The sequence below is a fragment of the Pavona decussata genome, unplaced genomic scaffold (assembly GCF_977016875.1).
Source record: "Pavona decussata unplaced genomic scaffold, jaPavDecu1.1 SCAFFOLD_64, whole genome shotgun sequence".
Taxonomy (NCBI): domain Eukaryota; kingdom Metazoa; phylum Cnidaria; class Anthozoa; order Scleractinia; family Agariciidae; genus Pavona; species Pavona decussata.
In genome coordinates, this window is record NW_028145484.1 from 2,699,736 (window position 1) to 2,822,500 (window position 122,765).

At 39.2% G+C, this 122,765-nt stretch overlaps 8 protein-coding genes across 12 annotated transcripts in view; 5 read left to right on the forward strand and 3 right to left on the reverse strand.

The window, feature by feature from the left end:
• Positions 1 to 1,631: 1,631 nt before the first annotated feature.
• LOC146478453 (uncharacterized) lies at positions 1,632 to 30,922 on the forward strand. The gene is made up of 12 exons (XM_085111984.1): positions 1,632 to 1,757; positions 20,140 to 20,239; positions 21,410 to 21,455; positions 22,448 to 22,682; positions 24,455 to 24,684; positions 25,655 to 25,837; positions 26,619 to 26,797; positions 27,009 to 27,171; positions 27,925 to 27,966; positions 28,960 to 29,142; positions 30,105 to 30,272; positions 30,726 to 30,922. Exons 2-12 carry the CDS (start codon positions 20,183 to 20,185, stop codon positions 30,785 to 30,787), a joined length of 1,548 nt encoding a protein of 515 aa, XP_084968110.1. The 5' UTR covers positions 1,632 to 1,757; positions 20,140 to 20,182; the 3' UTR covers positions 30,788 to 30,922.
• On the forward strand, positions 8,204 to 16,558 carry LOC146478454 (uncharacterized). Its single transcript, XM_085112014.1, has 6 exons — positions 8,204 to 8,383; positions 8,825 to 9,003; positions 9,188 to 9,350; positions 9,884 to 9,925; positions 15,805 to 15,987; positions 16,422 to 16,558. Exons 1-5 carry the CDS (start codon positions 8,336 to 8,338, stop codon positions 15,886 to 15,888), a joined length of 516 nt encoding a protein of 171 aa, XP_084968140.1. The 5' UTR covers positions 8,204 to 8,335; the 3' UTR covers positions 15,889 to 15,987; positions 16,422 to 16,558.
• Positions 30,923 to 35,995: 5,073 nt separating the features above from the next.
• LOC146478455 (uncharacterized) lies at positions 35,996 to 54,132 on the forward strand. Of its 2 annotated transcripts, none has more exons than XM_085111982.1 (12): positions 35,996 to 36,108; positions 36,484 to 36,583; positions 39,303 to 39,348; positions 40,342 to 40,576; positions 44,544 to 44,773; positions 48,886 to 49,068; positions 49,819 to 49,997; positions 50,212 to 50,374; positions 51,141 to 51,182; positions 52,170 to 52,352; positions 53,315 to 53,482; positions 53,936 to 54,132. In XM_085111982.1, the coding sequence occupies exons 2-12, from the start codon at positions 36,527 to 36,529 to the stop codon at positions 53,995 to 53,997; spliced, it is 1,548 nt and encodes a 515-aa protein (XP_084968108.1). In that variant the 5' UTR covers positions 35,996 to 36,108; positions 36,484 to 36,526; the 3' UTR covers positions 53,998 to 54,132. The 2 variants fall into 2 exon arrangements, with proteins under 2 accessions (XP_084968108.1, XP_084968109.1); XM_085111983.1 differs by having other exon boundaries at positions 36,013 to 36,135.
• A 4,474-nt stretch (positions 54,133 to 58,606) lies between these two features.
• On the forward strand, positions 58,607 to 60,041 carry LOC146478456 (uncharacterized). The gene is made up of 2 exons (XM_085111696.1): positions 58,607 to 59,378; positions 59,796 to 60,041. Exons 1-2 carry the CDS (start codon positions 59,208 to 59,210, stop codon positions 60,039 to 60,041), a joined length of 417 nt encoding a protein of 138 aa, XP_084967822.1. The 5' UTR covers positions 58,607 to 59,207.
• A 321-nt stretch (positions 60,042 to 60,362) lies between these two features.
• LOC146478457 (uncharacterized) lies at positions 60,363 to 66,665 on the reverse strand. Its single transcript, XM_085112017.1, has 7 exons — positions 65,421 to 66,665; positions 64,600 to 64,927; positions 63,843 to 64,269; positions 63,028 to 63,261; positions 62,445 to 62,667; positions 62,313 to 62,359; positions 60,363 to 62,023 (listed from the first exon to the last, which is right to left on the reverse strand). The coding sequence occupies exons 1-7, from the start codon at positions 66,619 to 66,621 to the stop codon at positions 61,736 to 61,738; spliced, it is 2,748 nt and encodes a 915-aa protein (XP_084968143.1). The 5' UTR covers positions 66,622 to 66,665; the 3' UTR covers positions 60,363 to 61,735.
• Positions 66,666 to 73,916: 7,251 nt separating this feature from the next.
• LOC146478458 (uncharacterized) lies at positions 73,917 to 91,221 on the reverse strand. 2 transcript variants are annotated; one of them, XM_085112018.1, is made up of 12 exons: positions 91,055 to 91,221; positions 86,956 to 87,064; positions 85,970 to 86,009; positions 85,394 to 85,607; positions 83,797 to 84,026; positions 81,910 to 82,080; positions 80,379 to 80,557; positions 78,029 to 78,191; positions 76,285 to 76,326; positions 75,534 to 75,716; positions 74,703 to 74,870; positions 73,917 to 74,183 (listed from the first exon to the last, which is right to left on the reverse strand). In XM_085112018.1, exons 2-12 carry the CDS (start codon positions 87,010 to 87,012, stop codon positions 74,122 to 74,124), a joined length of 1,509 nt encoding a protein of 502 aa, XP_084968144.1. In that variant the 5' UTR covers positions 87,013 to 87,064; positions 91,055 to 91,221; the 3' UTR covers positions 73,917 to 74,121. The 2 variants fall into 2 exon arrangements, with proteins under 2 accessions (XP_084968144.1, XP_084968145.1); XM_085112019.1 differs by lacking the exon at positions 91,055 to 91,221 and adding an exon at positions 89,870 to 89,997.
• A 1,009-nt stretch (positions 91,222 to 92,230) lies between these two features.
• LOC146478459 (mucin-like protein) lies at positions 92,231 to 108,065 on the forward strand. The gene is made up of 8 exons (XM_085112053.1): positions 92,231 to 92,400; positions 99,855 to 99,963; positions 100,435 to 100,483; positions 101,112 to 101,282; positions 102,384 to 102,539; positions 103,527 to 103,697; positions 104,692 to 104,734; positions 107,868 to 108,065. The coding sequence occupies exons 2-7, from the start codon at positions 99,907 to 99,909 to the stop codon at positions 104,697 to 104,699; spliced, it is 612 nt and encodes a 203-aa protein (XP_084968179.1). The 5' UTR covers positions 92,231 to 92,400; positions 99,855 to 99,906; the 3' UTR covers positions 104,700 to 104,734; positions 107,868 to 108,065.
• Positions 108,066 to 112,423: 4,358 nt separating this feature from the next.
• LOC146478460 (uncharacterized) overlaps positions 112,424 to 122,765 on the reverse strand; it is a 14,334-nt gene continuing 3,992 nt past the window's right edge. The window contains exons 2-12 of one of the 3 annotated variants that reach the window (XM_085112035.1): positions 120,197 to 120,314; positions 119,314 to 119,365; positions 118,647 to 118,872; positions 117,866 to 118,095; positions 117,276 to 117,458; positions 116,322 to 116,500; positions 115,776 to 115,938; positions 115,093 to 115,134; positions 114,568 to 114,750; positions 113,337 to 113,504; positions 112,424 to 112,643 (exon numbers count right to left, since the gene is read on the reverse strand). In XM_085112035.1, the coding sequence (XP_084968161.1) occupies positions 112,582 to 112,643; positions 113,337 to 113,504; positions 114,568 to 114,750; positions 115,093 to 115,134; positions 115,776 to 115,938; positions 116,322 to 116,500; positions 117,276 to 117,458; positions 117,866 to 118,095; positions 118,647 to 118,872; positions 119,314 to 119,365; positions 120,197 to 120,253 (1,545 nt within the window). In that variant the 5' untranslated portion in view covers positions 120,254 to 120,314 and the 3' untranslated portion in view covers positions 112,424 to 112,581. Of the gene's footprint in view, positions 112,644 to 113,336; positions 113,505 to 114,567; positions 114,751 to 115,092; positions 115,135 to 115,775; positions 115,939 to 116,321; positions 116,501 to 117,275; positions 117,459 to 117,865; positions 118,096 to 118,646; positions 118,879 to 119,313; positions 119,366 to 120,196; positions 120,315 to 122,765 lie in introns of all 3 variants that reach the window. The other 2 variants (XM_085112036.1, XM_085112034.1) reach the window with 2 other exon arrangements.

Consider the following 122,765-nt stretch of genomic DNA (forward strand, 5'->3'; position numbering starts at 1 on the left):
GTTAATCGTCGCGTGAAGTCCGCGTGCATGCAGCAGACTCGTGACATATGAAAGACCAATCTCGTTCCCAGACTCTCTCTTCTTCTCGTCTCCCTTCTTGCTCCAGAGACTCCAGAGAGACGGGAAAAGGAGAGAGTCTGCTGGAACTATGAATTGGCTAAATTTGTACAAATCCCAGAAAGCCAGGGAAAAAAGCCATTCAGGCTTTCAAGTATGCCTTCATATCCTTGCTCCCCGAGCATACTACATTAAACAGAAAAACTGTTAAAGGACTGCGCGGCCTGCAAAATGTGTTTCACTGATCCATCGACTAGTCTTAGATTTCATTTAACTAAATTCCAAGTAGGGTGCTTAAAATACCCTGAACGTGGAAATTTTAACCGAGACAGTTGCCTCGGTTTCCTCTAGACTTCAGGCCAAAGCCCTGTCAATTTCCTGTCAATGTGGTCATTGAGGCGTGTGCAGCGTCGATTTATAATTACCGCTGGAGGTTTCGGATACTGACGACGAGATTGAATTAAATTAAATTGACTTGCAATCAGCTAGGGTTTTGATTTGTAGCATCAGTTCTATCCATAGACATAAAATGACATGCTGCGGTCCGGATGGTGAAGAGAGCGCCAGAAGCCACGTGAAGGGGCACGCCTCAGCTACAAGTTTAAAGTGTTGCTCTCGCTCGACCGAAGATTTCGCTTAACTTTTCTTTATATCTTAACCGACAGAGGCTCGTCGATAAATAAACAAAATTGCGCGACTCTCCTGCAAAGGGCCGGAATGAAAGAGCTGCTCTGAGCTGTCAAAATTTTGCTCAGCACCGTTCTTGTCAAAATGCAAATTGATAACGGCTGAGTTTCCGTAGATCTGGCGAAAACCTCCGAAGATGACCCGAACTTCATTTATTGAAAATTCAATCGCACGGGCCAATCAGTACAAGTTACCATTTGTCGGCCAATTTTGTTTTCTGTTAATTACTAGCGCGGGGTGAAAATCGGTCGATTAAAAAAATGTAGATTTTATAAAATCGGGCCGATAATTGTCGTCTAACTCATTTTCTTTGTCTAATTGACAGGCCAAATCGGGTCTATTAATTGGTTCATGTGAATACTATTAGCTACCAGGGCCCGGTTGTTCGAAGGCTGATTAACGCCAATCCACGGTTAAAAGTTAACCGAGGTTTTCATCTCGCTCGCTAAGAATGTTTTTAAAAGGCTAATTTTAAGCTAATGGTAAAGAAAAGTTTAAGGCAAAACTAAGGGGACAAAAATCTTTTCGAAGAATTCATATAGTAGTAAATAAACTTAAATCAAAGTTCACGTTAACCCAGGATAAGTTTAATCGGGCTATGAACAACTGGGTTTGAGCGCTGTCTTCGTAAGTACAAGACACTGAAAACAGGACATACAGGAACTGAAATATCGGAAGTAATAAGAAAACGGAAATGGGTTAAGCTCTTTACCAGACCTTTTTTGGCGGGAAGAGTCGACCAATGACTGACTGACTAATTTATAGCGTTAATGAACCATCTCGCGCGCGATCCCGAGCATCGTGGCTGATTATTATAGAAACGAACAAATGATTCAACATGTTATCCATCAAGGTTTTCGTGTTTGTGACGTTATCAAATAAAGTCTATGAATAGTCCTAGATTTTGTATACTGTTTTCTATCTTGATCCGTACCGTCGTAAAACAACACAACTAAACTGTGTTGAGTTTTATCGTTTCGAAGCAGTCATTTGGGAACAAAAGAAGCTAAAAGGTAACTTATCAGATCGGACGCTATCTGGTGGGCCTTGACGCGTGCATCGACTTGTCGTTTTAAAGTTTTCAGAACAGCTTGTACTGATTGTCGTATTTCGATCGGAATGCGTCAGTTACCGTATTACTGGAAGTGGTACAAAATTTGAATGCTATATAAATGGAAGGAAAGTTTCCACGTATCAATCATGACTCATTTCGGAAAAAAATAGAACAAGTATTGCTTCCACAAAGAAGGCTCTGTCTCTGGCGATGACCGTTAATAGCGCGAAGGCCTAATTTTATAACAATTATAGAAAGAGTCGCATTGCTTGCCACGAACTGGTGAATTAACATTTCTTTTGTCTGCCTTAGTCAGCAATTTTCGCTTCTTCAACTCCTTCCGCACCAGAGAAGAATCATGAAGTTACATCATTTTTGTCTTCTCCTGATGTGGGGCATTTGCCAACAACTATGGGTAAGTTTAGAAATCTGACGAAATCTTTGATTATATACTGACGAACTGGGTCATTTTTTTACAAACAAAGTAATTCACCTCCCTCTGCAAAATCAACCTTTTTATAATCATAATTGACTAAGCAAACCAACTGAAGATAACAAAAGCTGATTATAAATACATTTTTCCCCCTAATATCTTGTTACTAGCGTTACGCCACGTCATCCAAAAGTATTCCCAAATTTTACCGGCGTTAATCTTTGTCAAATGTGGTGGTATTTTATCTCAACTATAATACACTGTATTGTTTCCAAATCAGTCAACGAGCGTGTTCGTAAATCACGGTTTAAATTTTGTTCCTATGTAAGATAGAAAGAACAATCTTGAATATTCATTTTTAAATCTCTTATTGTCTCGGACTAAGTTAGCGTTAACGCAATCATTTAGACTGATTTAGAGGACAAATTCGATCTACTGCAGACAGAACAGACCCTCAAAGAAGGAATCATGAAAATCAGAAATTCTGTAACTTGTATTTTAGTAATTGATTATTAGTAATTGATTATTCAATAGGTAATATATCGTAATTTACCTGACCTCAGTCTAACAATGAAGCTGTCATGCCGGAAGATAAACAACCTGTGAAGGTCTTTTGCGAATGTGCATACATCAATGTTATCTTGCATATATCAATGTTTACCTTTTTACATGAAATTTTGGCGACACTTAAATTAAGCGATTTTGAAAAATCCTTATTTAGCGACACTTTAATTTAGCGATTTTTCGTAAATTCTGGAACATAAGTCACTTAATTTCCGCGATTTCACGAACTGAAACATTGGCGAATTACGGTTTTCAAAACTTTTACGACGACAATGGAACATTTATGTGATAAAATCATAAATGCCAATAGCTTTATTTAAATCAAAATCATACAATGTTCTGAAACTTAATTTTGAACGAAGCAAACGAATTTGCAACTGTAATGTCATATCTTAATGCTGTTCTCACTCATATTAAGGTACATTGTCACACGAAGTCAATCGGCTCCTTGTAAGAGTACCTAGCCATTATTTAGCATTCTAACGACACCGATTAAGCCCGGTAGATTTCTTCAAATGGATCAACAGGTGGTACTGGTTTGTCGCTGTTGTCAATTTCCGTTTGGCCCTCTTCACAGTTCCCTTATTTTTCCGTGGGATTCTCGAGACTGGTACGCTTCGATGGAGCTGCCGCCATCTTGCGCGAGCGTGATCTGGGGAGATTGTCTACCGAGGGGAGCGGGTATTTTTTCGCTCCCCCTCCCCGACTCAATAACCCCCACTCCGGCTCCCCTCGGTAGTTCAGACACTCTCCCCAGATCACGCTCGCTTTTACAAACCAAGATGGCGGCAACTCCCGGAAGCGTAATCCCACGTAAAAATAGCGGGACTGTGAACAGGCTAATTTCCGTGACTCCTGCTTTCTCCCATCCCTTGAGGATACATTTGCTTTCTTCTGCGCCGGTCAGATAGTCGTATGAAGCGAAAAGCCAGCCTGCGTGAATTTCCTCGTGCATTGTGTCAAGGTTTTCATTTAGTCTAGGATTCCACAGCTCTTTATAAACGTACGTGGAAACCACGGAGTCTACATGGGAATGCAAAATTTAATACTAGCGAAGAATCCAATTCAGTTCTCAAGCTGAAATGACTGAAATGTACACGAGACATCCGATACACGTCATATCTGCGTGAAACTGACCAGATGGCGGAATTTGAATTCATATTGTACTCACTTTTATTTAGCGAGGATTTAAAGTCAGGGACACTTAATTTTGGTGCATTTAAATTTAGCGATTTTTTAGAAAAATCGCTAAATTCGCTAATTGAAAGTGTCGCCAAAATTTCATGTAACAAGGTACATTCAATAAATCAAACAACTACAACTGAAACGTGTCCGACATAATGAAGATGTTCGATATACAGCAACAACGAAACGCGTCAGCCACTCATCAGTCTATTCTTCAGAGTTCTTTATTAGTAAACTGGAAGAATCCGAAAGAACTTTGAGTGTTCTAACCACGACAATCGAAGAATCAGTACGCCCAAGAGCTTAACGTTGATCAGCTACCTACACCAATCACATACATACATACTTTATTTATTCCAGAAGCAGACTATATATACAAATAAAACTGAAAACTAAGAAGAAAAGTACTTCTAGAAAGGGAAGTTTAGAGGTTAGCCCTATGCGAAAACACCCTCAATATAAATAAAAAGAAAAATAAATATACATAAATCAAGATCTTTACAATCAAATATTTAAACACATTTTGAGCTTACATTTAAAATGCTGAAAGCTACCAGCTTCCACTACGTCGACTATTAGGCATCTTGAAAAAGCTAAGATGTCACTTGGAGGGAGTTGTAGAAGAATGTGAGAGGGATGCTGATTGGTTTTAGGAGTCGACTTCTGAACCTATTCTGATATCGATAACGAGGAACAGGGAAGTTGAAAGACCAAGATTAGAACTTGTTCAAGAGTGAGTAGGAAATTTTACATGGAAAGGCAGGGTTTAGATGGGTTGATGTTGCCAGAATCCTTGGTATTTCAGAGGGAACTGTCCCAGAGAGTAGCATCTCGATACTGAAGGCTGTGTTTAACTGCCTCAGACAGTAGTAGAATTGGTTCAAAAAAGAAAATAGTGTAAAAAAAAAAAAGCAACTTAAATTTTTCCTTTCTTTTTTACAGGTTGTCCAGGGATGTTCTTCAAACTGCACCATAATTGAACCCGGAAGTAAGCTAGCTAAAGCTATAGATTTCTTAAACGATTTTTCCTTCTGAAGATTTAGTAGTCAGAGCGGTTTTCAATTGAGTGTGGTAAAACCAAAACCAAGGCACTCATTCTGACCAATCACAACAGACGTAGACAACGTAATGAACCAATCCATCAGAAATCAAGCTCGGGAAAACGCGTGCGAGCAAGGCACGATTGGTTCTCGATTTGAGTCTCGTTGCAGGGTTCATACGGGTTGTGGAAAGCCTGGGAAGTCATGGAATTTTGCAATTTCGTTTCCCTGCCTGATAAGTCATAGATTTTAATTGTGGGTCATGGAGAGTTATTGAAAATGATGTTCATGGAAAAAATTCATCAAGAATGAATTCTTTTAGGGAATAAAAAAGGAAGAAGATGAACAATTAAAAAAACCCGAAAAGGGACCGAGAAACAAATTATCACCCAGAAGAATATCACTGCGCATTTTAAGACTAAAATTATGCGAACGCTTTGTCATGGAAAGTTTGAACAGGTCATGGTAAGTCATGGATTTTTAAGAGCCCAAAAAAGTACAAACCCTGTCGTTTGTTGAAAATTAAAGTGGCACGAGTTTCCCTAACCAAGACAATTGCCAAATTACTTGCTACGGTCAATTGAAAACCGCTCCATTAATGAATGAGAGGCCATTGCTGTTGATATACGTAACTTAAGCAGCTGCGGAAAGAGAGGCTGAAAAAAACTAAATGAAATAATACATGAAGAACAACATTAAATCTTTCATCCGCACTTTACATGTACGATATTTCGTACATTCACTTCCATGCATCCATCTTCCACGGATATATACAGTGTACTACGAGCATCAGCACAAATGACCATCTCCTATTTGGCTTGATAGCTCAGTTGGTTGAGCAGTGCGCGGCGTAATGAGCTCAAATCCCGACAAATTATCAAAAATATATCAGTTACTTTTCTATCGATATCAGGTATTCCGACAGTGCAATTTACCTAAATGGATAGATGACAACAAAATACACATTTAGAATATTACTTTTAGTGAGAACTCGCAAAGTTTCTGCGGTACTCGATAAAATTGAACTGAGACGATCGAAATTTTTCTTATCCTGACAGCCAGTGGATTTGAATGCAACGGTGCAACAATCAACTTCTGCAAGAGATTTGCCTCTTCGTGGAAAGTATATCGCCTCGATTCGGATGAGTTACATTTGTCTGATTGCAAGCAAGAAAAAGGTCCTCTACCCAGCGACGACCTCTTGTTGTTTGTCAGTAGAGGAAAGCCGGACAACTATGGCAAGTACGAGATAGTAACGGCGAAGTTGGTTACCTCAAAAACTGACAAAAAAGGGTAAGAATGTTCAATTATACTACTTTGTTAATCCAAAAATTTGCTGGAAAATATACATAGAGTGTATCCTACTTCCTATTTTACGGGTCAAGTAAAATCACCCTAAAAAATAGAATGGTAATTGCTTTGCCAAGAAAGTACACGAACAAAATTTCACTTAAAGATCTTAAAGAACTTTCACTTAAAGATCGCTGTCACTTATTTTTAGTGAACCTTTGGATATCAATCAATCATAGTTGTATCAATAGAAATATTAAAATAATGGTTCAGTATTATTAACAATTTGCTCTACGAGTATACATAAGCTAGTATTTGTTATCTTTCGCTGCGGATGGCTTGGATGGAAATGGATTTTTCAAGTTCTTCCTGTGAGTTCTGGAGAAATGGCTACATACAGATTTATAGTTTGCTTTTCATTCGAAAAAATCAGTTAATGCTTCCTCCCCTGTACTCTACGAACAATTTCATGTTAGAGAAAGGTTCTATGCCTTAAACATTTTAGTAGCTTTGATCAAAATAAAGCAAAAATCTCGGTGACAGTACCCTTGAAGGTAAAGGTTTACATTACGTCATACAAGTTATTACCTTAATTTTGGTGGCATCTATTCTAGGATGTCTGTTTGCCATGTTACCTTGGAGAAGCCAATCAACATGTTTCTCGTGAGAGACCAACACACCTGTTTGATCGCCCAAACGTTTCCGTATTTTGGTAAAGTGTCCTTGCGCAACAAATGCGTCCTGACTTGTGATGGGCAAAACGATGGACTGGCAGGAATCCTGGCTTTCAGGGCAAGGAATTTAGCCATCGATCATACCTCTAAAATAGAAATGTCCGGAAAAGGTAACTTTTAACTCACATTAACTGTTCAGACATGTTACACACCCGCACCTTTCTTTTTGGGTGGCAACTGCTTGTTTCCGGCGTGGGTGTGAGATTTTTATATTTTTATAGTGCGACGTTGTTTTTCTAAGCGTTATTCTTGATACACATTTTCAATTGAAAGGTTGTGATTTGACAAGCTTGTTTGATCATTTTATTAAAGTTTTGCTTTTCGACTTCCGACCTGCTGTAGATATGTGGGCGCACCTTAAACAGCGGCACCCAGCGAGAAAATCATTTCAGGCCCTTAATGATGTTTGTACCGTATCGACTAGGTTTCTGGTCGTCCGCGCCCCAGACGCCCTTCCATTGCTGTCTATCCGATATCAAACCCTTGAGACCCTGTTTGGCTGCACCTGAATGTGACAAAGCGTCTTGAGAACCACAGGTGGAAGGTCCTTTACGAACTTTTGCCTGAGGTTCTGGCACTAGAACTCTGAAACCCTAACCCTACATCAAACCATGTTCGGCTACATTTTGCGCATATTAAAAATCGCTGTGGGTTTGCGTCCACATGTATACAGCGGATTCTTGCGTATCGGAATCTTGCATAAAATGATCAAACAAAGAAAACTTTTTTTCTCGTTGTCTCCTTTCATTCAAATCAATTCATCTATACCATCCAACCGTCCAAAGCGACCACGACTTGGGAAGCTTTTCACTAGTAAGAAGCAAAAAGATTTGCCAGCTAGCAATTCTACGTCCGAGAGCTTCTTTGTTTCTTCTTCTTCTTCTTCTTCTTCTTCTTCTTCTTCTTCTTCTTCTTCTTCTTCTTCTTCTTCTTCTTCTTCTTCTTCCTCTTCTTCTTCTTCTTCTTTTTACCGTTCTTGTATCGATTTTTACCCCTCCTTCCAGTCAACTATTGGAGCTTCTACAGCTCTTTTAATTGTCAAGAGATAACTAATCCCCTGATATGAAGTTTGAAGTTTGAAGTTTATTTGCCTTTCTTTCTAATGCTTGTGTAGTAGCTTACCGTTCTGTTTTTGTAACTTCTCAATTCCTTTCAGGATATCGTGGGGGTGCTGGAGGAGACAATCGAGGGGGAGGGGGTCACGGCGGCGAAACGTTCTTTTGTCCTGCAAAGGAACCAAATATGGGCAAAGGAGGAGACATTTCGGTCGCCTCATGGACAACGAGCAAAAATGGAATCGGAGGGGGAGGGGCTGGGGATGGACCTACTTCGCACAAAGGTATAAGCTGTATTAACAATGGTAGCGAAACTACAACAAAAATATTTTCAAATTGTTCTGTATTGTCGTTTGTTTTAAATAGCACAATGCATATCAGAGTCAAGAAATTACCTGAGCTGAAGTACAAAAGTTGAGACAGGTAGAATAATTTTGGCGCTCTCCTGAGAAAAAAAAAGATACGAAATAGGCGTATGCTAATCCGGCCACCCCGTCATAATTCACTTCTATAAGGTTGTGGTTAATTCATGTATTTTAAAAATTTACTTAAACCTTCCAAAAAGATACTAAATATGTTTTGATAACTTTGATTTAAGAAGAAAAAGATCAACCTATAGAATGACCAAGACTCGGGTTTCTTTCGGAAATGCCATTGTTTTTTAGTCCTGTGATCTTTTCCTTAAATGAAAAACTGATACTAACACTAGCACGCCATCATTTTAGGCTCCAAAGGAGGCCCTGGAGGCTACAACGCTGGGGGAGGAGGAGCAGACTCTACTCAAAACGGTGACGATGGAGCAGCTGGTGGAGGAGGTGGCGGACATTTCTCTGGCGGTGGGGGAGGTGGTGGGGGAAGCGGTTGCAGAGGGCAAGAAGGCGGGCATGGAGGAAAGGCTGGAAAAGTACTCTTTACTTGCTCTCATGCTCTTTTAACGTTATTTAGATCTTTTTAATGAGTCCTTCCGTTTTTCAATATGAGCTATAAATCACAACAAATAACATTAGGACACAACTGACCAATCTGAATCACGGCAACTGTGTTACACCATTCATTGAAATCTCAATCTCTCTTTGGTTGCTTATCAGATTGGAACATACGCTGGGGGTGGTGGCGAGTCCAATTGTCGGGGTGGTAATGGAGGCGATGGCGGAAAACCAGGAAGCTATCCTGTTAACAAAGGTCCATATTGTTATGACAAAACTGCACAAGGAGGGAATGCGGGCTCAGCTAAAAGGGGTGGTGGAGGAGGTACCAGATATATAATTCGTAACAACGTATTGATTTAGTTAACAATAAGAGACTGACGTCTCGGTCTCTTGCTAACACCCATGTATAAAAGGAGAGGGAGACAGTAAACGGTCTTTTTGATTAAAGTACAGTTATAGCTAACATTACAATCTTTATGCAATATGAATATTCCAAATATCTTTTCAAATAAAACAAGAGGATGGGTGGTAAAAAACGGTATCATCCTCAGAATTTTCATTCACTATCCAGTTTCGAGACAGGCTGGAACTCAGTGCAAATGATGAATTAACTCTACAGTGTATGTTAAAGTGCTCTAAAGTGAAGCCATGAATTTCCTACTGAGCGTTAGCCCTAGTAAGGAAATGGGAGATCGCACGATCGCCTCGTGCGAACTTCCATTTCCTTACCAGAGCTAAGTTAACTCTCTGATCCGTCATTTGCGTCCTTAGTGCTAACAACACAAAATTCATTTGAAAGTTAGTGTAATTGACGTGAATTCAATTGTTTATTCAGTGTTTATCTTATTTTTTAAGGCGATTCTTGTGGCAATCACTACGGCGGTGGAGGAGGAGGAGGTAGCAGTTATTTCTTAATGGAGGAAGCTTTCCTAGATTTATTAAAGGCACACCATCGGACATTTTAACGGCTAACTATTCAAGACTGAAGAGGTTCAAAACAAATACAGTCAACTCTTGCCTTGCGGACACCTCGCTATTACCGACACCCCGATAATACAGACAGAAGCTAAATCCAGGGGAAAAATAGAGTACAGACATTTGACTAAAATAAATTCCCGCTATTAATATTACGGACTTTCGCCATTAAGGACACTAACTCGCGGTCTCGATGGTGTCCGCAATAAAGGGAGTTACTTTATCATGTTTATCATAAATTATACCCGTGACATAGGGCAATATTTGGCTGAAGGTTTGACCAATTTTCTCTTATAATTTCCTTTGATAGGAAAGAATTAATATATTGAAAAAAGGATCTAGTCATCAATATTATTTCTTTGTTACGTTTTTCCCCCGCTTTACCTTTTCTCACGGTCAGTTATCTTTTCAAGGTTTTCAAATGATCCAAAACTGTGTCATGAGTCCTGCAGCTCTCATTGATTAGTAATCGAAGTTTTGCCTTTTATGTCCAAATTAGCTGAGGTGTAAATGTAAGCGCCAAGAAAATTGGTGATTGGTGAGTCATGAATGCGTTTTTGTGTTATTACAAATGACAATCTAACCTACCTGTTTGGCCATGCCATGGAAAGCTCACTCACACTTAATCAGCAAATAGGTGACGCATCCAGCTTGACTGTCATAACTCTGACATTGATATATTGCTGTTCATAATCCATCGATTCGGGATGGTGTGCCTTTGAAAAATCCAGGTAAGGTCGGTAGGCATCCTTAAAAGTTGTGCTTATTTTAAACTTCTTTTCAACTCGTGAATGCGCGCAGGCGCAATAAACGAGTTATAGCGATAGCTGACAATCTCGTTCCCAGAGGCTACGTTCCTTTTGGTCAGCATTAAGGAAGCAAGACCTCTGGGCTAATCAATGTCAAAATCCAGCAAATCGAAATCTGATTGGATATTACATCTTACCGGAAGCGTCTTTGAATCGGAGGTTTTAAAACAAGAAAAGAAATAGACTGTCAAAGATATCAAAACAAAAACCGCCATAGAATCAAAATGCAACTAAATTTTCATGCGCTCCTTATTTTTTGCAGTGAGTAAACACGAAAAAGATAACAAGTCAAATCACATGACTAAACGGAAACGGCGCGAAAACCTTTGCGATATGTTGCAGCGTTTGACAAAGCTGGATGACAGTTGACACGCTTGCGCCGGTCGAGTTAACGATGGACCTCACAACTTTCGGAAAAACTCCTCTAATTATCGACTCTGAAATGTGGTTCATAGTCAATGCTGGCTGTTTAAAATCGTTCTCAACATTGTCTAAGCAGATAAGAGTTTAACAGCCTTGCTCGTGCTGTTGAAGGAGCTGAAAGAAGCAAATTCGAAATCCATTCGCAACACAGAGTCTGCGAGTTGATCTGACTAAAGCAGAATTTATTGAAGAGTACTTTGTTGAACAGGAACAGATATTCTATCAGCAGCCCAGCAGAAACATAATTAAACTTGAACAAGGAAAACCAACGGCCTTTGTTACCACTGCGTTAAAAGCGGAGTATTCAAGAATGTGTGGCCCAAAAAGTTGTTCAGAAAGCAGACGGACAGAATAGAATGGAATAGCGATCGTGGTCACTCTTTACACAACAGTTCATTTGCGAGCTTTGTAAGTTTGCAGCTTATAGGACTGGTAAACCACATCGAGAGCAGGTAAAATATATTTTTTTTCAGGGTGAGTTTCTTAAGCTTGCACTGAGTGTGCGAATTGAAAAAAAAATTGCAGCCCTCGATCTTTCTGATAAGCTTAGATTTTCAAGTTGCTGGTTATTTCGGTTGACTCTTTTACAGATTTGTGTCTTGTTATTAAATATACTTCTGCCATTTTATTGTATTTATTCTGGGATCATGGTATCTAGGTAAGCAAAAGCTGATCTTGTGAAATCTATCGTTTGTAAATTTTACAGCGGAAAAAATTAAGCTTACGTTTGTAAACATTTGTTGGTATTTGTCGTCGACGACAATCAGGTTAGGAACGATATCTTGCTGAAGTTTCTCGAATGTTGTTTGAAAATCTTTACCCGGTTTTAGTTAATTAGGTTAAAGCTTATATAACCTCCGACCTGGCTCTATTTTCGTTTCACTATTAACTTTACCGTGGTGCCATGAAAAAACTTGGCTATCTCATACTGTGTAGGCTGCGTATATTCACCCCCACCCCAGTGTTAAAAACCTACATTTTACAGGCGAAAAACAAGCTTAATTTAACTCCAAATGAGTAAAATACAACAAAGGTTTCTAATCGCCATAACATAACCTATATATGTTTTTTTGCCCCTGCCTATGGAAAACGTTTGGTTTTCTAAAACAACCCGACAATGTGCAAAATTAATTTGTCGCGGTTGAGAGAAGCAAATGGCCGACAAACCCAGATTTTACGCAGCCTTTGTTTTGGTTGTTTTGTTATTAAGGACGTCTCACGTGAATAACAATCACTGACAAACGGGAGGAATGGAGGTTGTCACCTTTTTCACTCGTTTTCTTGGCCTTTGATGTTTTTTACCAGAGGCTGTCTTCCTCTCGGTCAGCAGTATCCCCCTTTACACCGGAAGCAGGATCCTTGCTTCCGGTTTCTGATTAGCCCAGAGCTCGTGGACGTGTGGCCACCGTTGGCCTAAAACGCGCGCGGGCTCTGGGGACGAGATTGGATAGCTGACTGTTGACTTGGTTGGTTGGTCGGTTCTGTCGTTAACTTTCGGGCGTGCGCAGTAAATGAGTTTTAAATTCAATTAGTGGAAAAAACACGCGAACATTTTTTGTTCACACACTAAAAATTAAAGTGTATTATTACACCAAAAAAAGTGTAAAATCCTTGCCAGCCCCGGCAGCCTTTTTTGGTGTGTATTATTACACACAGTCCAACAGTGTAGTTTAACACTTAAAGGGATTGTATAATTACACTCAAAATGGTGTAATAAGGGTGTTATACTACTTTGCAAGGTGTAAAATTACACATCAAAGTAGTGTAATGAAAGCGAGAAAGAAGGGTAATATTACACCAAATAATGGTGTGCTGACGTTGCCAGCATCGGTAGACGTTTTTTGATTCGTAATTCTATACGTAAATCACAATGTAAAATTACACACCAAGTGGTCGTAATTTTCCCCTGAATTAAGTGTAATCGTTGCAGTTTACAACCATATTATGTGTAAAATTACACAAGCGCCTGGTAAACCTTTGCAGTGCTGGCTACGACGTATTATAGCGTTGATTTACACCTTACGCCTTGTGTAAAATTACTCTGATTCATGGACTATAAAACAAAACAAAAACAAAAAAGAAAGGAAAAAGAAAAAAAAAAAACAACAGAAGCTTGGTCTTGAATCACCAGAATTTTTCTTCTTCTTTAATTTCTGAGCGTACATGTATGACTAATTATATCTCTTAACTGATTAAAATTGTTCCAGCAATAACGACAAGACCGAAGGAACAAGATGATTAAAAATTTTCAAATCTATAAGGCATTTTCAAAATTCTTTATAGAAGACATTTCTATACGCGCCGCACACTTCAGTGCTAAATAACCTTGTTAGCATTCAACCAGATATTTTGAAACATTAAGTACATGCAACTCATTAGCCGTACTTTATTCACCTTTACTTGACAATCACAAAGCAGGCAAAGAAGCTGGGAAGGAAAAAACCCTACGAAACGTGGCTTTGTTCATGTTGAAAACAAGAGAATGTAACAAATTGAGCCAGGCTGCAAGTGTAACCGTTTTTTTCGCTTAATTTTTCCTTACCCTTATTCTTGTTAGTTTTGTAACCAAAAAATTTAGTGTGAACTTCTAGGTATTTTCCCCCTTGTGTAAACCAGACTTCAGTGGTTTGGTGTTCTATTTAACAGTTTTAAGACTGGCATAACATGTTCAAAAAATTATGTCAGAATCTGTGTTATTTTACACTTTGGGAGAATAAAACTACCCTCACAGAACTGTAAATTTACCCTGCTATTGGTGTAAAAGTAAACTTCAGATTTGTGTATTGTGTTACAATTTAAAATAAGTGTAAAAATACACTTTACACTGTGTATTATTCCCAAAAAAATACATATGTTTTTTTACACTGAAACGTGGTGTAAAATTACCCAAGAACTGGTGTAACATTACATTGTAATTTTAGTGTAACAGTTAACACTAAAAAGAAGTGTAATTTTACATTTTCCCCTTTGTAATAAAACACTTTAATTTTTAGTGTGCACGGCGCATTAGGATATTCTTATTCAATATGTAGAGAATAATTTGACGATCATTTAGTGCAAGAATGGAGATTTTTCGTTAAATCTGAGCAAAGTTACAAGTGTTTTCAGTTTTTCAGAAAGTCCGGGGTCGTAAACTCAATTAGTGAAAAAAAAAGTGAAATTTTTTTCACGACGCATCAGAATTCTCTTATTCATTCTGTAGAGAATAACTTGACAATCATTTTAGTGTAAGAATGGAGATTTTTCGTTGAATCTGAGCAAAGTTATAGGTTTTCCGTTTTTTTCCACAAAGTGCAGCGTCTTCTAAGTTAAAAATAATTTAATTCAGAAATAATTTAATTAAAAAATAATTTAATTTAAAAGTAATTGTCGGCATGGACTTTGAATAAACAAGACGCTTTTTAGAGCTTTTACCTTTAGCGCTAGTGGCCTTATTTATTGTAGGCCTCACCGATTTTTTTTAACCTGTCCTCCCTTCGCGATTGAAATAACTGAATCGTTTTAGTCAGAAAGAATGCGTGATATTGCGTTGCGCAACTTGAAATTTTGCCGCCAGAAAATGTCTTCAGCTGAAAGAAGCACTCTTATTAACTGAAAAGTTCACTGCTAATCATAACTTTTAGCATACATGAAAACTCGACATCTTACATCATATTCTTCCTTCTCATACAAAAGTACTACATCAAGTAGATTAGTTTGCTAAAAAAAACTAGTTTTGCTGTCAGTTTTCACGCGAAAGCGGAACGTGCTATGTCACGCATCAGTGACGTCGTAAACAAAATTATGCAAATTTCTGGTGAAATAAACACTTTAAGATCTTGTCAGCTTTCATAGAGGTTTCAAAGGGAAAAAATGTTTCATTTTCGCAATTTACAACTGGTAATTTATGGGAAAGCAACGCGGTCGATAAATAATTCTTATTTAGCAAGAGCTTGTCATATTTCATTATTTTTATTTGAGGATTGCGGGCACTGAACTCCAAAGGAAAAATTTCACGCATTTATGTTGGGCATGAAATGTAATGCGATACTTTGTTGAACAGATTTCCCTTTGTGAGATCGGCTTGAAAAACACAAATCTACCTGGAATTTAAAAAAAATTTTGCCCTACAGTAATTTTGTAATTTTAATTCCCAAAAAAACTTCACTTGACCATCGGGCAAGTGATGGTCAGAATCCACCAGCCCGATCGCAAAATCCAGTAGCCCCGGACTATCGGACACAAATTTGCATGACGTAGCTGCACATGGCGCGCTTCTATGAACTTTGAATAAAAAAACACGTGATTTTTTTCAATTTTCTTATTCAATCTGTAGAGAATAATTTGACAATCATTTTTATAGTACAAGAATGGTTATTTTTCGTTACATAATCGGGCAAAGATATAATTTCTTTTAGCTTTCAAGGAAGTTTCCGTAGCCGTCTAAATTTCAATTACTGATGTGTCATCTGCCTTCACGAGTTGGCTCTCAGGAGCCTTTGATTTATATGATGGTCGATTTATTACTAGCAAAAAACCCCATAATATCAGGCGAAAGTCTTTCAATAAGATGTAACTGTTTTGCTATAGGTGGACTGCAATTCGGCAGCACTGCATTTGAGTCACGCCTCAGTTACGGTGGGGGTGGTGGTGGAGGCGGAGGTAGCGCTATGAGCGACGACCGCAACCCAGGGGGGAGAGGAGGAAATGGAGGCGGTTTGGTGTATTTGCAGATCGACGAACTGTCGCTGAATGGAAAGATTCTAGCAGGAGGTGAGATTATATTTAAGATTCCAGTCTATATGGTTGTTTGTATCGGGGTATGGCCATTAACCAAGGATCATTCACTCTGAGCATTGAGCATGCGTACAGGCGTTCGAATCAAATACCTTCCCACCCACTAGGTAAAGATGCGGGAAACAAAAGATCCTTGGAGCAGGAAATTCAGTAGGTTATTTTGTAACTGACGATGCTTCTAATAACCGCCGAAACATATTTTCCAAACTAAAAAAGCGTTGTTTATTTCCTTAAACTGTTTCTACCTCTACATTTGGTGATACCGACAACATACCGAGCTTTTTCTGAAATCCAGCTTCAATGCGCCAGTAATGAAGAATTCTAGCATAAAATGTAATACTCTCCTTACGATCAATACACAGATAATAATCTCAAATAATTCTCATTCTAGTTTTCTTTCCTCTGACCAGGTCAAGCTGGCCAGTGTTTGAACAGAAAGGCTCATAGATCTGCCCCTGGGGGAAGCGGTGCTGGTGGGAGTGTGGTCATTATAACCAAGAAACTCCACGGAAATCCCAGGGGTAAAATCTCCACCTCCGGAGGGAGCCCCGTAAAATGTGCGCTCGGCACTGGCGGAGGTAAGCTCTATTTGGTAATAATATTAATGTGTTAGTCCTATAATTATGTCACTTCGGTAATTCATGCCGTAGAAGACTGTGAGAAAACTCAGTGATATTCAGTGGACTTCAATTAACATTTCTCTGCCGAATTTTTTTTCTTAGCTTATAAAATGGGGTCCTTATGTAATTATGACGCATATGCCCAATTACAATTTAATTAACGAGATCTCGAGCAAAGGAAATCTCAACCATGCAGTAATATAATATAGCTTTCAACTATCAGGGTAGACAAACTTTTAGCCGTTATCCGACTAACTAATCAGGTGACAAGCATAACACCGCTCAAATGTTAACCATCACTCTGATAGCGAAAGTAATTTTTACTGTAAACCATTTCGCTTAAAAGGGCAAAAACGCCAATAATGACCAAATTCTTTTTCTCTTCAGGCGGAGGCGGTGGTGTTGGACGCTGGGTTGTGAAAGAAGGTCAAACCATCCACCAGGGCTGAAACCCAGAAAAGCTCAACTGAGCAGGAGCAGCAAGTTTTAGTTTGTAGCTGTTAGCTCCTCGTGTGTGGGTATCGCTTGTCCAAGGACGCAGTATCTGCCTGATAGAATAAAGGAGGATGCTTAACTCATCAAATAACTGACTTGTCTCTTGTTAATTTTAAAAATGACTCGGTTGGTGGGGGGGGGGGGGGGGAGGCGGGGGGATTTGATATGTTCGATCAGTGTTAATTGGCAACCAATTTTTGACAGACAGTTTTTTTGCAGAAAATGGAAAATCTTTTTTTAAAATAAAGAAAATTACTTTTCTTACTTTAAGGTGACTCCATACAGTAATTTGGCGCCCGGCGACTGGGTACTAAAATGGAGTGAGCGCGCGCAGTTTTCTAACTGATGCATGAATTTTCATTATGCTGGCGCGCGAAACAAGGCCAGTTTTAGCCTGAATGAAAAGTAAGGATATCTTGAGGGGGTTTTCAACGGTGAATGTTCTAAAATTTGGCTCAATGTTAGGATTTTGCTGGTATTTGTACTCCAAAAAATCTTAGGGAGAATTGTAAACGGACAACTGCAATAAATAGTTAAAACGAAAATTGCAGAAATTGACCAAACGTATGTACAGAATATGACTTAACGAGGAGATACTTTGGAGTTTCTTTGTTCTTTACACAAAAAATAGCGAAATTTTACCTTGCGAATTTTGGACAAACCCGTCTTGAAACTAGCTAAGAGTAAAGGAATCAACAGATGTGTCATCCACAGGCTGCCATGAAAACAGGGTCCACGAGTTGAAACGGTGTTTTTAGCAAAGCAAAAGGACGTAGGTACTCGGACCTATGTTTGAACCCAGATACTTTAACACGTTGAAGGAACCAGAACATCAAAAAATATATATATCACTACCAGCAAAAACTGAAGAAATGGTATAGAGCCACCTTAACTTTTATGTTTTAGCTCATATCACTGTTCCTTTATTGCTTTTGATTACTTTTCGTTCAATTTCGGCGCTTTCCTGAAGTTTTGGGGAAATCCAGTAAAACAAGATGCTGGATTCAAGATTGACGCCTTTTGACAACCATGACGTAATTTCTACGTCATTCCACACCATCATTTCCCGTTGTCGACCTCAAAGGAAACATCTTTGAACGTACTATCCATCCTCAAACCCTCATTGTTATAGATTTAACACTTGCGAAGTTATGGAGGGGGCAGAATCCGCCCCCCCCCCCCCCCCCTCCCAAGGCCTCAGAAGACAAAAGAAAAGCCCGGTCTAGTTCGATTGAGTTCGATTAATTAATTTCATTAACGAACAGTTCGAGTTGTTACGTCGGGGCGTAAGAGATAATCAAATTTTACTTCATTTTAGATCAACCAACCGACAAGAAACTTGCTGCACTGTGCTTGTGACTAACGCGTTTGCAACCAGGAAGGACCAAGAAACGTGCAATGAGTACTAATGGGGAATGGACATGACAACATAATCAAACCTAGCTCGAGCTGATGATGGTTTAACAATGTCCCATGGCATTGCGTGATCTGTCGCCATGTTTGTACAATTTTGTGTTTTCCTATTCCGAAGTGTTTTGCGTGGTTTGCAGGTCAAGTTGAAGCGATTCCGAGGAGTTTGAGTTTCATCGGCTCAGACGGCTATCTCTCTTCCGGTATGCATATTAGCTGTACAGTGCTCGTCACGCTCCACCGATGCATTACACGTTAAACTGTCGCCTCGGTTTCCTCTAGACTTCAAGCCAAAGCCCTGTCGATGTGGTCATCGAGGCGCGCAGAGTCGAGTTATAATTACCGTTGGAAGTTTCGGATACTGACGACGAGATTAAATTAAATTAAATTAAATTGACTTGCAATCAGCTAGGGTTTTGATTTGTAGGATCAGTTCTATCCATAGACATAAAATGACATGCTGCGGTCCGTTTAGATGGTGAAGAGAGCGCCAGAAGCCACGTGAAGGGGCACGCCTCAGCTACAAGTTTAAAGTGTTGCTCTCGCTCGACCGAAGATTTCGCTTAACTTTTCTCTATATCTTAATCGACAGAGGCTCGTCGATAAATAAACAAAATTGCATGACTTTCCTGCAAACGAGTTGAACGAGTTGCTCTGAGCTGTCAAAATTTTGCTTAGCACCGTTCTTGTCAAAATGAAAGAGAGTTTAAGGCAAAACTAAGGGGACAAAATCTTTTGGAAGAATTCATAAAGGTTAGTAAATAAACTTGAATCAAAGTTCACGTTAACCCAGGATAAGTTTAATCGGCCTATGAACAACTGGGTTTGAGCGCTGTCTTTGTAAGTACACTGCAAACAGGACATACAGGAACTGAAATATCGGAAGTAATAAGAAAACGGAAATGGGTTAAACTCTTTACCAGGCCTTTTTGGCAGGAAGAGTCGACCACTGACTGACTGACTAATTTATAGCGTTAATGAACCATCCCGCGCGCGATCCCGAGTATCGTGGCTGATTATTATAGAAACGAACAAATGATTCAACATGTTATCCATCAAGGTTTTCGTGTTTGTGACGTTATAAAATAAAGTCTATGAATAGTCCTAGATTTGTACTGTTTTCCGTCTTGATCCATGCATACGGGCGTAAAATAACACAACTAAACTGTGTTAAGTTTTATCGTTTCAAAGCAGCCATTTTGCCTGTGAAAGAAGCTAAAAGTAACTTATCAGATCGGACGCTATCAGGTGGGCCTTGACGCGTGCATCGACTTGTCGTTTTAAATTTTTCAGAACAGCTTGTAGTGACTGTCGTATTTCTCTCGGAATGCGTTAGTTACCATGTTATTGGAAGTGGTAAAAAATTTGATTCCCGGCTATATAAATGGAAGGAAAGTTTCCACGTATCTATAGCTATCCTTACTCTTTTCGAAAACAAAAATTCAGTAGCACAAGTATTGCTTCTACAAGGAAGGCTCTGTCTCTGGCGATGACCGTTAATAGCTCGAAGGCCTAATTTTTTAACAATTCATTCGGTCTAGAAAGAGTCGCATTGCTTGCATGCCACGAACTGCTGAATTAACATTTGTTTTCTCTACCCTAGTCGACAATTTTCGCTTCTTCAACTTCCGCACCAGAGAAGAATCATGAAGTTACATCATTTTTGTCTTCTACTGATGTGGGTCATTTGCCAACAACTATGGGTAAGTTAAGAAATCATTGACGAATTCTTTGATTATATACTGACGAACTGGGTCATTTTTTTACAAACAAAGTAATTCATCTCCCTCTGCAAAATCATCCTTTTTATAATCATAATTGACTAAGCAAACCAACTGAAGATATCAAATGCTGATTATAAATACATTTTTCCCACTAGTATCTTATTACTTTCGTTACGCCACGTCATCCAAAAGTATTCCCAAATTTTACAGGCGCAGATTAATCTCAGTCAAATGTGGTGGTATTTTAGCCCAACTATAATACACTGTATTGCTTCTAAATCAGTTAACGAGCGTGTACGTAAATCACGTTTTGAATTTTGCTGCTATGAAAGGTAGAAAGAACAATCTTGAATATTCATTTAATCTCTTATTGACTCGGATTAAGCTAGCGTTAACGCAGTCATTGAGAGGACAAGATCGATCTACTGCAGACAGAACAGACCCCCGAAGAAGGAATTCTAGGGTATTATAAAAATCAGAAATTTCGTAAACTGTATTTTCGTAATTGCATGCGCCAACGGCGATTATTCAATAAGTAATATATCGTTATTTACCTAACCTCAGTCTAACTTCAATGCTGTCATGCCGGAAAATAAACACCCTGTGAAGTGCCTTTTGCGAATGTGCATACATTAATGTTATCTTGCATAATCAATGTTATGTACATTCAATGACATAAATCAAACAACTACAACTGAAACGTGTCTGACATAATTAAAAGATGTTCGATATACAGCAACAACGAAACGCGTCAGCCACTCATCAGTCTATTCTTCAGAGTTCTTTATTCGTAAACTGGAAGAATCCGAAGGAACTTTAACTGTTCTAACCACGAGAATTGAAGAATCAGTACGCACACTAAAGAGCTTTGCGTAGATCGGCTACCTACACCAGCTACGTTGACTACTAGGCATCTTGAACAAGCTAAGATGTCACTTGGAGGGAGTTGCAGAAGAATGTGAGAGGGATGCTGATTGGTTTGAGGAGTCGGCAACTGAACCTATTCTGATATCGATGGCGAGGAACGGGCCGGGGAAGTTGAAAGACCAAGGTTAAGAACTTGCTCAAGACCAGTAGGAAACTTTAAATGGAGAGGCAGGGGGTTTTTTTTTTTAATTTTAATCTAAACTTTTCCTTTGTTTTCTATAGGTTGTCCAGGGATGTTCTTCAAACTGCACCATAATTGAACCCGGAAGTAAGCTGGCTAAAGCTATAGATTTCTTTAACGAGTTTTCCTTCTGAAGATTTAGTAGTCAGAGAGGTTTTCGATTGAGTGTCGTAAACTCAAAACAGAAGTAGGCAGCGTAATGAACCAATCCATCAGAATTCAAAGTACATGCATGCAACAGGCGCCAAGCGTGGAAAAACGCGTGCGAGCAAGGCACGCGTGCGTTTATACGGGTTTATAGGGATCGTGGAAATCCTGGGAAGTCATGGAATTTTGTAATTTCGTTTCTCTGCCTGAAAAGTCATAGATTTTAATTGGGGTCATGCAAAGTTATTGAAAATGATGTTTATGGAAAATTTCACTCAGAAAGAATTCTTCTAGGGAATAAAAGAGGAGGAATATGAATAATTGAAAAACCTGAAAAGGGACCGGGAAACAAATTTTCACTCAGAAGAATAACACTGCGCATTTTGAGACTAAAAATATGTGAACGATTTGTCATGGAAAATTTGAAAAGGTCATGGTAAGTCATGGACTTTTAAGAGCCCAAAAAAGTACAAACCATGTCGTTTGTTGAAAATTAAAGGGGTGCGAGTTTCCCCAACCAATCACTTAACCAAAACAAAGGCAATTGCCAAATTACTTGCGACGGTCAATTGAAAACCACTCCATTAATGTAATTAATGTTTGTAGCTTAAGCAGCTGAGAAAAGAGAGGCTGAAAAAAAATTCGCAGAACAACATTAAATCTTTCATCTGCCCTTTACATGTACGATATTTCGTACATTCACTTCCATGCATCCATCTTCCACGGACATATACAGTGTATTACGAGCATCGGCACAAAATGACCAGTTCCTTTTTTGCTTGATAGCTCAGTTGGTTGAGTAGTGCACCGGCATCCCAGCGTAATGGGTTCAATTAATCCTGATAAACTGTCAATTTCATTGCAGGTTCCCATTCCATTCAGACATAAAAACTTTGACCATATATCAGTTACTTTTTTTCTTATCCTAACAGCCAGTGGATTTGAATGCAACGGGGAAACAATCAACTTCTGTAAGAGATTTGCCTCTTCGTGGAAAGTATATCGCCTCGATTGGGATGAGTTACATTTGTCTGATTGCAAACAAGAAAAAGGTCCTCTACCCGGCGATGACCTCTTGTTGTTTGTGAGTAGAGGAAAGCCGGACAACTATGGCAAGTACGGGATAGTTACGGTGAAGTTGGTTACCTCAAAAACTGACAACAAAGGGTAAGAATGTTCAATTATACTTCTTTGTTAATCCCAATAATAGCTGGAAAATATACCTAGAGTGCATCCTACTCCCTATTTTATGAGTTAAGTAAAATCACCCTAAAAAAGTAGAATGGTTATTGATTTGCCAAGAAAGTACACGAACAAAATTATACTTAAAAATCTTAAAGAACTTTCACTAAAAGATCGCTGTTACTTATTTTTAGTGAACCTTTGGATATCAATCAATCATACTTGTATCAATAGCAATGTTAAAATAATAGTTTGCCCTACGAGTATACATAAGCTAGTGTTTATTAATTTTTGCTGCGGGTGGCTTTGATGGAAATGGATTACAGATTGAAAAATGGGCACTCAAAGGAGTGCGTGTGGTTTCAGCTACCATAATGAAAAGTTGTTGCCTGTGTTCTGAGCCGGTGACCCCGGTAAGAAAATGAAAGGGAATCTCTTCAAAGATCAATAAATTATATGTGACTGTTACATTTACTGTACGTTTTGTGTCTGCGTTATGGACTCCCTTTTAATGCATTTATGAAAAAGTTGCAAAGCTTGGGTGTTACTTCGGTAGGTGTATGGTTGTATGGTAAGTGTACCTTAGTGGGGTTGCAAATTTGTAGGGAGGTTATTTTCCAAGCGATAAAGGGGGATTTTTAGACTGCCATTATAGGTATCTCTTTAGCGATCACACAAGTTTTGTGTATAACTATTTATGCGTTATTGGTCAAGCGTGAGGTCAAGATGGCTGGATATTGGAGAGTACGTTCTAATTCTGTCTCGTTAGCAGTGCAAAACAACACAAAATCATTGTAAATAAAACGCAGTCTATGACTACTGCCTTATTTTCGTAGAATATTGCAGTAAAAAAAGCAACGTTGTATAAAATTCAGAGGAGTACATGAACAGCTCTAGTCAGTGCCAAAATTGTGCAGCGTAATTTGATCGTGTTGTCATATGGACGAATTTGGTATGCAGTGGAGGATTTCGGTTTGTTTACACTTCAGTACACAGGGGACATTACTAGATAATGGTTTGGTTCTCCCATGGTTTACATAAGATCGCAAGGTGAAGAAATTTCGTGAATCAAGACACACAGAAAAACAGACAATAAGCTTTCTCAATTGAAATTTTTATTCAGACAGACCTGTGTTCACGCCTGAGCAGCAAATTTGTCCAATTTTCGCTTCGAGTGTGGCTACGTGAAAGCGACCGATCCAAGTGAACTGCGAGTCACTAAAGCACAATTTCTCGACTCTATTAAACTGAGTACGTTTTTCGATAATTTCGCAAAAGCTAATTGATCAATTTAACATAAAGCACGGTAAAATTAACATTCAAACCTGTAGTATTTTGTAAAGGGGATTCCCAGGGGCTTACAAAACTTTTGGAGAACTGAGATCTCGTCAACCTGTCGGGTGAACCTTCGGCATTCCGAACCTTTACAGAAAATGGACTTACTTCCTTTCTTACTTACACTACACGATGACAATATTGGTTTCAGCCACAAAAATTGGCCATTTTTTTCAAGTTCTTCCTGTGTATTTTGGAGAAATTGCTAAAAACGGATTTATAGTTTGCTCTTCATTCGGAAAAATCAGTTAACGCTTTAAATTCCCCCTGGTATTCTAAGAACAATCTCATGTTAGAGAAAAGGTTCTATGCAGTAAAGATTTCAGTAGCTTTGATCAGCAAAAATCTCGGTGACAGTACCTCTTTAAGGTAAAGATTTACATTACAAGTTATTACCTTAATTTTAGTGGCATCTATTATAGGATGTCTGTTTGCCATGTTACCTTGGAGAAGCCAATCAACATGTTTCTCGTGAGAGACCAACACACCTGTTTGATCGCCCAAACGTTTCCGTATTTTGGTAAAGTGTCTTTGCGAAACAAATGCGTCCTGACTTGCGATGGGCAAAACGATGGACTGGCAGGAATACTGGGTTTCAGGGCAAGGAATTTAGCCATCGATTCTACCTCTAAAATAGCAATGTCCGGAAAAGGTAACTCTTAACTGTTACTCACTCTTTAACTTTTCAGACATGTAACACACTCGCACCTTTCTTTTGGGTGGCAACTGCTTGTTTCCGGCGTGGGTGTGAGATTTTTACATTTTTATAGTGCGACGTTGTTTTTTTCTAAGCGCTATTTTTGATACACGTTTTTAATTGAAAGGTTGTGATTTGACAAGCTTGTTTGATCATTTTATTCAAGTTTTGCTTTTCAACTTCCGACCTGCTGTAGATATGTGCGCGCACCTTAAACAGCGGCACACAGCGAGAATATTTAAAAAAATCATTTTAGGTTTTTAGGGATGTTTGTACCGTGTCGACTGGATTTCTCGTCCGCGCCCCAGACGCCCTTCCATTGCTGTCTATCCGATATCAAACCCTTAAGCTCCTGTTTGGCTGCGCCTGAATAGTGACAAAGCGTCTTGAGAACCACAGGTGGAAGGTCCTTTACGAATTCTTGACTGAGGTTCTGGCAGTAGGACTCTGAAACCTTAACCCTACATCAAACCATGTTCGGCTACATTTTGGGCCTATTCTAGACTAGACACATATTAAAAATCGCTGTGGGTTTGCGTACACATGTATACAGCGGGTTCATGCGTATCGGAATCTTGCATAAAATGATCAAACAAAGAAAGCTTTTTTTCTCGTTGTCTCCTTTCATTCAAATCAATTACACCATCCAACCGTCAAAAGCGACCACGTCTTGGGAAGCTTTTCACTAGTAAGAAGCATAAAGACTTGCCAGCTAGCAATTCTACGTCAGGGAGCTTCTTTGTTTCTTCTTCTTCTTCTTTTATTTATTATTTTTTTTACCGTTCTTGTATCGATTTTTACCCCTCCTCCCAGTCAACAATTGGAGCATCTACATCTCCGTTAATTGTCCAGAGCAAACTAATCCCCTGCTATGCTTGTGTAGTAGCTTACCACTCTGTTTTTGTAACTTCTCAATTCCTTTCAGGATATCGTGGGGGTGCTGGAGGAGACAATCGAGGGGGAGGGGGTCACGGCGGCGAAACGTTTTTTTGTCCTGCAAAGGAACCAAATATGGGCAAAGGAGGAGACATTTCGGGCGCCTCATGGGCAACGAACAAAAATGGAATCGGAGGGGGAGGGGCTGGGGATGGACCTGCTCGGAGCAAAGGTATAAACTGTTTTAACAATGGTAGCTAAACTAGAAAAAATATTTTCGAATTGTTCTGTATTGTCGTTTGTTTTAAATGTTTCAAATAGCACAATGCATATCCCAGTCAAGAAATTACCTAAGCTGAAGTACAAAAGTTGAGGCACGTATATCCACAATAACAGTCACTTGGAACAATTCTTCGCAATAGCTCTTCTCTTTTCCTTAACCCTATCTCAACAAGACGGGGGGCTGGGGGGCGGATTCTGTCCGCGGCGACTTTGAACAAGAATAGCTTTTTTTTATATTTGGGCAAACGCCATCTGGCTTCAATATGTTGTGGTTGGTTGGTGTTCTTTGATTTTGATGTTTCCATGCCAGCTATAGTCAGTTCAGAAAATGCCAAATCCCTTTTTAAAATGAAGAAAAATGACCTTTCTTACTGCAAGTTTTTCGTTTTTAGCTCATATTAGTGTTCCTTTGTATTGATTTTGATTACTTTTCGTTTAATTTTGGCGCTCTCCTGAGAAAAAAAGATACGAAATAAGGGTATGCTAATTCGGCCATCCGGTGATAATTTATTTCTATAAGGTTACGGTTAATTCATGTATTTTAAAAGTTTACTTCAACCCTCCGAGAAGATACTAAACATATTTTGATTATTTGGATTTAAGAAGAAATAGATCAATTTATAGAATGACCAAGACTCGAGTTCCTTTCGGAAATGCCATTGTTTGTTAGTCCTGCAATTTGTTCCTTAAATGAAAAATTGATACCTGACACTAGCACGCCATCCTTTTAGGCTCCAAAGGAGGCCCAGGAGGCTACAACGCTGGGGGAGGTGGAGGAGACTCTACTGCGAACTCTGACGATGGAGCAGCCGGTGGGGGTGGTGGTGGACATTTCTCTGGTGGTGGGGGAGGTGGTGGGGCAAGCGGCGGAGCGAGCAAGGATGGCGGAAAAGGAGGGAAGGCTGGAAAAGTACTCTTGAGCTCGATTTCATGTTCTTTTATTGTTCTAAATCTCTTTAATTGCTCCGTTTTTCTATGTAATGTGTCAATGCACTTAAATCTGCTACGAAGATGACTTCAATTCAGTTTGTCATATTTTCAACTCTCATCCTTTGCGTATTGAATGGTAAGAACGTGAGCGCATAACTGAAGATCTCGATTTCTCTTTGGTTGCTAATCAGATTGGAACATACGCTGGGGGTGGCGGCCAGTCCAGTTATCCGGGTGGCAATGGAGGCGACGGCGGAAAACCAGGAAGCTATCCTCGAAACAAAGCTCCACATTGCTATGACAAAACTGCACAAGGAGGGAATGCGGGCTCAGCTGAAAAGGGTGGTGGAGGAGGTACTAGATATACATAATTCATTAATTTCAACGTATTGATTTAGTTAACATTGAGAGACTGAGTAATGTCTAAGCAAAACCGTGGGCAATAATCCTGCTGGTATACGTTGGATCAATTGTTGATCTGATCGGCTTAACAAATACAAATGATAAGAGAAGCAGAGACAGCTACAACGAGGAATTACGTTTTAGAGTGTACTATGTCAGAAGAATTCTTCCACATGGCCTGAATATTCGCGAAGAAATTTGCTAGCTTTTTTCCTTTTTTATTATTTCATTTGCTTGATCTTTTATACTGTCAATCACTTTAGTTTTACATAGTTCCGCTATTACGCAAATACTTGTAATATAAGCGTATGTCCCAATGCAAATTCTCATTGTACCTGAAGAAGGCTGGTTTGGCCAGCCGAAATACACTCTAAAACGTAATTCTACGTTGTATCGGTCTCTACTTCTCTTACCATTAACAGATCTAGACTGACGTCTCTTTTTAAAATCCATTTATAAGGTGAGAGGGAGAAAGAAAACGGTCCTTGTACAGCTATAGCTGACACTACAATCTCCATCACCCACAATATGAACGTTCTGTATATCTTTTAGAATAAAACAAGACGATGGCCGCCGGTAACACAAACGACATACCCTCAGAATTCTCATTTATTCTGTAACACATTCTTTATCCACTGGTGTTACTCGGTTCAACTGCCGTGAATTCATTTGCAAATTGATTATTTGTTTTTCTTATTTTTCCAGGAGATTCCTGTGGCAATCACTACGGCGCTGGAGGAGGAGGAGGTAGCAGTTCGTTCTGAATGAAGGAAGCTTTCCTAGATTTTTTAAAGGCACAACATCGGAAATTTTAACGGCTAATTATTCGAGACTAAAGAGGTTCAAAATAAATACAGTCAACTCTCGCCTTGCGGACACCTCACTATTACGGACACCCTGATTATACGGACAACAGCTAAATACACGGCAAAAATAGAGTACAGACGATTGACTGAAATAAATTCCCGCTATTACGAATTCTCGTTGTATTAAGGACACTAACTCACGGTCCCGAGGGTGTCCGCAATAAGGAGAGTTGACTGTATTAGGGGAATGGTTGAATGAGAAGTTAATTACTTTATCATGTTTATCTTTTATTATATCCACGGTATAAGACAACATTTGAATAAAGGTTTGACCAATCCTTTGATAGGAAAGAATACATTGGAAAAAAAAAACCGGATCTAACTGATTAAAATAAGAAAGCAGTCCGATCCCTTACAACTGATAAATGGACACGATCAATATTATTTCTTTGTTTTCCCCCTGCTTTGCCTTTTCTCGGGATCAGTTATCTTTTCAAGGTTTTCAGCTGATCGAAACTGTGTCATGAATCCTGTAGTTCTCATTGATTAGTGGTCGAAGTTTTGCCTTTCAATGTCCTAATTAGCTGAGGTGTAAGTGCAAAGAAAATTGGTGATTGGTGAGTTATGCCTGCGTCACTGTGTTAATACAAATATCAATCAAACTACCTATTTGGAAAGCTCACTCAAACTTAATCAGCAGATGGGTGACGCATCCAGCTTGTCCGTCATAACTCTGACACTGATATATTGCTGCTTATAATCCCTCGATTTGGGATGGTGTGCCTTTGAAAAAGCTAGGTAAGGTTGGTAGGCATCCTTAAAAGTTTTGCTCATTTTTTAACTCCTTTTTCAAATGATGGTTTGATTTATTACTAATAAAAAGCCGTAATATCAAGCGAAAATCTTTCAATAAGATGTAACTGTTTTCCTGTAGGTGGACTTCAATTCGGCAGCACTGCATTTGAGTCACGCCTCAGTTACGGTGGGGGTGGTGGTGGAGGCGGAGGTAGTGCTTTTAGCGACGACCGTAACCCAGGGGGGAGAGGAGGAAATGGAGGCGGCTTGGTGTATTTGCAGATCGACGAGCTGACACTGAATGGAAAGATTCTAGCAGAAGGTGAGATTATATTTGAGGTTCCAGTCTATGGTTGTTTTTATCGGGGTATGGCAACCAAGGACAATTCACTCTGAGCATTGAGCATGCGTACAGGCTTTCGAATCAAATACCTTCCCACCCACTAGCTGAAGAGGCGGGAAACAAAAGACCCTGGGAGCAGGAAATTCACTTGTCTCCTAAATAAAGGAGTTTGATCGAGAAATGACTAGAGGTCGAACGCTTTGGGAAGGTGGTCGCTGAGGAGAGATTCTGTATAGAGCACCGAGACCACAGCGTTAAGCTGAGAACTGCTTTTCAGTGGTGGATATTCAGAAGAATTCCAATGTATTTTGCTAGTAGTCACCTTCTACAGATGTAGCTGGAAAGCGTGCAGATGTCAAACATTTATCTAGAGGAGTCACCAACCCAGGCAATGTAAACTCTGCGTCACTAAATACGCTTAGTTTGTTAAGATAATTACTACACTTGTACAAACAAAGGAAAAAATTATTCGTTATAATAATCCAACTCCACACATCTTAAGTAAGAATAAACACTGTAAATATTTCAGAAAACCAGTAATAAGGGAAGGAACCGTCATGTCTGACATCCTACTTTCCGCAATGTAACTTTGCACGACACTCAAAATTGTTGAGAGAAGCTGAGTTTTTGCAATTCCTGCGTGGCTACGTGTTAGCGTATGTCTATCAGTTCGGTAGGTTATTTTGTAACTGACTATGGCTCTAATAACCGCCGAAACATGTCTTCCAAACTAAAAAAGCGTTGTTTGTTTCCTCAAACTGTTTATACCTCTACTTTTGGTGAGGCCGACAACATACCGAGCTTTTTCTGAAACCCAACGTCAATGCGCCAGTAATGAACAATTCTGGCATAAAATGTTATCCTCTGCTGACGATTAGAAAAATACACAGATAATTCTCATAACGGTGTTAAAAGGTTCTCGTTTCCTTTCTTCTGGGCAGGTCAAGCTGGCCAGTGTTTGAACAGAAAGGCCCATCGATCTGCCCCTGGAGGAAGCGGTGCTGGTGGGAGTGTGGTCATTATAACCAAGAAACTCCATGGAAATCCCAGGGGTAAAATCTTCACCTCCGGAGGGAGCCCCGTAAAATGCGCGTTCGGCACTGGCGGAGGTAAGCTCTGTTTCGTAATAACATTAACGTGTTAGTACTATAATTATGTCACTTCATGCCGTAGAAGACTGTGAGAAAAATTCAGTGATATTCGGTGGACTTCAATTAACATTTCTCTGCCGACTTTATTTTCTTAGCTTACAAAATAAGGGCCTTAAGTAATTAAGACGCATATGCGCAACTACCTTTCAATTATCCGGATCTCGGGTTTAACTTTTATGTTTGTTAATGAAAAATGCTGCCAAGCAAAGGGAATTTCAACCAGTAATATAACATAACTTTCAACTATCAGGGAAGACAAACTTTTAACCGTTATCCGTCTAACCAATCAAGTGACAAGCATAACACTGCTCAAATCTTAACCATCAGTCTGATAACAAAGGTAATTTTTACTGTAAACCATTTCGCTTGAAAGGGCAAAAACGCCAATGACCAAATTCTGTTTTTCTTCAGGCGGAGGCGGTGGTGTTGGACGCTGGGTTGTGAAAGAAGGTCAAACCATTCACCAGGGCTGAAACCCAGAAAAGCTCTACTGAGCCGGAGTAGCAAGTTTTAGTTTGTAGCTGTTAGTTCCTCGTGTGTGGGTATCGCTTGTCCAAGGACAAGGTATCTACCTGATAGAATAAAGAAGGATGCTACTCATCAAATAACTGACTCGTCTCTTGTTAGTTATAGAAATGACTTGGCTGGTGGGGGTGGGGGGGGGGGGGTGGGATTCGATATGCTCCATCAGTGTTCATTGGCAACCAATTTTTGACAGACAGATTTTTTCGGAAAATGGAAAATCCCTTTTTAAAATAAAGGAAATTACTCTTCTTACTTTAGGGTGTCTCCATACAATTATTTGGCGCGCGGCGTCTGGGTACTAAAATGGCGCGAGCGAGCGCAGTTTTCTAACTGATACATAAATTTCCATTTTGCTGGCGCGCGAAACAAGGCCAGTTTTTGGCTGAATAGTAAGGGTATTTTAGCGAGTTTTGTGCGGTGAAGGTTTCTGAAAATTGGCTCAATGTTAGGATTTAGCTGGTATTTGTACTCCAAAATATCTTAGGAAGAATTATACACGGACAACTGCAATAAATAGTTAAAACGAAAATTGCAGAAATTGACCAAACGTATGTACAGAATATTTTTTGCCTTTACGAGGAGATACTTCGGAGTTTCTCACTTCTTTACACAAAAAATAGCGAAATTTTACCGTGCGAATTTTGGACAAACCCGTTTTAAAACTAGCTAGGAGTGAGGGAATCAACAGATGTGTCATCCACAGGTTGTTTTTAGCAAAGCAAAGGGACGTAGGTACTCGAACCTTTGTTTGAACCCAGATACTTTTACAGGGCTGAAAGAACCAGAACATCAAGAAAAATATATATCACTACCAGCGAAAACTGGTTTTAGCCTGAAAAATAAGGCTATAGAGTGTGTGCACGGCGGCCATGTTGGGGGACTAAAACAATAGAAGGTATTTGCATAAAAATAGAATATATTTCCCAAAGGAAAATCATTGTTTTGTTTCGGTCCTCCAACATGGCCGTCGAGCACACACACTATTTTAGCGAGTTTTCCACGGTGAAATTCTCTGAAAATTGGCTCAATGTTAGGATTTAGCTGGTATTTGTACTCCAAAAAATCTTAGGGACAATTATACATAGACAACTGCCATAAATACTTAAAGGGACACAGTCACCTGGTGCACATGCGCATTAGATACCATTTCTTACTTGATTTGCATATCACACTTCATCACAAGTCTCGCGCTGAGAAGCGCATCCTTTGAAAAATGTAAACAAACCTTGTCGAGTCGAAGTATTTGCCAGTCAAAATTATTATAGTGATTATAGACCTAATGTCATTTTACAACACTCATTTTCTTGATACCATGGAGAATTTACTGATGGACTTGTCCAGGGAAAATCGAACGTCAACGAATACCTCTGGAGTAGAAGAATCATTTCATTGTCTATTTCGGTATCCGGTCGTGTAAAAAATTATCTTAGCTGTTTCTACGTTTCACAGCGTTTGCATGAGAAGCAAATTGAGTTCAAATATTAGAGAATATGTCAATTTTAAAACGTAGCGAATCGTCTGAGCTGCAGTGTAGCGAAACGACTTTGTAGCGAAACTACCGGTAAGCTTTATTTCTGCTTTCAATCATATATTTTGCTTTTATAATTTCGTTTCTACAACTTCTCCGTTATCTAAATTTAGGAACCAAACCCATGTCGTTGCAAGAACGCTTGCTCGACCCGTAGAAAACAAGGTTCTACTGGAGGTTTTCCCTGTCGAGGAGATAATCGACTGTGTACCGAAGCTTGTCAGTCTTCGTCTGAGCTCCAAACTAAGCAGCCATGACGCGTAGTTCGAATCGTTTACAAAGATTCCCACCGCACGGACCTTTCGCCAGGTTGAGAAAATGTAATTTTCCAAATATATATAATGATGATTTGTTCTCCAATGTTTATGATTGATTTCTCTAGTTATTTTAGTCAACGCAGGCGATTTCTTCCGCCCGGCGCCTTCACGTTTCCCACCTCTTCTTTTCATGTTCCGTTGGAGACGCGATCCATACTGTTTTTAACCAAATATGATAAAATAATATCATAGGATGAGCAAAAGCATACTCAGAAACAGGTTTCCAGTAAAAGATTGAAAATCCAATAAAACACTGGGAAGATTGAAGCGGATTTCTAGATGCCGACGTGTACTTTTGATTTCGGGTTGAGGTGGACGCTTTTCAAAATTGACAAAAACTAGCGTCCAGGTCAGCGCGGTCACAAAGGTGACTGTGTCCCTTTAAAACGAAAATTGCAGAATTGACCAAACGTATGTACAGAATATTTTTACTTTACGAGAAGATACTTTGGAGTTTCTCTCTTCTTTAAACAAAAAAATAGCGAATTTTGGACAAACCCGTTTCGAAACTAGCTAGGAGTGAAGGAATCAACGGATGTATCATCCGTTGGTTGCCATGAAAACAGGGTCTACGAGTTGAAACGGTGTTTTTAGCTAAGCAAAAGGTCGTAGGTACTCGAACCTATGTTTGAACTCAGATACTTTTACAGGGCTGAAAGATCCAGAACATCAAGAAAAATATATATCACTACCAGCGAAAACTGAAGAAATGGTATAGAGCCACCTTAACTTTTATGTTTTAGCTCATATCACTGTTCCTTTATTGCTTTTGATTACTTTTCGATCAATTTCGGTGCTTTCCTGAAGTTTTGGGGAAATCCAGGAGAACAAGATGGTGGATCCAAGATTGACGCCTTTTGACAACCATGACGTAATTACTACCATCTTTTCCCGTTGTGGACCTCAAAGGAAACATCTTTGAATGTACTTGCTATCCTCAAACCCTCATTGTTATTTTAAAACTTGCGAAGTTATGGAGGGGGCGGAATCCGCCCTCCCCCCCCCCCTCCCTCCCAACGCCTCATAAGATAGAAAAAAGACCGGTCTAGTTTGATTGAGTTCGATTAATTAATTTCATTAACGAACAGTTCGAGTAGTTACGTCGGGGCGTAAAACATAATCAAATTTTACTTCATTTTAGATCAACAAACCGACAAGAAACTTGCTGCAGTGTGCTTGTGACTAGCGCGTTTCCAACCATGAAGGACCAAGTAGCGTGCAATGAGTGCTAATGGGGAAGGACATGACAACATAATCAAACCTAGCTCGAGCTGACAGAAAAATGCCGGTTTAACAATGTCCTATGGCATTGCGTGATCTGTCGCTATGTTTGTATAATTTTGTGTTTTCCTATTCCGAAGTGTTTTGCGTGGTTTGCGGGTCAAGTTGAAGCGATTCCGAGGAGTTTGAGTTTCATCGCCTTAGACGGCTATCTCTCTTCCGGTATGCATATAAGCTGTACAGTTCTCGTCACGCTCCACCGATGCATTACACCTTAAACTGTCGCACGTAGCTTTCAAAAAACTTTTGCCCTTGTTGTAAGTTCTTAATTGTACCGTGGAAGTTCTTAGCATTTTCGGCTTAATATAAATCATTGGAAATACTTCTTAAAAAAAGGAATCAGACTATCGAAATTAAATGACACGATGGGCTTAGTATTAAAGTCAGTGCATGCAGCAGACGCGTGACAGATGGAAGACCAATCTCGTTCCCAGACTCTCTCCTCTTCCCATCTCCCTCTTGCTCCAGAGATACGGGAAAAGGAGGGACTCTGGTAATGACGTTGCTGGAACTATTCTAGAACGCCAGAGAAAAAAGTCATTCAGCTTTATTTTGTCATCCTTTCAGTCTCCCAAGTATGCCTTCATATCCTTGCTCCACGAGCATACTTCATTAAACAGAAATACTGTTTAATGAGGACTGCGTGGCCTGCAAAATGTGTTTCACTGATCCATCGACTAGTCTTAGATTTCATTTCACTAAATTCCAAGTAGGGTACTTTAAATACCCTGAACGTGGAAATTTTAACCGAGACAGTTGCCTCGGTTTCCTCTAGACTTCAGGCCAAAGCCCTGTCAATTTCCTGTCAATGTGGTCATCGAGGCGCGCTGAGTCGAGTTATAATTACCGTTGGAAGTTTCGGATACTGACGACGAGATTTAATTAAATGAAATTGATTTGCAATAGCTAGGGTTTTGATTTGTAGCGTCAGTTCTATCCATAGACATAAAATGACATGCTGCAGTCCGGATGGTGAAGAGAGCGCCAGAAGCCACGTGAAGGGGCACGCCTCAGCTACAAGTTTAAAGTGTTGCTCTAGCTCGACCGAAGATTTCGCTTAATAGCTTTTCTTTATATCTTAACCGACAGAGGCTCGTCGATAAATAAACAAAATTGCGCGACTTTCCTGCAAAGGGCCGGAATGAACGAGCTGCTCTGAGCTGTCAAAATTTTGCTTAGCACCGTTCTTGTTAAATTGCAAATTGATACCGGCTGAGTTTCCGTAGATCTGGCGAAAACTTCCGAAGATGACCCGAACTTTAAAAACATTGTTTATTTATTGAAAATGCAATCGCACGGGCCAATCAGTACACGTTACCATTTGTCGGCCAATTTTGTTTTCTCTTAGTTACTAGCGCGGGGTGAAAATCGGTCGATTAAAAAAATGTAGATTTTATAAAATCGGGCCGATAATTGTCGTCTAACTCATTTTCTTTGTCTAATTGACAGGCCAAATCGGGTCGATTAAACGGTTCATGTTAATATTATCAGCTACCAGGGCCCGGTTGTTCGAAAGCTGATTAACGCCAATCCACGATTAAAAGTTAACCGAGGTTTTCATCTCGCTCGTTAAGAATGTTTTTTAAAAGGCTAATTTTAAGCTAATGGTAAAGAAAAGTCTAAGGCAAAACTAAGGGGACAAAAATCTTTTCGAAGAATTCATATAAGTTAGTAAATAAACTTGAATCAAAGTTCACGTTGACCCAGGATAAGTTTAATCGAGCTATGAACAACTGCTGGGTTTGAGCGCTGTCTTCGTAAGTACAAGACACTGAAAACAGGACATACAGGAACTGAAATATAGGAAGTAATAAGAAAACGGAAATGGGTTAAACACCTTACCAGACCTTTTGGGCGGGAAGAGTCGATCGACCAATGACTGACTGACTAATTTATAGCGTTAATGAACCATCCCGCGCGCGATCCCGAGCATCGTGGCTGATTATCATAGAAACGAACAAATGATTCAACATGTTATCCATCAAGGTTTTCGTGTTTGTGACGTTATCAAATAAAGTCCATGAATAGTCCTAGATTTGTACTGTTTTCCGTCTTGATCCGTACGGGCGTAAAATAACACAACGAAACTGTGTTAAGTTTTATCGTTTCGAAGCGGTCATTTGCAAACGAAAGAAGCTAAAAGGTAACTTATCAAATCGGAAGCTATCTGGTGGGCCTTGACGCGCGCATCGACTTGTCGTGTTTAAGTTTTCAGAACAGCTTGTAGCGATTGTCGTATTTCTATCGGAATGCGTTAGTTACCATGTTATTGGAAGTGGTAAAAAATTTGAATCCCGGCTATATAAATGGAAGGAAAGTTTCCAGGTATCCATCTTTACTCTTTTCGGAAAAAAAAATTCAGTAGCGCAAGTATTGCTTCTACAAGGAAGGCTCTGTCTCTGGCGATGACCGTTAATAGCTCGAAGGCCTAATTTTGTAACAATTCATTCGGTCTAGAAAGAGTCGCATTGCTTGCATGCCACGAACTGCTAAATTACATTTGTTTTCTCTACCCTAGTCGACAATTTTCGCTTCTTCAACTTCCGCACCAGAGAAGAATCATGAAGTCACATCATTTTTGTCTTCTACTGATGTGGGTCATTTGCCAACAACTATGGGTAAGTTTAGAAATCATTGACGAATTCTTTGATTATACACTGACGAATTGGGTCATTTTTTTACAAACAAAGTAATTCATCTTCCTCTGCAAAATCAGCCTTTTTATAATCATAATTTACTAAGCAAACCAACTGAAGATAACAAAAGCTGATTATAAATACATTTTCCCATTAGTATATTGTTACTTTCGTTACGCCACGTCACCCAAAAGTATTCCCAAATTTTACGGGCGTTAATCTCAGTCAAATGTTTTGGTAATTTAGCCCAACTATGATACACTGTATCGCTTCTAAATCAGTCAACAAGCGAGTACGTAAACCACGTTTTGAATTTTTTTTTTATATAAGATAGAAAGAACAATCTTGAATATTCGTTTTTAGATGTCTTATTGTCTCGGATTAAGTTAGCGTTAACGCAATCATTTAGACTGATTTAGAGGACAAATTCGATCTACTGCAGACAGAACAGACCCTCAAAGAAGGAATCATAAAAATCAGAAATTCTGTAACTTGTATTTTAGTAATTGATTATTAGTAATTGATTATTCAATAGGTAATATATCGTAATTTACCTGACCTCAGTCTAACAATGAAGCTGTCATGCCGAAAGATAAACAACCTGTGAAGGTCTTTTGCGAATGTGCATACATCAATGTTATCTTGCATATATCAATGTTTCCCTTTTTACATGAAATTTTGGGGAGAATTAAATTTAGCGATTTTGAAAAATCCTTATTTAGCGACACTTTAATTTAGCGATTTTTCGTAAATTTTGGAACATAAGTCACTTAATTTTCGCGATTTCACGAACTGAAACATTGGCGAACTAAGGTTTTCAAAACTTTTACGACAATGGAACATTTATGTGATAAAATCATAAATGTCAATAGCTTTATTTAAATCAAAATCATACAATGTTCTGAAACTTAATTTTGAACGAAACAAACGAAACTGCAACTGTAATGTCATATCTTAATGCTGTTCTCACTCATATTAAGGTACATTGTCACACGAAGTCAATGCTCCTTTTACGAGTACCTAGCCATTATTTAGCATTCTAACGACACCGATCAAGCCCGGTAGATTTCTTCAAATGGATCAACAGGTGGTACTGGTTTGTCACTATTGGCAATTTCCGTTTGGCCCTCTTCACAGTCCCCCTATTTTTCCGTGGGATTGTCGAGACTGGTACGCTTCGATGGAGCTGCCGCCATCTTGCGCGAGCGCGATCTGGGGAGATTGTCTACCGAGGGGAGCGGGTATTTTTACGCTCCCCCTCCCCCACACAAGAACCCCCACTCCGGCTCCCCTCGGTAGTTACACTCTCTCCTCAAATTACAAACCAAGATGGCGGCAACTCCCGGAAGCCTACCAGTCTCGAGAATCCCGCGTAAAAATAGCGGGACTGTGAACAGTCTAATTTCCGTGACTCCTGCTTTCTCCCACCCCTTGAAGATACATTTCCTTCCTTCTGCGCCGGTTATATAGTCGTATGAAGCGAAAAGCCAGCCTGCGTGAATTTCCTCGTGCATTGTGTCAAGCTTTTCATTTAGTCTAGAATTCCACAGCTCTTTATAAACGTACGTGGAAACCGCGGAGTCTACATGGGAATGCAAAATTTAATACTAGCGAAGAATCCAATTCAGTTCTCAAGCTGAAATAACTGAAATGTGCACGAGACAACCGATACACATCATATGTGTGTGAAACTGACCAGATGGCGGAATTTCATATTGTACTTACTTTAATTAAGCGACGATTTAAAATTAGTGACACTTAATTTTGGTGCATTTTAATTTAGCGATTTTTTTTTTAATTAGCGAATTTAGCGAGTTTTCTAAAAATTGCTAAATTCGCTAATTTAAAGTGTCGCCAAAATTTCATGTATCAAGGTACATCCAATAAATCAAACAACTACAGCTGAAACGTGTCCGACATAACTGTTAAAAGACATTCGATAGACAGCAACAACGAAACTCCTCAGCCACTCATCAGTCGATTCTTCAGGGTTCTTTATTCGTAAACTGGAAGAATCCGAAAGAATTTTAAGTGTTCTAACCACGAGAATTAAAGAATCAATGCGTGCAAGAGCTTTGCGTAGATGGGCTACCTACACCAACTACATACATCCATACTTTATTTATTCCAGAAGCAGACTATATATACAAATAAAAAAAACTAAGAAGAAAAATACTTCTAGAAAAGGACGTTTAGAGGTTAGCCCTATGCGAAAACTGCCTCAATAAAAAGAAAAAGAAAATAAATATACTTAAATCAAGATCTTTACAGTCAAATATTTAAATGCATTGTGAGCTGTGATTTAAAATGCTGAAAGCTATCAGCTTCCACTACGTCGACTATTAAGCATCTTGAACAAGCTAAGATTTCACTTGGAGGGAGTTGCAGAAGGATCTGAGAGGGATGCTGATTGGTTTGAGGAGTTGACTTCTGAACCTATTCTGATATCGTTAACGAGGAACGGGGAAGTTGAAAGACCAAGGTTAGAACTTGCTCAAGATCAGTTGGAAACTTTAGGATGGGTTGATGTTGCCAGAATCCTCAGTTTTTCAGAGGGAACTGTCCCTCAAAGTACCACCTCGACACTGAAGGCTGTGTTTGTCTGCCTCGGAAAGTAGTAGAATTGGTTTAAAAAAGAAAATGGTAAACAAACAAAGAAACAAACATAAGCAACTTATTTTTTTTCCTTTCTCCTCTACAGGTTGTCCAGGGATGTTCTTCAAACTGCACCATTATTGAACCCGGAAGTAAGATGGCTAAAGCTATAGACTTCTTTAACGATTTTTCCTTCTAAAGATTTAGTAGTCAGAGCGGTTTTCAATTGAGTGTCGTAAAACCAAAACCAAAGCACTAATTCTGACCAATCACAACAGACGTAGACAGCGTAATGAACCAATCCATCAGAACTCAAAGTACATACATGCAACAGGCGCCAAGCTCGGGAAAACGCGTGCGAGCAAGGCACGATTGTTTCCGGATTTGCGGCTCGTTGCAGGGTTCATACGGGTCGTGGAAAGCCTGGGAAGTCGTGGAATTTTGTAATTTCATTTCCCTGCCTGAAAAGGCATACTTTAGATTTTAATTGTGGCTCATGGAAAGTTATTGAAAATGATGTTCAAGGAAAAATTCGCTAAGATGAATTTTTTAAGGGAATATAATTGGAAAAAGATGAAGTACACTGATGAACAATTTAAAAAAAACCGAACGGGGACCAAGAAACAGATTTAACTCAGATTTAACCCTGTCATTTGCTGAAAATTAAAGGGGCGCGAGTAAACCAAAGATTTAATACATGACTGGGATAACATTAAATCTTTCATCCGCAGTTTACATGTACGATATTTCGTACATTCCCTAGTCCTTGCATTCATCTTCCACGGACATATAAAGTGTATCAGGAGCATCAGCACAAAATGACCAGTTCCTATTTGGCTTGATAGCTCAGTTGGCTGAGCAGTGCACCGGCATCGCAGCGTAATGAGCTCAAATCCTGAACAAATTATCAATTTCATTTTAGGTTGTCATTCCATTCAGGCATAAAAAACTTTGACCATATATCAGTTACTTTTATATCAGGTAATCCAACAATGCAACTTACATAAATGGATAGATGAAAAAAAAATTCACCTTTAGAATATTACTTTTAGTGGCAACTCGCAAAGTTTCCGCGGTACTCGATAAAATTGAACTGAGACGATCGAAATTATTACAACAACGTTACATTTTTCTTATCCTGACAGCCAGTGGATTTGAATGCAACGGTGCAACAATCAATGTCTGTAAGAGATTTGCCTCGTCGTGGAAAGTATATCGCCTCGATTGGGATGAGTTACACTTGTCTGATTGCAAACAAGGAAAAGGTCCTCTACCCGGCGACGACCTCTTGCTATTCGTGAGTAGAGGAAAGCCGGACAACTATGGCAAGTACGAGATAGTAACGGCGAAGTTGGTTTCCTCAAAAACTGACAAAAAAGGGTAAGAATTGTGTAAATTATAGTCGATAAACTCGATAAAGAGTAAACTCAACTAAGCTTTATTCTGAGAACTAAACACTCAGCTACACGGCCATGTTGTCAAAACGAACACACAACAAGGGCACATGGTTGAACTTAATGCTGATTGGCTGATCTAGACAATGGACATATCGTCACACCCTTCCTTGTTCAAGAAAAGAAACTAACCACGGGTGGTCACAAAACAAGAAAAGCTAAATGAATTAGCAACAATGTCCTTAGTTGGTCGATTTCGAAGTAGCTGGAGTAGTAATCTACTGTGCAGAGGTAGTCTTCAAAATGGAAGATATCGGATCCAACTGTCTCTCATGGACGGTTTGGAATCTTTGAGAGATAATTGGTTCTTTCTGCTGATCTTTCTGGAAAGAAGCACGCACATCACACTTTTTGCTATGTAGTTCGGAAGGTCAGCATTCATGCCAGGCCAATAGACTGTTTCACGCGCACGTCGAAGGCAGCCTTCAACTCCTGTACGGGCACCATGTAGTCGTTCGCGTATCTTGGGCCTCAGGCTGACAGGGATTACACATCTTAAGCCTTTAAAGAGGATTGCATCCTGTGCAGTAAGTTCATCTCTCGCCATGAAGTAGGGACAGTGTAGGGATGTAGTTCTGAGGGTAGGGCTTATTTCTGGTCTGGCCATCCTTTCAGTATCACTTCAGTGGGGGGCTGCAAAACTGGGTCTACTGCTGTCTCGCGTTGAATTTCAGCAAGCTGTGGCTCTGAAATGGGTAAGGAGTCAACTGCATGGATCCGTTCTGTCTCCTGTTCAGCTGGTGAACGTGCAGTTGTTGGCAAATAAGCACGCGACAGGGTATCTGCTAGACGCATTTCAGGACCAGGTTTGTAACAGATCTCGACATCATATTGCTGTAATCCCAGAAGCATCCTCTGCAGGCATTTAGGGACTGTTACTAAGGGCTTCTTTTAGATAGTTGTCAAGGGTTTATGGTCTGACCACAGTACAACGTTCCGGCCATAAACATACTGATGATTACGTTCAACGCCAAAGACTTGGGCCAACAGTTCTTTCTCAATTTGAGAATAGTTTCTTTCACTTGTGGTGAGGCCTCTACTTGAATAGGATACTGGTTGGCCATTTTGCATCAGCACAAATCCTGTACCATTGGCAGGAGCATCTCCTTGGCCTTTAACAGGTTCACTGAAATTGAAATTTCGCAGAATTGGAGCTGAATAAAACGGCTTGCTTTACACTTTCAAAGGCGTTCTCTTGCTCTGTCGACCAGCTCCACTCAACGCCCTTGTGGGTGAGTCGCCTTAGTGGCTCACACAGCTCCGAAAGTTTGCTTAGAAACTTTGACAAGTAATGGACGAAGCCTACCAGCCTCCGGACTGCTGCCACATCACTGGGTCTTTCCATCTTCATTACGGCTTCTACTTTTCTAGGGTCAGGCTTTACTCCTTCAGGCGTCATTACATGGCCAATAAAGGGGGTCTCTGTACATTTCAGCTGTAGTTTCTCTCGGCTTAGTTTCAAATTCCTCTCCCGACGTCTCTCCAACAGCTTCAGCAAATTGACATCATGGTTTTTCATGGCTTCTTCCTTGCTTGCGCCACGGCCTGTAATTAGGAATTTATCTGCTACCTTGTAGATTCCTTCAAGACCTTCAAGATTCTGGTCCAACTTTCGCTGAAAGCATTCTGGAGCAGGGGAGATTGCAAAGGGCATCCGCAAATATCTCTACGGCCCCAGGGAGTCTGAAACGTAGTTTATTTGCTGGATTCCTTGTCTAGCTGTATCTGTAAGAATCCATCTTTGAGGTATTCTTTTGAAAACACTTTGACTTCAGCTAACTCCGGGAATATGTCTTCAATCACTGGAAGTAGGTAATGGCGGCTTTTGAGGGCTTTGTTAAGATGCTGAGGGTCAATGCACACTCTCAGTTTGCCATTTGGTTTTCTGTTACGACAAGGCTAGACACCCAGTCTCTAGGTTCTTCTTCTTTCTTTATCACATAAGCTGTTTATAAGCGGGCTAGCTCCTCTTTCATCCTTTCTTTCAGGGTGAGAGGCACACGACGGAGAGCTGTGATTGAAGGCAAACCACTCTCATCAACTTCTAGGTGAAGAGCTCCTTCCATACAACCCAAACCTCGAAATACATCAGGGTAAGTCGCAGTGATTTTCTCCATGTTAAGTTCCTGATAACTGTCCTTGACTTGCAAGATCTGTCCAACAGTTATTATTCCCATTTGTTGCGCTGCTGAAGAGCCAAGAAGGGCAGTGTAATCTTCATCAATGATCGCAAATTCAGCACGATACTTTTTCTTGTACTTTTGGTTTCGCAGAGATATTTTCGCCACGCCCAGCACCTTCAAAGCTGTTTCAGAGTATGTGGTTAATTTCAAGTCAGTCTTCTTAATGTCGGTGGCCCTTGGAAGAAATTTACGGGGCAGCACATTGCAGGAGGCTCCTGAATCGACTTGCATCTTCATTTACTCATTTCCATTATCCAAGTAGGCGAAAATTTTGTTGTTGAATTTTGACAAATTGGTGGTGTGGTCTTAAGACACAGACAAGATGTCTTCTTCTGAAGAATAAGACGACTCGGTGATGTCATCGAGCTGGCTTACTTTCTTGCGTTTAGGCTTCTGAGAACGCTTCTTCGTGAATTCACGGGAATTCTTAAAACACTTTGCTGCAAAATGGTTGGGTTTTCCACGCGAAGAGCACGTTTTTCCGTATGCGGGGCATTTGTCTCTTTTCCGCTTGGCTTAGTACCACAGCACTTGCATTCGGCGCTTAGCTGATCCTCAGAACCTTTACCTTTTTCTTTGGGTGACTTCGGCTTCCTAGAACCTTCTTTCTGGTTGACCGCGTTCGCTTCTTGCTCGGGAGTTTGGCTCGCCGCCATGTTTTTCAGTTGTGCTGTCGTAGCTTCATTCGCCCTACAGATGTCAACACATTTGAACAGCGTTAATTCCGATTCTTGTAGCAATTTTCTTCCTACGCCATTGTCATGAACACCACAAACAATTCGGTCGCGGATAAGATTATACTTCAAGGCTCCAAACTCGAAAGTTTCGGCAAGCGCTCTGAGTGCAGTGACGTATTTGTCGATCGCTTCTGGTTGTTCCTGCGAGCGGTTGTTAAACTTGTATCTCTCATAGACAATGTTTGTTTTTCCGAGGCAGTGATTTTCCCACAACTCTAGTACATTGTTTATGTCCGCTTTCTGTTCATCATTTTGAAATAGAGCTGCACGGCCATGTTGTCAAAACGACACACACAACAAGAGCACATGGTTGAACTTAATGCTGATTGGCTGATCTACACAATGGATATATCGTCAAAAGAATGAAGTAGGAAGGTTCAATGATACTGCTATGTTAATCCCAACAATAGCTGGAAAATATATATATATATATATATATATATATATATATATATATATATATATATATATATATAATAATATAATGCAAGAGATAGGTTATTCGGTCGGTTCTTAAAGATCGCTGTCACTTATTTTTAGTGAACCTTTGGATATCAATAAAACGTATTTGTATCAATAGAAATGTTAAACAATGGTTCAGTACAGTTAACAATTTGCCCTACGAGTATACATAAGCTAGCATTTGTTATCTTTTTCTGCGGATGGCTTGGATGGAAATGGATTACAGCTTGAAAAAATTGCCCATTTTTCAAGTTCTTCTTGTGTATTCTGGAGAAATTGATAAAAAACGGATTTATAGTTTGCTCTTCATTCGGAAAAATCAGTTAACGCTTTTCCCCTTGGTATTCTACGAACAATTTCATGTTAGAGAAAAGGTTCTATACAGTAAACATTTAAGTACGTAGCTTTGATCAAAACACAGCAAAAATCTCGGTGACACTACCCCTTTAAGGTAAAGATTTACATTTCGTCATACAAGTTATTACCTTAATTTTGGTGGCATCTATTCTAGGATGTCTGTTTGCCATGTTACCTTGGAGAAGCCAATCAACATGTTTCTCGTGAGAGACCAACACACCTGTTTGATCGCCCAAACGTTTCCGTATTTTGGTAAAGTGTCCTTGCGTAACAAATGCGTCCTGACTTGCGATGGGCAAAACGATGGACTGGCAGGAATCCTGGCTTTCAGGGCAAGGAATTTAGCCATCGATCATACCTCTAAAATAGAAATGTCCGGAAAAGGTAACTTTTAACTCACTTTAATTAACTGTTCAGACATGTTACACACCCGCACCTTTCTTTTTGATCAAAGGGTGGCAACTGCTTGTTTTGGGTGTGGGTATGAGATTTTTATATTTTTATAGTGCGACGTTGTTTTTCTAAGCGCTATTCTTGATACACATTTTCAATTGAAAGGTTGTGATTTGACAAGCTTGTTTATTCATTTTATTGAAGTTTTGCTTATCAACTTCCGACTTGCTGTGGATATGTGGGCGCACACCAATATGGCGGCAAGTAAGGACCTCAAACAGCAGCACCCAGCGAGAATATTAGACTAATATTTAAGAAAATCACTTCACTTCTGTTTTTCAAGATCGTTTCAGGCCCTCAGGGATGTTTGTACTGTGTCGACTGGGTTTCTGGTCGTCCGCGCCCCAGACTCCCTTCCATTATATCGCTGTCTATCCGATATCAAACCCTTGAGCCCCTGTTTGGCTGCGCCTGAATAGTGACAAAGCGTCTTGAGAACCACAGGTGGGAGGTCCGTTGCGAATTTTTGACTGAGGTTGTGCCACTAGAGCTCTGAAACCCTTACTCTACATCAAACCAGAAGAGGTTGGACACGGTTCGAAAGGCATTGTTGTTGGTCGCATTAGCGAATCACGAACGCTCTTTTATCGTGGTCATGAAATCAACATGGCGGGCTTTTAGGAAGAAGTGAGTATCAATATTAATCATTTAACGTACTTGTTTTTAGCTTTGCGATTTCAACCCCACAGGACACGTTCGAGTTGGTACTGGTCTAGTTGCAGGAAACTTTTCGACTCTAAACTTAATTTCTAAGACAAGTTAGGGCTCGACTTCGGTGCTTCATTGTCGGCCTTTGTTGCGCTTCGTGAAATTTGAGTTGATGTTACATTTTGTCAATTTCTCTCCAAACTCAAGCTTCTCAGACTTCAAAATTAATATCCATTCCAAAGAAGGTTAATTTCTTAATAGAATATGATCAGGCGCCCCTAAGCGCCTCTTTGGTTGGTGAATTATACGATGTTGAAGTAGTTGGATTTTTGCCACTATTTGCCTTTCACGCCATGAAACGTGACGAAGAACCCGCGAATTTTGCATGCAGTCCGCGTAATCTCCTGGTTTAAAAAAATCAAATTTAACTACCGGTTCTTCATTTGACCAGGTAAAATCATGACGAGCAAGCGGCCAGTGGATAGTCCAACTGAGGAAAAGCTAACCAACTACGAGGAGAATAGATGGAATAATTGGAAGCATTGTTTTGTTGCTTGTACGTGGGCAAACATATCCGTTGGTTTGACGAGAGAAACTTAAAGTTAATTATCACAAGCACAGATCCACAGAAAAATTAATAACTAAAAAGGGGAACCACTTGCGACTTAGTTCCATAAATTAAGAATCAGTTGTGCAGAAATTACATTCTACTTACACTTTTAAACTATATCTTGTATGCTTGTACAACAATTTGCATGCCTGAGCTGTATACACTCTATGCACTGTATAAATTTCCATATATTCCGATACAAAAAGAATATTTAGTCACTTCAGGCATGTATTTTGCATCAAAAGTCAAGCATATATGAAATCTCTATTGATGATTTGACTTATTACCTCTGTGCTTATAATTTGTATAAATATATAATTGTGTATAACTTGTATGTAATTTGTGTTGTTAATAAAAGGGATTGACAGCTGATTTGCAAGATGACCTTCAAAGTAGATGTATGCTAATTTGATCTTAATTGCACTTGACTATTGTCGGTAGCTGAAATCTCTGGTATGCTCTGCAAACTGTGTCGAGTCATCCACCTTCCCATTGGTGTACAAAATACACTTCGATGTAAACAGGCCCTTAGTTTATGAGTAGGGGGGCATGCCTTGTGAGCAGAGTTCCCCTCAATTTGTATTTCAATATTTCTCCAAATTATCCAATAACATAATCATAATGGATATGTTGTAGATTTAAAGTGACTAGTACATGTAAAGGAGAGGAGGACATCTAGTGTGACTATAATACTGTGCCCCTTTGCCAAGTTATGAATCACATGTGCAATTTTCATTATTAATGTGATTGTTATTATTAAAATAAAATAAAAACAGATTTGATAGTTGGTAGCCTGTCTTGTTAGTACTGAACTAAAACTCTTCAAGATTAAAGAAAATATTGCTCACAGGGTTTTTGGAGTTTTTCATGAGGCTGGACCACTATAGTAATGGGAAAGGGGGGGGGGGGGGAGGGGGGCAAAACTTTTGTGAAGTCAATATTTTTATATTGTGTGCTATCATAGTTTGTTAGATTATGGAAACGAGATACCTTTTTTGAGCAGCTATCTGTACTTACTCTGAATTTTTATTGTTCATTTGTGATTCCTTACCAACTTACTATTTGGCTTTCACACTCTCTATGTTTGAGGGTACTAATGTACATAATCTCCATAACATTGTTTTGTGTATTGATGTTTGTATTAAAAGGGCTTATTTTCTTTTGAATATATAATTAGAGGGAGCATGCACCCAGGCCCTATGCCCCACTGGGGGCTCAAAGGACTAAGAGAGAGAGGGCCCCTCACCTTGATCAAATACAGTACACTGACTCTTTCATACAAAGTAAGGGTCTGCCCAGTAAAGGAAGGTTGAGTATTTGGCATTGTTTACAAGGTTTTTTGACTTATTTCATTCAAGATCAATTTGATGTTTTCATTTCCCTCATGCAACATGTGATGTAATAAAACAAATTATTATTGAAGAACTTGTTATATCAAACTTAGTACTCCTGTGTGGCTAATATCTATGACTCTTGCAAGCTGAACTTGTGTGAGAGCTTTTTTCCATGTCCCAGTCTCATTGGCAACCAGTATACAGAATGGTTAAACAAAATTCCTATCCAGTAAGGCCGTGAAAATCTTCCTTTCCCTACAATCCTTGTTTACTTCATTTCGTATTATAATATTCGGCTATTTCCACCAGAATTGGATTCCAGTAGTTATGAACTCTGAATATTTCAATGCCAGATTTTCGAGCCCGTGATCGTACATTATAATTCAAAAGGTACGATTTCATAGAAGGACGACAGGATTGGTTTTGCAATTGTATGGAAGTGGTAATTACACTGATTACATGGAGCAGTTTCGGCTGTACCGGCTTTCGATCGATCGATCGCTAGGATCGCCGTATAAACCCAACGTTTTGAGCGTTAAATTAGTCAGTCGATGTGTGCTAACGGTAACCGGAGAAAACTTATCGAATAAATTGCCGAATTAACCGATTTTCTGCCTTTTTGAAGCGAAAATTTGTCATTCCTTGGGGTCCGCACAGCACGAAGGTTTGTTACAACTGACCTCGAACCGACAACTCGTCCCAGCATGCCTTTCGAACCGTGTCCAACCTCCTCTGACATCAAACCATGTTCGGCTACATTTTGGGCCTATTCAAGACCAGACATATTAAAAATCCATGTGAGTTTGCGTCCACATGTATACAGCGGGTTCATGCGTATCAGAATCTTGCATAAATGATCAAGCAAAGAAAGCTTTTTTTTCTCGTTGTCTCCTTTCATTAAAATCAGTTTTATATGATAAGCTGAATTCCGTGCGCATTTTGATTGTTTCTTACTTATGATGTATTGGAGGACAGACGCATACATGACGTCACCATTAACAACGTTTGCTTCTTTATTCTATAAAACAATTAGACTCCACGTTGCCGTGCGTCTATTTAGTAATAGATCACAGAAAGACGTCAAAATGTGGTAAGAACATCAGTGATACATTTTGACGTCATCTGTGATCCATTACTGAACAGACGCACGGCAACAAGGAATCTATTTGTTTTAAAAATACCATCCAACCGTCCAAAAAAGCGACCACATCTCGGGAAATTTTTTACCAGCAAGAGGCATAAAGATTTGCCAGCTAGCAATTCTACGTGCGGGGGCTTTTTGTTTCTTCTTCTTTTTCTTTTTTACCGGCCTTGTATCGATTTTTACCCCGCCTCCCAGTCAACTATCTGAGCTTCTACATCTCTGTTAATTGTCAAGAGCGAACTAATCCCCTCCTATGCCTGTGTAGTAGCTTACCATTCTGTGTTTGTGACTTCTCAATTCCTTTCAGGATTTCGTGGGGGTGCTGGAGGAGACAATCGAGGGGGAGGGGGTCACGGCGGCGAAACGTTCTTTTGTCCTGCAAAGGAACCAAATATGGGGAAAGGAGGAGACATTTCGGGCGCCTCATGGGCAACGAACAAAAATGGCATCGGAGGAGGAGGGGCTGGGGATGGACCTGCTATGAGGATAGGTATAAGCTGTTTTTAACAATGGTAGCTTAACTAGAAAAAATATTTTCGTATTGTTCTGCACAATGCATATCCCAGTCGAGAAATTACTTGAATGAAGTTCAAAAGTTGTGACAGGTATATCCAGAATAACAGTCACTTGGACCAATTCTTCGCAATAGCTCTTCTCTTTGCCTTAACCCTATCTAGACAAGACTGGGCCGGGACTGGGGGCGTATTCTGCCGGCGGCGACTTTGAACAAAAATAGCTTTTTTAATATTTGGGCAAATCCCATCTGGGGGCAGTATGTTGTGGTCGGTTGGTGTTCTTTCATTTTGATGTTTCCATGCCAGCTAGTCAGTTCAGAAAATGCCAAATCTCTTTATAAAATGAAGAAAAATGACCCTACTTACTGCACGTTTTACGTTTTTAGCTCATACTAGTGTTCCTATGTGTTGATTTTGATTACTTTTCGTTCAATTTTGGCGCTTTCCTGGGAAAAAAAAAAAGATACGGAATAAGCGTATGGTAATTCGGCCATCCCGTTATAATTCTATTCTATAAGGTTAGGGTTAATTTATGTATTTTAAAAATTTACTTAAACTAAACATTTACTAAACATATTTTGATACCTTTGATTTAAGAAGAAAAAGATCAATTTATAGAATGACCAAGACTCGAGTTTCTTTCGGAAATGCCAGTGTGTTTTAGTCCTGCGATTTGTTCCTTAAATGAAAAATTGATACCTAACACAAGCACGCCATCCTTTTAGGCTCCAAAGGAGGCCCGGGAGGCTACAACGCTGGGGGAGGTGGAGGAGACTCTACTGTAAACTCTGACGATGGAGCAGCCGGTGGGGGTGGTGGTGGACATTTCTCTGGCGGTGGGGGAGGTGGTGGGGCAAGCGGCGGAAATAGCAAGGATGGCGGAAAAGGAGGGAAGGCTGGAAAAGTACTCTTGAGCTCGATTTCATGTTCTTTTATTGTTCTAAATCTCTTCAATCGCACCGTTTTTCTATGTAATGTATCAGTGCACTTAAATCTACTATGAAGATGACTTCAATTCAGTTTGTCATGTTCATTTGTCAACTCTCATCCTTTGCGTATTGAATGGTAAGAACGTCAACGCATAACAAGATCTCGATTTCTCTTTGGTTGCTAATCAGATTGGAACATACGCTGGGGGTGGCGGCCAGTCCAGTTATCCGGGTGGCAATGGAGGCGACGGCGGAAAACCAGGAAGCTATCCTCGAAACAAAGCTCCACATTGCCATGACAAAACTGCACAAGGAGGGAATGCCGGCTCAGCTGAAAAGGGTGGTGGAGGAGGTACTAGATATATATAATTCATTAATTTCAACGTATTGATTTACTTAACATTAAGAGACTGGGTAATGTCTAAGCAAAATCGTGGACGATAATCCTGCTGGTATACGGTGGATCAATTGTTTATCTGATCGGCTTAACAAATACAAATGATAAGAGAAGCAGAGACCGATACAACGTGGAATTACGTTTTAGAGTGTACTATGTCAGAAGAATTCTTCCACATGGCCTGAATATTCGCGAAGAAATTTGCTAGCTTTTTTTCCTTTTTTATTATTTCATTTGCTTCATCTTTTATACTGTCAATCACTTTAGTTTTACATAGTTCCGCTATTACGCAAATACTTGTAATATAAGCGCATGTCCCAATGCAAATTCTCATTGTACCTGAAGAAGGCTGGTTTGACCAGCCGAAATATAGTACACTCTAAAACGTAATTCTACGTTGTATCGGTCTCTACTTCTCTTACCATTAACAGACTGACGTCTCTTTTTAAAATCCATGTGTAAGGTGAGAGGGAGAAAGAAACCATCGTTGTACAGCTATAGCTGACATTACAATCTCTATCACCCACAATATGAACGTTCTGTGTATCTTTTAGAACAAAACAAGACGATGGCCGCCGGTAACACAAACGACATACTCTCATAATTCTTATTTGTTCTATAACACATTCTCTATTCACCGAAAAGCCTGTTGTTACTCAGTTCAACTACCATGAATTCATTTGCAAATTGTTTTTTTTTTTTGTTTATCGTATCTTTCCAGGAGGTTCTTGTGGCAATCACTACGGCGGTGGAGGAGGAGGAGGTAGCAGTTCGCTCTGAATGAAGGAAGTTTTCCTAGATTTTTTAAAGGCACACCATCGAAAACTTTAACGGCTAATTATTCAAGACTGAAGAGGTTCAAAACAAATAAAGTCAACTCTCGCGTCGCGGACACCTCGCTATTACGGACACCCTGCTAAATCCCCGGCAAAAAAAGAGTACAGACGTTTGACTGAAATAAATTCCCGCTATTACGAATTCTCGTTGTATTAAGGACACTAACTCGCGGTCCCGAGGGTGTCCGCAATAAGGAGAGTTGACTGTATCAGGGGAATGGTTGAATGAGAAGTTACTTTATCATGTTTATCTTTTATTATATCCACGGTATAAGACAACATTTGAATAAAGGTTTGACCAAATTCTCTTTTAAAATCCTTTGATAGGAAAGAATAGATTGGAAAAAAAAAACCGGATCTAACTGATTAAAATAAGAAAGCAGTCCGATCCCTTACAACTGATAAATGGACACGATCAATATTATTTCTTTGTTTTCCCCCTGCTTTGCCTTTTCTCGGGATCAGTTATCTTTTCAAGGTTTTCAGCTGATCGAAACTGTGTCATGAATCCTGTAGTTCTCATTGATTAGTGGTCGAAGTTTTGCCTTTCAATGTCCTAATTAGCTGAGGTGTAAGTGCAAAGAAAATTGGTGATTGGTGAGTTATGCCTGCGTCACTGTGTTAATACAAATATCAATCAAACTACCTATTTGGAAAGCTCACTCAAACTTAATCAGCAGATGGGTGACGCATCCAGCTTGTCCGTCATAACTCTGACACTGATATATTGCTGCTTATAATCCCTCGATTTGGGATGGTGTGCCTTTGAAAAAGCTAGGTAAGGTTGGTAGGCATCCTTAAAAGTTTTGCTCATTTTTTAACTCCTTTTTCAAATGATGGTTTGATTTATTACTAATAAAAAGCCGTAATATCAAGCGAAAATCTTTCAATAAGATGTAACTGTTTTCCTGTAGGTGGACTTCAATTCGGCAGCACTGCATTTGAGTCACGCCTCAGTTACGGTGGGGGTGGTGGTGGAGGCGGAGGTAGTGCTTTTAGCGACGACCGTAACCCAGGGGGGAGAGGAGGAAATGGAGGCGGCTTGGTGTATTTGCAGATCGACGAGCTGACACTGAATGGAAAGATTCTAGCAGAAGGTGAGATTATATTTGAGGTTCCAGTCTATGGTTGTTTTTATCGGGGTATGGCAACCAAGGACAATTCACTCTGAGCATTGAGCATGCGTACAGGCTTTCGAATCAAATACCTTCCCACCCACTAGCTGAAGAGGCGGGAAACAAAAGACCCTGGGAGCAGGAAATTCACTTGTCTCCTAAATAAAGAAGTTTGATCGAGAAATGACTAGAGGTCGAACGCTTTGGGAAGGTGGTCGCTGAGGAGAGATTCTGTATAGAGCACCGAGACCACAGCGTTAAGCTGAGAACTGCTTTACAGTGGTGGATATTCAGAAGAATTCCAATGTATTTTGCTAGTAGTCACCTTCTACAGATGTAGCTGGAAAGAGTGCAGATGTCAAACATTTATCTAGAGGAGTCACCAACCCAGGCAATGTAAACTCTGCGTCACTAAATACGCTTAGTTTGTTCAGATAATTACTACACTTGTACAAACAAAGGAAAAAATAATTCGTTATAATAATCCGACTCCACACATCTAAAGTAAGAATAAACACTGTAAATATTTCAGAAAACCAGTAATAAGGGAAGGAACCGTCATGTCTGACATCCTACTTTCCGCAATGTAACTTTGCACGACTCTCAAAATTGTTGAGAGAAGCTGAGTTTTTGCAATTCCTGCGTGGCTACGTGTTAGCGTATGTCTATCAGTTCGGTAGGTTATTTTGTAACTGACTATGGCTCTAATAACCGCCGAAACATGTCTTCCAAACTAAAAAAGCGTTGTTTGTTTCCTCAAACTGTTTATACCTCTACTTTTGGTGAGGCCGACAACATACCGAGCTTTTTCTGAAACCCAACGTCAATGCGCCAGTAATGAACAATTCTGGCATAAAATGTTATCCTCTGCTGACGATTAGAAAAATACACAGATAATTCTCATAACGGTGTTAAAAGGTTCTCGTTTCCTTTCTTCTGGGCAGGTCAAGCTGGCCAGTGTTTGAACAGAAAGGCCCATCGATCTGCCCCTGGAGGAAGCGGTGCTGGTGGGAGTGTGGTCATTATAACCAAGAAACTCCATGGAAATCCCAGGGGTAAAATCTCCACCTCCGGAGGGAGTCCCGTAAAATGTGCGTTCGGCACTGGCGGAGGTAAGCTCTGTTTCGTAATAACATTAATGTGTTAGTCCTATAATTATGTCACTTCATGCCGTAGAAGACTGTGAGAAAAATTCAGTGATATTCGGTGGACTTCAATTAACATTTCTCTGCCGACTTTATTTTCTTAGCTTACAAAATGAGGGCCTTAAGTAATTAAGACGCATATGCGCAACTACCTTTCAATTATCCGGATCTCGGGTTTAACTTTTATGTTTGTTAATGAAAAATGCTGCCAAGCAAAGGGAATTTCAACCAGTAATATAATATAACTTTCAACTATCAGGGAAGACAAACTTTTAACCGTTATCCGACTAACCAATCAAGTGACAAGCATAACACTGCTCAAATGTTAACCATCAGTCTGATAGCAAAGGTAATTTTTACTGTAAACCATTTCGCTTGAAAGGGCAAAAACGCCAATGACCAAATTCTGTTTTTCTTCAGGCGGAGGCGGTGGTGTTGGACGCTGGGTTGTGAAAGAAGGTCAAACCATTCACCAGGGCTGAAACCCAGAAAAGCTCAACTGAGCCGGAGTAGCAAGTTTTAGTTTGTAGCTGTCAGTTGCTCGTGTGGGGGTATCGCTTGTCCAAGGACACAGTATCTTCCTGATAGAATAAAAAAGAATGCTACTCATCAAATAACTGACTCGTCTCTTGTTAGTTATAGAAATGACTCGGCTGGTGGGGGTGGGGGTGGGGGAGATTTGATATGTTCGATCAGTGTTCATTGGCAAGCAATTTTTGACAGAGCTTTTTTACAGAAAATGGAAAATCCCTTTTTAAAATAAAGAAAATTACTTTTCTTACTTTAAGGTGACTCCATACAGTTATTTGGCGTGCAGCGACTGGATACTAAAATGGAGTGAGCGCGCGCAGTTTTCTAACTGATGCATGAATTTTCATTATGCTGGCGCGCGAAACAAGGCCAGCTTTAGCCTGAAAAGTAAGGCTATCTTAGCGAGTTTTCAACGGTGAAATTTTCTCAAAATTGGCTCAATGTTAGGATTTAGCTGGTATTTGTACTCCAAAAACCCTTAGGGAGAATTATACATAGACAACTGCCATAAATAGTTAAAATGAAAACTGCAGAAATTGATCAAACGTATGTTCAGAATTTTTTTTTAACTTTACGAGGAGATACTTGGGAGTTTCTCTCTTCTTTACACAAAAAAAATAGCGAAATTTTACCGTGCGAATTTTGGACAAACCCGTTTTGAAACTAGCTAGGAGTGAAGGACAGTCAACAAATGTATCATCCGCTGGTTGCCAAGGAAACGGAGTCTACGAGTTGAAGCGGTGTTTTTAGCAAAGCAACTGAAGGACGTAGTAACTCGAACTTCTGTTTGAGCCCAGATACCTTCACAGGGCTGAAAGAGCCAGAACATCTGAAGAAAACTGAAGAAACTGAAGAAATGGTATAGAGCCACCTTAACTTTTATGTTTTAGCTCATATTACTGTTCCTTTATTGCTTTTGATTGCTTTTCGTTCAATTTCGGCGCTTTCCTGAACGTTTGGGGAAATCCAGAAAACGAGATGATGGATTCAAGATTGACGCCTTTTGACAACCATGACGTAATTACTACGTCATACCACGTCATCATTTCCCGTTATGGACCTCAAAGGAAACATCTTTGAACATACTATCTATCCTCAAAGCCTCATTGTTATAGCTTTAAAACTTGCGAAGTTATGGAGGGGGCGGAATCCGCCTTCTCCCCCCCCCCCCTCCCTCTCCACCAAGCCCTCAGAAGGCAAAAAAAAAAAAAAAATTCCTGGTCTAGTTCGATTGAGTTCGATTAATTAATTTCATTTAATAACAGTTCGAGCAGTTGCGTCGGGGCGTAAAATATAATAAAATTTTACTTCATTTTAGATCAACAAACCTAGAAGAAACATGCTGCAGTGCGCTTGTGACTAGCGCGTTTGCAACCATGAAGGACCAAGAAGTGAGCAATGAGTGCTAATGATGAACTCTGCATTTGTTCGGTCACACATTAGTTTGTGATTAATATGGGTTATGGAGGTGACAAAAAAGTGGGGAAAAATTTGTTGTGTTCATGTGACTGGCGCGTGGACAACTTCAAGGGTACAGGCATGGGCAGACTGAGAATATTTGCTTGGAAACGATAAACGTGGTAAAAATAATTTTGGAGAGACAGATTATGAGATTGCAGTTCGTTGTTTAGAGCGTTTAGGATCTTAGTAGGATAGCTGCTATTCTCGGTAGGTATATTAACCGCTGAAAAAATGAAACTTATCTGTGGCACTCATCTGCACACAATGTACACATTTCTGTAGTCTGCTCCCAACGTAATCTCTGACGATCGCCCACTTTAATTCGATATCATAAAAAGAATGTCCCTTAGCGATAGAATGTATACCAATCTAAAATTCCAACTGCAATATACCTAGCACCTCTCTTTTTTCACGATTCTTGACCACTATTGGCAAAAGCAATTACTCTTCAAAAAGATTTCGATTTGGAGCGTACTAGTAATGAAAGACAAACAAGAATTTTCATCCAGCTCCCAGTTGTTCAAAGGCCGGATAACTTTATCCAGTGGATAAGTCACTATCCGACAGTTTCAATCTGTACAAAGATTTCAGTATTTCATCGTGTACAAGCGAATATGCACACTCTAACCACAGTCTAGTTTAGGAGTGTACGAAAATCTTGGACAACGTTTAACGTGAAATATATTTTAGACCCCGAATAGTACCTTATCCAGCGGATAAAGTTATCCGGCCTTTGAGCAACTGGGGCCTGGACCACAAATCTGTTAACGGACTTATACATTTGTCACAGGTTCGTTTACCACTAGCAGAATCCATGGGTACAGGCGGCAGAAAAGAACCGTAAATTATTATGCAAATGACACTTTGACGGAGGCAACAGAGGGTTCAAAAATTAGTTTTGAAAAAGTTTTTATAAGATCAATTTTATTGTTTAGATCAGATATAATTCAAAATAGTTTTTAACTGAAACTAGTTTTCATTCATATGAAACTAATTTCCACATGAAAAGCCTTGTACTTGGCCTCGGTTTCGAAACGAGGTTCAAAGTAACTCGGAAATGGCCTATTGCGGTTCTGGTATCTTTTAATGGGCAGATGCTCAGTTTGAAAATGTCTTCATTATAATCTTCAAAGTTCATTTACCTACACGTCGCTAATCAGCAGCATTAACGAGTAATCGATAAATAATCGTATGGTAATCAATAGCAAGATGTACAATCATTATCGCCCTGTGTCCCGTTACGATCGACCTGAAACTGAGGCTACCGCTGGTGAGGCTACAACAAGAGCATGCGCAACAAATTCCCTATTGCATTACTACTCTTGACTGGGGATCATTTGCATATACACCCAGCAAGGTAATCATCATCGTCGGTTAACAATTTGTTATTCCGATCCATCCAGAGAGCACAAAATCCTATACATTTTGTTGGTCCCAAGGTAGTAGTATAATTTATGTTCAGCCCAAAGTTTATTAACTTTCTTATTTAGAGGATGAAAATTTTGTTGAAAGATTCTGAAACTAAATGTTTGAGTTTAACCAAATTAGAAATTAGCATTCTACCACACTGCGACCTTTTGAGTCAATATATAATGGCGGCAGCTCATTGTGGTACTTCTTCGATCAGAAACGAGTGCGAGAGTTCCATCAGAGGATTCAAACACCGAGAAGCTGATACTTAGGTATAAGGTTTCAAAATAGATGCCAAACTTTCTGACTGAAAAAGAGAAAAAAATCCCATATTTCCTTGCAAAGCCACAACAATAAAGAAAGGAAAATAATAAAAGGAATAAAACCGCGAGCTTAACTGGAACAAGGCCCCAGAACAAAAAATAGGGGCGACAACAGACTTCAAGCAAGGAACGAAAACAAAAACAATGCAACAAAATTATATATCGGGAAAAAATTATCGATCAAATATGGCCAACCGGAGAAACAAGTCCTCAAATTAACATGCATGAATAAAAAAAAATAAACTAATAGCGGATAAAACGTGGACCATGTGAGACAGCCGCCTATTTAAACTAGCCCCACGAAAGTAAAATGAATAAATGAGTAGACATAAAAATGGAGAGTACACATTTACAGCGAAGGTGTGAAATACAACAGGGAACGAGCATGCATGCAACATGGCGCCGCGATAACTCCGGTACAACCAGTATTGACCCAATTTATTTACATGGACACCATCAGGTAAATACGGACTCACCGAGGGATTACTAAAACTCTTGTGCTGCCAACCAATAACATTACAAAATGGGTCCAAAACCACCCGAAAATAGTGATATCAAAACCGGGACCGCCGCGTTAAAGGCTGGTTGCCCAATTCTCGGTTTTCACGTGACGTCACCAAATTCTAGAATTCAAAACTGGGAGGCCTACAAAATTTTTACCTTCATTCAAGGAAAGATTACCTAAAAATACGTCTGTTCACAATTTTTTAGCTCGATGTAGTGCTTCCTTTTGAAAATAGAACAGTTTCAATTTCCGAGTTTCCATCGTGCGTAACATAAGGAGGACGGCCGTGACAGAGCTTTTCCGTATCTTAAAAATGACTCTTCGGGTGATTTTCAGCATTCTAAACAATTTAAGTTTGAGGAGAAATATTAATCTAAACATTCGAAAATTGACAAGGGCAAACAAACCTCTTTTCTGGCAAAAGTGAACTCCAGATGTTTTTCCCTATTTCCGGCCGCCATGTTTGTGTCCCTCAGAGGGACACAAACATGGCGTCTCCATACTAAGCTCTATAAATTTATGTGGAACATTTTGTCAAATAACTCGAGTACGGCATGCCGCACAGACCTGACACGTGGACAGATGCCTTATTTACTTATCCTCTATACCATGTCAATTTCTTGACTTCATTCATGGAATGGTTTGGATTTTTTTTTTCAATGGCGTGACAGTGAAAACCGAGAATACGAGGTATCACCTCGCACACACCGATCGCTCTAACCAGAAGCATATCACCCCGAAGCGTCTAAATTCCGCTATAATGTTTCGAAACAAGCTGGGGTTTATCAGCCGACCAATCAGGAGCACGAATGTATTTTTTGCGCAAATATGGAAGGATTCATAACAAACAAAATGGCGTCCGCTCGCAAAGAGACCGTCAAAAAACTCTCGAGAGCGAAGATAAATTCGATCAGTTTAGCCGGGAAAACGCTTTCGGAAGAGGTTGTGGTGGAAAGGATCTTCAGAGAAGCTAGAGCGAACTTTGGGTTTTTTTTTAATTCGAGCACGCCAGCCGATGTGGATGTGCTGGAGGCAAGTGGACCGTTTCGTGGGTAAGTGAAGCGTTGCAACGACCATTTCTTTGATTTATTTTCCGAAAGAGTTAAGGGTTCGTTTGACAAGCATGCGTTAATACAGGTGAGATGGTACGAGTTAGTTAGGCAGGTGCTAGCTAGCGGAGATATGGAGGAAATAGTGAAGGCAGTTCCATCCCGGGGTAAGGAGATAGTGTCGTGTATTTTGGAGAGTGTTGCGAGCGCTGGTTTTAAGTTTGTTAGGGAGAGTCAGGAAGCTAGTTCAACAGTTATGGTTGTTAGAAAGAGTGTTGATATTTCTGAGGACGATGTTTCGCTTTTAAAGCTAGGTTCTGCGGCGGCGTTGAAACTGAAAAAACGTTAACGACAAATTGCCCAACCACTTTCGAGGTCTAAGCATATTGAAGGAGATAGACGCTATTGAGAAAATGGAGGATCACGAAAAGACAAACCTCCCAAGTTTTCTGCATAATCTCGATGAAGGAAACTTGCTTGTTTTGAAGGTGGAACTTATTTGTTTTCTGCGAAAGTTTACGCAAGTGTTCGGAAGAGTCGTGAATCAAAATGGGTATCACTCATTTGGTAGAAGACTGTTCAAGGTTAGTTTAGAACTATTAAAGCAAACTATCCCCCTTAGGCCTCTTAACGAATGCTTGAGATATCAATAGCATTATTTTTATTTCTTTTTTTCATTTAACTATTCACTCTACTGCATTTACCTTTGCGTATCCACGAATTGGAAATCAATTTGTACCTGAATAGGTTAGCACAGAGGCATATGCTTCTTCTCATCAAACATGGTTACACTGTATATGGTTGCCTTTTCAAAGGAATAAGAACCTTACCTTTAGACAGCTGCAGTAAAAAGATCTCTCCTCTGTGACACACTAACACATTTGCAGGTGCATTACACAAATAGATATTTGCGTGATCTTGGTTCGTTCAACATGCCTTGTGAGTTAAGTGTCACTATTGCTTCCTGATTTTTTAACTAATAATTAAATTGGCTGTTACAGGTTGCCGAACAACAAGTGTTGAGTGACGGTGGCATTAATAGGAAATTTAATGAAGCACTGATATCCATCGGCATAAAAATTTCCCCAGGCATAAAAGCAGATCTCTATAATAGACTATTGCGCAAAATCTTCAACATCAGGTGCAATGAATTTGTCAGAGCGCAGAAATGTCTGGAGGAACATCATGAGGGGCAAACACAGGACAGACAAGTTATGTTAAGGAATAAGCTGAAGGTTGCCAACTAAACATCGGATGCATTTAAAACAATTTTTCCATGTTTTCCTAGCCTGATCTAAACACAAAGGGGGTTAGGAGAATTTGAGACAGATATGCAAACCTGCATCTCTGGTTTGCATATCTGTCTCAAATTTACCCACCCCTCCTCATGTTTAGATGAAGCTATGTTAACAAGGGAAAAGTCCTATTGCTTTTGTAAAACATAAATCCCAAAAGTAATTCAGCAAATGAAGACAAGGCTGGCAAAGCAGTGTGGCCCTTCTTTCTTTTGCCATGTTTCCTCACGCTCAGGGGAGAAGAGATAGCCAACCCCGCCCCCCCCCCCCCCCCCCCAAAAGAAAGTCATCAAAATTACTTTAAGAGTCTAGCAAGAGCTTTGAAGTGTTTCCAAATTGTGCCAGGAAACACAATGATAGTGCCGTCACAACCATGTTTACATACTCGCATCTAAACACCAGTCAAAAAATGAGAACACAAAATTCATACTATCATAAGGTTATTATTTTTATAAAGAAGAATATTGTCTTTTGCCCATGAAAATATTTTCTATATTGCAAAATAAGAGAAAGAACTGTTTGGGTTTACATTTTGTGCAGTTTGAACAAACTTTACTCATCATGGCTTATCCATAACAACTAACGACTGCCATATCTGTCAGTATGTGAGTATGAAATATCCAGCTGTAATTTATTTATGAGAGGGGGAGTTCTAAACCTCTAGAGAATTGTTATCGAACAGCTTAGGAATAACCCTAACAGAAAACTCCTGAAAATTACATTAGTGAAGTTATTAGTGTAGTGGTAGACAGAATAGTGTGATAGACAGAGCACTTTATTTGAGTATGTAATGATGGTGAGAGTTAACCATTGTGGTTGTGTATTCATGAACTGCAACATACTTTTCAGAAAAATAAATATTTGATTATCTCAGTGCTGTTGACAATCTTCATTCATTTTCACATCATCAAATCATTTTAAATCTTCAATTTAAATTATGGTTATTTTTTTACAATGTATATTCTAGCAGGAAGCATGTGGGATAATAAAATACCTTTTACTGCTTTATTTAAAAGATATTTCGTGCTCAAGTTCATGTAACTGTGTGTTTGTACCTGTTACCTCAGTCAGTTATACAGAACAATTTTTTACAAATAATTTGCTTGGATTTACATAACTTTTTGCATGTAGTCAAAAAATATGAATTGCACAACATTGCTAACTTTTTACATATATTTATATAAAAAATACAAGTAGCTTTTGTTTCTGTACTTGAAATTAAAATCAGAATCTCACTTCCTTTTTAAAAAAGGCCATTTCTGAGTTACTTGAGCCTCTTTGTCCAAGTGAGGCCAGATACATAATCTTTCTCATTGAAATTAGTTTTAAAGACATGTTAATGAAGACTTCTCTTCATAGGAAAGACTGCACCTAGCCTCGGTTTGATTTATAGAGGCCCAAAGCAATTCAGGAAATGGCCTATTATATAATCATTATTGCCCCCCCCCCCCCCCCCAAAAAAAAAAAAAAACTAGTTTCATAATTTCTGATATATTTGTCTTCAATGTGAGCAAATGCACATCATAACATAAGCCATTTGGTCTACATTTGACCAAATTGACCTTGATATAGCTTAATAGATAATATTTGTAATCACCCAGTGTTCACACAATTGTATGAAAGATAAATTTCTCTAAACGTGAACATTATTTTCTTTTTAGAGAAATTTCTCTTACATATAATGGTGTCTTTCTGTAGACAAACTTCCCCCTCCACCCATGAATGCGTCGTTTTAACTTCAGTGTTGTAAGCGCTGCTGAGTAATTGACACTGGACAACTGGCCATTCATATTGAATTTCAGCTGACTGAATATAGTTTCGAGTGCACTCCCATTTAAGCGGAGAGGCCATATGTAGTAGCCTGAGAAGATACTGACAAAGTGTTTGCAGAACTCAGTGAAGCCATAATACATAAGTCTTGTCAAATCCCACGTCTGTAGGGAACAATAAAAAGGTTTTGTATTAGCTTATAATTCTGGGGAAAAAAAAAGAAGAGAGGGAAACAACTTGACATGGAATTATTTTCGTTAAAAATTAATGTCCTTTCAATTACGAAATTCTTCCACATGTAGCTTGATTACCTAGCAAGCTTATTACTAACAAGTTGTTGATATTTGGATTTTTAATTGTTATTAAACTTGCCTCTGCCAATAAAAAACAACTTCACTGTCATAATGATACGTACTGAATATTGAATAATTTGATAGAAAAAGAGTTACTTACCTGCCATGCAAGAAACCCTTTTTGGTTGGAAGCAGTCAAGTTTGGCTCTGTAAATTGACAAGTGATTTGAATAAAAACAGGCGTGAAATACATACATTTAATTTTTTTTTCATTTAAACAATGGAAGTCTACCTTGTTCCCAGGCATAGTCAGCCCAGCCAACAAAGAAGTTATAACCATTAGACATGTTTTGCAAAACACTGGAATGCTCATCTGTGATCTTTTCATGACTCAATATACCCCTCTCAAATAACTGGCGGCAAGCATCTAGGTATTCAATGGTCTTTCCAACATTTTCAGCATCTGGTGGATTACTTTCCTTGTATTCAGAGAGTTCAGCAATAACTCCATTTTGCTGCAATTTAAAGAAATTGTAAATTTTTCAAAATAACATTATTACTGACAATACCAGTCTTCTTTCTTTTTTATTATTAATTGTAGTTGTCAGTTACTATCATTTGAAACAGCTAAAGCAGGTGCCAATTTAAGATGGTATGTTGTATGCAAAGGTTTAATGACTTCATACATTGATATTCAATTACATTGTAAAATAATGAAGTGCATAACTTTGTCTAACATGAATTCCTTTTTATGTACTAATGAAATTCTTGCATCCATGCATAACAAAATTATATGCATGGTTTGCACAAGTTGTGCTCATCGACAAATGTATGACTGCCATTTCTATACATAACTTTCTAATTCAAATATGAACCTGCATGATTTTTGCTGGTTTGACATTAAGCCTTGTCCAACAGTCTCTGTAGACGTGTCTGTAACATAGCTGTGGCACCCGTCGCATTCTACCATTTTTTGCTCTAGCCATCTCTCTCCTCCACAGATCTTTAATGACTTGCCATCCAAACTTCACTCCATATAAATTGAAATCCTTACTTCGGCTACCATTTGCTTGACGAGAGGAGTGAAGTGCTGCAATCAAGCTTTTCAACTAAACAGGAAAATTTATTTCAAACAGAGGTAAAGATAATGAGATTTATTAACATAAAACAAAATCAGATGATACCGAAGCAAGCAATAATTTGTCTACTGATCAGCTCATCATATAAGAGTTCTGAGTCCTGGTTGGGTTAGCTAGTGGAAGGAAGTGCTATTATTATGCTGTCTCCATATTTACTGCATGCACTTTCCATCACTCAGACCAAGAGTAATAAGCGACACCTTAATTAAACTTTCAACGTGTAAAACTGAATTCATGGAAAACAAGATGCTCAAGGCAAAGCACTGGAAACTTCAAATATAATTTTTTTAAATAAAATTTCACATTTTGAATTAATTGCTTAGCAATATTGTGGTATATGGTGAACATTATTATGAAATACATACAGTGCAACGAACTCAACTGGGGCCACCCAACATTGATAAGCCAATCACAGGTCACGTTTGCAACAAAGGAGTCTGGCTTTGGTAGTTTGTAAACCAATCAAAAACAAGAATATTTCTTTAAATTTCAAAGTGTCGGTTTTTTCGGTGACCCCGGTTGAGTTCGTTGCACTGTAACATAGAAATAACCTGATGTGATGGGCAAGGAATGAAAAAAAGCTTCTGGTTGGTCCAAGGATTTAGCATCCATGTCTTCACATGATGAGGGTCGTCCACTCGGGGATTTTCATTGATTCCATAGGCCCCACTTTCTTTTGTGGTTAGATATTTGATGGCCTTTAGATTTGCGCTGGCACCATCACAAACCACAGCCATGGTTTTAAAACCATATATATGGAATGAATGTATTGTGGTCATCAGGCAGGAGATGATATATTTGCACTCCATGCCTCTGCCACTGCTGAAATATGGCCCGATTTTGTCAAAATCACTGGTCAGATCACGCCATAAATACTGCATGATGTAAGAAGCTTTGACTGATTTGGGTGCACGGAGTTCATCATAAACATCTTGGAGTGATGACATGTCATCAGCAGTCATAGCATGTCCCACAAACCTTAAAGGTTCAAAGAAGAGGTTAGTCTGATAAATACATCATGTACTTTCAAACTTCCAGTAACTAACCCTGCAGAGGGCCACCTGACATTGTCGTTATGGCCATGCACACTGGTCTACACTCTTGAAAGTTAAACTATGTCCAATAAATTATTATCAATATGTTTTCTAACCAGACATACTGATTAGTCTTTTTTTAATGACTGTTGATCAAGAGCCAACACGTGATATAGTCCCTTAATGCCTTTATGCTCCTCCAGAATTATTCCGTTTATATATACTGATCAGATTTTACCATGCTACTAGTTTGATGGTTAAAAAACAGTCTTACCCATTGTTTGCACTATTCCAGTGGACTTTCATCACCACTTTCACCTCATCAAAAACAAGTACACCTGTATCCTTAGGCTCGGGAACACCCTGGTCTTTCCTTTCCACTTTGTATGCAGCATATGTTAATTTTGCATCATGCAGATGTGGGAGGTTTAAACCAGCCGCTTGGGTGTTTGCAGAAGTGAACTGCTTTAATGAAGACACTGATGGGAGGTTCAAAATCTGATAGCTTTTTAGTGCTTCATATGCTGCTGGACTGCGGGTGAACATCGCCAGTGCAATCCTGTATGTTATTGCAGACCATCTATTACCAGTTCTTCCCTTTCCTAATTTAAATGAGGACAAAAATAGGATCGCTTAGATTGAACAAAAGCTGAAAAAGTGGTTTACGGGTTGCCATTTATGAAAGCTATTTCTTCAAATTTTCACTTTGTAAACAATTCATGCTTCTTTTTTTCTTTTGTTATTGAGTGACCAAAACATACAGGCCTATTAAAAATTTAACTGTGATCAAAGTGTTACTTGCAGTGGCTCTTTTAAACAAGCGGTCAGAAATAAGACGATAAGAAATTATCTTAAACTCTGAGCAGAGCAAGGTTGACTGAAATTCTAGGAGGCAAAATTTATTTTAGACAACAATAATATTTTGTAACGCAAGCGGATGTACACGTAACAATTCTGATTAAGTAAATATATAAGAACTGATAAAAGAGAAAATGATGAAACAGTTTGTTCCCAAAAGCAAAATACCGTGATTTTCATAGAGATTAATTTTTAAAATTTCACACTTACAGGAAAAATCAAAGTTTTGACGCCTACCGTTTCGACACTGATCTTTCCAAAAGGCCTTTCTGTCGTCCACATCCTGCTTCCACATTTCTTTCATCAGTCCGCCCTTTCCTTTCGTTTTCTTTTCCGCTTCCTCGAAAATATCGTCCAAACATTCGTGATACTGTGAACTTATTTTGGACGTAATATGCCTCATCTCACTAGACAACTCAGGAGAGAGAGAAACGTCAAGTTTTTTCCTCAGCCTTTCCACTTCCTTCGTTAGTCGTCGCGCATCCGCCGTTAGATTACGCACTCTTTTCTTTGCACTTTTCGGACTTAAGAACTTCCAATTACACGTTGAAGACTTCTGCACACGATTTCTTCCGTTACTTCGACGTTTCTTTGCGATATTACTCAGTTTCCAGTAAAGTTTCTTGCAATCTGTACATACATCAAAGAGAGCAGAGCCAGGTACTTGCTTTTTGTTGCCAGGTAGATGTAGCAGTAAACATTTATGGCTGTCGACTCTTTGGAAAGGGAATCCCCATGTCCGTTTCAAATCCGAGTTGACCTCTGGTGGCGATTTCAGGCCAGGACAAATTTTGTAGCTGTTCATAATGTCAAGGAGAGAGGTCAAATCACCTTCATCCTTAAGTGCGCCTTTAAATGCATCACGAAAGAGTACTTTAATGGCGTAGTTCCCGTCCGAGGAAACATGTAAACACACTGGAGCACAACCATTCGCTAACAAGTTTGGATCGTACCCAGACAAGTCAGCTTTTGACACCATACATACTTCACCGTGGCCAGCCTTCCACAATGTGAATTGAAATCCTGGAGCTTTGGCAGAAACAACTTTTTTAGCTCGCTGAATCCAATTATCGCAGACATCGGAATGGATCGGCGTAGTGGATGTTGTGTAGCTCGACTTTATTGGCGTTTCTTTCCCCGTTATGTTCGAAGTGTCCGACTGAAGGCCATTTACAGGGTTATTACTCGTCTTTTGGTAATTTTCTGCACACAGCTGGACTGGTCGCGGAGCGATAAAACAATATCCTCGCTGTCGGAGTGACAAATTTTCTTGAGCATTTGCGCTCGCATCGTTACGTGAACTTCCTAACTTCGCGAAGTTGCATTTGGGACTTTCGGTCGCAGTCACTCTAGGGCGTTTAGATTGAATAAGGGTCCCACTTTGGTCAAACTTGACCTCAACAAACTGCAATTTTCTTTTGCAGCGCACCGATGACATTGTTTACAAGGCGATGTAGCTTTTCCCTGAGCACTCGCGCGAGGCTCACGCAATGGTCGTGTGTATCCATATTAGGAAGTAAATTCTGATTGGCTAATCTCGCGCGCTAATGAAACCCAGCTTTGCGAAACAAAGGGGACTATTGTGACGCATGCGCTGACGCCACCAGCAAACTTGTCAAAATGGTATTCCAACGGACTTAGAACGCAGGAAAAAAATATGGCTGTGTCGTCGCCATTGCGCGTATTTTTTCAACAAGTTTTAAATGGTGTTTTCTGAGCTAAGGGCGAAAGTATTGAAAGAAGATGGACTGGTGTCTGAAAAACTAATGCAAGGCTTCTACGTTCATAAGTCCGTTTCTTCGGAGAAAGGTAAACAAGCTTGTGAACTGAAGATCAAGAAACGTGGTGGTCTCGGAGAACTTCTCGAATTGTGAGGAGCAGCAAAAGATTTTCCTTCTCAGCTGAGTGTACGTTTGTTTTTGAAGATGTAGTTGACAAGAATAATTGCTGTTATGGAATAAACTATTTGGAACCAGGACTTACATTTGGATTTGTGTCTTCATTACAAGAATATACGGTCTCAAAATGTATGAAATGCAAATTTGCGAATCAGATGCGATTCAGAAAAGGTATGCCACTCGTAAATGGGCTGTAATCATCACCCTGGTGTCACAGCTTAAAGTTAGTCTGTGAGATGAATCGAGGTTAGTGACAGTGTATTCTGGTGTGAATTTATTTTGTCTTCTCGGTCTAACTAGATGCAATCTACCCGAACGCGAGAACCTTTCTCAAAATCGACAAGTGAGTTATTTCGTTTTTTTATAAATAAAAAACTTTTGGTTTAGCTGTGCAAGACTTTTGTCTTGAACCGTGGTCCACGGAACGCAGTTAACTGAACAAAGATTATGAGCCATAGATAGGATCTGCCGAGAAACTTTACCATCTAAAGTGGCATAGCTCATACCGAGAGCTCATGTTCTCTACTCGCCTGGGCAGAAAAGTGGTTTAGTTTAGCCACCAAGCCATGTTTGTTTTTCTACCATCGTATCCGTAAATTAACTTTATTTTGGCCCTCGAAAGCCCCTGTATTGTAAATATGTAATTTTGAAGTTCGATGAAGTAGTCTTTTTGTCCACTTTCTCTGAAATGTAAACAATAATGACCTTTGTCTTACACGCAGCTAAAATTTTCGTTCCCGAAAAAGATAATATCTCGCCACTGTCTGGGTTAAAAATGGTCAAATCTCAATAACAAAGGTGTGGTCCAGGGATCGCTTTAAATGGCAAAGGGAAATATTTGCTATGAATCTATCTCCTTCGAAAGTTTACTCTTTAAAGTGGCAAGGCGTGCGGAGTATTGTATCAAAGTGATGTAATGTTTGGCCACAAATTATGCACTTGAGAATTGAATCATCGCACAGACACGAGCTCTGACATTGTCAACAAATCCTACTTCTATCCACGCAATTAAGAAACTAAACAGCGCTCGCAGTCGATAACAAAACTGGATTTAGCAATACAAAATGTCTTATTTCTGAATAATTAGCCTGAATTTCCTTTAGCTTTACATGTATTATAATTAATTGGATCCAATATACACAACAAGAAATCTCTACCAGAAATTTTTGTTTAATCCATCTAAAATATATTACACGTTTCCATATGTCAATGTTTATTCACAAGATATATTGCTAAATTAATAGATAATTTTACATTTTCATATTTACAATTTGTACAATGAAATTTTCTAATTAATTAAATTCTCATCAGTTATCTGTCCATTGCATGGTCTCACTAGTTTACAATAAATTATTGTGTAGATAAAAAGCACAGTGAGTGCAACTTATTTACATTTGTACAGTTTTGACTGTTTTAAAAACTTTAAAATTTTAATATACAGTCATGCACCTGACAGTATCAAATGGGCACATCTGCTTTTATTTCAAGAATAAATAGTAGTATAATGTTGTACGAGTGCTACCTTGTACATAATGATTGAAAAATGACAATATTTCATTGCGGCAATTGCAACTTAATTACAAGCTTTGACCCACTTTGCCACATTTGAGCAACAACTTGCAACTGTTTGATTTTAAACCTTTACACCTGAAACCATGCCCCTAGCCTGTTTGGTGTAAAATCAGTTAAATGAAACAGCTGTTCTGCTGTTTGCTTGAATTTACACATTCGCCTGATTCGCCATAGCTTAAATGCGGCATATAAATTACACATTATAGAATGGGATACTTTGGCATGTGATTTGGATGCTATACTCTACAAATGCCCTGTCAAAACATTACTTTTTTATCTTGCACCTGGCTAGAGCAGTTTTCTCAGGGTTGTATGCTTTTAGCCAGAATTTGAAAAGTGGGCATTCTGGAGGACACTTGCCTCATAAAATGTTTAAAGTTTAGGTAAGATTTCCATGAATGGGCAATACCCTTCATGCTAAAAGATTTTCTGGTTGCCTTGACTTGCCATTAGCTTTGTAAAATATTTTTGTCTCAATAATAATAATAATTATTGAAACATTTATTAGCCAATAATGTTGGCCATAATAGAAATGTTTACAAAAGAATAATATTAATTCCAAGTTATTGCCAAAGGTGGGTCTGGACTTGTCTTGGATGTTCAGTGAATTGAGGGTTTTTTATTTTTACCCTGGCTCCTGACTGAAATTAGGTGCAAGTTGAAAGGTTAACTTTTTGTACACTGTACACAACCAAATGACAGGTTCAGGAGTATTAAAGGTGAATTAAAAATGATACTCGTTCTTAATACACAGAAAGACATTTCTGGGACAACTAATAAATATAGATAAATAAATTATATTTTTCCTGAACTGCTGAAAATTTGAAACAATAAAAAGAAACACCAGAAAGCAACAAAAACCTGCAAGCAATATTTTTGTCTTTACAGAGGATAAAACCCTTGGGGAAAGAATGAGAACCAACAATAAACTCAACCCACACATGGTGGTTCATCCGGGAATCAAATCCAGGCAACATAATTTAGTGGGAGGTGTGCCAAACCTGCTTGGTGTGCTCAACATGATAAAAATCTGTTCCTTACCGCAGATTTTTATGAATTTATTTTGACTAGTTGAGTGTCAAAATACACATACAGTCATGTATCCCAGCCTTAAGGGTTTGCCAGATAATGATATTAAACATTGAGCTCAGCCAGTTGCATGCAGTGTGAACCTTAATGCTGTACTTACAAACTCACTTTGGATGACATCTGAAACAATGTAACAAATCATTTATTGATTAATGTTGAAAATAATTTGCAAAACAAGGAATATAATCATGACAAGTAATTCAACGAACTAAGGGACCGGTCATTACATGTGTAGGAAAAAATTAATTGAAAGATAAACATAAACACTTCTGCCACAAACCCCCTCTTTAGGCCTAAAAATGGCAAGTGCCCCCCTCTTAATTTAATATCCATTGATGACCCTCCCCCTCCCCCTCCATATATAGTGACTGGTCCCTATTTATCATTTTGCAACTTACTAAAATTTATAAAAATAAATAATTATAAAAGAGAGATTTTTAAGAATGAAGTATGATAGAAGAATGAAGCAAGAAAGATGAATGATTACTGTAGTGAAAGGAAAAGAGAAAAGGAGGTTGGCAAAGGGGGTACCAATCACACATCAGAGACACGCGTCATGTAAATAAGGGATGATAATCCAACCAGCTTTCAAGAAATGCACCACAGAGGAGTAAAAATTATTCTGTCAAGTGTATCTGTACAGGTAGTCCAAGTTTGTAATAGGAGCACCTGTATTTACAGAACAGTGCAGGATATGAGTATTTGTATGAAAATAGCTATAATCACTCTAAATTTGGAGGAGAAACCACACAGGAGACAACAAATACACAAGAGGAAAAGGTAACTAACATTCATGTATCAGAGATCATGCATCATGTTGTGATGTCAGATCCTACATTGGGCAATTAATTTGGGCACAATCACGCATCACGCAGCTAATTTGGGGCCGATCACTTGTCCCGCAGAATCCCTTTGCCACCCTCGAAAAGGAGAAATTATAGTATTTAAGAGGAAATTTGCTTGAAAAAAAAAATTGGTACCCTGTTGCACATTTTAGTTTGCTCAGCACAACTCAACAATAGTCATGTCAAATGGGGTGGAATTATAGGCCCAGTCTCTTCTTGTCATGAATTCAATGTACAGAGCCATCTCATGTAATTTGTGAGGACCTGCAGAAGCAATAATTGCACCAACATTACCGTGGAATTGGAATTTGACTTAAATTTAACATATCTCTCTTTGAATAAAAACAAAAGAATTGAACAGAATGTCGGCGTTTTTCTCAAATACCTGTTTCAGATGCGAGGGCTCCATGGGCAGCTGCTGCGTCCTCGACCACCTTCACTGACTCTCTCTTCACTTTGTTGTAGCATTTTCTGCACAAAAAAGCACCTTCCCATCCGATAAACCTTGATTTTGACCTTGTCCTTGTGCATTTAGCGCATTTGTTGCGAAACATTTTCAAGTTTTACCCGAAAGAAAATTTGTGTTCTCGCCAAAAAAAAAAAAATTCCCGCCTCTTAGACACCCGCTGCAAAAACCTTTTCCCGCCATTTGAGATTTAAAAACCACCTAAAATTGCTACAAAGTTTAGAACGAACGATCGAACAAGGACGAGAAGAAACCTTCCCTTTGGCACCCATCTTGTTTATCTCATTTTTGGCGCGCTGCCGCGGCCGGGAGACTGAACACAAGAAAAGCGAACAGCCAATCAGACAAAAGTCCCCTTTGTTGCTTTGCGACAGACCTAATCGCTTCGGGGTTATATGCTTCTGCTCTAACCGAATAAGTGTCCAATAACAAATTCACCAGCTCCTCGATGCTTGAGCCGGCAACTACTTCAGGCCCACTGGTAGCCAAATCATTTGTGCCGATATCCAAAATCACTAAATCGGGGGCGAGCGAAGATACAACATCCAGATCACTACGCAAACCAAGTACCGTACGACCGCCTTTGCCATGTTAATGAACAATGGCGTCGTCTAAGATGCCAAAAGAAATATCCGCGCGAGGATCAAACTTAGCCTCAAGAGCTTCTTTTGTTCGCTGGACAAAGGAATGACCCAAAACAAGAACCGTATGACGATAAGAAGCCATGGGACGTGGGAATAGAAAGACAAAAAACCCCTAACTAAGAAAGCAAATGACCACGAGGGAGCTAGCGCTTGCGAGACGAAGAAATCGCACGACGCAAACAAAGATGAGACAAATAGTATACGAGGACAAGTTACCCGGAGATAAACCAATGATCGAGACAAAAACCCTCAAAAGACAACAGATAGGGAAAAAATTGTAGGCTTACCTTGCAACAAAAACCACGTCTTGATCGATATAAAACGAGAGACGAATGTCGAGCACATGGAGCGAATGATCACCTGACCAAAGAAATACTAGAGGGGGGTTACAATACAATACAATACAATAATTTATTAAACTCTCCCCGGGGGGCTTTTCAGAGCTTAAAAACTATCTAATAATTACAGTAATTACAATGCAATTTAAAAAAAAAAATGTTAAAAAAAAATTAAAAATTAAAATCGACTCATTAAAAGATAATTTATTAACTTGCGCTTAAAAATGTTCGTCGAGGAGCTCAATTTTATATGACTAGGTAGGTTGTTCCAAATGGTTACTGTGCGGTATAAAAAGCTTGGCTGGTCCGTAGCAGTCTTATGGCGCGGTATGTCCAGTAAGTTTGCATTGCGAGTTGAGCGCCCGCTAATCGTGCCCCTCTTGATAAATCTGGAACCAAGGTTACTCGGTGCCATACCGTTCATGCACTTAAATGTCAATAAGGCATCTCGATAAAATAAATAGTCTTTAACTGACATCCAACGAAGCTGTTTAAGGATCGGTGTAATATGGTCGAATTTTCTTAATCTGGTCACTATGCGGGCAGCAAAGTTCTGAATAGCCTGTAACTTGTTGATATTAGTAACGGAAGTGTTTGACCATACGCTTGAACAATAAAACTTTTTACTGAAAACTAAACCCTTAAATATGGTTACGAGTAAGTTAGTCTTTGTCGAAAGCATGCTTGGCGCGATTTATTTGGGTCAGGCTTGACATACAGGATGACACGGTCTTAACAGTATAATCATTGAAGGTGAGCTGATCATAAAAGATCACTCCTAGGTCCCTAGCACAACGGGTAGGGACCAGATCTTTACCAAGCAAGGACAGGTTGAAATTTGGGATCTTGGCAATCATTTGGCGACTTCCAAACAGCTATTAGTTTAGTTTTGATGCATTAAAGAGGAGGCGATTATCAAAGCACCAGTTCCTGATCTTAGTAAGGTCTTTGTTCATGCCCTCCACGACAGATGCGCACTGTTGAACGGGAAATGTTATGTAAAGTTTATTGTCATCAACATTTGTCTTGGATTTGCAGTACTGAGAAACGGAGGGTAAGTCGTTGACATAAATATTGAACAGGATGGGCCCAAGGATGCTCCCATGTGTTACTCCACTTTGAATCGGTAGTTTGTCTGAGAGTTCGGAATTTATACGGACAGTTTGAAAGCTACTGGACAAATAGCTAGAAAACCAGTTAAGAGCCTCATGGGACAGGCCAATATCTTGCAGCTTTAACAAAAGGATGTCATGATTAAGACTGTCAAAAGCCTTGCTCATATCTAATAGAACTACCGCAGTAACTTTCTGCTTCCCTCAATTACAATAGACTCCTCCCCAAGACTTTTCCTATTTACATTTACTTATTACACAGAGAAAAAAGGGGCATAAAAATCCTATTGGCGCGCAAATATTTCATATTTCCCTTGCAAAAATTTGCAAAGGCGAGCAACATACACCTCAGCCAAAATTTCAATTTCAAAAGAAGGATTAACCCTCCCGGGGCAAGATTGAAATGCTGCCAGTTCCACCTACTTCAAATGCGCGTGTTGCAGTGTGTGGGACAGATTAAATCAATATGTAATATCTCCTTCCATCATCAATACATTGTCAACCAGACAGGTGATGAGAAAATAAAGAAATCCTCAACCTGGTTATATCAATGATGTAACACCAACTTCTGCGAACTAACTTTAAAAGAAACGTATAGCAGTCAGTCAGGAGAATCAACATTCAGATAATTGGAGTGAGAGAGTTAATGTTCTCCGCAGGTAACTCTCTCTGGCCCTAGGCCTTAAAAAATCTCTCTAGTTCATTCCAATCCCAGTCTTCTTTACCTTTGGCGACGATTTCGATAACTAACACAATGAAGACAAGTCAGTTAGCACATGAGTAACATGCCTTTTGCTTTATTAGTCCATGTAATATCACGTACCACCCTCATTAAACAAATTCGTTGCATTATTATTAGTTGTTATTTTGTCGGGAAAATACTGCTTCCTTGAGCGGCCAACACCATCACTGCGAAAAACTAACAGCTACAGAGTAAAACTTGCTCCTTCGGCTCAGTTGAGCCTCTCTGGGTTTCAGCCTTGGTGAAGGGTCTGACCTTCCATCACAACCCACCGTCCAACGCCACCACCTCCGCCTAAAGGAAAACATAAGGCAAGCACGTATTTTTCACAACTAAGGTTGCGTTCGATTGACTGTATTTCGAAATAAGAATAAGCGGAAAAGCTGTAAGATTTCTCTTTTCAAGTAAATTTGGGAAGAGATTTGTGTAAAATTTCGCTGACACATGATAATTTAAGAGCGATTTTGTCTTTCAGTAACTCCAAAATCACTTATACCATACGGATCCATTCTACCTCTGTCAGTGCCACTTTTTTAAGGTGGCTCGAAACCCCTCCCTTTTGGAACTGTACAAAGTTGTATCTGAACATACTGATCACATTCCATGATAAAAATGGGAGTCACCAGGCTGGTCTTTGAAGTGTAATCAGCTAAAAGCTAAAACTAGGGGTGTTTTAATAGGTTACACTGTTATTATGGTAGCCTACTATGAATTTTCTTCGACCCTTCTACCAGGACATGGGTTTCTGAAGTCGACGAGCTACTTAAACGTTAAGAGGTTACTAGAGTGACAGATCAAGTTATTTCAGCTTACCTCCACCGGCACCGAATGCGCATTTCACGGGGTTCGCTCCGGAAGTGGAGATTTTACCCGAGGGATTTCCTTGGAGGGTTTTAGTTATCACAACAACACTTCCACCAGCACCGCTTCCCCCAGGGGCAGATCGATGAGCCTTTCTGTTTAAACACTGGCCAAATTCACCTGTCCAGAAAAAATAGATGAGAACTAACTCACACCTTCATGGAAAGTAGGATGGAGTTTAAACTTTGGGATGTCATTTGAACGGCTTCAAAAACATTCCTGGAAAGGCGTGTGTCAAGAGAATTCATAACAATGATGCTTTTGTGAACGTTAAACACCGCATGCTAATAAGGAGGAGGTTTTATCGGGTTTTTAAACCACTGCACGTGATGTTTTATCAACCATTTGATAGGTCAATGGGCTTATGAGTTATTGATGAGTTTTTGAAGTAGACTTGTAAGGGACTTGTTCCCACATTAGTGACACATTCCCTCGCCTTAATATGTTAATATGTTACCAATTTTTGACCGACAGGTTTTTTTTTTTTTAGAAAGTGGAAAATCCCTTTTTAAAACAAAGAAACTTACTTTTCTTAGTTTTTACTTTTATGCTCATACTACTGTTCCTTTATTGGTTTTGATTACTGTACGTTCAAGCCAAGCTGGTAGATTCAAAATGTCCGCCTTTTGGCAGTCATTAAGTAATTACTACGTCATACTACGTCATCGTTTCCCGTCGTGGACTTCAAAGGAAACAACTTTGGACGTACTATCTTTCCTCTAAGCCTCGTTGTTATAGCTTTAATATTGGCGAAGTTATAGTGATCACTGCTCAGAATCTCACCTTCTGCAAGAATCTTTCCGTTTAGCTCCAGCTTGTCGAGCTGCAAATAAACCAAGCCGCCTCCATTTCCTCCTCTCCCCCCTGGGTTGGGGTCGTCACTCCAAGCGCTACCTCCGCCTCCTCCACCACCCCCACCTAAACTTAACTGAGACTGGAAATCCTTGTTGCCGAATTGAAGTCCGCCTAGAAAAACAGTGATACCTTCCTGAATGATTGTTTTTGTTTTATATAATTGTTTACATATGGCAATTTATTGTCTCATTTGGTCGGGAAAACAATAATTCTTTTGTCAAGAGAAATTAATTAAGAAACGTTCTCCTGGATACTTTTTGTTTTGAACAATTAATTTTCTTGTTTAAAAGGAAAATTATTAAGCTGTCCGACCAGTGTTCATAAAATGTGCAGTTTTTACAGCTTTGTAATTAAAGTGGCGTTATCAACGTAAACTTTCAATCTAAATTATGCCCTACTGTTAATGTTTAATTAATGCAAATACAGGATTCCATTTAAACAAGTCCTGCTGAATTGGACATTTCCTTTGTAAATATTTCACTTAATAAATAAATACATATCAGCAATTATTATGTATAACATTGACTTTTGTTATTAAATTAATCAGAAAAACTAACGCAGAGAGATTTCGACGTTTCGATGACATCCTGTCATCATTATCAAGAAAATGAAGAAAATTGAACTTCAGCTGATAAAATGATCACCCCGGTGTCATAAGCTTTAAAAAACTGTATGATACCTCCTCCACCTCCGCCGCCGAAGTGGTTACCGCAAGAATCCCCTAAAAAATTAAAACAAACAACCAGTTGAGGACGTCCTTCCTTATGTTACTGCGCATACGTTCTGCGCATCCCGGAATGGCCGAGAAACACTTATTTCTTAAGGGCGTTGCCAAGTAATACGAAGGGCTTTTATTGGCGTCGTTAATAGTTTTATAGGAAAATCAGATCTTTGCCAGTGTAATTGACATCCAAAAAGAATATTGGAGATAGCCACAAATTTTCAGAAATAATTAAGTTTCAATTTGGAAAGCAAATGGCGTCAGTATTGCAGTGCATTTTAAAACCTTTTACAATTATTGTTGCTTAATGATCTCTTCAAAAAACCTCGTTGTTACCCGCAATTTTCTTTTTGAATTCCAATACTCCTTGCTAAGGCCTGCTTTCCCCACATCATCATAAACGGCGCAAAATACCCTGTATTATTGTATAGACAGGAATATTTTACTGGAAAATACACCACTCCTTAAATTCATATGAAACTACATCCGGGACCGGAGTGGCGTATTTTCCATATCCTCACTAATGCGAATATTGATGACGTCATTTCCCGCTTTCTCACGCCGGTTGTTTGTACAAACAATCGGTAAAAATGGCGAGCGATATTGGTCTATATAATAAAAAGAAAAGTACACGGTTGCTTGAAGAAATGAATTTTATTTTCGAGTGGTAAACAATATTTTACGAAAGAGCGCAGCGGTGAGTAAACAATATTTTACTTACCGCTGCGCTCGTTCGGAAAATATTGTTTTTACTACTCAAAAATAATATTCATATCTTTGTACGGCCGTGTAATATCCTTATTTGTAGTATATTTATAGTACGGTAGTTGAGAAACTGAGCCCAACAACAGATTTTACTCTTCAGTGCAAATAAAGACGCAACATAATGAACAATAATATAATAACAGAATAAAATTTGTTAAGCACACTTTCTATATTGCATTATTAACGACTTACTTAATCTGGGAAGAATTTGATGTAGTCGGTTAGTGTTCTTTCATATTGATGTTACCAAAGCAATAAATTTTTGACAGGATGTTTTAAATAAATGGAAAATCAAATTTTCGCTGTAATTTTGAAAAACTCTAATAAGATTAAATTTAGAAATACAGTTAACTATAAAAATGAGCGAAAAAACGGAACGACGTACGTTTCGGTGTCATCCTGGCACCATTATCACCATTACTTTATGTATAAATTATCTTTTCCGTTTCATTCTTTACTTGATAATGGTGCCGGGATGACACCGAAACGTCGTTCCGTTTTTTCGCTAATTTTTATAGTTAACTCAATTTTAAAACTATATTGTATATTACTTCTTATATTTGTATTATACCCACTAGCGGGTTCTGTACTGAAGATAGATGGAGTTTCATTCGAAACAGCTTTACTATAAAAAAGTCAAAACCTCTATTAAATAAAGAAAACGTACTTTTTTTACAGTGACAAAGGAAAATTCTTCCCAACGCCCCACTCCCACCCATTCCCCGGTCTAGATAGGGTTAGGTTTGTGACAGTTGACGGTTGGTAGTCGAATATTGATATTGTTAAAATCACTTTGCCTTATTTTATTAGATGTGTAGACATATATATATTTGTAGAAAACGTTAGGTTATTTTAATTTCTTTTTAATGGGTGCTCTCCACACTCGTTTAATTTGGCATTATCGTTCAGCTTTTGCTGATTATGAATCGTTTTGTACCTCCTCCTCCTCCAAGCAGAGCTGAGCCTGCGTTCCCTCCTTGCGCGGTTTTGTCATAGCAGAGTGGAGAACGGCCAAGAGGCCAGCTTCCTGCACTTCCTCCATTACCACCTTTACCACCCGGACAACTGGACTCACCACCACCCCCAGCGTATGCTCCAGCCTGCTCAAAGACAGAACGAGAAAGATTAAAGTATGCGCTTTGGTGACTTAATCAGAAATGTTAGTTTTAGAATATTGATTTAAGTTTTTGACGGTATTACATTATAAATCTATTCATCTGTTGTATTTATTTATTTATTTATTTATTTATTTATTTATTTATTTATTTATTTATTTTATTTACCAATGGAGCCTACCCCTCAAATTTGAGGATTGTTGGCTAGGATCATGCATTAAAGGGGCAGTATCATGGGAGATATTATGATTTTGGGCAAAAATTCACTATATTTAAACTTTGAACACGTGCTAATTAATTTTAAATCTCTAATGTAAAGAAATATTGATAGTGTTTCTACTGAGACGAAAGGTTGAACCAAAATATAGTACAACCGATTTTTAGCGCGTTACGACAGCGAGAATTGAAAACGTCGGCCCGACGTTTTCAAATTTGAATCCATATTTATTTTAGTCATCTGCTGGCGAAAATATCCATGGATAGTTTCTCTGCATTATGATAGTCTTTTAATGGAATTTTGGACATTATATCCTGGCTGCTTCAACCGAATAGCGTCTTTTTGATTTTCAATGTGTTACTAAAAATAGCGTGATACTGTCCCTTTAATTAAGTACAAATACAAGCTATTGTTATATACCTGGACTTTCACTCAACAAAACGAGCACTGTGATCGGTTGATTCTTGGCCACGTGCCCCTGATCAAACACAAATGTATTCCGCAGTTGTTCTTCTCTCAGTTGTTTGTTAGTTTGTTTGTTTTGCTGTGATTATTGAAGGGAAAGTCTAAATATATAACAAAGCACTTTATGTATGGTCCCTCGGGAAACTAGTTAGTTTTGTTTTCCCTCGAGTCCTGATGTTTCCCTCAACTTCGTCTCGGGAAAACAAAACTAACTGTTTCCCTCAAGACCATACATTAAGTGTATAACATCAATTGGGATTAATGGGCAGGTGCATGGCTTACACTCTATAGAACGGTGATCATTGAAAATCGAGGCAGGTAGATTGTTGCGGTGGATAATAGTTCTAGTTGATATGCGCAGCATGTCATGTAGATTTTAACATGGCTTTTATCTTAACACTTAAAATTTTCTGTTACTGCTGTAATCGCACCTACTAAATAAGTTAAGTTGAGCTCAATCCTGGAGTCCGATATAGGCGGGGAATTAAAAATCAGGTTTTTTAGAGCATCTGTGGAAAACTGGTTTTGCTGTACGTAGCTGAGACAAACATGGATTTTAACCAAATCGCTAAAGCAAAGCTTAGATGACTGCTACACAATGCTCCTTAGAGCAGTGTTAAATGTGAGTTGGTAAGATCACGCTTCCAAGAAAGACCTTTAAGAAGACCTTCCCGGCCCAATCTCAGCTACTCTCAGGGATTGGAGACGTAAATTTTGTGGTTACTGCTGGAGAAGCAAACAGGAATATGCCTCGCCGGTGCTATTGCATGGAAAAACTTCAGAGGTCGCCTTGCTTGCACTTATATCGAACAACTTGAAGACGAGTCCGGTCTATCCTGTAAGGAACTACCAATGCTTATGCTACAGCAAGATCTATGTAAGAAGCTAAGCTCCTCATGTTGGTATGAGTGCGCTCATCTACCATGTTCGCCAACAGGAGAACATGGAAGATGATGATGATGATGATGATGATGATAATGAATCTTGTATTCTTTCCTTGATGTTTTGACTGAATTGTAACGATTTTCCTGTAGAGTTAGTCAGTTTATTCCCGTGCTATTTGCTGGCGAAATGCATTGTGAAATAATAGAGAAAACTATGATCGCAGCTGTACAATAAGCCCCCGGCTTCTGTATAGGCTTCATAGCCTTTAACACATTTAATATTGTAAATAGTTAAGTAGGAATATTGTAATAGTAAGAATATTGTGTGTCGTCTATAATGTATTTATGTTGTATTTTTTGGTTAATGGCAAAATAAACGAATTGAAATTGAATTTTCATTATGGTACCAGTTACCGTATAAACAAAATATCATAACTGGAAGATCCAGTTGTCATGTCAAATTTGTAAAAATAATTGTATTATCCTGGTTCGTTGCTTTTGTCGTTGTTGTTATTAATTTTGGATTAATTGCTTTATGGAGTAAACATAAGGGATGTAGGAGATTAAAATATCAGATATAAGGAAAAAAAAATATTGTTAGAGTACGTTTCCAGCGTCTCCTCCTTGTCCGCCATCCTTGCCTCCGCAGCCGCTTCCCCCACCACCTCCCCCACCGCCAGAGAAATGTCCACCACCACCCCCACCGGCTGCTCCATCGTCGTTGTTTACAGTAGAGTCTCCTCCACCTCCCCCAGCGTTGTAGCCTCCCGGGCCGCCCTTGGAACCTAAATAAAGAGCGTTCTGATGTTGTTCACGTTAATTTATTTAGATGAACCTCCCGTTAGCGTCAACCCAAAATGTCAAGGCGATGTGGTCGCTTAATGAAGATGTCTAAAAACTAAAGTACAAGTTCAAATATATGTCGTCTAAATTTTCAATCATTTTCTGAAATAGTTTCAGAGATTTCAGGCATGCAATACTATTTGCATACACTCAAATTGCTTGTTTAGTTTTATCAAGGGGGTTTATCAGGTAATTTGGCGTAAAGAGATTGAAGAGCTGACGTTTGGAGCGTTTACAGCCCTTCGTCAGACCGAATTCCCAAAGGGCTAAAGTTTGAAACGTCATCTCTTGAATGATCTCATTACGGTGGCCAAATTAATGACCTTATCAGCTAGGTTGATCAAACCAATTCAAATACCTTATTATAGGAAATTAACGAAATGCCCAAAAATTCGCGTCAATTAAATGCATGTAATCATAACTTTTATGCTTCGTTATATTATTATAATAAGGTATTCGTTCCACTGCCCCATCGACGCAGCACCAGTTGCCTTAGAAACCAACCCTCTTGTCACCCAAAATGTTGGAAGATGTAATAATAGTTGTAACCGTTCAGCGTTATGCAGCTAAAGAATTTTCACGATGATTGCGTAACCACAACAGTTAGAATAACGGAGCTAAGCTCTGGGTGAAGTTACTTAGCAGAAGAACGTTTAAATCTAACACTGCTATAAAAACAGAAATATTTGCCCGACTCCTTTTCCGATTTCAATAACTACCTCCTTAACAAGCCGCCAACAAATATGGTGGTTGTCTTTGGAATTCTTTATCCGTCAATTTGAAACAGATTACTCCCCTTTCTACATTTCGTAATACAAAAGCTATAATTATACCACCTCTACTCCACAAAGGGAAACTTTTATCTTAACTTTTGGCTTTTCATTGTTGTTTTTCTTTAACTTTGGTTATTTTCAGTCACCTGGACGATTCGTTTTATACTATTTGTGAGCCCCAAAATCTGTACAAACAAACTTTTGCTAACTAAATCACTCGGTTACTTTGTACTTTTTATAAATATACTATTGTTCTAGAGACTGTAAATCTTAATTGTGCCTATTTGTGTGAGAGTTTTGAATAAATTTAAACTTAAACTATACAGCTGTTTCGACAAAGGTTGTCCAAAAAAGCGTACACGACAATGCCGAAAGGCATAACAACCATGCAATAAATTTTAATAAAAGCTCAGAATCCATAATGCCCCGACAGTACAGCGAAGACTTGAGATGGCGGGCAATATGGATACGCTTTTTTTGGACAACCTTTGTCGAAACAGCTGTATACGAAGTGTACTTACCAGATGCTACTCCAGGTCCATCCCCAGCCCCTCCCCCTCCGATTCCATTTTTGTTCGTTGCGCCGCTTGAAATATCTCCCCCTTTACCCATATTTGGTGTGGAACAGATGAACGTTTCACCACCATAACCTCCTCCCCCTCGGTTATTACCTCCAGCACCCCCACGAAATCCTGAAAGAGGAAGTCACTGGTTCCTTAGTTTGTTTTGTTGCCAAATCGATAACATTGAATTGGCCGTATTGAATCTAACTGATGTAATCTTTGGTAAGCTCGATATAGAAGAGGATTATTTCTTGTTTAATCACATACTATTATTAGGGAAATATTATATGTACGTAAGGAAATGTAAAGGTAGTCTTCCCCTCTCTTGGCGATTTCATAGCCAGGTCAAGACGTGTCTATACTATAGAGCTCCATATTGCGAGGGAGAGAGGTAAATTAACTTTGCACTTAAAAAAGTGGGAAAAGCTGCTCACCATTTTGTCGTAACTAGTTTACAATACATTAAACGGGCTATTCTTATCACCTAATTGATGTTAATTTTTTTCCTTTTTCTTCTTTTTCCTTATTATTCATTAATTACTATTTTTCCTTGGTACATTCAATTTATGTCTTCAACACTGTATGTAAGTGTGAGTATGTATGTTATTATGTGTATTTATGTGGAATTTTCTATAATAAAAAGAATGTTAAAAAAATAAAAAAAATTACGTTGAATTGACCGTATTCATATCTTCCTTATTGAACTGGAGCTAGCTTGAACACGAGGCTTAAGTGGGGGAATATTTTCACATGCAAATACTTCGTCATATATTCCTCCGCAACAGCCTACGTTAAAATATGTCTCTCTGCTCCGCAGAGGTTCGTTGGGGCGGTTATGTATATCCGCTGAACGGAGTGAGTGCGGGCACAAATGCTGAAAGAGTCAATTCGCCTGCACTCACTTTTCTCCCACGCGGAAAGCCCTTGAGCCTCTGCGGAGGAGAGAGTCAATGTTTCTTATCCGGTCCACAACGAGAAGTGATGGTGTCATATGAGGTCAGAATTACGTCAAGATGTCTGCAACCATCTTAGATTTCTGGATTTCTAACAACCTTCAGAAAGAAATTGATTCGCCAAAAGCAATCAAAACGACAAGAAGAACACTAAAATGATTGGACAACATGAAAGCTGCCGTAAGAGAAGTAATTCTTGTTCGTTGAAAACAGGAATATTTAAGGTTCTAACACAACTACCTGTCATAATATAGTCGCCATGGAAACGTTAAATTTAAGGACATTGACCAACCAAACCAAACTGTTTTCAGATATTAAAAAAGTTATAAAAGTTCAAAGTCCGCGACAGGGCCATAGGAGTTTTGAAATGCCCTCCTTTCCTTTCAATTTCAGTTTCTGTAAAAAGGAATCAAGTCTTATTCCTTTTTATACGATATTTTCCCTCACCCTCACTTCACATTGTCAGTATTGGACTGGATTTATAATATTTAGACAAACGCCGTAACACTTCAGCACTTTTTGGGGATGTTTGGTTTCTGTTGATTGACTTTAATGTAACTATGGCAACCAATTTTTGACAGGCAGTGTTTCAGAAAATAGAAAATCCCTTTTTAAAATTAAGGAAAATCACTTTTCTTATCGTAATTTTATGTTTTCACTTAATTTTAGTGTTCCTTCATATGGTTACTTTTTGTTCAATTTCAGAGCTTTTTCTTTAATTTTCAAGATGGCGGATCCAGTGACAATCATGACATAATTACTACGCCATATAACGCCACCACTCTCGCGTTGCGGACCTCAAAGGAAACATCTTTGGTATACCAAAAAATCATTTATAAGGCCGATTTTTAGCACGGCGGTCGTGCCAGCGATGAGAGCAAGTTACGGCTACCTTTGCCAGTCATGTCAATTTTGGAGGATGGATCGATGGATAAGCTGCTCGCTCCAAAAGCCAGGATTCCTCCCAGTCCATTGTTTCTCCCACTGCACGTCAGGACACAACCGTTGCGCAAGGTCACTGTACCAAACATTGGAAACTTTTGTGCGATTACACAGGTTTTCCCGTCGCTCTTAAGAGACATTGTGAAACGTTTTGTCAGGGTGACATGGCAGGTGGACCCCCTGGCGAAAATACAAAGTAAAATCCATCACGCAGCTAGATAGGAAATTAATTAACCTATAGCTACATTAGCAAAATGAACTGAGACACTCTTTGCTAATTATAGGGGGACCATTCAAACGAATTTATTTAATTAAGCGGTATATTACATTAATATTGCTTATTATGCTGTGTTCTGAGTTGAAACTAACTTTTGATTTCATCCATAAATTCCAAAACAAAAACTTTTTTAAGTTCTAACCCATTAACCATGTTGAACCAAAGATGCTTTCTTTGGACTGTTGTCGAACGTCTTTTGGAGCCTGAAACATAACTATCCCTCCTTATTTAGGGAAAGTCGAGATTTCAACAGTTTCTTTGAAGTCATGCAGCACAAAAAGCAAAATTTTCTGCCTTTCTTTGTTTTTTTTTATTTGGGCACTTTTCTTAAGTTTTGATACCCCTTAATTCGCGTTCGTTTGCGTTAGTAAAATTTCCATCCAAATTCGGGATGTGAATGGGTTTATATCACCATTTTTTAATTGGCAAATCAGTAAAGTGCATGTCATTGCGTCTGGGAGGGACAAGACGTTTATCGTTAGAGTGAGAGAAATTTTGTACGCTGATTGCAGCGTTTGTTTCTGGCTCAGTGCATATTCTATTATGCTTCCTAAGGTATGTTTTCCAAGACTTTTTCCATTTGATTTATTGTCAGTTATCGCTTGACTATTAAAACATCTTCTGGCGGTAAAAATGTAACATGTCATAAAGGGCGATTTGGACGGTACGATTTTCTCTTACGACTGTCGCATGCGATTTCTAGAGCGCGCGCTGCTTGCGTCATGTAAAAATCGCACACAACTTTCACCACTCAACATTGCCTTTACCTACGATTGTCGTAGGGTTTTAAAACATGTTTTAAAATCCTACGACATTTTTCGTGTTGTGTGCGTCTGTCGTAAGGATGTTGTAGGTTGATTTACACGACGCGATTCGTATTGTAGGCATGGGGTAAGCGTGTCGCATGCGACAAATCGTATTGCACTGCTAGAAAGACCATCTTGAAACTAGTAAAAAGACCAAGTTCAATAGTTTCTTCTTTTAAGACAGTGTAGACGTTGTTCCATAAATTCAGAAAAATTTTAGACATTTCTGTGGACTCGAAAAAAATTGTCTGTCTCCATACAAACGTTTGTGAAATTCTCAGACTTACCAGAACTATATCCTCGTTGTTTTAAAAGAAAAGAGCCTCAAAATTACTCATGTTGCTAATTTTAAGATGCTCTTTCCGGTCATGTCTACATCAATATTCAAAATTACCGTGGATTCCCACACCGGCTTAGCTGGCGTAGGAATCCATGGGTTAATGCTAAAATAATAGAGGTCTTACCCTGAGATCTTTTTCACTGTCACCACTTCGTACTTGCCATAGTTGGACAACGCCCCGCTTGTTACAAACAACAACAGCTTGTCGCCTGCTTGAGGTTGTCCTTCACTACAACCAGAGAGCTCTAACTGATCCCCGCCGATTCGAGCTACTTTCCAAGACTTAGAATACGACTGACACAGATCCATTGTTGTACCATCGCATACGAGTCCACCGGCTGTATTTTCAGGAAAAACGGACGAAACAGAAACAGTTACTGATTTAGGAAACGGCTTGGACAAAATTAGCTTGGCTCCTTTAAGGCTAAAGGTCAGCTGACAAGGAATGAATTATATAACATTAAGTAAACTGTTATTGCAATTTTCCCGATTGCTCTTCGTCGGAGACCCAGGGGCAGTTAGTCGGGTATAGAAGGGATTTTCGTCGACGAAAGTTTACTGTATACTCGCTGCGGGCTGTAACCTTCAGTACCAAGTGAAAGACTGAAATTTTGAAAATTTCATTGAATAAAAGGCTCCTGGCCCCTCAAACTAAAAAATGGAAAAATGGTTTATAAGAAATATAATGTATACAACTTACCCCCACGTGGCTCTATTATGTCAGTGTCCTTGGAAAGTACCTGTGGAGAGACATAATAACAACAATAATAATAATAATATTAATATTAATAATAATAATAATAATAATAATAATAATAATAGTAATAATAATAATAATAACTTTATTTTAGTGTCAATCTTCTAGCTAGCCTATAATTGGCTTACTAATCAGGGACACTATTAACACCCTATCCCAATTAAAACATACAACAATCTTTATTATTTACGTGATATTGCTTTACGGTTTCATTTATGCTGTCGGTTTCGTTTTATCCTCAGTGTACTAAACATGTGCTAACAGTAACATTTTGAAAGCCATAATCTCGAATTCCTAAATCATGTCCACTTTGAGAGTAAGTTATGGAGAGATGAAAACATCCTCTTCCTACCCCCTCCCCCTCCTTCTCCCACCCCCCCCCCCCCCCACTGAACTGATGTCATTGACAAGAGAAGTTTGTGTACACAAACTAAATATACCAAAATGTCAACCAGGTCAGCCCGCAAAGACGCCTGTTCAATCACGCTGAATCAAATTCAGAAATACTGTGGAACGTGGAAACAATATTCTTTTAGGATAAATAGCTTTTTTTTCGTTCTTTCTTCCTGTTTATGGACTTGCTCAGGAGCCCATGAGTTGATGACTTGCTTAGTTCCTCTTCAGAAATATGGTACCAAATACCCAAACTGAAATTTGTAAGTGATTTGGTGAACTCCATTTCATTGGAAAAGTGAAAACAATTCCTCCCTATATGGCAAAAGGTTACACTAATTTCCCTGCCTTGTTTTACGTGTGATGATATCTTAATGACCTGCACTCAAGTTATAGACAATATCTACGAGCCAATCAACGCGCAAGAAATGTTGACAGTTAAGGTACATTATTTCTAACATATCGACCACACACTTATCAAAAAATTATTACCCGTGGTATCACCCCGTAAACGTAAAGACAAGTTTTTAACTTACCCATATTTTTTGGCAAGTTATCGACACCAACAGGAGAGAAAAATGACGCAAATTCATGATCCCTCTCGGGTGCGCAATCAAACGACAAGATGATTCGAATACACTATACCTGCCAAATAATACATTTGAAAAACCTATCAACTGAATATCGTAGATTATTTTTCAACATAATGTAACACTTCCCCAATATGGTCATGGTGATCTGTAGTCAACAGATAACCTGCGATATACGTAATTACGTGTGTCGGGGAGAAAAATACAAAATAAAGATCGTCTCCGGCTTTTCTGTGTTAAAACTATGCTTTGTTATCAATGTGTTGAATAATTTGTGCTCGTATGTATTCAAGGCCAACATAGATGATAGAGCTAGGACTCGAATTAGGCTTTGCTCTTTCTTTTTATCACTGGAAAGGAAAATTTTATGAAAAACATAATGCAGATAAATTACATTATCTGTAATGAAGCCGATTCACGCCCGCTGGCTTGTTGTTTTGTACGACAACCTCAGAAACAAACCCGACGTGATTCGGAAGGGTTTTGAGATAGCAGGAATAGTGGAGGCTGTCACCAGAAGATCTTATGCAGATCTGGTCGCAGATCATTAAGCTACTTTGAGTTCGAAAGCTGTTAGTTTTCTCTATGGCGCGAACTCTAGTTGAAACACTGCTTGTAGATAGGTAGATTGGTAGATAGCCTTATTAAGTAAAATCATTGCAGCCCCCGGGCCGGCTGAAATACGACTTACTTTACAAGAGATTAAAAATTATCTATAAATATATGACAAATATTATAAAAACCGTAAACAACTAAAATTAGGATGATTACTAATAATCAAAACTGTTCGTCATAATAAAAGTGTTTTTAAACCTATTTGTCTTATAAATCGGTAGTTTAAAGTATATATTTAAAGTGCTTGAGATACGTAACGGCTTGATATAATTTGTGTTATTTTATCGTCGGTGTATCTGTAAAATCTTGAAGGTGCAATAAAATTGAGAATCAAACATGCAATTTTTATGAGGTGGATTCCCAGAAGTGCGCAGGCATTCTCGACAAAGTCCGCGGCGCCAGTGATGATTTATTTTTGATTTGTGATGGCATATTCTCTTCGCATTAAGAATACCACAATCTGTCCTCGAAGCGAAATTTCTTCGCCGAATTTCCACCATTCAAACTGTCCAGTACATTTTTTTTAAAAAAATATGACAGGATCAAGGAACAATTTTTTCTCTAATATTTCAAAAAGGTTTGTTTTCTGTTCAAAACGACATATCGGAGGGTTTAAAATTTACGCGTGAAGAACACGGCCGCGTAGGACAAAGACCTTAGAAATATACCCACAGATAATGGATTCTGATCGGTCAGTCTTTAGTGAAGACAATTAGAACAGAGGAGGACAAAAATGTCCCCTACTATGGGAGATGTGGTCTTAATCCAAGTTTAATGAATAAATTTTAATTAAAACACATTACAATTTGTGATTACGATGAAGAAAAACAAAAGATTCGATCAAAACGTCCTGCCACAGGCATCCCACGCAGTGAAATAAACAGAAAAGAACACATCGTCGAGCTTTCCAACATAGAGTGACGGTTGATATCAAATATTACCTCTTTATAGGAGTTTGTATTAAGTGGAATAAGCGCACACTAGAGCATTGATTTCCTTGGTGGTGGAGAATCAGATAGTTCAATATAATATTGTAAGCAAAAGGTCACTCTTTAAGAAATGATGACTTTGACGTGCTTTGCTACTCCAAAAGTGAGATACGATAAACATTTCATCAGACGTCTACATAGTGGGTCCATACCTCTGGTCCAGATTAAACTCAAGTGATCGGCAGCCGACAGACATTGGACAATTTTCGAAACAATATCATAAAGAAAGACCTGACTGTTTTAATTGAGGACACGTGTGTTAATTGTAATATATACACCACTTGATCACATCTCGTGCAATTATTTTAATTCATCCTTTTAATGACTTTGACTATAGAGATCGATTATTGCTTAAAACGTTTTAAATGTAAATATTTTAGATACGAAACAATTGTAAATTTTAATTAAACCTATCCTAGCATAATACTCTAGATTTAAAACAACTGTTAATTTTTTTTATTTTGAATGTTCTTTTAGTGTCCACAATTGGCTAGCAAACTACTCAGACACTTAAATAAAGTTCATTCATTCGTTCGTTCGTTCGTTCATTCCAGATTGGCCTGGTTTACTGAAAACGAAAGAACTGATCCACTTGGGGGATAGGGCTTCATCACTCTCTCGCATCTTGGTAGCAGCTTGTTCTATGCCGTTTGATTTTACTGGATTTCACCATTAAAATCATGCCGTATTCGTCCGTGCAAAACTGGTCACTGATGCTTAAAATCAAGAAAACTCGTTATCCACGTGTAGACTGACGTAGAGACAGTAAAGTAACGCCGGACGCACCAAGATTTTATTTTCGCCACACTATAGCTAACGAAAGGAAAAATTACTATAATACTATGGTCTCGTTTCCCAACGATTAGAAATTTTGCGTTTATAGCATCAAAGGCCAGAATTATCTTGTACTATTTTCATCTTCTTGTACTTATTTTTTCAAGAAAACATAAACGCGAATCTCACGTTTGCCGTTTGACATAAACGTAGTGCTTAATCTCTCTTATGTGATTATACGAGACGCCCAAACTCGGCTTTAATTCTTTAATAGCCCGCACCGTTTGCAGAACTTGGAGGCTTCTTCAATAAGAACGCCGGTGAAATCCGAATGAAATCGCAAAAATTTTGCAAGATCTTCGTTTATTAAAGACCTTGCATTTGTCAGACTGCCATCTCTGCTCTTCAGAATCTACATAGCTGCTCAGTCACCATTAAATTATTAAAAACAAAAGAACCTTTGTGGTGAGTACAGCACCCACCTTCAGTCACAGGCAACCCTTCAGTTTAACGCCAGTTCTTTTAAAAGCACAAAATTACCAGTCCGCTGGTTCGAAGTAGCCTGCGTTGCAGCCGGACTTGTCACTCAAGACCTATAGAGAACTCGAATACAGGGATTGTATAGACTGTCTGCGACGCAGGCGAAGTTCGAAGTAATAACTTAATTTTGCTGCCACGGGCCCTGTGTCGGTCTCAGTCAGGCTTCGAGATATAAATTTATAAAAATTTCAAATCAGTTTTTGTGCTTCCTTCTGTTTCAGTATCAAGAAATGGCACATTGTAGTGGCCCACCCTTTTTTTCTCACACACCTAAACAAAAGCCCGTTGTTGTGTTTTGCGCTGAGGGGAGTAGGCGAAATTGGGATTTTTGTAATGTGTTTATTACTCTATTCAGACAACGCCGAATCGTATGCCGTTTTATCGAGACATTGTTTAGGCTGAAGTTTAGGCAATGAGTTGCATTCAGTTCCCACCCGCTGCTTGTCACTTAGCCGAAAAGGGTGGATTCAAAAATTTTCATTCTTATGTAGATAAAGATTCATACACTATAATTAGACCAAACCGTCAAATATATTGATCACTATGACCTACAAATTTCATTTCTTTTACACCATTATATTCATTTACAGAAATTTCATTTTGAATGCTTCGTTACTAAACCCGTAAATTGAGGAAAATCGAATTAAAAAGTTTTATCATTATAATGACTACCTTTATATTAGTCGGGATCATGAAAAGACCGCAGTTTCCTATCCGTATCAGTTCGCCTCATTGTCAACTGCCGAAGACGCTGAACGCACATCCCAAGTTATATTGTAACTTTACTGACTCAGCCCTCTTATCACTTAGTTATAAACGGAAACGTTTTAATTCCTAGTCTTAGAGAATTACGATCAGGGGACGGGTAGTTTGTCAATGAACTCGTATAGCTGATGATGATCTAATCCTCAATATCAGTTCAATCCTTCGATTCATCCCAAAAACAATTCAGCAAGCGGCTACATTTCTTCCACCCTTCATGCCTTCTTTTTGAGTGTCAAAAAATCTCGGCCTAATTTAAAAACAGTGTACGCTCTGCCATGACACAGACCACTCTGCCTAATCTTCTATTGCTGTCTAATCTTCTTCTGCTATCGCGACAACTTAAATTCCGGTTGAGTACTTACCTTCAGCCTGTCAGCAAGAAGATTACTGAAACGAACTAAGAATCCAAAAGTCCGAAGTGATGACTTTGCTGCTGATCACCAGCTGAACAAAATTACTGTGAAAACAATGTTAGTAGGAGACAAAGTTCTCGTATACTCAAGTTTTGCGAATAAGACGGTTTCAGTGTGGTTGCTGCAATCGCCCTTTGTCCAATTATCCTCACGCTTTGAAAATATGAGCCAATGAAATGAAAGACACTGAGCGGGGAGGATTCAGAAATTTTCCATTAGAGCGGCGGTGCTTTGAACCTTGAAGCAGTAAAGCACGCCTTGAAAATATCCAATCAAATAACAGACATGGTTCACAAAAATAGAATAATTGAAAGTGGACACAAACAAAATTCTTTAATACTTGTACCGTCTCTCACAGATACCATATTTTCTAGAAAAATAGAGTTTTTTTACAACAATACACTCATCTATTTTTCCAGCAATATCATTTTGAAGAGGACAACATTCAGTTTTTTTTTAATAGTGAAGAACATGAAATGATTGCAGAAGCTACAAGGAGTTCTCGTCCTTTCTCTCGGACAAGTTTACAAATTGAAAGTCTATGCCAATTAAAATGTTTTCATTACTGTACTGTGTCTCTCAGATACCTTTGCAACATAGCGTGCGTTATTCCCTAATTCCTACTGGCGTCATCACGTTATATTTCTCAACATACGCACGGCCGGCCGTGCTTTCATAAGATGAAATGGCAAATCAGACAAACTCGGGTTTCCATCGCTTAGTTTTCAATTTAAAGTTTGCCAAGCAGAAATTTGTGCAGCAGCAATGCATCGCATTGAAAAAAATTTCCAATCAATCTCAAATAAAAAACTGAATGTTGTCCTCTTCAAAACGACGTTGCTGGAAAAACAGATGAGTGTAGTGTTGTAAAAAACCTTAGTTTTCTAGAAAATACAGGTATCTGTGAGAGACGGTACAAGTATTAAAGAATTTTGTTTGTGTCCACTTTCAATTTTTCTATTTTTGTGAACCATGTCTGTTATTTGATTGGATATTCTCAAGGCGTGCTTTACTGCTTCAAAATCCCCCCGCTGTGATGAGAAATTTCTGAATCCACCCCCGTCTTTCATTTTAATGTATATTTTCAAAGCGTGAGGATAATTGGAAAAAGGGCGATTCGCTAATAGCAACCACAACGGGCCAGGTTATTTGCAAAACTTGAGTATACGAGACATCTGTCCATTACCATATTATTACTTTTACAGTGATTTTACTCAGCTGGTCAGAAGCAAAGTTATCACTTCGACCTTGCGGATTCTTAGTTTGTTCCTAACAGCTGACTTTGCTGAGTGAAGGTGAGTGGAGAATAGGAATGAAAGTTCTCTCCATATATTCTCAGAAACAATGAGAGCACTGGCGATTGCACAGTCTGTTTGATAAAAGGAGTCTCGCCGAGATTCGCTTTTTGATTCAAGCTATTTTTCAAATCTTGGCGGGTCGACTCTATCACAAAGTCATCTCGGAGACTTCACCCCCATATGAGGAATTCCAACTCAAATTCCTTAAAGTAGTGCCCACTGAAAGAAAAGGTTTGAGGTCTCATGTTGTACTACTGTCTCGCAAAATCGGTCGAAATTTGCCAATCGCTCCACCAAGCTTATTCTCGCTATTGGAAAGCAAAACCTAATTCTATTTTAAGTTCGCAAGTTTGGCAAAGAAAAAAACAACGAGATTCTAATCTCCCGACAAACTACAATCGACAAATAAGTTAGTTCTTGATTTTAAACACCAGGATTTGAACGCAGCAATTATTTTTTGCTATCCACCTGCTCAAGTCTTGATAACCTAGTTAAATCAGTTGTATCAAACAGCATAGGACACTGAACATGGCTCAGTAAGCCACGGCTGGGCAGTTGCTAAAGTTATCGCATGCGTTCACATATATAACTAACTTTAATGGTTTACAATACAACAAAGGAAAAATTAAGTGTATTTAGGAAACTTTATGGGGTTACCTAGATTAAGATACGTTTTCAAAAGGTTTCGTTGTTGAATACGAGCGTCACCAACGGGAGGGATAGAAGCATTCAAGCCGACTCGTCTGTGTTATTGCGTATCAAGAAATGTATAACTAACTTTAATGGTTTACAATACAACAAAGGAAACATTAAGTGCATTTAGGAAACTTTATGGGGTTACCTAGATTAAGATACGTTTTCAAAAGGTTTCGTTGTTGAATACGAGCGTCACCAACGGGAGGGATAGAAGCATTCAAGCCGACTCGTCTGTGTTATCGCGTATCAAGAAATGGTCCATCACCCCCCTATAAGACTTAAGACATAAAAACTTTATTTATCCACGGTGAAAATTAAAGCTAGAAAGCTTATGGGGCCGTGCCAAAACGAAAATGATAATAATACAATCTAAAGAGAAAAAAAATTCAAAATTTCCCGACCCTCGCTCTACAACTTGATCCATATCTCAGATAAATACAAAATCTAATCACGAGTATACAAAATCTGTGTCCATATGTTGTATGGTGGAAGGCTGAAAATTTCAGTTCTCTAAGATCTGATGATTGCCAAGCCTTCTTCGTGAAGGCCTTGATTCCTGTACCATTTGCAAGCGGTGAGAGGAGATTCCAAGTGGAGAGGAGATTCTGAACAAAAAGCGCATTGTTGTGTTTTGTGCTGAGGGAGTTGAACCGAGACTTGGCGAAGATGAGTTTTTTCAGTATTATCGGAAGTTTGCAGGCGTGTGCAAAAGTTTCATTGTGAATGAGATACATCCGCTCGCTATTTTTGGCTCCTCTCCGCCGTCCCCGCCACTGTTTTATAGCGATATACTTAAAGGAAGGTGCGCGCTGTATTTTTTAAAATTGCTTTCCTTGTTGCTTATGGCTTCAATTGAAATGAAATCAGTATTAGAACGCGTTATCTTCCGCATCCTGTACTGTCTTTACTGCACGTTAATACTTTAAGTTTAAAGCATATTTTACCCTTCTTCTTCTAAACGAGCGGAAGACTGACTCAAGCTCTATTCAAACTAGGCGGGGGTTATTTGATGCTTAAGGAGAAAGCATGAAATAGCGCGAGTGCCGCATGCTCGATGTTTTTGTATTATTATTATTTCTTGAAAGAAGAAAATAATAAAAGAAAGAGGGCTTTGATGATATATAAAGTAAACTTGTTCAGACTTTGTATTGATGATTTTTGTTAAACTTAAGAATTCACAACCCACACGCGACTACATATATAGCTTCGATCTCTGTGGTAGGTTGCACGACAGAACAGTGGCCTTTCGATACCGTTGTAGCCAATATATTTTTACATCAGCTTTTCATTAAACGATTCAATGTAAACAGACGGTGTTCCTGCAAAGTCCAAGTGGTGTTGCCCAGTAGATGCATGGCTCTGACAAAAGCCCTAAATACACCAACAAAACATGTTTAATTAAACCAGGTTTAACAAAATGAAAATAGCTAAAAGAAAGCTGAACCATTGGCTGTGGCATAGGATTCAAGTAAACTTTAACTTATGCTTTCACTTGTGCTAAATCTGTGGTCGACAAAAATATGAAGGAAACAATTTTAAGAGCCGATTTCTGAAATTATCAAAAATCGGGCGTCAATAGTGAAATTTCGAATTCCTTCATATTTTGCTCATATAATCTCTATAGTGGAGTATTTTCAAAAATAACGTTAAAAGTTTCATCAGCGTGTTATTTTTTTCGAAATCGGGCAAAGTTTGAAATACGGCAAATTAGCGTCCTGTCGGTCACGAAACTTACTAAAAATTACCCATTTTCATCTCGCTCGTAGAAAGAAACGCGATGTCCTCCATTAATGAAATGTTCACAAAATATAAACACATCCCTCTTCTTCATAATGCACTAGTTAAATTTAGATAAGCTTGAAAATTGGAAATGCTTCGGCCGTTAGAAGAAACCCCATTTCGGCAGTTTTAAAATTTAGCAAATTTCATCCAATTTCAACACAAAAGAAACCCAATTGGTACGTCCAGTTTGAATTTAAAATGAAGATATTGTTGAAGCACAACCGTTGTAGTTTACTGTGTTAAAATATTTCTGGCGGCAATGCAAAAGTATCCCGTCGAGAGACCAAAATGTGAAGGGTACTTTGACACGAGGAGAGCCTGTGAAACGAACAACGGCTGTCACGCTACAAATCAAGATCTTTGTTAAATTATCACTTGCGACAAGGAATATGTTTTCGGCTATAAGCTGTACAGAAATTGTTAATAGTAGTTTATTCTCTGTTGAACTTAGTAGGATAACATTTTGTATGATTTTGTCAACTCATGTATTTTTACACATGTAGAAGTCGCTGGGGATTAGGCACATTTTGCCGTTAGTTGTGTAATTGAAAACTGTTTACATTATTCTGCTTCGGCTACTTTCAAAAATACAACAGTCAGGAAATACCAAAAGTCAGAGTATTTCTAAGCCTTAAGTCATCTATTGCTTGAGTTTTTAAGACAGGAAAGGCAATTACATTAGAATTGTCAAGCAAAGATGGTATAAATTCACTTAGAAGAGGTTAAGTTAACAGCAGAGATCAGCTATGTGATTGTCGCATCGCAGTATAAATATTTATGAAATTGCTATAAACTAGCAGTTTATTCTAGCCCTCAATTCGAAAAAACTCGCTAAGGAGAACTTACCACAGTGATCTGATCTGCAGCGCCAGTAACTCTTTTTAAACGGAAAAAGTTGAAATCCTTGTAACTGCGTGACTCTGACAAACTAAGGCGTGATCAAAACCGCGTGGGATCTGGTAACCGAACTATCTTCCCAAGCCGGCTACGAAGGCGAACAAGTAACAAACGACAAACAATTCCGTATTTTACCTCAGTAAATATGCAGTTCTTCAAGTTCCTAAACCAGCCGTCTAGCCAAATATATACTCCCGTGCTTGAAAACGTTTTTTTTTTTTGTTGGCGGGGAGGAGGGGGGGGGGGGGGAGGGGAGGGGGAGGGAGGTTTTTTGTGCGTGAGATCTCGCGGACGTTTAGAACACAGCTTAGTGCCCTCTCTTCAACAGTCACTTTATATTTTCTACTGTATGGCACTTATCTTTGCGAATATCAAGAACGAAGTGGACAGTTACTATAGTGTTTCCTAACTACAGCAAAAGGCTAACATTATTGGCTGGAGGTTCCATCTATGATACAGTAGCAAGTAGACTAGACATTTTCCTACAAGAAACGACCGCACATGGTCGTACGACGGACCAGCGCACAAAAAGACTGTTTTGCAGCCTAGCCTGTTCAAAGCTCCAGAATAGTGAGAACCGCGAAAACATGAACCCGAATTTAAAAGCGCTCTCTCTCTACACAATTCTACTCATTTTGCTTCCTCGGGTTTTGGTTTGAAATTTGGGCGTTCTCACTAACTGAGAGCTTTGAATTGGCTAATGTTGAACAAGCTAGTGTTTATGTGGCATAATTTTAATTATGTCACATGAACATTAGCCAGTAGGAAAAGAGAACTCAAATGACATTCCAGGCTTTTTGTTTCTCGAGTATCTTATCTACACTTTAAAGACAAAAATTTGACTGTTTTGCAGTCAAGGAAGATAGTACGTGTAGACATAAAATGCAGGTGTGGCCTCATACAGTTTGCAATGTCTACTCTACTTGCTACTGCATCATAGATGGAACCTCCAACCATTAATGTGAGCCTTTTTCTGTAGTTAGGAAACACTATAGTGACTGTCCACTTCGTTCTTGATATTTGCAAAGGTAAGTGCCATACAGTAGAAAATATAAAGTGACTGTTGAAGAGAGGGCACTAAGCTGTGTTCTAAATGTCCGCGAGTTCTCACGCACAAGGACCCCCCCATTCGTTCCCACCCCGCCAAAAAAAAAAATGTTTTCAAACACGGGGAGTGTATATCTGGCTAGACGGCTGGTTTAGGAACTTGAAGAACTGCATATTTACTGAGGTAAAATACGGAATTGTTTGTCGTTTGTTACTTGTTCGCCTTCGTAGCCGGCTTGGGAAGATAGTTCGGTTACCAGATCCCTCGCGGTTTTGATCACGCCTTAGTTTGTCAGAGTCACGCAGTTACAGGGATTTCAACTTTTTCCGTTTAAAAAGAGTTACTGGCGCTGCAGATCAGATCACTGTGGTAAGTCCTCCTGAGCGAGGTTTTTTCGAATTGAGGGCTAGAATAAACTGCTAGTTTATAGCAATTTCATAAATATTTATACTGCGATGCGACAATCACATAGCTGATCTCTGCTGTTAACTTTGACCTCTTCTAAGTGAATTTATACCATCTTTGCTTGATAATTCTAATGTAGTTGCCTTTCCTGCCTTAAAAACTCAAGCAAAAGATGAATTAAAGCTTAGAAATACTCTGACTTTTGGTATTTCCTGACTGTTGTATTTTTGAAAGTAGCCGAAGCAGAATAATGTAAACAGTTTCCAATTACACAACTAACGGCAAAATGTGCCTAATCCCCAGTGACTTCTACATGTGTAAAAATACATGAGTTGACAAAATCATACAAAATGTTATCCTACTAAGTTCAACAGAGAATAAACTACTATTAGCAATTTCTGTACAGCTTATAGAAAACATATTCTTTGTCGCAAGTGATAATTTAATAAAGATCTTGATTTGTAGCGTGACGGCCGTTGTTCGTTTCACAGGCTCTCCTCGTGTCAAAGTACCCTTCACATTTTGGTCTCTCGACGGGATACTTTTGCATTGCCGCCAGAAATATTTTAACACAGTAAACTACAACGGTTGTGCTTCAACAATATCTTCATTTTAAATTCAAACTGGACGTACCAATTGGGTTTCTTTTGTGTTGAAATTGGATGAAATTTGCTAAATTTTAAAACTGCCGAAATGGGGTTTCTTCTAACGGCCGAAGCATTTCCAATTTTCAAGCTTATCTAAATTTAACTAGTGCATTATGAAGAAGAGGGATGTGTTTATATTTTGTGAACATTTCATTAATGGAGGACATCGCGTTTCTTTCTACGAGCGAGATGAAAATGGGTAATTTTTAGTAAGTTTCGTGACCGAAAGGACGCTAATTTGCCGTATTTCAAACTTTGCCCGATTTCGAAAAAAAATAACACGCTGATGAAACTTTTAACGTTATTTTTGAAAATACTCCACTATAGAGATTATATGGGCAAAATATGAAGGAATTCGAAATTTCACGACTGACGCCCGATTTTTGATAATTTCAGAAATCGGCTCTTAAACTGTGTTTAACTAAAGGTGTTTAAGCCTTGGTGTGAATAAGGGCATTAGTCAGTTTAGTTGAAATCTATAACGCAGTTTACAGTATTTACCAGCAAACCCAATAAAATCATTTTTCAAAGATGCATTGTCTTGGTAATAAATTGTCTAGAAGTAATGTAAGGGTGCAAAAGAACTTAATTTCGAAGCAGGTAGGGATATCAATGAGATACGAAAACACCACTCTATTTAAGTATTTTGTTTCGGTATGAATTTCTAGTTGTCATCAGTACGAAATCACACTTACGAAAATTCTCGGATTAATCCCTTTCCTTCTCAATGAACAATTACGTGCCCACCCAAAATGATTCAAATCTATACTCTGTTTCACACGACAACCCACACCCTTTGGCGCCACTAAGCTATACCGTATTCCCTCGAACAAGCGCCATCCCCCTAATAACCGCCCAACACCTCGCCCAAAATAGCAAGTAAGTGCTCCCTTCAAATAAGCGCCCCCTCCCCTTACCCTCAATTACTTAAGAAATATATGTAAATGTATATAGGGGAGTACCCCCACTCCACTCCCCCAGTTTACTTTTTAAAAACCGGCCGGCACGGCGTTTTCAGCCCTGAAACAATGTCGGTGTTGTCTGAATAGAATGATAATAAACACATTGCGCCTAACTGAGAGGTAGCTTTATAACGTTCTACTTTAAACTTGGAAGGAGACAATTATTTAACATTTACGATTTCTATGTAAACTGGTTGACTGCAACCGGATCGATTACAGTCAAACCTGTGTTGAAGCAGACACCCTCCGGACCGTGGCTTAATACTCTACTATACAGAGTGTTCGCTAAAAACAGGTTCCCTTCGTCTTATTAAGGATCCAAAACCATTCCCATGAATGTGACATAACTTCCAAATATATCTGTAAATTAAACAACCATTTGTGATCATTTGCTTTATTAGAATATGTACAGCGATTAAAGTACAGTATCATAATTATGTTGATCAAAGTGATAAGGTCGACATATCACACGAGAAAGTCCTCTGCAAACGAAAACCGACTGAGGGATTATCTCATCTTTCAGCGCTTATTCCTTTGAGCGAAGGGTTTTGTACAAGTAGACCAGAAGTGTGAGTCATACGCGATAAGATGAAAAATATATATTAACCCACTGATGGGTGGCTCATGGGTGCCATCCCTAAATACACCCATTATAACTTTGTAGCTCGCAATAATTTTTTATCTCGTGATATTTTTTCCATCGCGATTATTTTTAACCCGAGAGATTTTCAATACTGGCCCATACCAGCATCCCTTAATACTCTCATTATAATTTTGTATCTCGCAATCATTTTTTATCCCGTGATATTATTTTGATATCGAGGTATATATTTTTTAATCTTCTACAATCCGCCATGTTGGATTTGCCCTAATGCCCACCCCGTTGGTCACACTTTCTCCTCTTCCCACTCTTCCTCTGCTTTTAACATCCAAGATGGCGGCTATTGCGCTGAACCAAAAGGCTACCATGTTTCAGTCAATAAGATTTATTTTTTGGTACGTATTATTTCACAGGTAAATTGTGTCCAAATTATATCGTCGTTTGGCTGCGCACCTGAGAGGGATCATGAAGTTCCGTCATTTTTCTCTCCTGCTGGTGTCAATAACTTGCCAGCAAATATGGGTAAGTGGTAAACTTGTCAAACTTTTATTTGACCAAAATAAAGTTTAGTGTTAAATCTAAATTTTGAGAAAACAAAGCTTCAAAACTTAAATTAATACAGCTCTTTTTATGAAAATGGAAAATAAATTGTTAAAATATAAAAGAAGAAAACTCACAAATGACCAAATCAACTGGCCCAAAATAAATTTCCGAGTTGCTTTGAAGCTCATTACGAAAACGAGGCAAAGTGCAAAGCCTTTCATATGAAAAATATTTCTTTGTTTGCATATTAGAATGGATAGTAAAAAATTATTTTGATAACAGAAACCGAGCAGGAAGTCTCGCTTTCATAATGAGGTTCAGAGCAACTCGGAAATGGCCCCTTAAGCTTTAAGGTTTTTGAACAGACTTATTGTATGTTCATTGATATGCACATTGAGCTTACAAGTAGCAATTTTCAAATTTTTAGCAAAGCAATGTTCCTCTCCACAGCTTGCTTACGGATGCACCACCGACTGTACCACTATAATCGAGGAAGGAGGTTAGTTATAGCTACAGCAACCTCGTTCTAATGAGGATCGATTTCGACAACCTCAAAACCCTCAACTATTAAACTTTGTTCCAGTCCAGGGCTATTACCATGTTTTAGCTGCAGTTGTGCTTTTACTTCGAGAGTTCAAAGAAGATAACTTTCTTTGTCTGTGAGTTTACTAAATCAGGAGTATGGAGCTAAGGTTGAGCTTTTATAAAGAGAAGCATGTGGAGTCTGGTCGTCACTTGGTCCCCACTTACTGTTTGAATGCGTGACATCCAAAAGAATGTGTGACAGCTGGAAAACTAATTCATCTAATAATGGTTCCTGACAGACTCACAAAACACTTTTCAGTTTTAAGCTGTCAAACTGGACTTTTGTTACTTTCCACGTTTGATCGCAGTTTATTTTTTGTCAGGCTTTTTCAAGCGTGCTTCCAAACATAGAGAAATGTGTTACTTTATCAGCGAATTTTTAAACAAGCCATATCAATGATACGTAAAGTAAAGTATGTAAAGTAGTTAGGTGTCTCCAATAAGTGTACATTCTAGTACGCGCTAGATGCTATGACACATTAATAAAGTTTTTTTACCTTTTTTTTTTAAGTCAGTCTATTAATTATTTTTCTTGATCTTAGTCGATGGAGGGTGGAGCGACTTCGGAGCTTGGAGCCAATGTAGCGTGACATGTGGAAAAGGTGTCCAGGAACGCTCAAGAACCTGTACCAATCCACCTCCGGCTTTTGGTGGCGAGGAGTGTACTGGGAACGACAAGGAGACCAGAGAGTGTCAAGCGGATCCTTGTGGAGGTTAGTGAAAAGGAAAACATTATGGTTTATGAAAATAAAACTGTTTCAATTGTACGGCATAAAAGCATTAGCAATTTATCAAAGAGGCGGACAAGACAAATTGGACAGACAAAACAAGCAGTAGAACCGTAACTGGGAATCACGTAAAGAAACCGAGGAACCGGTAGACTAGATGATTTCTGGGAGCGCAAAGGCGATTCTTCTTCATCGATTGGGCGCGCTGGTATTTCTGTGAGGCTCGCGACTCAGCCTGCCTTATAAGCTTGTCATCGTCGCAGGATTTCACCGCTGATACTCATTACCAACCTCCCATCCTTCCTCTGAAGAATTAGCTATAAGAATGAGCTTGTTCCGGTGAGAGGGTTTCTTCTTACCTTCTTTCAACTCGTCCAGAGCCTTTTTAACTTGTGGCGTAGACGCCTGAAGTAAGGACGAAGCGGACTGGACGTGCTCAAGGACTTCAGAGTTGATCAGTAAAAGTTGTTTCTCTCTGCCTTTCTTGTTGAACTTCGGAACGCTGTCAGTGGCTGTCTTAAGCTTTTTCAACGCAACGCCATGCTCCTTGGACTTCTCATTTTAAAGAAGATAGACCAGCGCGTAGTTCATCTTTAAGATCAGCAATGCTCCGCGCTAGATCAGTGTCGGACGGCATCGTAACACAAGTTGAAAGTTCGAGAGCTGGGATAACATGAAAATTCAGTGAAAAAAAAAATTCACCTAACAATGGTTCCCGACAGACTCACAAACCACTTATCAGTTTTAAGCTGTCAAACTGGACGTTTGTTACCTTTTTACGTTTGATCGCAGTTCATTTTTTGTCAAGTTTTTTCAGGCGTGCTTCCAAACACACAGAAAGTTACTTTATCATCGAATTTTTGAACAAGCCATAACAATGATACGTTTATTAATTTGAACCAGCTTGTTTAGTTTGTATTATGAGATGTTGGTTTTATTTTTGCGGTTTTTGTTTTGTTTTGCTTGGTTTGGTGTAGAAATTTTACTGGTGCTCGTCAGCAAGCGAACTGAATCAGTGTTTTTCCAGAACGGTATTCCCGCTTGTTAATTAATAGTCAATCTCTCAATTCTTTTTCTTGATTTTAGTCGCAGGAGGGTGGAGCGAATTCGGAGCTTGGGGCAAGTGTAAATGTATCCAGGAACGCTCAAGAACCTGTACCAATCCACCTCCGGCTTTCGGTGGCGAGGAGTGTACTGGGGACGACAAGGAGACCAAAGAGTGTGAAGCTGGTCCTGCTGTAGGTTAGTGAAAAAGAAAACAGCATGGTTCATAAAATAAAACTGTTTCAATTGTACGGCATAAAGGCGTCAGGAATCTAGCAAGAGGCGGGCATGACAAATTTCCCAAATATTACAAACAGATACTTGAAACGTACCTTGTTTTCAATAGGTAGATTCTCGTCGTGTGGTATCTTTAGTTTTAACCTCGTCTTCACTGATTTACGGTTTAAAATTAAATGTCGGAGTAAGTCTCCCAGGTTAGCGTTTCGTTTAGTTTTTCACTCGTGAATGCGCGCAGGCACAACGAACGAGTTACCGCAATGCGGGGGAAATGTCACTCGGTCGTTCCATCGGTCACTCGATGAGCTGTAAACTTTCAAATATGGCGTACTCTCACGGCTCGCTCAAGTTTCTCTCCTCGTTTAATTATAAAAAAATTCACGTTTTTTGGAGTTTGAAATTAAAAGAACTAGCCTAAAGAAGACTCGGCCGATTTATATAGTCTTCGTACCTTTTATTTTGGTGATAAAACCCCCGTGCTGTTCGTGTTGAAAACTGCTCAATGCCGTCCAAGTAAAAAGACATTTTACGCAAAATGGAAGGAAAAACCTATGACCTTCAGATTACTAGTTCAGATGCTCTACCACTGAGCTACAGGAGACTCGTGGGAGCCGAAGGCCATGAAAAAAGGTTGATGGGAAAAAAATATTAAAGCATACTCAGCAGGATTTGTTTGCAAAGGCCTTGCAAGAGATTTTATTACTGATCACAAATGATCTGAATGCACGTTGCGCTCATCACTGTTACTCTGTCTATCTTTAATTGATTGATAATTCCGTGAAGCTTTTGAATACGTTTGATTTTTATGTTCTTTATTGTTCTTAAGGCGTTTTGAAAATTTGTTCGTGCTTTTCGCAGTTTCGGCGCGTTAAAAACTCATCACCCTTACGTACTTTTCAAAAGAGAAATCAGACTATGAGAAATGACGTTACCTTTATTTTATTTCAGTCGATGGTGGCTACTCTCCGTGGGGGGAGTTCACCAAGTGCAGTAAGACTTGTGGCATGGGAAGGAAGCGCCGTTTCCGCACATGCACAAATCCACCGCCATCTGGAGGTGGAAAGAAATGCAAAGGGAAAAACAGACAAAACAAAAAGTGTAAAATTCAATCATGCAAAGGTATGAAAGCTAAAATTTAAACAATGTTCTACGCATCATCTACAGCCTGTTAATCCTAACTAGACCGGTTTTTTTTTCTTCTTCTTCTTTTTTTTTTTTGCCTCTATAACTTCCCCAAGTATAAAAGCTATGACAATAAGACTTGGAGGATAGAGAGTACGTCCAAATATGCCCAAATAAGTCATGACGTCATATGACGGTGTAATGACATCATCTCTGATTTCTGGATTTCCCGAAAACTTCAGGAAAGCGACGAAATTGAACGAAAATAATCGGAACCAATAAAAGAACACTAGTATGGGTTAAAGACATAAAAGTTACGGAAAAAAAGTGATTTGTGTTCATTTTAAAAAGGATTTTCCATTTTTTGAAAAAAATGCCCTGTTAAACATTGGTTTCCATGGCAACATCAAAGTCAATAAACAGTAACCAATGACATGAAATTGTTCCCAGATAAATTTTCGAAAAAGTCCTGAAGTTTCAGGCCGTTTGTTCAAATATTAAAAAAGATATTTAGGTTCAAAGTCGGTGCGTCATGCACCGTGGGTAGAAAACCAATGTGATTGCTGAAAATTGCGAAATCCTAACATATTTTGAATATTATGTAATGTTTAAAACACGAGCAGCAGTGTTTTATCGGGAGTTAAAACCACGAGGCGCAGCAGAGTGGTTTTAGACCCGATAAAACGCGTGCTGCGAGTTTTTTGAACGGCTTCAAAAACATTCCAGGAAAAGCGTGTCAAGAGAGTTCATAACAATGATACTTTTGTGAACGTTGAAAATTAGCATACGAGAAAAAACATTAAACGCCACATACTATAAGGAGGAGGTTTTATCGGGTTTTAAACCACTGTGCGTGATGGGCTTATGAATTATTAATGAGTTTTTGAAAGATATACATGATATAGATCTAAATGCAACCACAAGTATCAACCTTCTAAAGCAATTGTAACAGTCTGTTAATTTTCTTGTCCCTTCATGACTATTTCAACAGGATCATAAAAGGATAAGCAAAACCGTGGAAGCTAGATTGAACGGTGTGTACCGTATTCTGATTTTGGCAACTTTAGAATCCTCAACTTTATATAACAACTGTAGCAACTTACACTCTGCGTGCATCACTGTTCATTACCTTAAGGGTACTTCCTGGGTTCGATAGGGTAAAAAAGGGAAAAAACATTTTTTTCGACCAAATAGAATTTGGGGATTTTATCTAACATTTACTGAAAAAAAATTGAAAATTATTAAAAAGCGCGCGAGATATTTTGGAAAACGTATTTCCATCTAAAAGTAAATAAATAAAAAAGGTGTCATAATCTTCTTAATGCGAGACGCCCCAGAGGAATTTTCGCGGCAAACGCTTCATCCGGGAGCTCTTATTTCAGAAATAGGCAAATTTTGTTTACATCTCGCCTGCAGAAAATTTCTCACTTCGAATTTTCTATTCTTTGCCGGCGCTTCCCACATGGAAAAGTCATCAAAAAACGAAAAGAGCCTGTGGATAAAATCCCGGAAGATGCCAGGGCCTAAGAAGAAGGGAAAGATAGGTTTCAGCGAAGATCGAAAACGTGATCTTGCAGAGAGCAACAAAGGCTCTTGGTTCGACCAAGAAACTCTAGTGGACGTTGAAGGTTCTGTCGAAGGTGATCACGAAGAACTGGAGCAGCGGCCTTCAATTTAATCCACTGTTATTGGATCAGGTACACAGAGGTCGATTGCCGTGCAAAAGTCCTGCAGCCGTAACTTTGCATGCGCAAGCGTCCTGTGAAAATATCAAATATCATATTCTACATCCTCTGGGCCGATTTCTTTCTTCTGCAGCGAGATAAAACCAAATAACGTTTTACTGCGCGTTTGTAATGAAACATTGGAATAAAATCAGCAAGAATTAGACCGATGAAATAGGACTCAACAGAAGCGTATCAGCCCACGTGTAATACTGGAGATAGCGCGTTCTGCGTGGCCCTTTCTCTCGCTTTTTGCTCCGCTCCACGCTATCTTGAATATTTCTTACGAAGAAATCACCATCGTACCTAAATAACAGTAAAAATGCGATTTTCTTTCATTATACATTTCCTTTGATACGAAATGAATAATCGCTTTAGCTTGAAGCGTAAATTACATTACACGCAATCAAAACGAACAACCAACCCAATAGATTTCATCTCTGTTATCAGTGCACTCCTCCGAGGAGTGCACAGTTTGGCAAACTCTCCGCTGACGCGCTTCTGGTTTCGTTAGCCTTGGTTTTTCCCGTTTTCCTGGTTGATTTTTACGTTTTCCTTTCGCCACTTTCCCCATCTCGCTCGATCACAACAGCGGAGTCTAAAACGTGTCTGCAACGCGATACTTTTTCCGCGAAATTCTGTGCTATTGTTGTTGACGCCATGGGGTCCTGTTGCTCGATTGGCTCGCCACCTAATGAGGTGTCATAATCTCCTGTGGAGGCTTGTTTTTCTTGCAAACCTTTATCGAGCGAAAACTCGCACTTGAATTTTGGCAGAGTATGTCGACTTTGAACGAATTAATAGGGTATGTAGTTTTGACGGATTGTCGTGAAATTTGGCCAGAAGATTCGAGGAATAATGACAAACAAAAAGGTGTCAGGGAATTTTGATTTTCACAATATTTTTCCCGTGGCGACTGTTTACGCAACACGACTCAAATATTTTTTGCTACTCAAACTTTAGACGTGGATATCTAAATAACCAATCAGAATTTCGAAAAAGCCTGACACCTTTTTGTTGATTGATGCCTTGTGAATAACACTTTGCAGCGATTTCGTTCTTCGCGCGGCGTTCGATAACCGATTAATTCAATGGAACGACCATCGGTCGATTCGAGGTTCTACAGGCTCCTGGCACTTAAAAAAGGAAAAGATCGCTCAATTATATTTTTTATAGGAAACTACATTTATTAAGCTTTATAATGATATATAGTTTGTTAGAGGTTTATTTAAACTTGCGCGCGTACGATTTTTTTTCCAAAGGACACCCGCGAACCCAGGAAGTATCCTTAAACGCTGAAATCTACGTCACGGCATTCAATTTTTTTATACATGGCAGCAAGGGCTATGACGTATTGAGAAGGATGCAGAAGGCTACCATCTCGAGTTCTCTCAACATAGTGAGAACTTTCAAAGCTACCGTCACTTGAATTTCCCCGAGGGAATTGCATAGGAGCTCAATATAGTTTTAGTATCACAGAACTTTAGACTTTCTATTACATTTTTATCTTTTATCGAGCAGTTTTCTTTATATAGTTCCTTCAGATTGTATAGGTTACGCTGCGCGCCCTTTGTGGTTCGATTTTAGCATCCCTACGTTCATCAACTGCACATAATAATAATAATAGTAATAATAATAATAATAATAATAATAATAATAATAATAATAATAAAAGGCTCTTGTTAACGCGTTTAAAAATTCGCAATGCGCTTACAGTAATTAAGAATAAAAAAAGGTAACACAAATAGCTTAAAGATGTACCCAATTAAATAAACTATATGATTAAGATATCAACCTAAGGTTTAAAATGTTCAGAAAAAGAAATGTTTTGAGTTTCTTTTTGAAATTCAGGGGCTAGATTCAAGAAGTCCTCCCAAATCAAGTTGTTTCCTAACTGTTGTTTCAAGAATAGTCTATCATCATTAGACTGTTGTTCAGAGACAATGACTTAGGACACATCTTGATTGTCTCTGAACAACAGTCTAATGATGATAGACTATTCTTGAAATTAACAATTATTCCACGGCCACGCGTTGGATATGAGATGATAGATAGCCAACGAGGCGCGTAGCGCCGTGTTGGCTATAATCATCTGATATCCAACAAGCGCGAGTGGAATAATTGTTTAATTAAAAACAATCAAGAAATATTGCTAGATCTTACTGATTTTTCAACCAGAAAGCAATTTAATGGTCGCCATTTCTCGGCCATGGTATAATGGCTCATATACCATGGCCGCTAAGCCAATCAAATCCCTCGAATTGCATTATACAATGATTAAGTTTTTAATAACAACAGTTAGGATACAGCTTGATTTGGGAAGACTTCATGACTCTGCTCTCAAACTCCTTTTGTTAGGCATTTACATAAATTAAAAGGATCAATTACTCTCGGGCTTCAAATTCCAAACTAACATTTATTACATTGAAACATTCGCTTACAGGTCTGCAAAATTGAAGTAAGACAGCCTGACAGCAAATGGGCATCAGCTTTTAACCATTGAATGGTAGCATTTGGGAGTACTATACACTGGGAGACTAAATAGAAAGAAGTGGGACATCCTGACATCGTGTTTAACTCTAGAAGCCTATAATTAATATTTACTTGAAGGTGATATAAAAATAAAGGAATTTCAAAAGGGTTTAGATGATCCATTCTTTTTGCTTCTATTTATAAAAAAAAACATATGTTATTAAGTGAAATTTAAGACTCCTCACTCAGATTTAATACCGGGAATCTTGGTGGCTAAGAATAGCTGACTGAGTTTGTTCGTTCGCTAGTTACTTCATTCTAACAGCTTTCTAATCAGTGTTCCTGAGCGGGTATTGGTCCTCCGTTGTCAGTTAGCTTCAGTTCTCACCTGTTTAATAATTTACGGAACCTTATAATTCGTAACCGGTTTTCCTACTTTTTCAATATCCAGTTGAATGTGCTTCTTCACTTAATATAAACGATTTGGGCACAATTTCATCTTCAGTTAATCCAGTTCATGGGTAAGCCATTCTTGACTGTAAAAGCGCGCGCCTTTGAGGTTGTAACCGTCTGTTAAAAAAACATCCGACAGCTGCTTCAGCCGAAAGTATAACAAGGCAAAGTCAAACCGACAAATTGCATCTAAGTTTTTAACATTTTTGGTCACAACAAAAGCAAACATGAAACCTTCACCCTCCACGAAATCAATGCCAATTTTAATTTAAGTCCTGTTACGTTGCAGTTTTTCTAAATCTTTCCGTGACCTCAATAAAGTGAAGCGTTGATTTTTGCCTCGAATTCTTTGGCAGGAGAAATTCAAGGGGAGGTAAAGTTACTGCCTCCTCCAAAAGCAACCTTCTACCCAGGGGTCAGATACACAAAGCCTTGCTATATGTTAAGATGTAAAGCATTGTCTCTTAACAATGGTCTATCGTTGGAATATAACTGACTATTGTTCAGAAGCAATACTTGGACTCAAATAACTGAAGGGAAGGAATATTTTAGGCCAAGCTCCACATCCTCTCCCCTCCGTCCAACCCACACTGCTCCACCCCACCTAAAAATTTCTGAATAGATTTTGCAGTATTGCTCTTAAACTAAATAAATTGTATGGCTTTAACGCGTCAATTTGTAAACAACAAGACGCTGGGGAAGCATTCACTCTGGCCATGGAAGTTGGGGTGGGGTGGGTGGGTTGGGATCTGAATGTCCCGCTTCCGGTAACTTGCCTGTCGGGTATAAGAGGCTGCGTCAAAAAAGACTGCCTTAATAAGATAACTAGGATTGTAGATGTGGTTTTGAAACGTTACAAAAGTTGTGATCTAAGTCTGCACATTGCTGCTCAGCATTTTGACCAAATACTCATTAAAACACACATTACCTTGACTATAGGGTGCATGAATTGTTTTAGAGGCAACAATAGAAATAGGTCCTGGATTTTTTTTTCTATATCCCTACAAATTAATTGGCAATAGATGACGCTGTGATTTAAATTCTTATAAAAACCTGATTCTAAAATGCCTTTACTTATAACCTTTGGAATTTTATAATTTAATTTTTCTCTCAGCTTTGAGTCCAGGTTAGCAGTCTTATGTCGATCTCTGCTGTGTGATGCCACAGCATGATGAAATTAATGTTATTCTCGAGGTGTAGACTCGCTTTTTCTTGGTTTTAACTTTGCGTACAGACTTGAATCGAGTGCCGAGTGGTGTTATAAATGTAAACAACAGATGCGAGGGTATTTCTGAATTTAGTGTAAAGATGAATTTGAGATGACCGCGGTACATTCTTGATGAGATATTTCTTAACTAGCCTTCTTATTTTCCTGCTTCTTCTGGAAAAAACGAGTAAGCTGTTTCACTGGAATAGACCCTTATCACTCGGCGGCCATGTTGAGTCTCGGGGGAATAAAAAGCTTTGTTTTTGCACGGCAGGCCTCGGCCAGACGTGTATTCAGTGCGAGGCTTACCGTGCAAAAACATAGCTCTTATTCTCCTGAGATTCGACATGGCCGCCGAGGAATAAAGGTCTATTCTGCTCGGCTCACGATTACGCCGAACTGAGCAGCCAGACTTCGCACAATAACGATAAATAAATTCAGTATAATGAGATCTACGGTCCGTTATTGAAACAGACTCGTCCTTGCCAAGTCTAGATGTCACCGTAGATTCTAGGCAACTATAATTTACGGCCATTGTTTACTTCTAATTTGTTTACAGAGCAATTCTGCCCTCTCGGATTCTGAAGAATGCATTTTTGTTTTCAGTTGAATCGATTTTTGTTCAGGCATTCAGTGGTACTTTGACAAGCTTGGCATTCACGGCCTTCACTGGAATTCTATATTTTAATAATTGCTAATCAACCGATTCGAGAGTGATGCAGTATTTGGGAAAAAAGGTGCAGCGCAACTCAAATAAAAGAGAATCCAAAAGACTCAAGCTTACCTTGCTAGCTATCCGATCCGTAATTAGCCTGAGTATCAGGCTTTTCGGGGGAGGGGGGGGGGGGGTGGGGGAGAAGGGGAAGAGAGGAAGGGGAAAAGGGAAGAAAAGCCTGACACAAAAGCATTGAAACGAGTATTCCGCCCCCTCGATGAGCATGACGCTTTGCCGTAAACAGTAGCCAATCCAAATAACTTCCGGTCATGCAACTGTCATGTCAGCGATGACCGCTGTGAGAGATATGAATTGAAGTTACACAGACAGCTCCCAGGACAGCTCCATTGCAAAAGTCTCTCCAAACAAAATATTTTCTGTTGAGCACCACTGAGCAGAATTCGCGACTAAATACAGCTTCATTACAGGAGGAAAATACAAATCTCACAGTTCAGAACGGCAAGAAGTGATGACAAAAACGCAGCCGTAACTAATAGCCGTAACACAAGATCTCAGCTACGAAAACAAATAGTCAGCCGGATAAAGATTCTTAAAAACAGTTCAAATCCTAACTAGAGAGGCTGTACTGTCACCGGACGCACTGAAACAAGCCAAACGTACCGAACCCAAATAAAATGCCTCAACGGGTATAAGAACGACGGTTGCAGAACAGGCCGCAGCACTCGTAACCCAGAAATGACAGAAATGACCTTTGATATCAAAATACAAAACATGCGACAGTTGCATTGTTTAGTCTATCATGATAATTTTTGTTTCCGGCGGTGTGACGTAACCTTTTGTGTTTCGTCCAATCAGCGCCAACGTCCAAAATTCGGACGTTCGACACGAACTTCTGAAAGGTTTTGTGTCAGGCCTTCCTTTCCTCTTCTCCCCCTTCCCCTCCCCCTCCCCCTCCCCTTCCCCCCTCCCCTTAGGAAGGCCTGATACTCAGGCTAATCCGTAATGAACGTGGTGAAAAAGCTCGCTAAGTGCACTGGGACTTTCTGACGGCCGTCCCGGTAACTTTTCGGGCCCGAAATCAAATATTCAAATCAAAATCTAAAGAATAAAAGCGCGGGTCCTAGCTAACAAATCAGTCCATTTTGTTTTGTTAACTAACATAGTACAGTTTTATCATATTATCTGCAAAACTATTGAAACGTCGATCTTGAATGTAAACAACAACAGCTTTCCGGACCCGTTAATTACCGGGACGTTCGAGAAACGGGCCCAAGCTGGCCCTAGGGGCCATCGCAAATGCTTTCACAAACGCAATGGAGGTTTGTCTTCATGAGTCGTTACTATTCAATTAAAATTGCCATTTGCGGTAGTGCCATCACATTCTTGTGGTTCTTTCCATGAGCTTTCGTATGTTGCTTTGAATTCGATAGTTTGTCGTTAGACTTTCAAAAAATTCCTTCGTCCGATTTATATGGCTCGTGGTCGACTTGTAACAAGTCTAGTTTGTCGTTAATATGTCAGGGTGGGCATGAGTCTTATGGGAGGGGGTGGGGTGGGTATTTCAAATCTTTTGTTGAGAGACCCGGCGCGGCGGTTATTTGCTCGCGCTCAGCTTCGGGATGGGAGGGGCGCTTAGAACGGGGCGTGGTGGATACTTCTTAAATTGTTTTGTTGAGGGATCGCGTCTGTTGATTATCGTGACTCGGAAGCGTGTGGATGCTACCACATCTCATCGTTCATCGCATCTGGCCGGGAAAGGGTTATATTCATAGCTTAACAATTCGGTAGTGATTCTGCTACTCCAATATTGTTTGGAGTCAGAAAGATTTCGTTTATGAACGACTTCACCTTCGTTCTGTGATGTGTGGCAAAAGCAAAAGATACAATTTTTCTTTCACCGTGGTGCTGCTCAAAAATCAATGAATTGAGATGGAAAAAAGTTATGAAACAGGCTTTTGACTTTTTTCTTCCGACATTTGTATGCAGCTGGTAATGTATTAGCGTTTTATCTAGGGGAGTGCTTAGAACTCCCTTAAAAATACCCTCTTTCTGCCCCTCACTGCGGACTGGTCTCCAAAGAGTCCTCTATATTTCAGATTAACACAATAAACTGTATGGGATAGATTAACTTGCTCGGCCCCTAACCCTTACCAATCTTTCTGGATCATTTCAGACACAATGATAGATTCAATACAGTGAAGTTATGCATGAGTAACTTGCATTTTTATTCTATCAGGCGAATACCACATCCTTGGGCAAGGAACACCCAGGTGCAAGAAACTAACCGCTGCAAACTAATTCTTAATCGCAGTTTAATGCTACTTCGGCTCAGTTAAGCTTCCGTGAATTTCACCCTTGGTGGATGGTTTTTCCTTCCTTCACAACCCAGCGTCCAACACCACCGCCTCCGCCTGAAGAAAGAAAGAAAGTGTTTTGTTCTTGTTGTTGTTGTTTTCCAAGCAAAGGTTTTTTAATTTGTACTAAAGTAGTAAATAGAGCGTGTTTTCAAGTCGCTCTAACTGGCCACTTTATCTGATCTGTACAATGTGTCACAAAAAAAGTAATTTTTCTGAGTACTTCCTGTTTTTAAGCACTTTCATTTACCTCTGAGTTTAAAAACTCTGGATGGTATTTTCTAATCATCTTCCGACTCCTGAAATTCGCGCGCGAGTTTTTGCAGCGATTTGTCAGAGAAATGGTGGCCAATTGGGGCTGGTTATCTACTGGTTTCGTACATACTGAAACGTTCTTCATTGCAGTGTCGGTATTTACTTTGCCGCTTCGTGAATCGGTAAATATCGACCACTATTAATAGAAAACGGATAAGCTTTGCAATGGTTGCATTATCATTTCTGAATGCGTAAAAACGCACAAAATAACTGAAATGCTCACTTCACTTTAGCAAAATTCCTCGTACACTTGTTTCTTTTATTTATGTTTTTGCGAGTGTATTTGAACAACTCAAAGAAACTCAATACCTGCACAACTCAGAAGAAATAACTGTAAATTTTGCAGCCCTGCTCACATGATATAGGAAGTTCAATTAACTAAATAAGACCCAAGTAACAAAATGAAAGTTAAACGTTAACACTATTAAAGCTTACCTCCACCGGTGCCGAACGCACATTTCACGGGGCTTCCTCCGGAGGTGGAGATTTTACCCCTGGGATTTCCGCGGAGTTTCTTGGTTATAATAACCACACTCCCACCAGCACCGCTTCCCCCAGGGGCAGATCGATGAGCCTTTTTGTTTAAACACTGGCCAGGTTGACCTTTTCAGAAGAAAATAAATTAGAACTGGTAAGTGGACTATGATATGGGCTAAGCTCCATCACTTCACCTCACGCTTATAAATTCTACTGAGAAATGTTGCAGTTTACTGTTTTTAGTAACTAAACTTCATAGCTTTAACACGTCCGTTCTCTTTCAAGGTGTTAACGGGAATGTATAGCGCGCGTAGACGAAACGTTTCTGTCGTGCATCAGTGCTAATAAGGCGTAACAAACTAGGGATGGAAATAAAGTTTATCAGTTTACGTGTGCGGTTCAAAAAATTCATTTCGCTCAGCGACCGTGTCAGAAGACACGCAATGTGTCAGAAGATTTCTTAGGAATTAGTTTCCCGAAAAAATAGGAACGTGTACAATTTAATAACATGAGTTACATCAGTGGGGACGAAACATTTCAAGGATATTTTTTCCTTGTATGTTAAATTCACTGTCTTACAAATTAAAATTGTGGTCTTCAAGAGACTACATGCCTCCCGTCTACATCTAGGCTTTCTGCACACACATTTTGACAGTCAGCTCTCTGCCAAACGCTGATTAAGGAGGCTCGCGGCAGTTTTTTTGGACTTAGGGTGGAAGTTTTGAAATTACAATCTCGGATACAAGATAAACTTCGATCTCCTTCATACTACATCATCATTACAGCATATGATCGAACTTAAGTTAGCTTTTTCTTCTTTTAAAGTTGGTAGTATGTTTAGTGTGAAGGATCCTGTTCCTCTCGATCTCCGTTCGCGTGTTGTCTATACGTTTTTGTGTGCAGGATGTAATGCCTGTCACATCGGCGAGACCAGCCGACATCTCTGGACGCGCATTCGTGAGAATCTGAGCAGGGATAGGAATTCACACGTTTATCAGTATTTGCAGCAATCCCAGGCATGTTGTTGTCTAGCTAACAAGACTTGCTTTTCCCTCGTGGATTGTGCACAAGCCGGTATATCTCCTTTCTGGAGACCCCTTTTTTATATGAAAACAAACAAATAGTCGTTTATCTTACAATATAGGCACCAGAGTGAGGCAAACGGTTATTTTGTCCAATGCTTGCTCACCTTCTGCTACAATACCGCCATTCAGAGTCAGTTCCTCCAGCTGCAAATACACCAAGCCGCCTCCATTTCCTCCTCTCCCCCCTGGGTTGGGGTCATCACTGAAGGCACTTCCTCCGCCTCCTCCACCACCCCCACCGTAACTCAATCTTGAATCAAATGCAGTGCTACCGAACTGAAGGCCGCCTGAAGGAAACGAAAATACGTTAAGTTATTGTATAATGGCTATTTCTTTTGCATTTAACAAGCAGCTACTTTGAACAGAACTCCAGTGTTCGTTTTACAGAGCATCATCTTAGGCTTTGCATAATTTCCTTCTAAAGGAAAACATCAAGCTTTGCTGAAATCGAGGGCAATTCACAGAACTGCACATTATATGCCGGGAAGCGGGGGGGGGGGGGGGGTGTAAATGACTATATATTGCTTAAACAGAAACACCAAATGCCATACAAGCCAAATTGTCTGTATATTAAATGAACACTAAACCATTGGGCCATGGTACAACTTCACATGAGAAAGAAAGGGTACCTCCACCGCCTCCACCACCGTAGTCTTTTCCGCAAGAATCTCCTGAAAAAATAACAACAAACAGACAAATCAGATAAAGACAAAGAGCTAATGAATAGCATCATTCATGGTGAGGGCACTCCAGTGACTGCTACATGAGAACTATTTTGAATCTTTACTTATTCGTTCTCTCGTATGAAAATTATGACAAGAACAGAATCTAGTAATTCGAGCTCCCTATAAACTCGAACTAAATGCGGTCCCTGCTTAACTTTATTGTTAAATGCAGATTAATTGTAGGTTAATTTTTTATACATCCTTGCCACTATTATAAGTTCCCGTCCACGCCAATCAGATAATTAAATATAAGTGCGTTTTCAAATTTATTGATCGGGGTGATAGTGTGGGCAAGAAAAACGAATCGAAAACGATAGTATGGCGGCAAACCATGACATCCTAATAAGTGCGGACGGGGCTTGAGATAAATGTTTTTAAAACCTCTTAACTTTACTTCAAGATTTAAAGAGACAGCGTGAGTGAATGCTTGTCGGTGCCGGACGGCATAAGGACCTGATCTCGATCGGGAACCGGGTGATCAATTAATATGGGAGAAGATATAAACAAAACATCTCGAGCTAAACTATTATATTGCCGCGTTATTACTAATCATGATCATGTTCTCTTGATTATCACTTAACAATCACCTCCTCCCCCGCCAAGTACAGCTGAGCCCGCGTTCCCCCCTTGTGCACTTCTATCATAGCAGTGTGGAGCTCTGCTTAGAGGCCAGTTTCCTGCGGTTCCCCCGTTACCTCCATTACCACCAGGGCAACTGGACTGTCCACCACCCCCAGCGTACGTTCCACTCTGCCAAAAAAAAAAAAAAACACAAGCGCAGTAAGATTAGATTCTGATAACAGAAGATTCTAGTCAGACTCGCAGAACGCTGACTTTTGTTTGGTTTTTTGGCTCCACTTACAAGATAAAATAAAATCAAAATAGAAGAAAGCTCCTCGCAGTTAGTATGCATCTAAAGCAGTTGCGAAAAGACAGCCTGAATTGATGGGTGCGAATCCCGTTCAAGCCTGAATTTTTTTCAGGCTTTCTTTTCGCAACTGCTCAAGTTTCCTACTAACTGCGAGGATCTTTCTTCTATTTTGATCTTTCATCCGCAGTTCAAAACATTTCATTTATAAAAAGAAAATATAAGATACTAAGATAATAGAAAAAGAAATCAATCTTAACAGTACCGTTCCAGCGTTTCCTCCTTTTCCGCCATCACGGCCACCACAACCGTTTCCACCACCACCTCCCCCACCGCCAGAGAAATGTCCACCACCACCCCCACCGGCTGCTCCATCGTCACTGTTTTGAGTAGAGTCTGCTCCACCTCCCCCAGCGTTGTAGCCTCCAGGCCCTCCTTTGGAGCCTAACAACAGGTCGTAGCGTAGTAAAAATGTAATTTATTATTCCTGGTTTTGGATTTTTCCAAAATCTACAGCCTGCGTGACAGGCACTGGAAAACTACGGGGGTGGGGGGTAGGGGTGGAGACGGGTGTGTGCGCGAAGCGAAAGGACTTGGAAAGATATTCATATGAATCTTCTTAAACCCATGGTCAATAGCCAAAAGAACGTGGGGTTTCTGGTCTTCAATTAATCTTGCCTCTTACATATGAAACAGTTTGCAGATACTTCCCTAAGGGAAGCAGAGACGCCGACCTTATTTAAGCTCGGTCTGTCTTATTAGAGTTTTCCTCATATCTTTTTAGTGTGTGCATTGTATCTTAGCTCGGTATTTTAGTTTTTCTTATTTTGAGGCCTCTTCTGTAACTGCCACTTCTTGTGACGTAGTTTATCCTCAATAATGATTCGGACCTCCAAGGAAACATATTTGGACGTACTGTGTACCGTTCAAGCCTCATTCTCATAACTTTTATAGTTGGAAGAGAGGGGAAGGTCTATATAGATAGATAAGGGTCTTAAATCGATCCTTCAGGAACCCAAAACGCAAACAATAAGGCAGTGATCAGGTCAGGACGCCATTTCCAAATCTCCTATTTCGACCAAACATATAGAACTTATACCATTTTAGTCACCCATATAAAACTTTACTTGTTGAAGAAAATTTTTTTTAATCCAAGTCGCAGTTGAAGACGAAGGAAAAAATCTAATAATTCAACTACACATATGAAATTACTGCTTACCTGTTCGAGGAGCAGGTCCGTCCCCAGCCCCTCCCCCTCCGATTCCATTCGTATTCGTTGTCCATGCGGTGCCTGAAATATCTCCTCCTTTGCCCATATTTCGTTCCTTTGCAGAACAAAAGAACGTTTCACCACCATGGCCTCCTCCTCCACGTTTATCACCTCCAGCACCCCCAAGAAAACCTAAAAAGTAAGGCACAATTTGGCAGAGTAATTAGAATACAGAAATCTGGCTTTTTGGGCGAGAAAAATGAAATCCGAAAAACTTTATTGTAGCAATTTGAATGCACTGCAAAGCATTTGACTTTTAAATAGTCCAAAGGGGATTTTAAAGGCAAATGTTTTATTGGCCTCTTTCTTTTCATCGGTTTTCTAGTGTCAAACTAGCCTACGAACAAGCTCCCCGGGGTGGGCGAGGGGGGGGGGGAGGGCTTGCTCGCTGTGGACTTCTCTTTATACTCAGTCCTTCGCTCTTAATAGACGCTGTGCAAGTTTTTAGGCCATGCAATATTAGATTAGCTTGGTGTTTAGTTCGACAGTAATCGGAGGCTGGAATGCGGTGCTGAGTGAAGATAGCAGGTTACAGTTACCTTTTCCAGACATGTCTATCTTGGAAGTTTCGTCGATGGATAAAGTTTTGGCTCTGAAAGCTAGGATACCTCCCAGTCCATTTCTCTGCCCATCACAAGTCAGGACACATTTGTTTCGCAAAGACACTTTACCAAAGTATGGCAACGATTGGGCGATCAAGCAGGTGTGCTTGTCGCTCATAAGGGACATTCTGATTGGTTTAGTCAGCCTTACTTGGCAGACAGATGCCCTGGTGCAAATACAAAACAAAAAATGAGAATTATTAACGTTTAGCGTTTTAACATTGAGGAAAGCCGTTTAAATTAAACCTACTTAGAATTAGCATAGCCCGGCGACCGACTATTAGGTAAACTTGCGATTTGATTGGCTACATAACAGCTCTCTAATTTTCGATAAACTGCCCGGGGAGCCCAAGTAACGAAAATCACTGATTTCCAGGCTTAGAAAACCAAGAATCGAACTTCTTTGTTTAATAGATAAGTCAATGGATTACTGCTCAAACAATTAATCGGCTCACTCTCGAGTTTTTGCGACTACACTCACGGAGCTTCGCCCCTCGCCAACTCTGGGATCAACTGATAAAGACTCGCGGTCTCGAGTTTGCTGTCTAAATTCTTCATTGATCCTTTGGCGCTGCTAAAAAATGCTGTAGACTGGGTGAATCTAAGCTTTAATCACATAGATAAAGTCCAGACATGTGACCGGCTAACTTAGAGTTGAGCTACTGGGCAAAACGGTCCTGTACTTTAATGGTAGAACTTTATTCAATCCAAGTCTTACCCATTTTTGTCAGTCGTCGGGATGACCTTTTTCACTGTCACTACTTCGTACTTGCCATAGTTGTACAACTTCGCGCGGCTCACAAACAACAACAATTTGTCGCCAGTTTGAAGCTGTCCTTCTTTACAATCGGACAGGGCTAATTGAGATCGGCCGACTCGACCTACTTTCCAAGTGGAAGAAAACGTCTCACATATGTCGACTGTTTCACCATCACATACAAATCCTCCGCCTGTATTTGCAGAAACAGAAATTAAAGCAATTAAACAGGGCTTGAATTACTCATTTATGGAAGTGATTCGAACAAATTACTTTGACTCCATGGGTCAGCTAGCCTCCCACGCAGTCGTTTTTAGGGGAATCGTATTACCTCCTCCCGAGGAGGTAATACGAGTCCCCTAAAAACGACTGCGTGGGAGGCTATGGGTCAGCTGAAGAGGGAACGAACGTAAATTGAACTGGATTTTGCTACTCTACCCTAATTTCTGCCGATCTTTTCATCCTGAAGATGGAAGGTAAGCCGTACAAGACGATTTAACTAATACCAACACTTGATAAAAAAAACTTGTTAACCTTTCAGTAGCCTGAAACTATAAACAACCGGCCCAAAAGCATTAATCTACTTACGCTACGAATTTTAAAGCTGGTTTATAACACATTAACTTACTTCCAGGTTCATGATCAATTATGGTACAGTTCGAGTAGCATCCATAAACAACCTGTGGAGAGGAATATAGCTTTTAGTTCACGGCACTTCCGAATCATTGCACCCGCAGGGCCAACCCTTCAAGCTCGCGCATAAAATTACTAAAAGTTAAAACAATTTCTTACAGTTAATACACCGTAAACTGCCCCTTATAAGTCCAATCCCCCGCCCACCGCTTGTAAGCCCTCCCAGTTAGAGGCGCTACGCCCATCTACCTGTAAACAAAAAAATATCCGATTATAAGCCCCTTGGATATATGCCCCACCCTCTCTAATTTCGTTCGTGTTGTTAGTTTTCATTTTGTTCCAGTAAATGAAAAACGTAATTCGATCAACAATGCTTTACTGGCTTGTTTCGCAACGGCTTTTTTTCATTCCTTTTATAAGCCCCTTATTTTATAAGCCCTTCTAAAACTCCTTACGAAGTTGTATAAGCCCAGGGCGTATAAGCGGCAGTTTACTGTATACAGTTCGCGCACGGAATAATTACGTGGGTGATGATGACGTAAAATAAAGTGAATGCCCGAACGGAATAAATGGGTAATGATGACGTAGCATACCCATAAGGTGACGTCACTGAGCTATAATAAGACTGCAACATTATTACTCGGTCTTAAAGAGGAGTTCGCAATTATAGAAAAGAAGAAAAGCTCGTTTCTTTTTGTAACTGGCCTACGTAAGCTACGGCGACTAAACAATTGTGCGACATGATGTAAACTAATGTAATGATTGTAAAGTTTGCGCCAAAAAAGGTATGTTTATTACCCTGCTGTCATTTTTAAGTTTCTTTCATAAATCGCTAAGTGTTTATTAAATCACATAAACATAATAAGATATTCACTCACCCATATTTGTCGGAAAGTTATCGACACCAGCAGAAGAGAAAAACGAAGCAACTTCATTTTTCCTCTCTGGTGCGCAAGATTCAACAGAGGCGATAAGATAATTTGGATGCCGGTATACCTGCCAAATAATGCATTTAGACTGGAAATAAATCTTGTTAACTGAGAATACTCTGCTTCATAAAATTATAGAGATAAACTCTCTCACTTTATAGTGGAGAAAAACATAATCATGCAAATATGAAGCCTGTGCAAGTGACGTGAAAACCAAAAAAAATTAACCTGAATTTGCACTGGCATTTAGAAAAATGTTGTTGAGAATGATGTATTTATCAGGCATCCACAGAAAAAAACCGAGTGTTCTTATGAGTCGAACCTTAGACCTTCCGATTACTAGTTTGGATGCTCTACCACTGAGCTACATGAAACTTGTGGGAGCTAACGCAATTAAATTAGGTTCATTGCACAAACATCCTGCATACTGCTAGGATTGGAATGTCAATGTGTGGCATATGCGCAATGGAAATAATGTAACGGTGAATAAATGAGAATGGTGTATTATTCAGTAATGATACAGGCATACTCGAAAAAAAAATCCGAGTACTCCTATCAGGAGTATAACTTTTTGTTGTTGTGAAGAGCCGCTAAATGAATGTCAAACAGGAAACGGAAGAACACTGATTCCAAAGGAAATGGAATAATTAAATTGGTGGACCGTAGCAATCCACCTTAACACAAAGGGATGCTTTAAATTCGGGTAGATTCAACAGAGGCATCCAACGAGAACAGGTTAACAACGCACTTGAAATGATGTTAATTTTGTTCTCAGAATGTTGTTGTTGTTGTTGTTGTTTTTTTTTTTTTATAATAACTTTATTGAACTTAGACATAATATAGCATAACAAGATACAAATGCGAAATATAAATAAAATACATAATACAAAATCAAGCTTAAAACAAAGAATCACTGAGTAACACAGTACGGTACCTACACTACCTACGACACTTACACCGCGGTACTTACACGGCTTACAGTACAATGCTTACTTGCACAACTTACAATATAATCTTATTAATTATTGTTATAAAGGTGTACATTTATAATATTCTTAGTGAGTGTCTTCAGATTACAAAACAAAAAAGTACTATACGCACAATTCGCTTACTTAACAAGTAGACTAGCATTACTGAGGAAATTAAAACGGGTGGGTGATTTAGGCTGAAAGATTTGAAAAAAATAAAACATTTGTGGAAAAAAAGGATATGAGTTAGGGCTTACCAGGTGCGAGCAAACCAAGTTTAACGAAGAAAGAGCCTCCAGTTATTTTTAAAGGCAGTTGAACGATAACTACGGAGAGCTACTTGTTTTTCAATTTGAATAATTGTGTTCAGTTTTCTATTAAGACAGAAACTCCCCCTAATTTACAAAAGTGAATATTGGTATCTTGCGAGTAGAAGAACCAGATCCATTGCTGTATAAGTAGGGACATTTGACAGCCCCATCAAATGAAGATCTGTGAAGACAAAGTCACTTCCAAGGCCCTTTTGAAAAAGGAATTGTTCCAAAAACCTTGTATTATGTAACAGTGGAGAAAAAGATGAATAATAGTCTCTGTTTCTTGTTCACAGAAGCAACATTTATCTGATTGAACAAGGTTAATTTCCTTTCGAAAATCATTCGTTGCAATCCTTCCAGTTCGATGTAAGAACTTAAAATGGAAGGTTCTTAATCTGTTAGAAAGCGTACAGTTAAAGGCAATTGTGTATGCTTTCTTTTTGTTGACATCACAGTCATTATGACCACGCAGGTCTCTGCGCCACTTTTCTTGGCTTCGGATTGGTGGGGGAGTTTTTTTCTTCAAAAGAGAAGTACAGTAGAACCCCTTTAACTCAAACTCTGAAGGGAAACGAAAAAACTGTTGGAGTTAGCGGGGTTTCGAGTTATCGGGGTCAATTAAAATATTCAATTTTCCAGGTTAATAAATAATAATTTATTTATTTTCAGCACTTTGGTAGTGGAAATTAAAGTTATTTAACGAGAAACTAACTACATTTTGTATCTGTTCATTGCACTTATATGACCAATTCTCCAGGAAAGTGAAGCAAAGTTGGAAATGAAAATTTTGAACCCCCCTTCATTTTTTGTGTGGAGGTAGGTTACCTGGAGGGATGAACAAAAACAGCGGCATATTTGGATCGGCAGGTGTCAGTGACGTTGCCATGGTAACCGCACGTGATCACGTCGGCCTGAGGTCTATGTTTTGACCAAAAGTTCACTCTCAAATAGTAAAAATAAAAGAGTCTGGTTCTCGAGTGCATGTGAACCAATTCAAATGAAATTCATACAGATGGTAGAGCCACTCTCCCAGTTTATAAAATTTGCCGTTAAAGTATTTTGGGTTTTATAATCAAGAAGACAATGTTGGTATTACTATGTTGCCTGTCAGCCATTTTGACAAGCAGGATAAACAAGCACAACCATATTCGTAATTTCTCCGAAAGTACTATTTCCCAAAAAGCCAAATTATCAGCAGAGCTTACATAGATATTGAAGTTTATAAATATTATAAAT

What these genes read in the sequence shown, in the direction of transcription:
- LOC146478455 (XM_085111982.1), top strand. Translation starts at nt 36,527, where the DNA reads ATGAAGTCACATCATTTTTGTCTTCTACTGATGTGGGTCATTTGCCAA. An exon ending in TCAAAAACTGACAAAAAAGG is followed by an intron (nt 40,577 to 44,543) that starts GTAAGAATTGTG and finishes CATCTATTCTAG; the next exon opens with GATGTCTGTTTGCCATGTTA. An exon ending in TGCGTTCGGCACTGGCGGAG is followed by an intron (nt 53,483 to 53,935) that starts GTAAGCTCTGTT and finishes GTTTTTCTTCAG; the next exon opens with GCGGAGGCGGTGGTGTTGGA.
- LOC146478457 (XM_085112017.1), bottom strand. Translation starts at nt 66,621, where the DNA reads ATGTCATCGGTGCGCTGCAAAAGAAAATTGCAGTTTGTTGAGGTCAAG. An exon ending in TGGAATAGTGCAAACAATGG is followed by an intron (nt 64,270 to 64,599) that starts GTAAGACTGTTT and finishes TGAACCTTTAAG; the next exon opens with GTTTGTGGGACATGCTATGA. An exon ending in TGACTATGCCTGGGAACAAG is followed by an intron (nt 62,360 to 62,444) that starts GTAGACTTCCAT and finishes GTCAATTTACAG; the next exon opens with AGCCAAACTTGACTGCTTCC.
- LOC146478453 (XM_085111984.1), top strand. Translation starts at nt 20,183, where the DNA reads ATGAAGTTACATCATTTTTGTCTTCTACTGATGTGGGTCATTTGCCAA. An exon ending in TCAAAAACTGACAACAAAGG is followed by an intron (nt 22,683 to 24,454) that starts GTAAGAATGTTC and finishes CATCTATTATAG; the next exon opens with GATGTCTGTTTGCCATGTTA. An exon ending in TGGACCTGCTCGGAGCAAAG is followed by an intron (nt 25,838 to 26,618) that starts GTATAAACTGTT and finishes CCATCCTTTTAG; the next exon opens with GCTCCAAAGGAGGCCCAGGA.
- LOC146478456 (XM_085111696.1), top strand. Translation starts at nt 59,208, where the DNA reads ATGGAGGATCACGAAAAGACAAACCTCCCAAGTTTTCTGCATAATCTC. An exon ending in TTGGTAGAAGACTGTTCAAG is followed by an intron (nt 59,379 to 59,795) that starts GTTAGTTTAGAA and finishes TGGCTGTTACAG; the next exon opens with GTTGCCGAACAACAAGTGTT.
- LOC146478458 (XM_085112018.1), bottom strand. Translation starts at nt 87,012, where the DNA reads ATGAATTTGCGTCATTTTTCTCTCCTGTTGGTGTCGATAACTTGCCAA. An exon ending in AATTGACATGACTGGCAAAG is followed by an intron (nt 82,081 to 83,796) that starts GTAGCCGTAACT and finishes TTCCTCTTTCAG; the next exon opens with GATTTCGTGGGGGTGCTGGA. An exon ending in TGGACCTGGAGTAGCATCTG is followed by an intron (nt 80,558 to 81,909) that starts GTAAGTACACTT and finishes CTCTTTATTTAG; the next exon opens with GTTCCAAGGGCGGCCCGGGA.
- LOC146478459 (XM_085112053.1), top strand. Translation starts at nt 99,907, where the DNA reads ATGAAGTTCCGTCATTTTTCTCTCCTGCTGGTGTCAATAACTTGCCAG. An exon ending in CACTATAATCGAGGAAGGAG is followed by an intron (nt 100,484 to 101,111) that starts GTTAGTTATAGC and finishes TCTTGATCTTAG; the next exon opens with TCGATGGAGGGTGGAGCGAC. An exon ending in TGAAGCTGGTCCTGCTGTAG is followed by an intron (nt 102,540 to 103,526) that starts GTTAGTGAAAAA and finishes ATTTTATTTCAG; the next exon opens with TCGATGGTGGCTACTCTCCG.
- LOC146478454 (XM_085112014.1), top strand. Translation starts at nt 8,336, where the DNA reads ATGGAATCGGAGGGGGAGGGGCTGGGGATGGACCTACTTCGCACAAAG. An exon ending in TGGACCTACTTCGCACAAAG is followed by an intron (nt 8,384 to 8,824) that starts GTATAAGCTGTA and finishes CCATCATTTTAG; the next exon opens with GCTCCAAAGGAGGCCCTGGA. An exon ending in CGGCGGTGGAGGAGGAGGAG is followed by an intron (nt 9,926 to 15,804) that starts GTAGCAGTTATT and finishes GTTTTGCTATAG; the next exon opens with GTGGACTGCAATTCGGCAGC.